Source organism: Mobula hypostoma, chromosome X2, assembly GCF_963921235.1.
Source record: "Mobula hypostoma chromosome X2, sMobHyp1.1, whole genome shotgun sequence".
Classification (NCBI taxonomy): domain Eukaryota; kingdom Metazoa; phylum Chordata; class Chondrichthyes; order Myliobatiformes; family Myliobatidae; genus Mobula; species Mobula hypostoma.
In genome coordinates, this window is record NC_086129.1 from 21,850,797 (window position 1) to 21,987,916 (window position 137,120).

The 137,120-nt window shown below is 42.5% G+C and overlaps 2 protein-coding genes across 7 annotated transcripts; both read right to left on the reverse strand.

Moving 5' to 3' along the window:
- Positions 1-4,545: 4,545 nt before the first annotated feature.
- On the reverse strand, positions 4,546-111,155 carry dcps (decapping enzyme, scavenger). Its single transcript, XM_063038246.1, has 6 exons — positions 110,924-111,155; positions 83,468-83,636; positions 40,138-40,283; positions 33,492-33,605; positions 6,814-6,924; positions 4,546-5,621 (listed from the first exon to the last, which is right to left on the reverse strand). The coding sequence occupies exons 1-6, from the start codon at positions 111,143-111,145 to the stop codon at positions 5,355-5,357; spliced, it is 1,029 nt and encodes a 342-aa protein (XP_062894316.1). The 5' UTR covers positions 111,146-111,155; the 3' UTR covers positions 4,546-5,354.
- A 5,766-nt stretch (positions 111,156-116,921) lies between these two features.
- tirap (toll-interleukin 1 receptor (TIR) domain containing adaptor protein) lies at positions 116,922-134,655 on the reverse strand. 6 transcript variants are annotated; one of them, XM_063038149.1, is made up of 5 exons: positions 134,072-134,654; positions 133,026-133,165; positions 132,052-132,158; positions 128,525-129,109; positions 116,922-118,069 (listed from the first exon to the last, which is right to left on the reverse strand). In XM_063038149.1, coding segments are annotated over exons 3-5 (666 nt in total). In that variant the 5' UTR covers positions 132,131-132,158; positions 133,026-133,165; positions 134,072-134,654; the 3' UTR covers positions 116,922-118,067. The 6 variants fall into 6 exon arrangements, 5 of the variants coding, with proteins under 5 accessions (XP_062894219.1, XP_062894218.1, XP_062894215.1 ...); XM_063038148.1 differs by lacking the exon at positions 116,922-118,069 and adding an exon at positions 118,109-119,105 and having other exon boundaries at positions 134,072-134,655; XM_063038145.1 differs by lacking the exon at positions 116,922-118,069 and adding an exon at positions 119,742-124,862 and having other exon boundaries at positions 134,072-134,647.
- Positions 134,656-137,120: the final 2,465 nt, after the last annotated feature.

The window sequence follows — 137,120 nt, forward strand, 5'->3', positions numbered from 1 at the left end:
TTTTTAGTTTTGTTTTATGGGGGCAAGATGTGAAAATTTCCTGAAATTGAAAAATTCATTGTTCATAGAGCTGTAGATTACTCTGACAGACTACTACCAGTCACATCTTCCCCACCCCCCACCCTCCCACATCTTGCTGTTTTCTGTAGCGCTCTCTCCATGAAGTCCTGGTGATTTATCCATCCTCTCACCATCCATCTGCACTTTTCCCTGCAATAGTAGGATGTCTAACACTTGTCTCTACACCTCCTCCCTTCCCACCATCCAGAGACCTAAACAGCCCTTCCAAGTCAGGTGTCATTTGATGTATTCTGTGCCTCTAGATTGGTGTGATCTGATGCAATTTTAGGGATCGCTTTGTTGAGCACTTTCACTCTGTCCATCGCAAGAGCAAGGATCTCCCGATGGCCCAGCATTTTAATTCCACTTCCCATTCCCATACTAACATGAATGTCCACAGCCTCCTCTACTGCCATTTTGAAGCCAGATGCAGAACACCTCATATTCCAACATGGTAGTCTCCAATCGATCTCTCTAACTTCAGGTAATTAGTATTGTTTTTATTTTCCCCTCCCTTCTGTTTTCCCTTACCCCTGTGGCCCTTGTTCCACTTTGCTTTCCCCTCCCCTACCCTCACAACCTGCCCATGATCTTGACCTTCCTCCCTCTGGTTCCCTGCCTCCATGGTCGGCTGTCGTCTCCTATGAGATTTCTTCTTCTTCAGCCCTTTGCCTTCCTCAGCTCTCACCTCCCAGCTTCTCAAATTAGTCTGCTTTATTTTCCTCTCTCCCTACCCTGCTGCCTTCCCCTCTCACATGGATTTACCTATCTCCTTCCCTCCCCCTACTCTTTTATTCAGACTTCTGCCCTCTTCTTTGCCAGTCCAAATGAAAGGTCTCAACCCAAAATATTTAAGTTTGCCAATAACACCCATCAGCATGCAGGATAGAGATTAACAATCTGGTTGAATGATGCCACAACAACAACCTCGCACTGAACGTCAGCAAAACCTAAGAACTGATTATTGACGACAGGAGGAAGAAACTGGAGCTCCACAAGCCAGTCCTCACAGAAGTGGAGAGGGTCAGTAACTTGATGTTATCAGATCAGAGGATCTGTCCCAGGACCAGCACATAAGTGCCATTAAAAAGAAGGCATGGCAGTGCCTCTACTTTGTTATAAAATTTGTGCAGATTTGGCATGTCATCTGAAACTTCGACGAACTTCTATAGATGCACAGCAGAGAGTATACTGATTGGTTGCATCATGGCCTGGTCTGGAAACGCCAATGTCACTGAGCAGAAGGAACTACAAAAAGTAGTGGACACAGTATAGTCCATCACAGGTAAAGCCTTTCTCACCATTGAGCACCTTTACAAGGAGCACTGTCACAGGAAGGCAGCATCCCAAAGATCCCCACCATCCAGATCATGCTCTTTTTGCACTGCTGCCATCAGGAAGGAGGTACAGGTGCCTGAAGTCACACACCACCAGGTTCAGTAACAGTTATTACCCCTCAACCATCAGGCTGTTGAACCAGATGGGATAAATTCAAACCCCAACGATGAACTGATCCCACAACCCATAGTATACTTTCTCTACTATCCATGCTTGCAGTATTATTTATTTACTTATTTTTTATTTGCAGAGTTGGTCATCTTTTGCACATTGGTTGTTTGTCAGTCTTTCACTGATTCTATTGCATTTCTCTGTTCTACTGTGAATGCCTGCAAGAAAGTGAATGTCAAGGTAGTGTACAGTGACATACGCTCCGTGGCCACTTTATTAGGTACACCTGCCCGTTAATGCAAATAGCTAATCAGCCGATCCTGTGGCAGCAACTCAATACATAAAAGCATGTAGACATGGTCAAGAGGTTCAGTTGTTGTTCAGATCAAACATCAGAATGGGAAAGAAATGTGATCCAAGTGACTGACCGTGGAATGATTGTCGGTGCCAGATGGAACTTGCATTAATCTCAGAAACTACTGATCCTCTGGGATTTTCACGTACAATCTCAAGAGTTTACAGAGGATGGCGTGAGAAACAGAAAACATGCAGTGAGCAGCAGTTCTATGGGCAAAAGTACCTTGTTAATGAGAAGGTTCAGAGGAGAATGGCCAGACTGGTTCAAGCTGACAGGAAGGCAACAATAACTCACCCATTACCACAGTGATGTGCAGAAGAGCAACCATGAACACAAAACACATTGAACCTTGAAGTGGATGGGCTACAGCAGCAGAAGATTCCACTCCTGCATCTAAGAAAGTGGCCACTGTGAATATGATAATAAATTTACTTTGCACTTTGCAGGTTTGGACTGCAGAAGATAGTTTGGATATGAGGCGATGTCTGTTTCTTTGCTGCATTTAGTGACCAGATGATGTACTTTGATGAAAAAGTTAAGGGACTACAACTTTTTTCCATTATCTGTTTCTTAGGCATCTAGTGTGGAGCCCCACATTAGATATAAACATATGCCAGTTCATTTTAATTTCTTTCATTGCTGATAGAAACAGATGGTTTTGTTTTCTAAATCAAGATCTGCTCCTATAATTCAAACAAGTCAGATGAATGAAAAGTGACACAGAACAAAGAGCCAAGAAAGATGGGCACCATATGGTTTGCAAGCTGTATTTTAGATACCGCCTGTAATTAGTTTTAATGACCTTTTCACATACTTGACTGCATACAATGAAGTGGTATCCTCAGGTCCCAGAAATAACACACACTATTGTCGACACAATGTCCCAATAAGGTTGTTTTTCCCAGGTTGTGAACCATTGAGACACACTGACAAAATGGGACAGCTTCCAGGGTACGAGGTTGTAGATACAATCTAGCTACAAAACTTGACAAACTGGATGGGCCAGGCAGCGTTTTCCTGCCTGTCATTATTATGTGCAGCCCTTCCTTTGTATTGAATTAGTTGGTTTCTTGCTCACAATCCTAGGCTTTGTAGATTGGCACAATGAAAATAAAGGCTCTCACTTCCATGTGTGGTGTAGTTCAACTGAATAATGTGCAAATAAGCATTTTGAGTGAAGACATAATAAGGACCCTGATATCCCTTTGGCATGATGTCACCCAATAATTAGGCCTTTTGGAAGGCTCTAAGAGTCAGGACTTTCGTGAAGAAAGTGAGAAGAAATACAGAGACGTCACTGCTATATTTATAGCAAAATTGTCAGTGAGCTTTGAGTTTAAAAAAATGATTAATGGGTTCTGCCATAACTAGCACAGTAAACCATCCATTTTGAAAAAATACAGCTGAATCAAAGACATGGAAACAAATGAACTCAGAAATTATTTTGATGTATTTGCATGATTGGAAGGGACAGATGTTCCACTGAGCAAGCAGTCACGCAGCCTGGACCCTGCCTGCTGAGAACAAAGAGCTCCAAGTGTTACTGCCTGATTTGACCAAAATCTTAGCCGGGCTTTGTGTCTGTTTACAAGTGACTCTGTTTCTCTATCGCCCCTCAAACAGACCTGCTGTCGTGTGTTGCAAGAAAAACTAGGCTCGTAAGCGGATCAACTCTAACTGTGTTGACAGAATAAGATCACAAAATTTATATGAGACTGCACTTGAGGAGTTCACTAATTGTAATACAGGTGTCCCCCGCTTTTCGAACGTTTGCTTTACGAAACCTCACTATTACGAAAGACCTACATTAGTACCCTGTTTTCTCTTTCAGAAGGTGTTTTCACTGTTACGAAAAAAATTCAGCGCGCGAAAAAAATCAGCGCGCGATAAAAGCAGTGCGCGCCCCGAGCAGCCGCTCTCCCCGGGTTCGGAATGGCATTCTCGCCAGCATTGCTTTAACACGAGCCTGTCAGCAGTCGTTTGCAAGATGAGTCCTATGGTGTCGGAAAAGCCTGAAAGAGCTCGGAAGGGTGTTACAGTTAGCGTAAAACTAGACATAATTAAGCGTTTCGATCGTGGTGAACGAAGCAAGGACAAAGTGAGTTTGGCTTCTGGAAGCTGACGAACATAATGTTGAAGAGGTTTTGGCATCCCATGACCAAGAACTGATAGATGAAGAGCTGATGCAATTGGAAGAGGAAAGGATAACAATCGAAACCGAATGAGTAATGATAAAGTATGACTTTAATTTTGAAAGGGTACGTAGGTTTAGGGGATATTTGCAAGATTCTTTGAGTCCTTACAAAGAACTGTATGATAGAAAAATGCACGAGGCTCAGCAGTCAAGCAAGCCTTCCACATCAGCCACAGCAGACGACGAACCTCGACCTTCGACATCGAGGCGGGCAGTCATAGGAGAAGATAAGCTGACTGCTGTAATGGAAACAGATGACAAGATGACACCCCAGTGTCCCACCATCCCAACACCCAGGCCGCGGACAGATACTGTACCGATTCGCGGAGAATGCAGCAGTAGCCAGGAGGCACACAGCATATCTTTAAGAGAAAAGCCGAAATAAACATGCTAATTAATTAGGTGCTTGCCCACACGTAATTAATTAGCATGTTTATTTCGGCATTTTTCTTAAAGATGTGCTGTGTGCCTCCCGGCTACCGCTGCACCCCTGCGTGCTTCGCGGCAATGTATCGGTTGGTGGCCCGGAGAGTGGGGTCCACCGCACCACCCAACCTGCGATGACTCAGCCTAACACGCCATCATCAGTGTGCTCTGTGCTATCCCGATTCCGGTAAGTGATACTACACTGTACATACATTATTTCTACTTTATATCGGCTGTGTATTTTTACGTGTTATTTGATATGATTTGGCAGCTTCATAGCTTAAAGGTTACTGGAGAGCGCTTGCGCCGTGTTTTTGCCAACAGCACTTGCGTGAGATTTTCTGCCAACGGCGCTTGCGTGAGATTTTCGCTACAGAGAACAGTTCAGTAATGATTGTGGAAAAGTATTTCTACTTTATATAGGCTGTGTATTTATCATATCATTCCTGCTTTTACTATATGTTACTGTTATTTTAGGTTTTATGTGTTATTTGGCATGATTTGGTAGGTTATTTTTGGGTCTGCGAACGCTCACAAAATTTTCCCATATAAATAAATGGTAATTGCTCCTTCGCTTTACAACATTTTGGCTTACGAACAGTTTCATAGGAATGCTTTATCTTCAGATGGCAGGGGAAACCTGTACCCAAATTTTGGCAAGCAATATTTTAATGGCATAACTTCAAAAATTACTCTGATCTGGTTTAACAAAAATTCTTTATGTTATGAATAAACAGAGATCAGTCCACAAGTCCGCTTGCTCAAATGCAATGTATCTCCATTGATGATATTTATAAAACTCACCGTGCACCATCAAGATGTATCATGTCAAAAGACCAAATGTGCACGAACAAAAGTGTCTCTCATCTATATTCTTCCGTGCTCTTTAAATTTCTGCAACAGGGGATCATCAGCCTTCAAGGCAAATGTCAGGGTTCGTTTCTGGTAGTACTCCGGGTCGAACTGCAGATTCTCTATGACGTTGGAAAGTAGATGTGCGCGTTCTACCATGGTTCCTGGAGCATCATAGCCAACAGCAGTGAAATGAACATGGAAGTGGTAGTAGGAGGGTTGATAATGGAGGTAAATCCTCAGCTGGCTTTTTGGAATATTATATCGTTTGGAGATGGCATTCTGTGGGAGAAAAAATGGAATGATAGCTGTAAAGATACTCTTGTAAACAATACGAGTGCTTTACATGTTCAGGTGTCTGTAATTTGACAGATAATCACAATGTTTTCCAGTCAACAAGAATCTACAGAGCTTCCATTTGCTGCTTACGTGGCATATAAAACCTGGAAAATTTGGAAGCAGTAAAAAAAATTCCTGGTACCAGTGATGCCAACACACATACTTCACTCACTTGTTCCATGACTCTTACCATGCTTTCAGTGATCTGATCCACGTGAACTGTTGTAATGTTCCTATTTTTTGCTTCAAGTTGTTCACAATTTTAAAAAACTCAACATGGATTTCAATAATTTTTCCATGTGTGATTTTAAGTCAGTTTTTCTCTCTCCTGGATATTGCCTGGTCTGCTGGACATATAGCTTCAACCTAGCAGATACCCTTTGTGTTAAAAATCCTTCATCCACCTCCTCTGCAACTTGAAAATCACCTGTTCTCTCACCTTCCTGGTTTCAATGAAGTGGCCTCAACCTGAAACAGTAACTTTGTCTTTAGAGGGATATGGGCCAAACACAGGCAAATGGGACAAGCTCACAAAGGCAACTTGGTCAGCATAGACAAGTTGGACCGAAAGGCTTGTTTCCATGCTGCAGAACTCTGTGACTCTGTAAATGTTCCCTAATCTGTACTTTCTGCTTTTATTTCAGATTTCCAGTCTCTGCTGTTTTCTGATATTCATTTGGTATTAATAGGACATCATTTTGTTAATATGTATTATAGTTCAATGCAGATGAACATCATAGCTCTCAGCTGCCACATGTGTAGTATTACAAGGCTCACGGACAAAATTTGTTTCGAAGCTTAGGCTGCAATGGATATAAAGGCAGACTTTGGCAGTTCTTCCAAGATTTAACTTTACTGAAGCCAAAATGTATAAATATCAGAAACTGAAGGAGAGAGGTGTGTGGGATTAATTTTCAACTGCTTTAGCCAAGAGCTGGCAGAGACACAATGTGCCAGATGACTTTCTGTGCTGTAAATCTCAATGGGTTCATTCTCTCCATGGACGTCATGCGCCCAGCTGCATGTGAAAGTAAGTTGGCTGATACATGCTAAAGGTGGCAGCTGCAAGTGCCTATGTAACATGTCTTAATGGAATATACAAAGGCCGCTGTAGATTAAGGAAATAGTCACTCACCTGTCCCTCCTGCAGTATAGTCTGTAACATTGGCAGGTGCTCTGCCGTTAGATCCCGCAGCGACTTCACATCACGGCAGTGGGAAATAGCAATCAGATACAAGTCATCAACCTGCAGCAAACAACAGAGGCATAGAATCCCTTATTCACTGTGCTGTAGTAGAAAACATTTCCTTAAAATTTTTCATCTCGCAAGAACAAGTGAAAGGAATTCTTGATATTCTCTGACACGGAGATGATGGATTTCTCTGCATAACCACTTCCCTCCCATTTCCCTTCCACGTTTCCTACTGGTGCACCTCGGAACTCATATCTTTTGGTCATCCTCAAGTCTCTGCAAATATCCCCTGAGCTCACCTTGCTCATGACTGTATTCGCATCTATTTCTGTGCTGACCTTCCAATTTCCCTTTCTGATTCTTGTGTTACCTGATATTCACAGGAGGGGTCCCCTCTTCTCCAAATCCACCAACAGCACCCTCTTCAAAAAAAAACTTTGTTTTGCAAATCATGACATCCCCCCCCCACCCTCTCACTCTTCTCTAAAACTCCCTTCAATCTGTTGCTTCTAAATGTCTGCTTATCTTTTCTTCAACTCCATACCACAGCAGTCAAACAATCTTCAAAGACACAAATGATTATGAAGCATTTTTGAGTTTTTGAGTTGGGCAGATGAAGAGATAATTGGGGTGATAACAATGGTGGTACGAGTCTGAATTGGAGGATGTGTTCCCACACTGAGAAATTATAGTTGAGAAATAGGCAAGGAGTGAGAGATCCTTGAGGGAATCCAGGTGGGAAGCTAGATGTCTTTGAGAGAATCCCATGAGAATGGGAAGAGAAGTTCTTAAAGAAGTGATTCACTGGCCATGCCTGGGTAGTAGGAATAAACCCAGCAAAGGTCAGACATTGCTGGGTTGACAACAAAGGAAATGCACTTGCAGAGAGTGAGGTCACAAACTCATTTTCTGTTGTGTCTATTCTATGCAATTGTATATAAAACAGATTAAAAGAATTATGTTACCATAATCATAGTCACATTTTTATCATTTTTACCTTGAAATCTATGCCCTACCCCGTCCAAGCATTCATTACCCAACTCAATAGCTTCCTTTTTGTTTTATGAGGCTCTGGTGAAGATCATTGACATTTTTTATTAAATGAAAAGACATAAAAAATTATAAGTTTTTGTTAAAGCTACTCTCCTGTCAATATTATTCCCAAAATGTCATTATTCTGACTTAAAACCATAGGTGTCTCAGAATCTGAAGTCATTAACAAATGTTGCACCTTTCTGTAACAGCATTATACTATTAAGGTGCTAGCTTGGTTCAGTCATAAGCATTTCTGGCCTGATTCTAAAGAGTTCCGGTCAAAAATTTTTAACAACATAATTCACCTTAGTACTCAGAGAATGCTGTCTGTTTGATACCCAGATATCCTTTGGATGGGCTGTTTGCAACTCTCTGCCTGCTTCAGTTCAATGGAATATCTTACCATACTGTTGAAAGAGGAGTATGCTAATCTACTTCCTTCAACAAATGCTTATCACCTCACTGCTTGTGAAATTCTTGGAGCATTTCCCTGGAATGAAATAACATGGCATATCTAGTATCAAGTTCACCAGCTCTCCAGCTTCTCCTACATACATTTATTTTATCTTCCTTCACAGAGTCCCCAGAGCATATCCCAACATGTCACACCTCAGCTTCCCACACATTATCCCCACTCCTCGAGTAGTATCCCACCCAATGACCTCTTTCCCCACACAACATTGGACCTTATCCTCCATTAAACAATATAACCACAATATCCCTCTCTGCACACAATGGCCCACTGTATCGTCCTTCACACCCAACATCGAACTGCTTTACCCTCCAACCCCCTCCCAAACATAGTATTTTACTCCCTTTCCTTTACCCTTGCATACACTTCAATGCTCTCACAAAAAAAAGATGTGTTCAAAAGAAAGCTTGAGTTTTATAAGCTTATTCCTATAGAAATGGATGAAGGGTCTTGGCCCAAACCATCAAATATTTATTCCTCAACATAGATGCTGACGGATCTGCTGAGTTCCTCCTGTGTGTGTTGTTCTGGATTTCCAGCATCTGTTGTGTTCCTATAGAAATACTGGCCGGTGGACTGCGCGTTGTACATACGGATGGAATCTTGTGACAAGTTCAAATGTCTATTTCTGCTTTTTCTAAAGAAATTAATGTGAAATTTTTAATATTAAGTATTTCAAAGTCTCTTTCTCATCTAAAACTGTTAATAACAATGATGACCTTGAACAATGATTGTCACAGTTATATCAATAAGCTAATGAGGATATAGTAGAGTTTATGGAAAAAGGATTATGATGATTTCACATCGAAAATAGTCATTTAGATAAGGGCCAATTTTAAATGGATGAGAACAGACCTGGAATCAAGGCACTGCAAACAAAACTCTAACAGAATATTGGAAGGCCTTTAAGGTGGAGATGTTTCAGCAAATGGTCCAGGAACCATGAGATAGAAGGGTGTAGGGTTTCTCAGTACAGGTTTCCCCCGCCATCCGAAGGTAGAGCGTTCCTATGAAATGTGTTGTAAGCCGGAATATTGTAAAGTGAATAAGCAATTACCATTTATTAATATGGGAAAAATTTTTGAGCATTCCCAGACCCAAAAAAACCTACAAAATCATGCCAAATAACATAAAACCTAAAATAATAGTAACATATAGTAAAAGCAGGAATGATATGATAAATACACAGCTTATTTAAAGTACAAACCCCATTTCCAGAAAAGTTGGGATATTTTCCAAAATGCAATAAAAACAAAAATCTGTGATATGTTAATTCACGTGAACCTTTATTTAACTGACAAAAGTACAAAGAAAAGATTTTCAATAGTTTTACTGACCAACTTAATTGTAATTTGTAAACATACACAAATTTAGAATTTGATGGCTGCAACACACTCAACAAAAGTTGGGACAGAGGCATGTTTACCATTGTGTTACATCACCTTTCCTTTTAATAACACTTTTTAATCGTTTTGGAACTGAGGATACTAATTGTAGTAGATTTGTAATTGGAAGTTTTGTCCATTCTTGCTTGATATAAGACTTCAGCTGCTCAACAGTCCATGGTCTCTGTTGTCTGATTCTCCTCTTCATGATGTGCCATACATTTTCAATAGGAGATAGATCTGGACTGGCAGCAGGCCAGTCAAGCACACGCACTCTGTGTCTACAAAGCCACGCTGTTGTAGCCCGTGCAGAATGTGGTCTGGCATTGTCCTGCTGAAATAAGCATGGACATCCCGGGAAGAGACGTCGCCTTGATGGCAACATATGTGTTTCTAAAATCCTAATATACGCCTCAGAGTCAATGGTACCTTCACATACATGCAACTCGCCCATGCCGTGGGCACTGATGCACCCCCATACCATCACAGATGCTGGCTTTTGCACCTTTCGCTGATAACAATCTGGATGGTCGTTTTCATCTTTGGCATGGAGAACTCGACGCCCGTTTTTTCCAAAAACTAGCTGAAATGTGGACTCATCCGACCACAGCACACAGTTCCACAGTCTTTCGGTCCATCTGAGATGAGATCGGGCCCAGAGAACTCGCCGGCGTTTCTGCATAGAGTTGATGTATGGCTTCCTCCTTGCGTAATACAGTTTCAAGTTGCATTTCCGGATGCAGCGATGGACTGTGTCGAGTGACAACGGTTTTCCGAAGTACTCCCGAGACCAGGTGGCTATAATTGTCACAGTAGCATGACGGTTTCTTAGGAAATGCCGCCTGAGGGCTCGAAGGTCACGCGCATTCAACAATGGTTTCCGACCTTGCTCTTTATGCACTGAGATGTCTCTGAATTCTCTGAATCTTTCCACAATATTATGTACTGTAGATGTTGAAAGACCTAAATTCTCTGCAATCTTGCGTTGAGAAATGTTCCTTTTGAACTGACTAACAATTCTCTCACGAATTTTGGCACAAAAGGGGTAAGCCACGACCCATCCTTGCTTGCAAAGACTGAGCCTTTGATGGACGCTACTTTTATACCCAGTCGTGATACCTCACCTGCTACCAATTAGCCTGCTTAATGTGGAGTCTTCCAAACTGGGGTTACTTGAATATTCTGTGCACTTTTCAATCTTATTTTAACTCTGTCCCAACTTTTGTTGAGTGTGTTGCAGCCATCAAATTCTAAATTTGTGTATGTTTACAAAATACAATTAAGTTGGTCAGTAAAACTATTGAAAATCTTTTCTTTGTACTTTTGTCAGTTAAGTAAAGGTTCACATGAATTAACATATCACAGATTTTTGTTTTTATTGCATTTTGGAAAATATCCCAACTTTTCTGGAAATGGGGTTTGTAGAAATACTTTTCTGCAGCACTGTCTAGCGCAGCGAAAATCTCGCAGAAGCGCTCTCGGCAAAAACACGGCGTAAGCGTACTTGGCAGAAACGCTCTCTCCAGTAACCTTTAAGCTATGAAGCTGCCAAATCATGCCAAATCATACCAAATAACACATAAAAATACACAGCCTATATAAAGTAGAAATACTTTTCTGCAGCACTGTCTAGCGCAGCGAAAATCTCGCGGAAACAGTCTCGGCAGAAACACTCTCTCCAGTGGCCTTTAAGCTATGAAGCTGCCAAATCATACCAAATAACACATAAGAATACACAGCTATATAAAGTAGAAATAATGTATGTACAGTATAGTTTCACTTACTGGAATCAGGACGAAGGGTCTCGGCCCAAAACGTCAACTGTACCTCTTCCTAGAGATGCTGCCTGGCCTGCTGCGTTCACCAGCGACTTTGATGTGTGTTACGTGGGTAGGGCGTTGGCTGATTGGCAGGAAACAGAGAGTGGGAATAAAGGGATCCTATTCTGGTTGGCTGCCGGTTACCAGTGGTGTTCCACTGGGGTCCGCGTTGGGGCCGCTTCTTTTTACGTTGTACATCAACGATTTGGATTATGGAATAGATGGCTTTGTGGCTAAGTTTGCTGATGATACAAAGATAGGTGGAGGGACCGGTAATGCTGAGGAAACAGAGAGTCTGCAGGGAGACTTGGATAGTTTGGAAGAATGGGCAAAGAAGTGGCAAATGAAATACAATGTTGGATAATGTATGGTTATGCACTTTGGCAGAAGAAGTAAACGGGCAGACTATTATTTAAATGTGGAGAGAATTCAAAGTTCTGAGATGCAACAGGACTTGGGAGTCCTCGTACAGGATACTCTTGAGGTTAACCTCCAGCTTGAGTTGGTGGTGAAGAAGGCGAATGCAATGTTGGCATTCATTTCTAGAGGAATAGAGTATAGGAGCAGGGATGTGATGTTGAGGCTCTATAAGGCACTGGTGAGACCTCACTTGGAGTATCGTGGGCAGTTTTGGTCCCCTTATTTAAGAAAGGATGTGGAGACGTTGGAAAGGGTACAGAGAAGATTCACTAGAATTGATTCCAGGAATGAGAGGGTTAATATATGAGGAACGTTTGTCCGCTCTTGGACTGTATTCCTTGGAGTTTGGAAGAATAAGGGGGGACCTCACAGAAACATTTCGAATGTTGAAAGGCATGGACAGAGTGGATGTGGCGAAGTTGTTTCCCCATGATGGGGGAGTCTAGTACAAGAAGGCATGACTTAAGGATTGAAGGGTGCCCATTCAGAACAGAGATGCAAAGAAATTTTTTTAGCCAGAGGGTGGTGAATCTATGGAATTTGTTGCCACAGGCAGCAGTGGAGGCCAAGTCATTGGGTGTATTTAAGGCAGAGATTGATAGGTATCTGAGTAGCCAGGGCATCAAAGGTTATGGTGAGAAGGCGGGGGAGTGGGACTAAATGGGAGAATGGATCAGCTCATGATAAAATGGCGGAGCAGACTCGATGGGCCGAATGGCCGGCTTCTGCTCCTTTGTCTTATAGTCTTATGGTCTAACATCGGCAGCTTTCAAAACTCTTTCTCTCTGCGTATAAATAGTGCGAATAGTGGACGCAGGCAAGTTCAACGTGCGGACCATGTCCTTACTTCGTTCACCACGATCGAAACGCTCAATTATGTCTAGATTTACGCTAAGTGTAACACCCTTACGAGTTCTTTTAGGCTTTCCCGATACCTTAGAACTCATCTTGCTATCAGATGCACAAAATAAATTGAGATAAAGCACGTGTTTAAGCAATGGCGGCTAGAATGCAGTTTCGGGGGAGGAGCTTGGCTGTTCGGGCGCACGCTGCTTTTTCGTAACAGTGAAAGCACCTTCTGTTATCGAAAACAGGTAACTAATGTAGGCCTTTTGTAACAGCGACGTTTCGTAAAGTGAACATTCGAAAAGCGGGGGACACCTGTACTGCTAACTGCTAAGGCTAATGTAATGGCTTCTCTGTAATGTTAACTGCTAAGGCTAAGGAAATGGCCTTGCTGTAATGTTAACTGCTGATGTAATGGTTTCTCTGCAGCAGTGATGTTTGGGTTATAACTACAGATAACGGGTAGCTAACCAATGGGAGAAATGTTATTCTTTCTTGTATGTCTGGGAGCCGGGGTTTTTCGGTCGAGGAGAGTGAAGAGGAAGGTCGAGTGCAGAGAGCACTTGGTGATCACCAGACAGCGTATGCAGGAATTCGAGGGTCCGGAGGTCGGCGACGTTTCGGCGGAGGTCGTTTATGGAGGAATACCTGAGGCATGAGCTCTGACGATTTTTGTGCATGAACTATTTAAGAAGAGTGGCGCCTTTTTCTTTAACATTTCGTTTCTCTACTAACCACATAGCAAAGTCAGAGATATAAAATGTAATCATTTAATCACATATTGTGTACTGTCTGATATTTGCGTTGTGGGTTTGTACTGGGGTACATTACACAGCATCCATCCAAACTTGAATGCCCTGTTTGGCGGGGCCGAAAGCTGATTCCCCTAGACGAACGTGAAGGCAAGCCTGGTGGGCTACAAGGGTATGGAAATTAAATCCAGAGATAATCAAAAATATAAGGAGTAGTTGACTGCTTGTTAACATGAGCAAGAACCAGAAAATACTGGAAACCCTCAGTGCAGATCGTAATGTTTCCTCCTTGCCGACAATCAATACAGGCGCACCCTCAAGGCTCCATGCTTAGCCCAATGCTCTACTCTCGCCATGTTCATGACATTGTGGCTAAGCACAGTTCAAGTACCATGTACAAACTCATCGATGACACAACTATTGTTGGCAGAACCTCAGATGGCAACAGGGAGGCATAAAGGAGTGATATAGATCAGGTAGTTTGAGTAGTGTCGCAGTGCCAACTTGGTACTCAACATCAGCAAGACCAAGGAACTGATTGTGGAATTCAGGAAGGGGAAGTTGGGAGAACGCAAACCAGTGTTTATTGAGGGATTAACATTGGAACAGGTGAGCAGCTTCAAGTTCCTGGACATCAATATCTCAGAAGATCTATCCTGAGCCCAACACATTGACACAATCATGTAGAAGGCATGTCAATGGCTATACTTCATTAGGAGTTTGAGATTTGGTATGTCACCAAAAACTGTAGCAAATTTCTGCACATGCATGTTGGACAGCCATAGAAAAGTACAGTACAGAAACAGGCCCCTCGTCCCAGCTAGTCTGTTCCAAACCATTTCAACTGCCTACTCCCATTGACCTGCACCAGAATCATCGCCCTACATAACCTGACCATCCATGTACCTATCCAAACTTCTCTTAAACATTGAAATCGAGCTCTTATTCACCACTTGTACTGGCAGCTCGTTCCACTCTCTCATGACCTTCTGAGTGTATAAGTTTCCCTGCATGTTCCCCTTAAACTTTTTACCTTTCACCCTTAACCCATGACCTCTGATTGTAGTCCCACCCAACCTCAGTGGAAAAAGCCTGCTTGCATTTACCCCATCTATATCCCTCAGAATTTTGAATATCTCTATCAAATCTCCCCTCAATCTTCTACATTCCAAGGAATAAAGTCCTAACCTATCCAATATTTCCTTATAATTTAGACCTTTCAGACATGGCAACATCCTTCTAAATTTTCTCTATACCCTTTCAACCTTGTTTACATCTTTTCTGTAGGGAGATGATCAAAACTGCACACAATACTCCAAATTAGGCCTCACCAACATCTCATACAATTTCAACATAACCTCCCATCTCCTGTACTCAGTACTTTGATTAATGAAGGCTAATGTTCCAAAAGCTTTCTTTATGCCCCTATCTACCTGTGACACCACTTTCAATGAATTATGGACCTGCGTTCCTAGACCCCTTTGTCTGCAGCACTCCTCAGTGTCCAACCATTCACTGTGTAAGACCTAACCTGGTTGGTCCTACCAAAGTGCAACACCTCACACTTGTCTGCATTAAATTCCATTTGCCATTTTTAGCCCATTTTTTACAGCTGTTCCAGACTTTGCTGCATTCCGTGACAGTCTTTCTCACTGTTCTCTACACCCCTAATCTTGCTGTCATTCACAAATTTGATGATCCAGTTGATCACTTGATCATCCAGATCATTGATACAGATGACAAACAACAAGGGACGCAGCACAGATCCCTGCAGCACACCACTAGTCACAGGCCTCCAGTCAGAGAGGCAACCATGTAACAATCCTGGTAACTTACTTGAAAAACTCTATAAGATTGATTAGACATGACTTACTATGCACAAAGCCATACCGTCTATCCTTAATCAGTCTATGTCTATCCAAATACTTATATAGGCTCACTGGCCTATAATTTCCTGGTTTATTTTTAGAGCCTTTCTTAAACAGTGGAACAACATTGGCTATCCTTCAATCTTCTGGTACTTCACCTATTGCTAAGAATGATTTAAATATCCCTGCAGGGCCCTAGCCTATTACTTGCACTTGCTTCCTGAGGGAACACATTGTCAGGCCCTGGGGATTTATCCACCCTAATTTGCCTCAAGACAGCAAACACCTCCTCCTCTGTAATCTGTACAGGGTCCATAAAGTTGATGCTGCTTTGCCTCACTCCTGAGTAAATACAGACACAAAAATAAAATTATTGAAAACCTCCCCCATCTCTTTTGGCTCCACACATGGATTACCATTCTGGTCTTCCAGAGGACCAATTTTGTCTCTTGCAATCCTTTTGCTCTTAACATATCTGTAGAAGCCCTGAAAATTCTCCTTCACCTTGTCTGCTAGGGAAACCTCATACCTTCTTTTAACCCTCCTGATTTCTTTCTTAAGTGTTCTCTTGCATTTCTTATACTCCAAAAGCACCTCATTTGTTCCTATCTGCCTATACCTGCTATGCACCTCTTTTTGTTTCCTTAACCAGGGCATCAATACCTCCAGAAAATTAATTTTCCCTTCACCTGTTATCTTTGCCTTTTATTCCGACAGGCACCTCTGTTTGTGTCCTTTGTTTCACGGAATCCTGGTTAACCCCTTTTGTACCGGATGCAGCGATTCAGATCAACAAATTTACAATATGCCATCAGGATAGATCTATAGAGTCTCTCAAAAGCAGACGTGGAGGAGTATTGCCTCATGATCAACTCTTCTTGATGCACAAATATATCAATGCTGTCCCAATTCTGCTCATCAGACCTGGAATATCTAGCAGTAAAGTACCGTCCTTTTTACCTACCGCAGGAGATTTCTGGAATCATTTTGGTAGCAGTATATATTCCACCTGAGACCAATATCAATCAGGCTTTAGATGATCTGAGCAATGGGAGCAACATGCATGAAACAGCGCACCCTAATGCCTTCACCATCGTTTTGGGGGATTTTAACCAGGCCAGTCTGAAAAAAAATCACTAAGCAATTACCATCAACAGATCACTTGCAATTCTAGAGCAAACAACACACCGGACCATTGTTACACCACCCCATCAAGAATGCTTACTGTGCTATTCCACGCCCTCACTTGGGAAGCCTGATCACCTGGCTGTACTTCTACTCCCTGAGTATAGGCAAAGACTAAAGACTGCAGCACCAGTAGTGAGGACCAAGAAGGTATCGTAAAGGAAAGCACAGGAACGCCTACAGGACTGCTTTGAATCGGTGGACTAGACCGTATTCAGGGATTCATCTTCAAACCTCGATGAGTATGCTGCAGTTGTTACTGACTTCATTAAAACCTGTGTGGACAAGTATGTGCCTGCAAAGACTTACTGTACATTCCCAAACCAAAAGCTGTGGATGAACCAGGTGGTACGTCATCTGCTGAAGGCGAGATCTGTGGCATTCAAGTCTGGCAACCCAGGCCCGTACCAGAAAACCAGGTATGATTTGCAGAGAGCTATTTCAAGGGCGAAGGGACAATTTTGAATGAGGTTGGAGGCGACATTGGATGTACAACTCTGGCAGGGTTTGCAAGACATTTCCTCCTACAAAGCAAAACCCGATAGTATGAATGGCAGCGATACTTCACTACCAGATGAACTCAACACCATCTATGCCTGATCTGAAAGGGAGAATATAACTACAGCTGTGAAGATCCCTGCTACACCTAATGACCCTGTGATCTCTGTCTCAATGGCCGATGTTAGGCTGTCTTTAAAGAGAATGAACCTTCGCAAGGCAGAAGGTCCCAATGGACTACCTGGTAAGGCTCTGAAAACCTGTGTCAACCAACTGGCAGGAGTGTTCAAGGACATTTTCACCCTCTCACTGCTATGGGCAGAAGTTCCCACTTGCTTCAAAAAGGCAACAATTATACCAGTGCCTAAGAAGAATAATGTGACTATCGCCTGGTAGCACTCACATCTACAGTGATAAAATGCTTTGACACGTTGGTCATGACTAGACTGAACTCCTGCCCCAAGGCAATTTGCCTATCGCCACAATAGGTCAACAGCAGATGCAATCTCAATGGTTCTTCACATGGCTTTAGACCACCTGGACAACGCAAACACCTACATCAGGATGCTGTTCATTGACTATAGCTCAGCATTTAATACCATCATTCCCACAATCCTGATTGAGAAGTTATAGAACCTGGGCCTCCGTATCTCCCTCTGCAATTGGATCCTCGACTTCCTAACCAGAAGACCACAATCTGTGCAGATGGGTGATAACATATCCTCCTTACTGACAATCAACACTGGTGCACCTCAGGGATGTGTGCTTAGCCCACTGCTCTACTCTCTCTATACACATGACTGTGTGGCTAGGCATAGCTCAAATACCATCTATAAATTTGCTGATGATACAATCACTGTTGGTAGAATCTCAGATGGTGACAAGAGGGCGTACAGGAGTGAGATATGCCAACTAGTGGAGTGGTGTCGCAGCAACAACCTGGCACTCAACGTCAGTAAGACGAAAGAGCTGATTGTGGACTTCAGGAAGGGTAAGATGAAGGAACACAAACCAATCCTCATAGAGGGATCAGAAGTGAAGAGAGTGAGCAGCTTCAAGTTCCTGGGTGTTAAGATCCCTGAGGATCTAACCTGGACCCCAACATATCGTTGCAGTTATAAAGAAGGCAAGACAGTGACTATACTTCATTTCGAGTTTGAAAAGATCTGGTATGTCAACAAATACACTCAAAAACTTCTATAGATGTACCGTGGAAGAGCATTCTGACAGGCTGCATCACTGTCTGGTATGGGGCGGGGGGTGGTGGGGGGGCTACTGCACAGGACCAAAAGAAGCTGCAGAGGGTTGTAAGTTTAGTCAGCTCCATTTTGGGTACTAGCCTACAAAGTACCCAAGACATCTTCAAGGAGCGGTGTCTCAGAAAGGCAGCATCCTTGGGGGAGGAGAAGATTGCGACGCAACGCAGCGCACGCGGCCGCTCTGGAATGATATCTGTATTTGTTAAGTAGGGGCTGTCCACAATTCTGATTTGATGGAGACAAACGTAAGAAGCATGGAGGAACATCTGGAGAAACATCTGAAATGCCTGCTTCGCTGCCGCTGCTACTGTGCGATCGAGAATCTCCGGAGGGGAAGGCCTCAAATCCTCAGCTTTGCCTATTGCCTGATGGCGGAGCCGGGGTCAAAGCACTTGGCAGAGTTAGTGCTCAGTGTTGGACGGCTGGTTGGAGGCTCAAAGTTTTCAGACGGACTCAAGAGTCGGCTGTGGTCGGGTGCTTCCAGGGTGCTGCATCGGCAAGTTTGCAGCGCTGGAGGTTCATAGCGTGGAGCGTTTTCTTCCTTCTACCGTCTGCGTGAGATGATGGGACTTTCGAGAGACCTTGTGACTTTTTTTTACCGTGCCCATGGTCTGTTCTTTATCAAATTATGGTATTGCTTTGCACTGTTGTAACTATATGTTATAATTATGTGGTTTTTGTCAGTTTTTCAGTCTTGGTCTGTCTTGTGTTTCTGTGATATCATACTGGAGGAGCATTGTATCATTTCTTAATGCATGCATTTCGAAATGACAATAAAAGAGGACTGCGTGTCCTCATAATCTAAACTAATCCATTATTAAGGACTTCCAGCACCCAGGACATGTCCTTTTCTCACTATTACATCAGGTAGGAGGTACAGAAGCCTGAAGGCACACACTCAGCGATTCAGGAACAGCTCCTTCCCCTCCACTATCCAATTCCTAAATGGACATTGAACTCTTGGACACTACCTCACCTTTTTTTAATATATTATTTCTGATTTTTGCACAATTTTTAATCTATTCAATGTATGTATACTGTAATTGATCTATTTATTTATTTGTTTGTTTGTTTCTTCCATATTATGTATTGCATTGAACTGCTGTAGCTAAGTTAACAAATTTCACGACACATGCTGATAAACCTGATTCTGATTCCGACATACAAGCTTTGTACTGTCAAACTTCACTTTTGAAGCCCTCCCACTTACCAAGTACACCTTTGCCAGAAAACAGCCTGTCTCAATCCACATTTGCCAGATCATTTCTGATATCATCAAACTTGGACTGTATCCAATTTAGATCCTCAACCCGTTGTCCAGACCTAACTTTTTGCATATTTACTTTGAAACTAATGGCATTGTGGTCACTGGATGCAAATTTTTCCCCTACATAAACTTCTATCACCTGTCCTGTCTCATTCCATAATAGCAAATCAAGTAGCGCACACTCTCTTTGAGACTTTATATACTGATACTGATCAACCTGATTCTGAGAAGGTAATGATGAACCTTTATGAAATTCTGATTCGGTCACAATTGGTCAACTGTGTCCAACTCAGAGGATCTACTAAAATGATTCTAGGATGAGAAGGCTTTAGCTACATGATGGGGCTCAGTGGAGAGGATGGGGCTGTTCCCTGAGAAGGGATATGATGGAAGTACATGCGGAGCACCCCTTATCCCAAATGCATTACATATACTGCTTATACATATACCCTGAAGGTAGCTTTATATAATATTTTTGTACATGAAACAATAATGTATACATTGAACCATCAGAAAGGTAAGCTATCATTAACCTGGCTGCCAAAGTTTGGATTTTTGGGTAAGAGGTGCTTAGCCTCTATATACAATCACAAAAGATATAGACAGGGAGCAAATTACTAAGCTCTGGATTGCACTGCTAGGGCCGAAAGCGGAGGCACATTCAATTGTGTCTGGAAGGGAATCTTCTGAAAGGGGAGCTTTTGCAGATTCCCTTCCAGACACAATTGAATGTGCCTCCGCTTTCGGCCCTAGCAGTGCAATCCAGAGCTTAGTAATTTGCTCCCTGTCTATATCTTTTGTGATTGTATATAGAGGCTAAGCACCTCTTACCCAAAAATCCAAACTTTGGCAGCCAGGTCTTTGGGGAGAAGGACTACAAACTGCATAGAGGTGGTATGGACTCAATAGGCTAAGTGGTCTCTTTCTGTGTTGTTACCATTTTGTGGTTCTATGATAACCTGATAACCAATTCTTCAATGCAACTTATTAAACTGGTAAGATGGCAGCATGTTCAGTTGTAGCAGCCTCTCCGGGTCCAACTAAAGGTGCAATTTTTCGTCCTTTATGTCTTTTTTACAATTGTAAGACACTGCTAGTTATCCAGAACATCAATTACTGCAGGCCAACCCCATCAGCGAGTTGCTTGATAGTGATGGAGCTGGACTTATTGCGTATCATTGTTGTGTTCTCGCCTGGACTTGCTGTACGTACTGTTGTTGTTGTGACGAGGTGCGGACCAAAAAAAAAGGTGCAAGTGACTGTCTTGGATGTTTTTCTTGTGATTGCAGGAACCTGTTGGACATTGGTAATGTAGAACACTGCAATACTGGCGAAAATGACAGTGGGGGAGCTGCATTGCCTCGGTTGTGGTGAGGACTAGGCCCTCAGACCGCAGGGTTGCCTATTGCAACTGCCCAGAACAGAAGACACTGAGGTGGGGTAGGAGAGAGTAGAGGCCTCTGTGGGTACGTTGCATTCCACACTGGGTTGGAAGCTGCCCCCTCCCGTCGGGTGCTGCTCAGTGTTCACTCAGTGCTGCCCTAAAGTGTTTTCTTGGTGGAAGAACAAGCTGGACTAGGACAACATCCCATGCACCATCATTCCATAGGCCATACCATTCAGGCTTACCATGCCATCCCATGCCCAGACTTTGGAAAGTCCGATTACCTGTCTGTACTTCTAGTCCCAGCATACAGGCAGAAACTAAAGACCACAACATCAGTGGTGAGGACAGTGAAGGCAAGGTCCAGGAGGTTGAGGAGTGCTTACAGGACTGTTTTGAGTCAGTGGACTGGACAATATTCAGGGATTCATCTTTGAGTCTGAATAAGTACACCACAGTAGTCACCAACTTCATCAAGAGTGTGTGGATGAGTGTGCGGCTTCGAGAACTACTGTCATACCCAAACCAAAAACCATGGATGAACTAGGAGATTCTTAGTCTGCTGAGGGCTAGATTGGTGGCATTGAAGACCAGTGATCCAGAACTAGACGAGATATGACCGATGGAAGGCTATTTTAAGGGTGAGAAAACAATTCTGATTGAGGTTAGAGATGGAACCGGACGCACGTCAGCTCTGGCAAGGTTTGCAGGCCACTAATTCCTATAAAGTAACAGCTAACATCATGAATGGCTGTGATGCTTCACCCCCAGATGAGCTTCTTATGCATGCTTTGAAAGGGAGAATAAAACTACAACTGTACGAATCCCTGCAGCATCTGGTGAACCTACGAACTCTGACGTAGGAGGCCGATGTCAGAATAACTTTCAAGAGGGTGAGTCCTTACAAGGCGTCAGGCCCTGATGTACCTGGTGGGACTCTGAAAACCTGTGCGTACAACTGGCAGGAATGTTCAATCTCTCACTGCTGTGGCTGAAAGTTCCAATCTGCTTCAAAAGTGCAAAAATCGTACCAGTGCCCAAGAAGAGTAGGGTGAGCCCCTTCAATGACTATCGCCCAGTGACACTCACATCCACTGTGATGATGTGCTTTGAGAGGTTGGTCATAGATAGATTCAACTCCTGACTAAGAAAAGACCTTGACCTGCTGCCTATCCCCACAGTAGGTCTACAGCAGATGCAAAGTCACTGTCTCTCAACTCAGCCTTGGAACACCTGGACAATAGCAATACCTACACCAGGGGCTGTTTATTGACTACAGCTCAGTTTTAATCAACAAGCTCCAAAACCTGTAACCTGGGAGGCAAGAGGGGGGAGGGGGAGGCAAGAGTGGGGAGGGGCAGGCGAGGGAGGGGGGGATTATGATTGAGGGAGGCCAGGGTACAGAGCATGATAATCATCTAGTTTGTCCTCAGATTCTGATGGTAATTGCATATGCTGTTGAAGTAGTTTATTTTTAGCCACTAAAGCAGACACCATTACCTTTGTCTGTTCTTTCTGTCTTCCCTCCTCCCCCTTTATCTTTCAAGTAGCTTCATTATTCTTTTCATGAGATTCATCAAACTGCTTCAGCATCTAACTTCTCCTGAGATTAAATGAGGATCGATCAGTATGACTTTTGGAAGATTTGAGCTCCAACATGTACACATTTGACTGATTAATTAAAATGGGCCCTTTTGTTTTTTTTTTCTTTTCCTTACCAACACTTCTGTTAAGTTATTATTATAAATATACTTTCTTTAATTGTATGCAGTCTGCGATGTTATTTCCTGCTGACGAGCTGTAACTGAGGAATTGAGGATATAAAAAGATCATTTTGAACCCATGTAACCTCTGGCTGAAAGATCGCATTGGGGTGGTATGCTATTGCATTATGGAAGTATTGTACTTATTGCAATTGCTGTCATTCTTGTATTGCGATGCTTGTGGCCACTGGTGGCTAGCTGCTTCAGCCGTGTAACCTTTGGGCCCTGAGAGTTATCATGAAATGATAAAAAGGAGGGAATGAGGAACTGAGGATATAAAAAAATCATTTTGAACCTATGTAACCTCTGACTAAAAGAATAATTGGGACTAAATAGGAATTTTTGAACTGAAGTAAACTCGGTCTTCAGCAGTTAGCTAAAACCAGCTTATACTAGTTCTTCCTTGGTTTGCAGAGAGACATTTAGTGTTTGATAACATTGTACCCTCGTTTGAGTAAGGGGAGGAGGGCTCACTGATACGGACAGGAATGAACATCCATCTGTAGTTAATTCAGGGCCTAGCAAAGGGAATAACTGATAAGGACTGGACAGCACATCCATCTGTAATTAAGCCTTGATCTAGCGGACTCTCTTATCTGTAACTAAGTTTCTCACCAACAGACTTGGTGGGCGTACCAGTTCAAATGACATCTTGCAACAGTAATGTATAGGACTTACTATGTATAAATATACGGCTGTGACCGGAGAGAGTGGGCCCACTTGTCGGATGGCAGTACTTACGTGCCTTCCTTCTGACAACTGGGTCTCAAACTCCTGCAGGAGGGTGCACAATAAACTGTTGTAACTATAAGAAGTTGGTCTCCCGAGTTTTATTCAGATTCAACTTTAACATATGGTGTCACGAACAGGATCCCAACAGAGAGGGTGCCAAGCAGACAGGCTGAGTAAGCGGCTGGACCACTCTGGGGACTGTGGAGACCGACTGGGTGCCCAATAGGTATTTTACCTTTTGTCGCTCTCCGTTAGTTCCTTTGGAGGCACAGTCCCTCGCCTAAGGCTGATCGTACACCCTTGACGGGATCGGGAAAGAATCTGCTGGGAGACTCGTATAGGGTAGGCAAATTTAATCATTGAGCAGGAGGCGGTACCAGGTCAATTTATTAATTGAGCAGGAGGTGGTACCGTGTAAATTTTACTAATTGGGCAGGAAGCATTTGTGCCGGGTCAATTTATCAATTGAGCAGGAGGTGCCAAGCCGAGTAAATTTATTAATTGGGCAGGAGGTGCCAAGTCGGGTAAATTTATCTGATTTATTAATTGAGCAGGAGGCTTCCTGCCAGATAAATTACTTAGAGAACATGGGTCAATTGCAGTCGATTGATACGAGTGGGCCAGGAACAGCCCCACACAATATGTGTGAGAGTTTTCCGGACAAGGAAAATGACTTGCGAATGTTGAGTGCAGCGCTGAATAAAAAATTGGGGAACAAAATGTGACCACTGGGGGGGAACCTGGGATATTACCTCATGAGAACAAGCACTAAATTTGATATGGAAAAAGAACTGTGGAAATAAGTGCAAATTGTTGATAAAGGAATGGAGGAAAAGGCAGATGTAAAGTGGAACAGTACATTATTAGCAAGTTGGAGGAATAATGCATGTGACAAAGGGATCGAGGTATGTACTGCAGAAGGAACGCCAAAAAGTTGGGAGACGCTAAAGGTGGAGCGTGAATGGGTGGATGGGCGCCGAAAGCGAGAGCAGGAAAAACAACGTAAGCTAATCAAGGCTGACCTAGATAGGAGAGAATGGCAGGAACGTCAGTCTGGAGTTCGAACTAATAGGGAAACAAGGGATCCCAAACCCATGTCTGGCATACCAACCCTGTTTGAGGACAGTGACCATGATGAGGAGTGGGCACCCACCGTACCCCCCCCCCACCTTCGGGTAAATCAGCGGCGGCAGGGAAGGGGAGATCCCGGTATCCTGAGATCCATAAAGGGAATACTGAGGATTGTTCCCAAATGGGGAGGGAAGAATCCAATAAAACCCCAGAGTTAACGGCTCCACCAAGACAATTGCCCACGCAGATGTTGCCCAGTCCACGAGCAGTGGAGGAGGGACAGCCCTCCGTGATTCCTGTGTATGCACCCTGGAAGCCTCAAGAAATGATAATGAATCATGAATCAGGCCCCAGGTAGGAAAAAAACCAGCACAGTTTGCTCAGTAGATCCACAGTACCATACAACTGTATAATGTGACCCCACAAGAGTTACTCAGTCTCTGCTGCATGATTCTCTCAGCTGATGAGGGGCGGAAATAGAAGGTAGAATTAAGATACCAAACCTATCAGGAGTTACAGACAGGAAACCATAATGAGAATGAACAGACTAACCAGATTACTCAAGCCTTGGAAAGGGCTCTCCAGCAACCTGTAAACATCACTAAAGTACTTGAATGCAAACCTAAGCCTGGGGAACCGGGACCAGACTATTGGGAGCGATTTGTGGCCTGCTACCACACTTTCGCAGGAGACCAAACCTTTAATACTGGGAATCCATCCCCCCAGTTTAATGCCCTACTGCTCCAATGCTTACCAACAAAGTGAGCCAACATGATTAAAACAAATAATATGGATTGGCCTGACAATGACCGAAATCAAATGCGACGGGCTTTGACATATTATTGGGAACCGGCTTTCGAATCCCGATCAACCCCAAAGGGAACTAATATTAAAGGTGAATATGTTCAGTGGGGAGGACGCAAGCGGGCTATATCTGGGGATCAGAACTGGGATCATTTTCCCGATTGGCCATAGAATGCTAGCCCAACAACTTCCACCCAACCATCACGATTCTAGGAATGGTAGGTCTGGTCCACCACGCCGACCGATATCACAGACAGGCAATGGGTATGGTGGTGGGGGGGAGGGGGTTGGCCAACCCCAGACCAAGTGGGGTGTGCTTCAATTGTGGACATCCTGGGCATTGGAGGGCAAGGTGCCCATGGGAACAAAAACCTACCAAGGGACAGGTGGGGACAACGACCCGTTTAGAAATTGACAAGGAAGGATGCTCCCTACCGTGAGTACCACCCCTCAGGAAGAGCCCAATGTAATATTGCAAGTTTCTGGAATTCCAATTCCGTTTAAGATTGATATGCAGGCAACCACATCCACTCTCGATCTGGAAATAGTATCGGAACAGGGATTCCAGCTATCGGACGTTACAATCACTCTGTCTGGGTTTGAAGGCACGGAACATATGTATTCACATACCCAGCCATTGCAGGTGGAATTCCAGGGGAACCAGTGTGAGGTTTCATTTACAGTCACCACCAGTCTGAGGTGTAATCTAGCAGGGAGAGACTTGCTTTGTCCGTTGGAAGTTGAGATTCTATGCACAGACAAGGGGATCACCCGGGACTAGTGAACAACCGACAGCTTCCCCAGTTTCTGACCCGCCCCCCCTCCCCCACCAGTGGTGGGCACTTAATCTGGACTCCACTTCGTTTGAACCCCCTCTGCCAGCGGTCGACCCCCATGTGACCCTGTGCTATGACCCTACAGGGTGTGCCACTGAGGAAAGCCAATATTATGCACTCCTCGAGGGACAGAAGTTCCCAGTCACGGTGATTGGAGAGGTTAAAGGAAAAGAGGGCAGTGCATTAGTGGCCGAAGTTCCGGATTTCCTTTGGCGACAGACAGGACTGGTGGCTCCCCGTATCACCGTTAGGGTTTGCCCTGGGTTCAAGCAAAAGAGCCTCGGGTTCATTGCCTACACCCTGACAAAACAAGCCTCCAGCACCAAGGGAGACTGGCAAGACTTGCCCGCGGGCCAGCTGCGATACTGGAAGGAGTCTGAGGTGAAGACGGGATAGCTGGTAAGACACTCTTTTAATATTGACTGAACCCACGACGTTGTACCCCATCTCTGGGCAATTTCAGGCCATGAAGTCGGCCACACCAACTGCCCCCCGACCAGATCACCGTGAAAGAAGGACAGACTCTCCCATACATTCCGCAATACCCCCTCAAGCTTGAGGCAACGTTTTATGAGGATGGAAGCTCTCTGTGGATCCAGCAGGGAAATGATATTCTGGCTATGCGATAGTGACGGACAGTGAAGTAATTAAGCAGGCCTCTTTTGAAGCTGTTGTCTCCGCCCAGAAAGTTGAGCTGTTTGCTCTGACTTGTGCCTGTATCCTAGCAACAGACAAAAGTGTGAACGTTTACACAGACTCCCATTATGCATTTCGAGTTACACATGACTCCAGGGCTCTCTGAGAACATCAGGGACTCCTGACTTCCTCTGGCCACCCCATTAGTAATGCCACCTTTGTAAACAACTTACTCACAGTTGGACAGCTACCTCGAGTTTTGGCTATCATTCAATGTGCAGCCCACACCTGCATGTCCGACCGGGTCACTAAAGGCAATGCTTTATCAGATGAGACAGCGAAGAGTGCAGTACAATCATTGGTAGTTGTAGTCCCCTTGGGTTCCCGTCAAGCAACTCTCTGTGACTTAAGCAGAACGGGTACGCCAGACATGCAGGAGGTATGTACTTTCAGGGGAACACCTCTGAGGAGGAGCGCAAACTGTGGTCCCAGATGGGGTGCCAGAAAGACCCTGATCTAGGTCTTTGGATCACCCCAGCGGGACAGGTTTGTGTTGCTACACAGTTTTTACCGATATTGGTCAATTATATATATAATTGTAGACACCTGGGAAAGGAGGGAATGGTTGGTAACCTGTACCCTGCACACCGGGTACAACTCACTTGCAGGTGGACGTTTTTTGTGTCTACAAGTTGATTTTATTGAATTGCCTAGAGTACATTGCTATAGATACTGCTTAGTTATTATAGATGTGTTTAGTAGATGGACTGAAGCTATTCCAAACACCAATAATACTGCTATGACTGTTGTGAAAGTATTATTATGGGAAATAATTCCCAGGTACGGCCTACCAGAGATGATGAGCTCTGACACTGGCCCACACTTTGTGGCGAAAGTAAACGAGGGGTATGTAACGAACTAGCTATCAAGCAACAATTCCACTGTGTACACCACCCACGGGCCGCTGGCATAGTGGAAAGAGCCAGTGGCACTCTGAAGAGTAAATTGGCCAAATTAACGGCGGAGACTGGACTCACTTGGTTGAAGGTCCTACCGCTAGCCCTATTCCACATGAGGATTACCCCACAGGGGAAAACAGGGCTGTCACCAGCTGAAATATTTTATGGACAGCCCATGAGGACATCCTGGGGACCACGATCTTGTGTACCATTGCTCCCAGAAAGTCTACCAGCAAAATTGGATATGCATACCCTGGGGGAAGAGATGGGGAAATACGAGGGGTGATTGATAAGTTCGTGGCCTAAGATAGAAGGAGTCAATTTTAGAAAACCTAGCACATTTATTTTTCAACATAGTCCCCTCCTACATTTACACACTTAGTCCAGCGGTCATGGAGCATACGGATCCCTTTGCACCAAAATTCCGCAGCATGGTAAAACTATGATTCCAATGTCAGTAATCCCACTTAACCAGAGTCAGGAACTCTCAGCCTGGGCTTTCTCAAATAACACCCAGGGAAATGAGGTGCGGAACTGTAGTCCAGTCAGGGATGACAGTGGCAGTCAGTGTTTTGAGGGATGGTATCTCAGGCCCCCACCAAACGGAACCTCATACACTGGGAAACATGCATCCTGGCCATACCTGCAGGTGCCCAGCGGTGGAGTAGTAAATACCACCTGTTACTGTAACTTCCAGGGAGGGGAAGATGCATTTTTTCTGGGAAATAGCAACTGTATCACCTATACCACTGCAGACCCTCCCCAACCAGTAAATAGCACCCACTGGGTGGGTGGAAATCAGGCATACATATGACTCCCAAGGAAAACTGCCAACAGATAGGATCTGCAAAGTCCCAGCAAAGGGTGGACCGGCTGTTGTTACCAAGCATATTTAGTACCCCTTCTGACAGTCATGGCCCAGCTGCAGGATCACCTCCATCGGAACAGGCAGCGGAGAGGAATAACTGAGACTGAGCGACTTTTGATGATCACTTTTCCCTCCTATGGAGTAGCCAGGAATCCACGAGAGATAATCAATTTGGCTGCAGCACTTGAGAAGCTGGCCAGCAATACTGCAGGGGCCCTGACAAGAGCAGAAACACAGGCCCAAGTAACAGAAATATCCAGTGAAATGATTGCAATCTGGCAAACAGTCCTACAGAACCGGATGGCCCTTGATTTCATTCTGGCAGAAAAAGGAGGGCCATGCGCCATTATGGGGAAAGAATGCTGTACCTACGTACCCGAGTGACATGATAGTAACATGTCGTCCCTTTCTGAGCATATAACCCAGGAAATACAAAAGATTCATAACATAGGACGGAGGTCACATTGGGGTGGTATGCTATTGCATTATGGAAGTATTGTACTTATTGCAATTGCTGTCATTCTTGTATTGCGATGCTTGTGGCCACTGGTGACTAGCTGCTTCAGCCGTGTAACCTTTGGGCCCTGAGAGTTATCATGAAATGATAAAAAAAGGAGGGAATGAGGAATTGAGGATATAAAAAATTCATTTTGAACCTATGTAATCTCTGGCTAAAAGAATAATTGGGACTGAATAGGAATTTTTGAACTGAAGTAAACTCAGTCTTCGGCAGTTAGCTAAAACCAGCTTATACTAGTTCTCCCTTGGTTTGCAGAGAGACCTTGAGAGTTTGATAACATTGTACATTGTACCCTCGTTTGAGTAGGGGGAGGAGGACTCACCGATAAGGACAGGAACAAACATCCATCTGTAATTAAGTCAGGGCCTAGCAAAGGGAATAACTGATAAGGACTGGACAGCACATCAATCTGTAATTAAGCCCTGATCTAGCAGACTCTCTTATCTGTAACTAAGTTTCTCACCAACAGACCTGGTGGGCGTACCAGTTCAAATGACATCTTGCAACAGTAATGTATGGGGCCTACTATGTATAAATATACGGCTGTAACCAGAGGGAGTGGGCCCACTTGTCGGATGGTGGCAGTACTTACGTGCCTTCCTTCTGACAACTGGGTCTCAAACTCCTGCAGGAAGATGCACAATAAACTGTGGTAACTATAAGAAGTTGGGTCTCCTGAGTTTTATTCAGATTCAACTTTAACATAACAGGGCAGCAAATCACACAGCATCCACACAAACCGGGGCTTGGGTGGGAGAGACATCCCAATCTCTCAGATTTGGTGGAACCAGAGTGTGTGTACCCTAGACATACAAGGCTAGAGAACAGTGGGTTTCCTTAGCGCTGAGTTGGGAGACTGCCAGCGAGGGCTAATGAGCCATTGCCTGAGACGCCCAGGGTAAAAGGGGGTTCACTGACATATATCCACACATTACACATTAAGACAGTGGTGCCACAGGGCCAGGAACCAGTGGCCAGAAGGAATTTGATGACAAGGTCTGACTAACTGACCTTTTGATCAGTACTGCCTGTGACCTTAAGTGATCTTTACGCGTATAGGTTTTGGGTAGTCTGTAGGTCTGTCTTCTGCTTAAGTACAGAACTAACTCATGACTCTAATGCTCCTAGCACTTTTCGTCTTAGTTGTGTCGCATACTAACTGGTCAAGTTGTTGGGTGTGTTCTGGAGGGCTCATACATTCGTAATTTGGGGTGCCAATGCAAGGTACTGTATATCCCTGAACTGCATCTTGAACTTTAACTGGATTTACTCCATATTAGGAGGTTGGGGCAGCTCCACTGTTGCCTATTGCTGCTCGTTGTGATATGTTTTTCTCTTGCCTGAGATCACTTTGTTGAGTGATAGCCACAGAGTAGTCACTGACATAATGAACCAACAGCCAACTGTCCCTGATGAAACTGTCACAGAGTTCCAGAGGCTCTGTGTTATTGAACTTAGTAAGATTTGTGTTGTCCTTTATTGTCAAAAAGGTGGTGGGGGGGTGGATGCTGTGGTAAGACAGTAGTTAAAATAACGTGCAGTCAACCAAGGTGACAAAGGTCCTCGGTTGTAGAGTATAGCTCCCCGTTGCATAGTATAGGATGCAAGGCACACACTGACCACTGGACAACGACTTTACTAACTCTAAGGTATTATTGGCAACTAGTTCATAGTTTCTATTTGCACCTATATAGGTGTCCCCCGCTTTTCGAACGTTCACTTTACGAAACCTCACTGTTATGAAAGACCTACATTAGTTCCCTGTTTTCGCTTTCAGAAGGTGTTTTCACTGTTACGAAAAAAAAGCAGCGCGCGGGGAAAATCAGCACGCGATAAAAGGCAGCGCGCCGCACGCCCCGAGCAGCCACTCTCCCCCGGATTCGAAACTGCATTCTCGCCGGCATTGCTTAAACACGTGACTGTGAGCAGCCGTTTGCAAGATGGGTTCTAAGGTATTGGAAAAGCCTAAAAGAGCTCGTAAGGGTGTTACATTTAGCGTAAAACTAGACATAATTAAGCGTTTCGATCGTGGTGAACGAAGTAAGGACTAAGTGAGTTTGGCTTGTGTGGAAGCTGACGAACATGATGTTGAAGAGGTTTTGGCCTCCCATGACCAAGAACTGATAGATGAAGAGCTGATGCAATTGGAAGAGGAAAGGATAACAATTGAAACTGAATACAGTAGCGAATAGACCGAAAGTGAAGTCGTCCAGGAACTGAACGTGAAGCAACTGCGTGAGATTTTCGCTGCAATGATAAAGTACGACTTTAATTTTGAAAGGGTACGTCGGTTTAGGGGATATTTGCAGGATGGTTTGAGTGCTTACAAAGAACTGTGTGATAGAAAAATACACGAGGCTCAGCAGTCAAGCAAGCCTTCCGCATAAACCACAGCAGACAACGAACCTCGACCTTCGACAGCGAGGCAGGCAGTCATAGGAGAAGATGAGCTGCCTGCTCTAATCGAAACAGATGACGAGATGACACCCCAGTGTCCCACAACCCGCGATTCGTGGAGAATGCAGCGGTAGCTGGGAGGCACAGAGCACATCTTTAAGAAAAAAGCCGAAATAAACATGCTAATTAATTAGGTGCCACCTGACACGTAATTAATTAGCATGTTTATTTTGGCTTTTTCTTTAAAGGTGTGCTGGATGCCTCACGGTTACCGCTGTATCCCTGCATGCTTCGCGGTTCGGTATCTGTCGGCGGCCTGGAGGGTGGGGGCCACTGCACCATCCAACTTGCAACGACTCAGTCTAACACACCATCATCAGTGTGCTCGGCGCTGAACCAATTCCGGTAAGTGATACTACACTGTACATATATTATTTCTACTTTATATAGGCTGTGTATTTTTACGTGTTATTTGGTATGATTTGGCAGCTTCATAGCATGAAGGTTACTGGAGAGCGCTTGCGCCGTGTTTTTGCCAACAGTGCTTGCGTGAGATTTTCTGCCAACGGCACGTGGGCGAGATTTTCGCTACGGAGAACAGTGCAGTAATGATTGTGGAAAAGTATTTCTACTTTATATAGGCTGTGTATTTATCATATCATTCCTGCTTTAACTATATGGTACTGTTATTTTAGGTTTTATGTGTTATTTGGCATGATTTGGTAGGTTATTTTTGGGTCTCCAAACGCTCACAAATTTTTCCCATATAAATAAATGGTAATTGCTTCTTTGCTTTACAACATTTCGGCTTACGAACCATTTCATAGGAACGCTCTACCTTCAGATGGCGGGGGAAACCTGTACTACTGTAGTGTGATTGGCAAATGATTATCCAAATAAGGAATCTGAACATATACAAGGTTTCTATTTGGTCAATATCTGGATTTAACTATTTAATTTCTAGATTTCCTACTTGGTTCTGCAAAGAACCTTAAGAAATGTTACTCTTCAAGTCTAGTACAAATAATTTGGTTCATTTTCTACAACTTGGTCTCAATGCCTCTGGAGATCAGTTCCAACAAAAAGCTATTAAGCCAAAATGTTGTTTTTCTCTCCACATATTCTCAGTATTAACTGTGTTTCATTTCTATTTAAACAAATGAGATTTTATTATGGTCAAACTATTATTTTTGGAATGTAACATCACTGAAAGACTCAATCATTTTCGAAACCAGTTCAGAGTCAACTGATGGGTGGAGGGTAGCACATAATCTAGACTGCCTAAAGATGACAAACATTTATTCATGAATGAACCAGATGGGTTTTTACAGTAGATCAGTGCTTGGACAGTCATAACAGACAGTATTATTGTATTCCAGATACCACACTAAATTAAGAAATCATGAGCCCAGAGAAAATACTACCTTCCCTCCAAGTCCTTCTCCTGCCAGTTACCTTCATTAGTGGCCTTTCCCCAAGTTCAAATAGTTGTTCTATGGTCTCAGGATCTATTTGGTCCATCTTGGTCCCAGACAGAACATTTTCCACTGGGGAACATGGTAACACCTAAAATAAATGTTAGCTCCACATTGCAACCAATTTACTGCGTTCATTTGCATGCAGTAAAATATCTAGGCCTTTATGTTTCATAAGCTGCCATACCCTTAACACCTATAAAACAAAGGCTCTGCTACCAGATTATAATGTTAGAACACAGAAGCCTTCAAACCTGTGGTTTGTCTGTCCCACTTGCTCATGATTAGTCCAGGATGGAGAATAAATGTGACTTTGTAGATCACTGACATCCCAAAACTAAACAAATAGCATCCCATTCATAATCCTACCTGCTTCTGATTCCACTTGAAGTCTGGAATAAGAATGAAACCATTTTTTGGATCTGGATGTTCATGAATTATTCGCTCCACTTCTGCCTTCTTTTCCAGAATGTTGTACACCCACTGAAATAAAATACAGAAATTAGTTTAGGAGAGCTGACCAGAAGATTTAAAGAAGTCATTCTATATCTGTATATTTTCATGCACACAAAATGCTAAATTATCTGAGACAGCTTGATGCTACCAATTGGTAGGCGTGAGGAATTGAGAGGACTTCTAAATTGTGGAAGTTAATAAGCCTTCATTACCCTCAAGTGGTTTCTGCATTCTGGCAACAAATGGAAGACTATTTATGAAGGAGGTGGAATCATTAACCTGCCATAAATGGAAGAAAAAAAATGCTCAGCTTTTATTTTACCTAACAAAAGATAGTGTAGAAACATAGAAACATAGAAAATAGGTGCAGGAGTAGGCCATTCGGCCCTTCGAGCCTGCACCGCCATTTATTATGATCATGGCTGATCATCCAACTCAGAACCCTGCGCCAGCCTTCCCTCCATACCCCCTGATCCCCGTAGCCACAAGGGCCATATCTAACTCCCTCTTAAACATAGCCAATGAACTAGCCTCAACTGTTTCCTGTGGCAGAGAATTCCACAGATTCACCACTCTCTGTGTGAAGAAGTTTTTCCTAATCTCGGTCCTAAAAGGCTTCCCCTTTATCCTCAAACTGTGACCCCTCGTTCTGGACTTCCCCAACATCGGGAACAATCTTCCTGCATCTAGCCTGTCCAATCCCTTTAGGATTTTATACGTTTCAATCAGATCCCCCCTCAATCTTCTAAATTCCAACGAGTACAAGCCCAGTTCATCCAGTCTTTCTTCATATGAAAGTCCTGCCATCCCAGGAATCAATCGGGTGAACCTTCTTTGTACTCCCTCTATGGCAAGGATGTCTTTCCTCAGATTAGGGGACCAAAACTGCACACAATACTCCAGGTGTGGTCTCACCAAGGCTTTGTACAACTGCAGTAGTACCTCCCTGCTCCTGTACTCGAATCCTCTCGCTATAATTGCCAGCATACCATTCGCCTTTTTCACCGCCTGCTGTACCTGCATGCCCACTTTCAATGACTGGTGTATAATGACACCCAGGTCTCGTTGCACCTCCCTTTTTCCTAATCGGCCACCATTCAGATAATAATCTGTTTTCCTATTTTTGCCACCAAAGTGGATAACTTCACATTTATCCACATTAAATTGCATCTGCCATGAATTTGCCCACTCACCTAACCTATCCAAGTCACCCTGCATCCTCTTAGCATCCTCCTCACAGTTAACACTGCCACCCAGCTTCCTGTCATCTGCAAACTTGGAGATGCTGCATTTAATTCCCTCATCCAAGTCATTAATATATATGAACTTACTTCTCTCAGTCTTTTAAAAATAGACACTTAAACAATAAAGTACATAATTTTATTTCACATTTCTATGTCTTATGATCTATAAGTAGGCCTACTGCCAAAACCAGAAAAGTCTAAGGGGCAGATTTTCTTGTGGCTGCACTAGGAACTCTTGGATTGCTAGAATACAAACTTCTTATAGTTTCTTGGGAACAAAGCTAGAAGGAAGATAAAGGGGAACCTGTTAGAGCCATAATGTCATTTAGCACTACAGTACAGAATCGGCCCTTTGGCCCCATCCAATCTGTGCTGACCTGTTTTTTGGCCTATTCCCATCTACCCATACCCATAGCCCTCCATACCTTTCTCATCAATGTTCCTATCCAAACTACACTGTTGCAATTGAACCCATACACATCACTTCTGCTGGCAGCTCGTTCCACACTCGCACCACCAGAGATCCCCCTCAGGTTCCCCTTAAGTATTTCACCTTTCACCCATAACCTATGATCTCTAGTTCAGGCAACACACATCAAAGTTGCTGGTGAACACAGCAGGCCAGGCAGCATCTCTAGGAAGAGGTACAGTCGACGTTTCAGGCTGAGAGAAGGGTCTCGGCCTGAAACGTCGACTGTACCTCTTCCTAGAGATGCTGCCTGGCCTGCTGCATTCACCAGCAACTTTGAAGTGTGTTGCTTGAATTTCCAGCATCTGCAGAATTCCTGTTGTTTGCATCTCTAGTTCAGGTTTCACTCAACCTTACACAGCACGTATTTACTGTATCTATACACCTCATAATTTTGTATTCCTATCAAATCTCCCCTCATTCTCTTGCACACCAAGGAATAAAATCCTAACCTATTCAGCCTTTCTCTAACTCAGGTCCTCAAGTCCCAACAATATCTTTGTAAATTTTCTCCACGAACCCCTTGCTTAATGATATTGGTTCCTAGCATAAAATGGTTGGGACCCTTGCTCTACACTCTTTCCAGCTTATTGATATCTGACCTGTAGATAGGTGACCAGATCTGCACACAATACTCCAAATTCAGCTTCACCAATGTTTTGTACAACTTCATCATTACATCCCAACACCTGTACTCAATGCCCTGATTTATGAAGGCCAATGTGTCAAAAGCTCTTTTCTGACCCTATCTACCTGCAAGACCACTTTCAAGGAATTATGGATCTGTTTTTCCCAGATCTCTTTATTCTACCACCCTCCTCAGTGCCCTATCATTCACAGTGTAAGCCTTACCTTGGTTTGTCCTGCCAAAGTGCAACACCTCATCACACATCTGCATTAAATTCTATCTGCCAACTTTCAGCTCATTTTCGCAACTGGTGCAGATAATTTGGCAAGCTTTAATAGGCTTCCTCAATGTCCATGATGTCCCCACAGTCTTGGTGTCAACCATAAATTTGCTGATCCAGTTTACCACTTCATTCTGAATGCACGCGACTTAACCTTCTGGACCAGCCTCCTTTGTGGGACATTGTCAAAGGCCTTGCTAAAGTCAATGAAGATAATGTCCATTACCTTCCCATCCTCAACCAGTCAGTATACTCTCCACTATCAAAGTTTTAGATGTCATGCCGAACCTACGCAAACCACTAAGGAAGTCTTTTGTGCTGTCGTGCTTTTGTTTCAATTGCACTTATGCGCCAGGCCCAGACAGTTCCTCCAAAATAATAACACTGAGGAATTTAAAGTTGCTGACCCTCTCCACCTCTGATCCTCTGATGAGGACTGGCTCATGGACCTCTGGATTCCTCCTCCGAAGTTGATAATCAGCTCCTTGGTCTTGCTGACATTGAGTTTGTTGTTACGGCACTACTCAGCCAGATTTTCTACCTGACATACAATACTCCTTGCCCTGAAGTAGATGCAACTCAGAACATTTGTCCTACCGTGCTCAACCTTTAGGTATCCATCTTTGCTTGTAGTCTTAAAATCTACTTTCCCCACAGCCACTCCACTTACATCCTGCCACTCTGGTTCTCACCTCCTCTGGAACAGCACTAATAAACCTTCCTGCAAGGATATTAGCCCGACTCAAGTTTAGGTGCAAATCATCCTGCTTGTACAGATCCCACCTGCCCTGGAAGAAAGCCCAATGATCTAAAAATCTGAAGCATTCCCTACTACACCGCCTGCTTAGCCGTATGTTAAACTACACTGACTTCATATTTCTTACCTCACTAGCATGTGGCATGAGTAGCAATCCTGAGATCACCAGCCTAGAGGTCCTGTCTTTAAACTTAGCATCCTGAATTCACTTTGCAGCATCCCATCACTTTTCCTGTCTATGTCATTGGTATTGATGTATACTACGAACTCTGGCTGCTCACCTTCTCCTTTAAGAATGCTATGGACTCAGTCCGAGATGACCCTGACCTTGACCCTGGCACCTGGGAGGCAGCATATCTTGTGGGAATTTTGTTCTCATTTGCAGAACCTCCTGTCCGTTCTAACTAATGAATCCACTGACCACTGTGGCTTTTCCCTGGTAGGTCACCCTAACACTATCTAAAACTATATATATTGACCAGTGGAGGACCCTCTCAATGGTCACTCAGTTGCCACCTGCAACTTAGGTGTGACAGCTTTCTTGTAACTCCTATCTATCGTCCCCTGAATGATCTGAAGGTCCAATTCCCTAACACTGTCTATAAGGGGCAGTTCTTGCAGGTGTAGTCATCAGGTACATTGGAGTTCTCCCTGACTTCCCACATCATGCAAGAGGAGCGCATCACTGCCCTGGGTTCCATTCCCACTGCTCTACCTGTGCAATAATAAAGGAAAAAATGAGACCTTAATAGAACCTCACCTTAGCATCCCCCACTTCTTGCCGAACTCTCTTGAGCCAAAGCCTCAGCTCTAACACTGACCTTGTCCAACAATGGCCACCATGTTTGACCCTAACTTTTTTTTAATTGGTTATCACCAATTAGCTAATTAGCCAATCAATTATCACCTAACAGGATAATAATTGTCTAGCAGGGTGACAAATATTCCAGATATGGGAAGAATAAAAATAGGATTAATATAAATGGATCCTCAATAGTTGGTATTTACTTGATGGACCAAAAGGTCTATGACTATAATTAAACCCAGCATTAGTGTTCTTGAGGATCACTAGTGACCTGAAGCTTACCATGTTCGTGCTTCTGATTATAAAGGTAAGGCACACCAGAAGTCTCCCTCTGCATCCTGTAAAAATATTTTGGCATGGCGGAAAGTCTACACTGATGTACTTTCTATAAGATGCTTAGGAACTTCAAGAATATCCAGAAAGCAGTCTTTGCTTGAACACTGTCCTTGTTATGAGACTCTACAGCTACTCTTTCCTATCCAGGATCATTGCAGCAACCAAACAAGCTCCCTTAACAGAATTCACCAATATCACGGACCTCTGTCACCAAGATGGCTCGGCTTCAATGTCCCATCAGTCCCACCTTAGAGAGATTTTCCCAATTTAGACATAACATCACTGTTCCTGCATCGTAATCATGTGAAAAACCTGTATTCTTTGCCTATATCAATTACTGCTCCACAATAAATATTTATTTAAAGATTGAACGTCCTGCCAATAGTCACTTGTTCGGTTCACACATAAAGAATGTTTGCCTCTGAAAGATCCCGAAGAACTGCTATTGCTTTTGGTACTGCATTCCAATATTAAATTTAAAAAATTCAGAATAAAAGAGAAGCAAATATGATCAGAGGAAGGAAAATGTGAATTAATATCTTGTGAAGAACACACTAAATATATTTTAATGTGTAATGGACAATGCCTGTAATCAAGCAAAATAAACATTCCTGAAAAGATTCTATTTCAGTCTGGGACTTTTGCCCAATTAAACTACTCTGTAGCTTGGCTCGTAGTCTTTATTATATCTGCTGCAACACAGCTTCATTAAAAGTAATTTCAATAAATAAATGTAGCCTATGTACAGATTTCAACCTGGTAAAACTTGGATGCAACACAGAAAGATACTAGAAAACTGCTGCGGAACAAAACAGTATGAGAATTGAGATTTTGGTGAAGAGAGACCAGGGCCTGGGAAACAATGAATAAGACTTTCCCTAAAAATCAATTTGAAATATAGGATGAATGTGAAAGCATGGATCAGATACTTTTCACTTTGTCGTGTTTGTTAACAGAGAGCAAGGACTGAGGATATCGCCAATCACACTCACCCATTACTTTGTCAGCCATTTTTTTTTAAATGGGTTCTTTTGAGTTTCTTGTTTTGTGGCTGCCTGTAAGGAGGTGAATCTCAAGGTTGTATGATGTATACATATTTTGATAATAAATGTACTTTGAACTAAATCCTACTGGTGGAAAAAACACAGTAAGCATAGCCATTAGTGCAACGCTATTACATCACCAGCGACCCGGGCTCAATTCCCGCCACTGTCTGGAAGCAGTTTGCACGTTCTCCCTGTGACTGCATGGGTTTTTCCAGGGTGCTCCAGATTCCTCCCACATTCCACAGACACATGGGTTAGTAGGTTAATTGGGTGGCGCAGGTGATACTGTGCTGCACCTCTAAATAAAAAATAAACAATCAAGAGGAACTTGGAGACGGCAAAATGAACCATTTCCTATGTTAATTAACTGGATAGGCATGTTTCCAAAACTCTGATTATTAGATAATAGTTAGCTTAAGGAATTTTGGTTTCATGCTCCATTCATCTTTAACATTCGCCAAGCCATATTAAGCGAAGTGGGTAACTCACATCAATCACATCCGAATCTTCCTCGTTCCTTTAGACTTTTTAAACAGGAGTTATAGGACAGAAGAGTTTCGCTGGGATGTTGTTTGGATTAGAGAGTATCAGTTATATGGAGAAGACATAAACTTGGATTGTTTTCTCTGGAGCATTACAGGCTGATATAAGTATGTAAAATTATGAAGGACATGGATAGGATAGACAGTCAGAATCTTATCTCCCCAGGGTGAAAATGTCAAATACCAAAGACTAGTAAATTTCTACAGGTGTACCATGGAGAGCATTCTGACTGGTTGTATCACCGTCCAGTATGGAGGCACCAATGCACAGGATTGTAAGAGGCTTCATAGGGTTGCAGATTCAGTCACTCCATCACAAGCACAATACTCCTAACCAGTGAGGACATCTTCAAAATGTGCCTCAATGACAGTATCTGTATACCCCTTCCCAGGTCAGGTATAGAGCTTTGAGAAAGGAGAAAGCAGAATTTATTTATTGAAATTCAGAATACCTGAACACTGAAGGTTTGGGATTGAAGGTAAGGAGCAGTAATGGTTCTGTAGTCATCTGCTGTTTCATTGACGAGGTGCATCTGCTGCTGCAAATATTTCTTGATATGCTTTTCTGTAGCTGGATATATAACTGTGGTCTTTATTTCTGCCAAGAAATACAGATTTTGTCTTAGAATTGTTAAAAAAAAAGTAACAGAAAGCTAGGTTTTTTTTTCACATCCAAGCCTTTGTTATTGCCCTCTATTTCCTTGTAATCCGTCTGAACAAGTGGCCTGCTTCTTAGCCTCCAATAATTCTATTCTATAATTAATGAGTAAAGACTTATAGAAAGTAAACACACAGCTAACAGATCAGATCAAAGCTCTTTAATCCTGCCATAACCACTCATGTTAAGCCTTCAGGAATGTATCTGGCTTCTATTCATTGGTTGGCTGTTACATAAAGACTGTAATAGAACAGCAACTGTTCCTGCACCAAAACAGACCATTTGGCCTATAAGGTGTTTGTACCTAAGGGAGCCAGCTGTTCTAATCCCACCATTGTACATGTTCCCCAAAACATTCAATATCAAATGCAGACTAATCTCATTCTTCTGAGGTTTCCTATCAATAAATTCCCTTTCAGAAAAATAGCTGGGTTCAATAGTTTATGGCAGAGATTTTCATGTTAAAGTTATTCCACATGTTAAGGAAGGTCATCTCACTCTATATTTAAATTTGCCACAGAGGAACAATAGACTACTTGCGATTCCCCACAATGTAAATGGTGAAGTAAGATTTCAGCACTCTTCTATTTCCCCATCGCTCCAGGCACCACTCCCAAAATAGCTGAGTGACTTTTTGGTAGAGTTAATTTAACTATTCATTCCTAAACTATCTCCATGCCAACCGTTTTTTTGCTGATCTACACTTATCCTATTTGACAACATTAGGACTGCATCCTTCTACTTAAATGTCTGTCTAAATGCCTCTTAAATGTGCACAACACTTCAAGCAACTAGAAGTACCAATATTTTCAAGCCAAAGAATCAATCCTTATTCAATAAATTCTGGACAAGCCAAACCAGCGCCAAATGCATTATACCGTAAATGCTGATCTTTTGAAGATTCAGCCCAGGGACTGTTGTTGATTCATATGGCAGGTGTTTTTCCTCTTCACAGTTTTAATTGTTTTTTGTCAAGCCACTCCTCCAGCTTGTGGCCGCATCAGTGGACAGCGGAAAAGCCGACTCAGATCTTGGCGAGAGGGCGTGTTTGGACCAGGTGGAGGACGTCCTGGGTTGGGGCATCACAGGGGCAAGCTTGGGTTTGTCAGACACCCCATTAGTATAGTGTTTGCACCGTTTTAGCACGTCGACTTCTGAGTCTATCTGCAGCTGTCCAGTTTTTTCTGGTAGCTGTAGTAAAGCCCAGAACACGCGAGGTGGGGTCATCGATCAGATCTCTCCCGGGGGGCATGTTACTGGCACCATTCAGTGGGTTTGTCATAGGAGTCGAGGTTTTTCAAGTTGTAGAAAGGTTTTCAGGATTTGAGTCAGGAAGCTGGAGGAGTATTTTCAATGAGTTAACGAACTGGAAAGTTAGGCATATTTTGGATATACTTGTAGAATTTTGCTGAAACTGATCTCCTATGAATCTTCGGGGACACTCTTCTGCTCATTGTTGGGAGCCATTGGACAGAAGTGGATTTTAGGACTCCTGAAATTATTCTCATAGTAGTATGGAGCTGTGTATTCACGATGTTTCTGTCAGCACTTTTTTCCCAGGTGGGTATGCAATATTCGGTGACTGAGAAACCTAGCGCTAGGCTAGATGCTCATAGGACTGACTGGTTAGCACTCTATTTGATTCCTGCTATCTTTCTGATCATGGCCATTCTGGATTTTAGTTTCTTTGCAACATTTTGAAGGTGGATCTTATATGAGAGAGTTCGATCTACTGTGACTCCTAAGTACTTTGGGTGTGGATCGTTGGGTAGCTGTTTGTCATTTAGTTTGATATTAAGTTTGGTTAGTCAGTTGTACAGATGCAATATGTAAGTTATTGTTTTGTTGATATTCATATTTAGATGCCACTTTGAGAAGAAGTTGAATAAGGAGTTGATATCTTGGGTAAGGATTTTTTCAATGGATTTGACATTGTTTGATTGGAAGGCTATGGCCCAGTCATTAGTGTATCCAAATTTAGCAGATTTGGTTTCAGGGAGGTCACTGAGGCACAGACTGAACAGGTTTGGAGCCAGAGCTGACCCTTAGGGGACACTATTGCAGAATTTCATAATGCAAATAGTGTCACTTCCTAGACACTAAAGAAAGAACGGGTGCCAGTCATTCTGTGGAGGAGACGTAGGATCGTATTAAATGGGATGAGTCGGGCTAGTTTTAACATTATGCCTGAGTTCCAAAGGTGTCGTATGCAGTGGATAAATTGATAAAAACTACAGGTGGCCCCCATTTTTCGAACGTTCGCTTTACGACACCTCACTGTTACAAAAGACCTACATTAGTTACCTGTTTTCGCAGCAGAAGGTGTTTTCACTGTTACGAGAAAAAGCAGCGTGCGCCCGAACAGCCAAGCTCCTCCCCCGAAACTGCATTCTAGCCGCCATTGCTTAAACTCGTGCTTTATCTCAATTTATTTTGTGCATCCGTTAGCAAGATGAGTTCTAAGGTATCGGAAAAGCCTAAAAGAGCTCGTAAGGGTGTTACGCTTAGCATAAAACTAGACATAATTAAGCGTTTCAATCGTAGTGAACGAAGTAAGGACGTTGTCCACGCATTGAACTTGCCTGCATCCACCATTCGCACTATGCATACACAGACAGAAAGAATCTTGAAAGCTGCCGATGTTACTGTTGGTTCTGCTCGTAGCAAACTGGTCTCTCTTAGTTGGCATCCAATAATGGATAAAATGGAAAGTCTATTGCTTGAGTGGATTGATGGGTGTACAAAGCATGGTGTTCCGTTAAGTTTTCTTATACTTAAGGAGAAATCAGTCAGTCTTTTTAATAAGCTGAAACAGAAAGTACTGGACGATGGTGATGAAAGTGTTGCGAAAGTGGAATTTAAAGGTAGTCATGGGTGGTTTGATCGGTTTCTGAGGTGAGGGCAGCTTTATAGTTTAAGCAATGGTCCCCAACCTCTGGGTCGCGGACCGATACATTGCGGCGAAGAATGCAGTGGTGCAGCGGTAGCCGGGACGCACCCAGCACATCTTTAAGAAAAAAGCCGAAATAAACAAGCTAATTAATTAGGTGCCACCGGGCACGTAAATCTCAGCCCAGATCAGAGGCGATTGCTGATTGTGTCAGGTGGTTATTTGTATAAGCAAGTGTTTAACTGTGACAAAACTGTAATTTATTGGAGTCTTTCCGATTCCGTAAGTTTCACTGTACATACATTATTTCTACTTTATATAGGCTGTGTATTTTTATGTGTTATTTGGTATGACTTGGCATCTTCATAGCTTAAAGGTTACTAGAGAGAGTGTTTCTGCCAAGAGTGCTTCCGCAAGATTTTCGCTGCGCTAGACAGTGCTGCAGAAAAGTATTTCTACTTTATATAGGCTGTGTATTTATCATACCATTCCTGCTTTTATTATATGTTACTGTTATTTTAGGTTTTGTGTGTTATTTGGCATAATTTAGTAGGTTATTTTCTGGGTCTGGGAACGCTCAAAAATTTTCCCCATATTAATAAATGGTAATTGCTTCTTCACTTTACGATATTCCGGCTTACGAACCATTTCATAGGAACGCTCTACCTTCGGACAGCGGGGGAAACCTGTACTCCGTCACTAGCCAGGACATGCCCTCCCCTTATTACTACTATTATGGAGGAGTTATTGGAGCCTGAAGACCCACACTGAACACTTTAGGAACAGCTTCTTCCCTCCGCCATCAGATTTTTGAATCATTCATGAACCCATGTGCACTACCTTACTATTCCTCTTTTGCACTATTTTTGCCTCTCAAAATCTGCAAAACACAAGTCAAACAACTACAACTCATCAAGAAACACAATTCCTACTATCTTGTTAAAATCTGTTTTGAAAAGATCACAAATGTTAAATATGACATAACTATTGTTTGTGTTACTTTTCCTTTTGCCAACATTATTTCTTAATAAATTACTTTACAACTGAAGTTTTTTGTTTAAATATGTTTGCCTTTAGTCAGAAATCAAGAAAATTCAGTATTGATCCTTTATTCATTTCATTAAGTAACAGTGAAAAAATCAATGGATTGTTCTACCTGGAACATTTCATGCAAAAGATTTAGGTCATGATAACTAAGGTTCAGCTGCCAGAGTGAATTGCTTGGACACAATAAAGAAAGCATCGTGAACAGGCTGGAATTATAGCAACACATTTCCCAAGCAAGCAACTGAACCACTCAGACTTGGCTTTAATTCCTGTTTGATGTCGAGATAGTTGATTTTGGCTGAAGGGGCCAGTCTAGCAATGCAAGAAACAAAACAATACAACAAAATTATTCATGAATTTTCTACCCAGAGAGAACAATTTCCCACTATCAAATAACCTCAAGGATATACAAGAAAGTGCACAGAAAGACAAATAAGCTTGTTCTATAAAAGACACCAAACAACTATGTACAATACTGGCCATGCAATGTCCTGGGAGAAGCAAAGGACATAAGAAAGTGCAAATGTGAAACCACTGGAAGGAACCACTGGGAATTTCAATGCCACAGAATCACAATTAAACTTCTAAAACAATGGCTATATACCCCAGCTACTATAACTTCAGATTGAGTGCTAAAGTATTTTTAGTGGATCTGCTGAGGGAATGGAGGGAAGGAAAACATTGGTTGGCTGAGCACGAAAGCCAAGTTGCAACTATGAAATTATATCCAAGTAATCACTCAATTCAGACAACACTGCATTAGCCTTTTCTTCAGAGCATTTGTTTTGGCAGGCATATTCAGGAAGTACACGCACATGTTTCCAATAACACATAACACATTTCTAATCAATTCAAGGGCTAAATGAGCTAGAGCTGGAAAATATGTTCAGGAATCATGACATGGGAATAACTTGAGGCAGTTAATCTTGGTGTGCGAAACACTTAAAGTCAGTGTTCCATCCTCATTATAACTTCAGCCTCCATTTAGTGCCCACTGCACTGTTGCTGGCCCTGGCATGCACCCACAGATTTAGGATTATGGTCTCAGCATTGAGGGTTACAAATAAAAATCATTACCCATATAAACTAGCATGATGGGACATAGTTTTGGGACCTCAACCTTTCACCATAAAAGAATCTGCTGCAGTGAAGCAATGGTAGTATTTGGTTCAAAAAACACAGCTAGGAAATCCATAATATATCAGAGCTAATAATACTCACCGGAAAGAGCATTATTTTTGCTTGTTTTAACCGGTGAGGTAATTTTATATTTATAATTCGCAATGAAAAAAAAATAAAGAACATAATCGTGCATTTTTGAGTCAGAATCATACAGCAAAGAAATGGGCCCCTCAGCCCATCACATCCATGCCAACCATTTTACCCACCTACACTATTCCCATTTGCTTTCACTAGTTAGGATTCCTTCTATCCTTTCCTATTCAAGTATTTATTCAAATGTCTCTTAAATGTCATAATTGTTTCTGATTCCACCACTTCCTCTAGCTACATATTCCAGATTATCAGTTAACTACCTACCAGTACAGTATCAATACTAAATTTCCCCCTCAGATCCTCTTTAAAATGCCTTCCTTTCACCTTAAACCTCCGTCCTCTAGTTTTTGATACCTCTGCCATAGGAAGAAGATTTTGACAATCCTTCCTATCTATACTTTGCATAAGTTATACATTTTATTTCCACCAGGACATCCATTAGCTTTCTTCACATGGAAACCCAGCCTATTCAACTGCTCCCTATAATTCAAGTCTCCAAACCAGACTACAGACTTGTAAATCTCTTCTGAACCTTATCCAGTTCTATCCCAAGTGACCAGAACTGCATATACATTCAAAATGCAGTCTAAGTAGTGTTTTGTGAAGTTGCAACGTAATGGTCAAGCTTTAATAAATTTTGCTTCAAACACTGATGGCAAGGATGCCACAGGTTCTTCTTAACCATCCTATCTATTTTAGTTTTCTTCCCCCAATTCCAATGAGTCATTGCCCTGCAAAGTTCATTCTGTGCTTTCCCCCCACAGGTGCTACCATATCTGAGTGTTTATAACAGTTTCTGCCTTTAAAAGATCTTCCCTCCACAGAGTCGAGAAGTATAGACTGCTGAACAGGAAATGGACACTGCCTGTGCTGTTGGATTGATTTCTGCCAATATCCCAAATCAGAACTGCAAATACTGACACATTATTATGTGCTGGTGGAAGAGGAGAAGCTGTTCCTGAATTGCTGAGTGTGGGTCTTCAGGCTCCTGTACCTCCACCCTGATGGTAGTAATAAGAGGGCATGTCCTGAGTGATGAGAGTTTTTAATGATGGATGCCACCTTGAGGCCTCATCTCTTGAAAATGTCCTTGATTGTGGGGACGCTTGCACCCATGATGGAGCTGGCTAAGTGTACAATTCTTTGCAACCTCTTACAATCCTGTGCATTGGAGCCTCTATACCAAGCTGTAATGCAACCAGTCAGAATATTCTTCACTGTATGTCGATAAAAATTAGCATTTTTGATGACAGATCAAATCTCCTCTAATTCCAAATGAAGCAGAGCCATTAGCATCTCTTCTTCATGATTACATCAATGTGTTTGGGCCCAGGACAGCTCATCAGAGATGCTGATACCCAGGACACATGCAAAATAGGCTGTAATGAGAGCCATAAAGGAAGGGAGGCAAAAAGGGTAACTTCAGAGGTCAGGAACAAGGCAGCTGAAGCTTTGGCTGCGAAAGATATTTTATAGTCACGTCTGCAGGAAAGTATTTGATTCAAATTAAACCAACATTGAAATGTAAAGGCAGTCTTATACCTCGCACTCATCAAAATTGACAACACTATATGTGCCAACGCCCTGCCAGGAACCAGCAGGGCTTTAAATGGACTTTTAAAAGAAACTGAGAAGTTGGAACAGAAAAGGAATTAGAAGTGTAAGTTGGCCATTGAACCCTTACATAGCCTGCATGACCACTCAGTAAGATCATGGCTGCTCCAACTGAAACATCTTCTCAGCATTTCCATCTACTCAGGTTGGCCTGTCACCTTGCTGCTTACCACAGATCTGCCTGCATCTGGCTTTAAAATATTCAAAGACCCTGCTTCCAATATCCTCAGAGGAAAAAGTTTTAAAGTTCTTGATCCTCAGAGAAAATTGTTCACTTCATCTGTCTTAAGTAGGCAACTTTCATTTTAAACAATAACTCACTGGATCTAGATTCTCCAGGAGGAAAATCCCTCTTTACATCCATCCTGTCAAGCCGATCCCCTAACCCACAACCGCCTTGGCTCTTAGACATTTCAATTTGTACATCTTGCTCTTCTAACGTTAGTAGATAAATCCTAGCTTGTCTATCCTTTCTTTATAAAGCAACTGGCCTATTCTTTATATTAGTGTAGCCCAACTTCTTTTAAATCCTTCCAATCCATCTGCATTTTTTCTATACAGCACAGAATTTCGGTTTTATTAATAATTTTAATATATTCTGGGAACATTCGGCATTCTTTAAAAGTGATGGTCTCCACACAAACCAACTGCATTCACAAATGTTATCTGCTAACATTTATTATTGCACTCTGATAGCGGAGCAGGATCCACTGTTTTTCCTATGACCTCAACATTCCTGTCTTGACAAGAAATAGAATTAACAAAGTGTCTTCATTGCACATGGCAAACTTATAAAGCTTGATAACTGTCCCACATCAACCAAAGTCCAATCCAGAAGATGTTTATAAAATATTAAACCTAGCCTTACTAAATGTTAGGTCTTTGGCTGGAAAATCACTTTGAATTAATGACTTAATTATCAGGAACACCCTTGATTTTATGTTTATAACAGAGATTTGGCTAGACCAAAACAATAGTGCAGTAGTTCTTATTGAATCAGCTCCTCCTAATTTCAGTTTATAAGTGAGACCAGTATAAAGAAAAGAGGAAGAGAAGTAGCCGTTCTGTTTATTAATTCTTATCAGTGTAAGCAGGTATCATATGGAATATTTTAATCTTTTGAATATCTTGCTTTTCAGTTGAAATCCTCCCATCATGCTTTATTTTTAACTATATACAGGCCACCAAAATATTGTGCAACCTTTTTTGATGATTTCGCTGAACTATTGTCTATTGTTTGCATTGACTTTGACTGGGTAGTCATTGTTGGTGACTTTAATATTCATGTTGATAACCCCAAGGATAGTAATGCTAATGAGTTGTTCTGCATCCTAGATAATTATGGACTGACACAGCATGTGACAGGGCCCACACATAGCAAGAGCCACACCCTTGACCAAGTCATTTCCAAAAGGTCTTAACACTTCTGAGATTGTGGTAACCGATGTTGCTCTTTCTGATCATTTCTGTGTTTTCTTTGAAATTCTAAGTCTCGATTCACTAGCGCTCAAACTGAGGTAATCACTGAAAGCATATCACTGTAAACACCAAGCTATTATGCACGTGGCCTTTTCTCCCTCACCTGCCCTCTCTCCAGCCTCTGTCAATGATCTTGCTGACCATCTCAACTCTAAAATTACAGGTGCCAACGATGTAATTGCCACCACAAAAGTAAAAAGTCATTTCTGGAAAGAAAAAAGCACCATGGAGAAACACCTCGCTGGATAATCTCCAAAAAAAGTGTTGAAAAGCTGAACAGCAGCTGGCGGAAAACAAAACTCCAGGTCAATTACGACATTTATAAAGAAACTCTTCGCCTCTATAGTTTAGGGTTGAGACGTGCAAGGCAGTCCTTCTTCTCTGATATTATAAACAAACACAGCAATAATGCAATTGCCTTTTTTGCTACAGCTGATAGGCTCACACATCCTCCTACATCAGTAACACCTGAACTTCTATCTACAAAGCCACGTAATGACTGCGTTTCTTTTTACTGACAAATTTCGTAAGTTTAGATATGCTGTCAGTGTCTCTGCAACAGGTCAGAAGTCAGAGTCATACTTTCACTGACTTAGAACTAGTTTAGTTAAGAAGACATGATTCAAACCTAATGACTATAAAACTTTTGAGGAAATTGTGCTACACCTGAAATCCTCCTCCTGTTCCCCTAACATTTTACCTAGAACTTTTAAAAAATGTTTTTAACTGCAGGACGCCAGACATTCTGCAAATAATCTACACTTCTCTTCTATCAAGCTGCTTCCCTAAAGCCCTTTTAAAAAAGAACAACATGGATGCCTCAGTAATTAATAACTACAGGCCTATATTAAAACTTACTATGCTTAAGTAAAATCATTGAAAAGGTTGTTTATCAGCAACTCAATAGTTTTTGGCTGTAAGCAACTGGATGGATGTTTTCCAGGCTGGATTTTGACAACAGCACAGCACTGAGACTGCTCTGGTCAAGGTTTTAAATGACATCTGTTTAAACCATGATGGTAAAATTTCAGTTTTGGTTTTCTGGATCTCAGTGCTGCTTTTGACACAGTTGGCCATGGCACATTACTGGACAGACTGGAAAACTGGGTGGGACTATCCGGTACAGTCCTAGAGTGGATTAAATCGTATTTACTGGACAGGGACTATTTTGTGTCGCTTGGTATCTGCGTATCTGACCGAACAAAAATGACATGTGGAGTGCCTCAAGGGCATCTTCTGTTTAACATATACAGGCTCCCTCTAGCTCAGATCATGGTAAGCAACAAAATATCTTACCTGAATTATGCAATGACACTCAGGTTTATATAACAGCATCATCAAGGGACTGTGGTCCCATACAATCACTAAAAAAACTGTATTGAACAAATCACAGGTTGGATGAGCCAAAATTTCCTCCAGTTAAACAAAGAGAAAACTGAAATAATTGTTTTTGGTGCCGAAAAAGTCAGTGGTCACTTACAATCCCTGTCATTAGAGACCACAAACCATGCCAGAAACCTTGATGTTGTGATGGATTCTGACTTAAATTTTAACTGCCATATTAAGACAATTAAAGTCAGCCGACTAACATCTTAAAAATATAGCGAGAGGTAAAGGTTTATATCTCAGCAAGATCTAGAAAAACTCATCCGTATATTTATTTTTAGTAGGCTTGTCTACCATAATGGCATTTTCATAGGTCTCTGCACCCCTCAGTCAGCTGCAGCTCATTCAGAACACTGCTGCTAGAGTCCTCACTGAGACCATGACAGTAGAACACATCATTCCAGTTCTCAGATCACTACACTGGCTTCCTGTCCATCAGAAGATTGACTTTAAGGTATTGCTACTGATTTATAAAGCACTGAATTGTCTCGGGCCAAAATACATCTCCGATCTCTTGCTGCATTATGAACCTTCCTGAGCTCTCTGGTCATCTGGGGCGGGGCTGCTTACCATCCCCAGGGTCAAAACTAAACATGGTGAAGCAACTTTTAGTTACCTTGCTCTACATATCTGGAATAACCTTCCAGGGGATCTGAAGTCTGCTCCAGATTTAAGCTCTTTTAAATCAAGGCTCACTGTAGAATTAGAATCTCCTGCACTGTAACTTTTATTTATCCTATCTATTTTTTGTGGGATTTTATTCTCCTGTATATTGTCTCAAATTTGATGTTTGATTTTTATATTTTGTTCCACATAAAGCACTTTGAATTGCCTTGTGTTCGAAAAGTGCTACACAAATAAACTTGCTTGCTTGCTTAAATGAGGAGAGCAATCCTGGAGAGAACACCAGATCAGGTCTCACCATTGCCTTGTAAAACTGAAGCATAACCTCACTACTTTAGCATTCAATTTCTCCAGTAATAAACAATAATATTCTGTTGGCAGTTAATACATTTAATTCATGCACAGGCATAAACATGATAAACTGGCATCAATCACGGAAGTAGCTGGAGTAATCAAATCACACAAATTTAGCTGTCTACCTTTTTAAAAAGCTTGCAATTCAACTATGTATCACCTTGTTTGGATTTCTTCCCCCAGTCTTTAGAAATGTATATCCCACCCACCCCAACTACACTTCATTCGTAAAATTCATCAGTATATAATAGACCTTCAACAAGCATAGACCTTCCATGTTACAATACTTACACCACGTCAAAATATCGTTAAATTTTTATTCACCAAAAAACCACAACGGTATGATTAAGGTTGTACACAGTGGCCCACGCCTCAAAGGTTAGCCACAGGAGAAGCTTAAACTATGACCTTTCTCCTTGAAGCTAATGCAACTGTTGCACCAAGCTGTTGTACACGGTCCAACACATAGTTCCTCACCTTGGAATGTGCCAAGTTGCAGCATTTGGTTATGGTTAACTCCTTGAAGTGGAAAGAAAGCACATTAGGGCCAGATGAAAGTTTGATCGATGATTTTTTAGGAGCGATCAAAGTCTGTCTCAGTATGTGCCACTGGGAACAGCTGGCAACACCACAGTTCTGGGTTATGCAGCTTCTTGGGATGAACCTCAACAAACAACAGTATATCCTTTCCCAGTATATCCTTTCAACAAACACAGACTTCAGAAGATGAATTATTGTTTAATCCACACCATTTTCGCCTTAACTTCAGTGTGTGGTGCAATTGGAAATCTATTTGTTCATGAAGGATCCAATGGGGAGGACTTTCTCACCACCGGCTTAGCTTATTCAGACAACTTTGACAGTCTGCTTGGGGAACCACTAATAGAATTCACCATCTCCATTTCCTGATGGGCATCAAAGGCATTCCGTGGGGTTGAAAGTGTCTTCCTGCACAAACTTTTCCATGAGGGACAGGGTAATACAGCATAGTTCAACTGAAAGAAACATTCTATTGCACCATGGCCAGAACCTCCCTTCATAACCTCAGCATGTTGCTATATTCAGTTCTTGTATACACAAATAGCAGTCACGATGAGGGCTACATTGAGCTCATTGTTTCCCCTTTCCCTGGAGACTTGTACATCATTATCTACAGATGCAAGCAATTTTAAATGATTCAGGTGATGGCTGCAGTGCAGGAAAGGTATATGGCCACATCTATCACACCAAAAGCACTTATTCTCTGATGATTGGTTTCTTTTCTCCATAATGGAGAGGGAACACAATTCCTAGTTTCTATTTCACCTTGGCAATGTGGTCTGTTCTGTTCTTGATGCATTCCCTGACTTCTCCCAAACATATTCCCAATACCTTCAGATGTCTGAAATGTGAATATCAAATATCTCCAGGTTGTTGCAAGTGCAAAGCCCAGTTACTGACCTTTCAGGATGCTGATAAACATGGAAACATACCTTTCAAAGCACTTTGGCACATTAATGGTCAAGGATCAAATAGAGTGAAGACATTTCTTTGAGATGACAGTGGAATAATTCATCGATCAAAAAATGAGAAGTCGTCAAATCAACTACTTTTTAAACTTAAAGACAGACAAGATAAAGACAGTGCAATTAAAAGTGCTGGTAGATGGAGGGAGAAAGGAGCAGCATCAATTGTCATTAGGTATGACTTCTGTATTACAATCAGCTCAAATCCAGAAATACTGTGAGCAAGGGACTGCAAACAGACTTCACCACCCATACATGTGGAAACACAGTCCTTCAAGGGACTGCCAAGTTGAGTGATGTTTTAAGTATTGGGGTGTTACACAGGGGATGGTAAATTGACGGAAATCGCATACCAATGTTTGTATGATTTTTTTTTATACAAAAACTGTTAAAGGACAAAATTGTACAGCTTTTAGAGCCATGGCCACATTTACCCCACCAGAAAGGGTTCAGATTGAACTATGGTGCTATAAGGATAGTGTGAGTTTCCCTATAGATTGAATGATAAAAATTGGTTTGTATGTAAGATATTGAAATTAAAGGAGTACTGTGATCACAGTTACAGAGAAGGTGGTGTGATGAGAATTAGGGCCATTTATAAACAAAGATGAGAACTTTAAGGAAACAGGCAAGTATCTTAAAACTGAGATAACATCAAACTGGAAGTCAATTAAGTAGTCACTGAGAACAGCGGCGCTGTAAAGAGGAAGGAAATTCAGACTGTGTGAATTAAGAAATGGACACCAGTGTTCCAGATGCTCAATTGAGGGTGAAGGATGGAAAGTGTGCCAGAACACAATGAAATAGTCAATTCAGAGGAACACACAATATGTTGGAGGAACTCAGCAGGTTAGGCAGCGTCCACTGAGAGGAATAAATAGTTGACATTTCAGGCCAAGAGCCTTCATCACGACTGGAAAGGAAAGAGGAAAAAGCCAGAATAAGAAAGCGGGGGGAGGAAAAGGAGTGCAAGCTGGCAGATGATAGGTGAAGCCAGGTGAGGGGGAAGGTGGCTATTCAATAGTCAATAACAAAAGAGATACAAGGAATTTCAACAACAGCTGAGCTACAGAGAGGTAGAAGAAGACAGCCTTGGTGATAGTGTATAGCTCTGTGCAAAAGTCTTCAGCACATATATATATAACTAGGGAGTCTAAGGCTTTTCTACAGTACTGTGCATATTTTATTTATTGCACTGTACTGCTGCCACAAAAAAAAACAAATTTCGTGACATATGTGAATAGTGATAAACCTGATTCTGATATGGGTTTCTATTGTGGACTGAGAGTGGGAAGGTCAGAGGCAGGGAGAGGGAAATCATGGTTGAAAAAAGGGGAATGGAGCAGGAAGCACCAGAGAGACATTCTGTAATAAACAATGAACCAATTGTTAAAGAATCAGATGACCTTGCCAGGTCTGCCACAGGCAGTTCCACAGAACAAGTTTCAACCTATGGAAGAGGATTTGCAGTGAGATGAGTTCATATCTTTCCAAAAGTTAATTGTATGAAATTTCTATCCTACCAATCCTCATATCAGATAAGGAGTGGAACAGCCTTGAAAGGCAAGATAGAACTGTGCATCATCAACACATGTCTGGAACGTGACATATTTTCAGTTAACATCACTGAAGGGCTACATGTAGATGACAAATATGAGGCCGTGAGGGGTCAGGAGGAAATGGTGGAGTGCTACAAAAACTTCTGACTACGGCTAGGTAAGTTGAAATCAAATCAGACTTATGCAATGCTTTCCAGTTGGATGATGGAAGGAAGATGTTTTCAAAAGATGATATGGATGAAAGAATTGTTTCAAAGATTACAGCTGGACTGTCAAAAGTTAGTGGCTAAGCCTACTTGTGGTCTTAGTCGTAGTGATGCAATGTGCGACTTCTGTAACAGCTGTCTCACCCAGTACTACGATAGCAAAAGAAATCTGACTGCATTGACTCAAAAAGTGGAGTTCATGAGCAAAATTGGCAAGGATTTGAGTGGATACAGGAACATTAAAGATTTCCGAGAGGATATGGAGCCTGAAGGTGTGGCTGTGGCGGATTTTAAAAAGCAGGGAACAGCAGCTAAAGAGAGGAAATCCATTCATCTACAGCATAAGATGCAAATCTTGTATACTGTAAGCTTGAAGACAGGGCTTGACTTGAGAATGGAAACTAGTAAAATGTATATTCAGACTTAGGATAGGAAAGAATTTTGGAGGAAGAGAGGGAATCTGAGATGCCTGATGAAATGTTAAACAGCATCTCACATTCAACATGTGTTCAAATATCTTCTTTCATGATCAATTGCTGATCATTTTGAAACCTTAACTAGATATCAGAGTGCTGTGGATTTGCAACATCTGCAAAAACTCTTGTGTGTATAATTAATTTTAAGTTGCTGTGTCTCTTTTGGGGTTTACTTTTGCTGATTTACAAGATTTTGTCAGATTATGTCTAATCATTCTATTCCTTGATGGCAGAATACTTCACATATTAATATAAGCTTCCTCATAAAGCTAACAGTCTTTTGTAACTGAAGTTAAATGTATTCACTACAATATCAGAAGAAATACCATGTCAACTTTCATATAGACAGCTCACAGCAAACAGCAACTGACTAGAGAATGGCAAATAAAGCCCCTTTTTTCAAGAAGGGTAGCAGGGAAAAAGCCTGGTAATTACAAACCTGTGAGCCTAACATCAGCAGTAGGAAAATTATTGATAAATATTCTTTGGGACAGGATTAATTATCATTTGGAAAGGCATGGACTGATCTGAAAAAGCCAGCAGAACAGATCTTGTCTGACCAATCTGACTGAATTTTTTGAGAAGATAATCAAGGGCTGTGTAGTAGATGTGGTTTATATGGTCTTCAGAGAGGCCTTTGACGAAGTCCCACATCGAAGATTAGTCATTTATCATGGATTAGGGCCCATGGGATGTAGGGGCAAGTTGAATCTAAAATTGTCTTGACAATAGGAGAAGAAGACAATGGTAGAGGATTGTTTTGTGATTGGAAGTCAGTAACTAGTCGTTCTCCAACAGGATTCAGTGCTAAGATCCAAGTTCTACGTAATATACTTTATTAGGTACACCTTCTCTTTAATGCAAATATCTAATCAGCCAATCATGTGACAGTAACTCAATGCATAAAAGCATGAGACATGGAGCAAAGTCAAGATGGTTCTAAATGGCAACTCCTTTACTTGCATCTTTGGAAACAGCTCTGTTTCTATCTTTAATATCTCTTTTTTTCCTTTTCAAGGTTCTTTTGAAGACCTTGACCTGGATTTACACTCTGACTTCGGTTCTTTACGGGAATGGGACCAGCTCTAAGGGTCTCGTGACCGGCCACTTTTTGATATCCCAAGGACACGGCCTGGAAGGTGAGTGCGCCTTCAGGGTTCCGGATTTTGTGGCTCTGGAGACATGCTGATTCTAGGCTGGTGCTCCTGACTGAAGTGTTGCGGGAGAACATGGAACATCGGGAGCAGCGGGTTCGTTGCCGGGGGTTGTGTGTCCAGAGAGCTGTGCCTTTTTGGTGCCAACTCTCTAAGCGCAGAGCTCAAAAAAAGTGGCGCAACAGACTTTTAACATCGTGAATCAGTGAATTGTTTGTTATGTGTCCCCTCTTGTTGTGAAATGGGGACACCTCTTTTTCCCTTATTGGAGAGAGGGAGAGCCTGCAGTATGTTGAATTACCAGGTGAATGAGTAGTCTTTGGGGTACTGCAAGTCTGCGTATTTATTGATGCTTGCTGCACGCTTGAGTGCTCGGCGGGGGGCGCCAACACTGTTTTGTTAGTGAGGGTGGGAGGGGGTCATTGCCTTGCTGCTGCTTGTGTGTAGGAGGGGGGAGCTGGGGGGGGTGCTTTGGGGTTCTAACGTTCAACTGTCATTCATTCAGTGGGGCACTCCTCTGTTTTTGTGGATGTTTACAAAGAAAAAGAATTTCAGGATGTATATTGTATAGATTTCTCTGACATTAAATGTACCTATTGCAGAGGTTCAGCTGTTAGTCAAGTCAAATGGGGAAGAAATGACTAAGTGACTTTGTGACATGATTGTTGGTGCCAGACAAGGTGGTTTAAGCATCTCATAAATTGCTGATCTTCTGGAGTTTTCATGTACAACAGTCTCTAAAGTTTACAGAGAATAGTGAAAGAAACAAAAATATTCAGTGATCAGCAGATCTGAGGGCAAAAACATCTTGTTAATGAGAGAAGTCACAGGAGAATAGGGAGACTGGTTCAAGGTGACAGGAAGGTCAAGTAACCGAGCGTTACAACAGCGCTGTGTAGAAGAGCATCTCTGAATGCACAGCACATCAAACCTTGAAGTGGATGGGCTACAGCAGCAGAAAACAATACTGGGTTCCACTCCTATACCTAATAAAGTGGCCACTAAGTGATTACAATGAATGATTTGGATGTAGTTTGCATAATTAGCAAGTTTGTACATGACACTAAGATTGGTGGAGTTGTTGAAAGTGTGGAGGGTAATCTGAGGCTACAGGGTGATATTGATGTGATGGTGTAATGGGCTGAGGAATTGTAAATGTAGTATAATCCTGATAATTGTGAGATGGCAGATTTTCCATGTACTAATGAGGCCAGGACATACTCCATGAACGGTAATGTCCTAGGATTTATTAAGGAACATAGTTCAAAAACCCTTGAAGGTGGTGGTGCAGGAACATAACACGATTAAGAAGGCATATGAGATGCTAACCTTCATTAGTCATGGCACGGAGTAAAGAAACAGAGAAATTATGTCATAATTTCATAAAACATTGGTCAGACCTCAGCTGGAGTACTGCATACAGTTCTGTTCACCTTACTTTAGGAAAGATGTGATGGTGCTGGAGAAGATGCAGAGGAACTTCACAAGAATGTTGCCTGGAATAGAGTATTTTAGATTAAAGAGACTGGAGAGGCTAGGTCTATTTTCTCTGGAGAAGAATAGAGGACATATAAATTGTAAGGAGTGCATATTGTAAGGACCTTTTCCCCTCACCAGTGGTGAATAGAATTAGATCCAGGATAAGGGGTAAGAGAGTTGGAGGGTATGAAGGGATCTTTATCACCCAGGGAGCATTGAATACACTGCTGAAGAGATTACAGGTTTCCCCCGCCATCCGAAGGTAGAGCGTTCCTATGAAATGGTTCGTAAGCCGGAATGTCGTAAAGCGAAGAAGCAATTACCACTTATTTATATGGGAAAAGTTTGTGAGCGTTCGCAGACCCAAAAATAACCTACCAAATCATGCCTTAAAGGCATCCGTTAGTCTTGCGAGACCATGCATCTGCACCTGGAAAGTCTTCACTCTCCAGGGCGCAGGCCTGGGCAAGGTTGTATGGAAGACTGGCAGTTGCCCATGCTGCAAGTCTCCCCTCTCCACGACACCAATGTTATCCAGGGGAAAGGCATTAGGACCCATACAGCTTGGCACCAGTGTCGTCGCAGAGCAATGTGTGATTAAGTGCCTTGCTCAAGGACACAACACGTTGCCTTGACTGGGGCTCGAACTCACGACCTTCAGGTCGCTAGTCCAATGCCTTAACCACTTGGTCACGTGCCCACACAGATCATGCCAAATAACACATAAAACCTAAAGTAACAGTAACATATGGTAAAAGCAGGAATGATATGATAAATACACAGCCTATATAAAGTAGAAATATTTCTCTACAATCATTGCCGCACTGTTCTCCGTAGTGAAAATCTCATGCTAGCGATCTTGGCAGAAACACGGCGCAAGCGCTGTCGGCAAAAACACTCTCCAGTAACCTTTAAGTTATGAAGCTGCCAAATCATACCAAATAACGCATAAAAATACACTGCCTATATAAAGTAGAAATAATGTATGTACAGTGTAGTATCACTTACCGGAATTGGGAACACAGCGCAGAGCACACTGATGACGGTGTTAGGCTGAGTCGTCGGAGGTTGGGGCAGTGCAGTGGCCCCCACTCTCCAGGCTGCCAACCGATACAGATCCATGGAGAATGCAGCGGTAGCCGGAACGCACCCAGCACATCTTTAAGAAAAAAGCCGAAACAAACAAGCTAATTAATTAGGTGCCACCCGGCACGTAAATGTCGGCCCAGATCAGAGGCGACGCAATCGGCAATCGCCTCCGATCTGGGCCAACATTTACGTGCCGGGTGGCACCTAATTAATTAGTTTGTCTATTTCGGCTTTTTTCTTAAAGATGTGCTGGGTGCGTCCCGGCTACCACTGCATTCTCTGCGGCAATGTATCAGTCCGTGGCCTGGGGGTTGGGGTGGTGGGACACTGGGGTGTCATCTCGTCATCTGTTTCCATCAGGGCAGGCAGATCATCTTCTTCTATGTCTGCCTGCCTCGATGTCGAAGGTCGAGGTTCGTCGTCTGCTGTGGCTGATGTGGAAGGCTTGAAAAACGACAGTATGCTTGACTGCTTAGCCTCGCGCATTTTTCTATCATACAGTTCTTTGTAAGCACTCAAACCAGCTTGCAAATATGCCCTAAACCAACGTACCCTTCCAAAATTAAAGTCGTACTTTATCATTGCAGCGAAAATCTCACGCAGTTGCTTCACATTCAGTTCCTGGACAACTTCACTTTCGGTCCGTTCGCTACTGCATTCTGTTTCGATTGTTATCCTTTCCTCTTGCAATTGCATCAGCTCTTCACCTATCAGTTCTTGGTCATGGGATGCCAAAACCTCTTCAACATTATCTTCGTCAACTTCCACAAGCCAAACTCACTTTGTCCTTACTTCGTTCACCATGATCGAAACGCTTAATTATGTCTAGTTTTACGCTAAGTGTAACACCCTTACAAGCTCTTTTAGGCTTTTCCAATACCATAGAACTCATCTTGCAAACGGCTGCTCACAGGCACGTGCTTAAGCAATACCGGCTAGAATGCAGTTCTGAATCCGGGGGAGGAGCGGCTGCTCGGGGCGCATGCTGCCTTTTTTCATAACAGTGAAAACACCTTCTGTTAGCAAAAACAGGTAACTAATGTAGGTCTTTTGTAACAGTGAGGTTTTGTAAAGCGAACGTTCGAAAAGCGGGAGACACTTGTATTTATTTGGAGCTACAGTGTGGAACGGGCCCTCTGGCCCACCGAGTCGCGCTGCCCAGTACCCTTGGCCTAATCACAGGGTAATTTATAACCCGTACGTCTTTGGATTGTGGGAGGAAACCAGAGCACCAGGAGGAAACCCACACACACAAGGGAAGAATATACAAACTTTCTTAGAGAGCACTAGAATTGAATTCTGAACTCTGACATCCCAAGCTGTAATAGCATGAACCACTACACTACTGTGGCATCCCATAATGCATCATTTAGACAATTTGCCCCAACCAGTCCATTCTGAACTGCCCCATGCAACCCAACTTCTTTCAACATTGACATTTATTTCCTTTTACCTCACGCTTCTTCAATTCATCTATATTTCTCCTCTCAAAACCTTCCTGTGGCTACAAAAGCCACATATTCAGCACTCTTTGTGGGGGGGATTTCTTCTGATTTGATTTCTTGGTGATTCTCTTTATTAATTTTTTATTAATTATTAATAGGCTTTAAGCTTTGTTGTTCCCAAAGGTGAAAACACTCAGGTTTAAAACTTCCATGATTTTTTAGACATTAATCACTCAGCCTTCACTTGTCAAAAGCAGAAAAGTGAGAGAGATGACCTTGTAAGCTGCATGTGATTCACATGGTGCTTTTAAATGAGATCTCATTTTACTGAGCTGCAGCTGTGTTTCGTTAATAATACAAGGTGTGACGGTTATAAGATGTGATTATTTACAGTACAATAAGCTTCAAAAACAAATTACTGCTAATGCTCCGTGCTGCCTCAGCCAAATAAACATTTACATTTACTTTGGGAACATACAAGGTGAAGTCCTGAGATTAAAAAAGGATCTTAAAATGAAAAATGCATGCAAATTCACATTGCCAAGCAAGTTGGCAGATAGCAAGTGGGATACAGTGTTTTCTAACAGGATCTTTAATCCTTAAATACATGTTACAGGCAGCTTACCTTAAGTTTCCTGCCTCTTTTGGAATCTATTTTCTTTTCAAGAATACTTGATTTTAATTGGATCATCAATACCCAGCTACTCAATTCTATCTCATCAATGGCAAATTAACTCACACATTAATTTGGATCCTTCATTTAATATGATATCAAAGTAAACCCTGGAAGTGTGAGAAGAAAAAACTTCTCTTTGAGCACAGTCTATTAGAAACTAAAATCAGAACCAAAAGGCCTAAGAGCCACATACCAACGAGTTTCCAACATCCACCAATCCCACTCCAAAGCAATTATAACATTTACTTTGCTTGTTCTACTTCTCTGCTTTCTGTATTCTCTTGAAGGCAAAACGCCTCATTCTGACTGCAAACACTTGGCCAAATTGAACCTTCATCTAAACAGGTCACATCGATCAACAACTTTGAGCATTACTCAACTTAGAGCTTAATTTAAACATGTAAAGCTCTATATCCATAAGATGCTTTGTGCCTGGGAAAATTGCCATGCAGTTACATTGATACCATCCCAGATTTTTAGGAAGTTTCCTGGCCAGAGCACATTTCTGTAGACACGAGGCAATGTTGTTCATAAAATACAAAAGCATCTCCGAATTCTGTCTTAATAAATTAAGGCAAGGCTGCTGATGATTATGAAAACTTCATTGCAACACAAGACCCATAGTCATGATGCTAAAAACAATTCAGCGATACATTCAGAACTGGATCACATCTATTTAACTGCTGGATAGCAGTGAGAGAGATAATGTAGATTTTATGTCATTGTGCTGCATTATTGGCAAATACTGGTCTTAAGGTGTTGTACTTAAATGCACGCAGCATAAGGAATAAGGTGGATGATCTTGTTGTACAGCTACAGATTTGGCAGGTATGATATTGTGGCCATCACTGAGACCTGGCTAAAGGATGCATGTCTCTGGGAGCTGAACGTCCAAGGATACACGGTGTATCGGAAGGATAGGAAGGTTGGCAGAGGGGGGGGGGCGTGGCTTTATTGGTAAGAAATGATATTAAATCATTAGAAAGAGGTGATATAGGATCGGAAGGTGCAGAATCTTTATGGGTTGAGTTAAGAAATAGCAGGGGTAAAAGGACCCTGATGGTAGTTATTTATAGGCCTCCAAACAGCTGCAGGCATGTGGACTACAAATTACAACAGGAAGTAGAAAAGGCTTGTCAGAAGGGCAGTGTTAAGATAATTGTGGGGGATTTTAACATGTGAGTAGATTGGGAAAATCAGGTCAGCACTGGATCTCAAGAGAGAGAATTTGTAGAATGTCTGCGAGGTGGCTTTTTAGAACAGCTTGTTGTTGAGCCCACTAAGGGATCGGCTGTACTGGATTGGGTATTGTGTAATGAACCGGAGGTGATTGGAGAGATTGAGGTGAAGGAACCCTTAGGAGGCAGTGATCATAACATGATTGCGTTCACTGTGAAATTAGAAAAAGAGAAGCCGAAACCGATGTGTCGGTATTTCAGTGGAGTAAAGGAAATTACAGTGGCATGAGAGAGGAACTGGCCAAAGTTGACTGGAAAGGGACACTGGCGGGAAAGACAGCAGAGCAGCAGTGGCTGGAGTTTATGCAAGAAATGAGGAATGTGCAAGACAGGTATATTCCAAAAAAGAAGAAATTTTCGAGTGGAAAAAGGATGCAACCGTGGTTGACAAGAGAAGTCAAAGCCAAAGTTAAAGCAAAGGAGAGGGCATACAAGGAAGCAAAAATTAGTGGGAAGACAGAGGATTGGGGAGTTTTTAAAACCTTACAAAAGGAAACCAAGAAGGTCATTAAGAGAGAAAAGATTAACTATGAAAGGATGCTAGCAAATAATATCAAAGAGGATACTAAAAGCTTTTTCACGTATATAAAGAGTAAACGACAGGTGAGAGTAGATATAGGACCGATAGGAAATGATGCTGGAGAAATTGTAATGGGAGATAAGGAGATGGCAGAGGAACTGAACGAGTATTTTGCATCAGTCTTCACTGAGGAAGAAATCAGCAGTATACCGGACACTCAGGGGTGACAGGGAAGAGAAGTGTGTGCAGTCACAATTACGACAGAGAAAGTACTCAGGAAGCTGTATAGGCTGAAGGGAGATAAATCTCCTGGACCAGACGGAATGCACCCTTGTGTTCTGAAGGAAGTAGCTGTGGAGATTGCGGAGGCATTAGCGATGCTCTTTCAAAAGTCGATAGATTCTGGCATGGTTCCGGAAGACTGGAAGATTGCAAATGTCACTCCGCTATTTAAGAAGGGGGCAAGGAAGCAAAAATGAAATTATAGACCTGTTAGCTTGACATCGGTGGTTGGGAAGTTGTTGGAGTCAATTGTCAAGGATGAAGATACAGAGTACCTGGAGGCATATGACAAGATAGGCAGAACTCAGCATGGATTCCTTAAAGGAAAATCCTGCCTGACAAACCTATTACAATTTTTTGAGGAAATTACCAGTAGGCTAGACAAGGGAGATGCAGTGGATGTTGTATATTTGGATTTTTAGAAGGCCTTTGACAAGGTGCCACACATGAGGCTACTTAACAAGATAAGAGCCCATGGAATTACGGGAAAGTTACATACGTGGATGGGGCATTGGCTGATTGGCAGGAAACAGAGAGTGGGAATAAAGGGATCCTATTCTGGTTGGCTGCCGATTACCAGTGGTGTTCCACAGGGATCAGTGTTGGGGCCGCTTCTTTTTACGTTGTACATCAACGATTTGGATTATGGAATAGATGGCTTTGTGGCTAAGTTTGCTGACGATGCAAAGATAGGTGGAGGGGCCGGTAGTGCTGAGGAAACAGAGAGACTTGGATAGATTGGAAGAATGGGCAAAGAAGTGGCAAATGAAATATAATGTTGGAAAGTGTATGGTTATGCACTTTGGCAGAAGAAATAAACGGGCAGACTATTATTTAACTGGGGAAAGAATTCAAAGTTCTGAGATGCAACGGGACTTGGGAGTCCTCGTACAGGATACCCTTAAAGTTAACCTCCAGGTTGAGTCAGTAGTGAAGAAGGTGAATGCAACGTTGGCATTAATTTCTAGAGGAATAGAGTATAGGAGCCGGGATGTGATGTTGAGGCTCTATAAGGCGCTGGTGAGACCTCACTTGGAGTACTGTGGGCAGTTTTGGTCTCCTTATTTAAGAAAGGATGTGCTGACGTTGGAGAGGGTACAGAGAAGATTCACTAGAATGATTCCAGGAATGAGAGGGTTAACATATGAGGAACGTTTGTCCGCTCTTGGACTGTATTCCTTGGAGTTTAGAAGAATGACGGGAGACCTCATAGAAACATTTCGAATGTTAAAAGGCATGGACAGAGTGGATGTGGCAAAGTTGATTCCCATGATGGGGGAGTTTAGTACAAGAGGGCATGACTTAAGGATTGAAGGGCGCCCATTCAGAACAGAAATGCGAAGAAATTTTTTTAGTCAGAGGGTGGTGAATCTATGGAATTTGTTGCCATGGGCAGCAGTGGAGGCCAAGTCATTGGGTGTATTTAAGGCAGAGATTGATGGGTATCTGAGTAGCCAGGGCATCAAAGGTTATGGTGAGAAGGCGGGGGAGTGGGACTAAATGGGAGAAAATGGATCAGCTCATACCAAAATGGCGGAGCAGACTCGATGGGCCGAATGGCCTACTTCTGCTCCTTTGTCTTATGGTCTTGTGGTCTTATTTCATGCATAACCATTCTGTAGTGAATTCCTGTGATGATGTTAGGAGCAGAAGAAAATAATCTGATGATAGTTTTAGCAACCCATTCCTCAGCACACCATTAATGATGCCAAGAAATATAAAAATAGCATTTTCTATTTTACATTGAAAATTCTGAAATATGATTACATAAGAACATATGATTAACACTTTGGCACAGGACAATTAAGAGTAGAAATGAATGCATGACTCAAGACTTGTGTAGAGAAAATAGGCTCTGTTTGCTATGGCAATGGCACCAATATGGGGGAAATGAGAACTGGGGACGAGCATTCTAGCAAGCCAAGTGACGAGGGAAGGAGGGAAGAATTTTTAAGTTATACAAGTGTCCCCGCTTTTCGAACGTTCGCTTTACGAAACCTCACTGTTACGAAAGACCTACATTAGTACCCTGTTTTCGCTTTCAGAAGGTGTTTTCACTGTTACGAAAAAAAATCAGCGTGCAATAAAAAATCAGCGCGCGATAAAAGGCAGCGCGTGCCCCGAGCAGCTGCTCTCCCCGGATTCGGAACGGCATTCTCGCTGGCATTGCTTAAACACATACCTGTGAGCAGTCGTTTACAAGATGAGTTCTATGGTATCGGAAAAGCCTAAAAGAGCTCGTAAGGGTGTTACACTTAGCGTAAAGCTAGACATAATTAAGCATTTCGATCGTGGTGAACGAAATAAGGACAAAGAGAGTTTGGCTTGTGGAAGCTGACGAACATGATGTTGAAGAGGTTTTGGCATCCCATGTCCAAGAACTGATAGATGAAGAGCTGATGCAATTGGAAGAGGAAAAGATAACAATCGAAACCGAATGAGTAATGATAAAGTACGACTTTAATTTTGAAAGGGTATGTCGGTTTAGGGGACATTTGCAGGATGGTTTGAGTCCTTACAAAGAACTGTATGATAGAAAAATGCACGAGGCTCAGCAGTCAAGCCAGCCTTCCACATCAGCCACAGCAGACGACGAACCTCGACCTTTGACATCGAGGTGGACAGTCATAGGAGATGATGACCTGCCTGCCCTAATGGAAACAGACGATGACGAGATGACACCCCAGAGTCCCACCACCTCAACCCCCAGGCCACGGACAGATACCGATTCGCGGAGAATGTAGCAGTAGCCGGGAGGCACACAGCACATCTTTAAGAAAGAAGCCGAAATAAACATGCTAATTAATTAGGTGCCGCCCGACACGTAATTGTCGGCCCAGATCAGAGACGATGCAATCGGAAATCGGCACTGATCTGGGCCGACAATTACGTGCCGGGCGGCACCTAATTAATTAGCATGTTTGTTTCGGCTTTTTTCTTAAAGATGTGCTGTGTGCCACCCGGCTACCGCTGCACCCCTGCACACTTCGCTGATCGGTATCGGTCGGTGGCCCGGAGGGTGGGGGCCACTGCACCAGCCAAACTCCAACAACTCAGCCTAACACACCACCTCGGTGCTGTCCCAATTCTGGTAAGTGATACTACACTGTATTTACATTATTTCTACTTTATATAGGCTGTGCATTTTTCCTGACGTCCTGACGAAGGGTCTCGGCCTGAAACGTCGACTGTACCTCTTCCTAGAGATGCTGCCTGGCCTGCTGCGTTCACCAGCAACTTTGATGTGTGTTGCTTGAATTTCCAGCATCTGCAGAATTCCTGTTGTTTGTGTATTTTTACGTGTTATTTGGTATGATTTGGCAGTTTCATAGCTTAAAGGTTACTGGAGAGCGCTTGCGCCGTGATTTTGCCAACAGCGCTTGCATGAGATTTTCTGCCGACGGCACGTGTGAGATTTTCGCTATGGAGAACAGTGCAGTAATGATTGTGGAAAAGTATTTCTACTTTATATAGGCTGTGTATTTCTCGTATCATTCCTGCTTTTACTATATGTTACTGTTATTTTAGGTTTTATGTGTTATTTGGCATGATTTGGTAGGGTATTTTTGGGACTGCGAAGGCTCACAATATTTTCCCATATAAATGGTAATTGCTTCTTCGCTTTACGACATTTCGGCTTACGAACCGTTTCATAGGAACGCTCTACCTTCGGATGGTGGGGGAAACCTGTACACCGAGGGGAAAGGGATCAAAATTGCAAAGTTATCGTAAACCAGGATATAATCAGGGCTATAGAGAAAGGTAATAATATATATAATGATAAACAGACTATGACTAAGAAGGTAGAAAAAAAATCCAATCGTAAATCTGTAGATTAGACTACAGAAGGCAAAAATAATAAAAGGCCATATTAAATGTTCCTTATCTGGATGCACAAAACATGGTTTGTTGAAAGGAATATCATGGTTAACCAATTTATCGAAGATTTTCTGAAGTAACGGCATCTGATGTGGATAATGGGAAACCAATGTGTGTACTTTACTTAGATTTGCAGTAAGCATTTAATAAGATTCCACCTCAAAAAACTGCTGCAAAAACATAAAAGATCATAGGTGAGGAGCCCACATTTTGGCAACAGAATATTTATAATTATTGCCAGAGGAGTGAATACAAAAGTAAGGAGGATACACTTCAGTAATACAGGACATTGATGAGACCAGATCAAGAATACAGAGTATAGTACTGGTCTCCTTATTTACAGATATTAATGCATTGGAAACATGGGAGACCTAGAGCTGGGAGGGATGGTTAAGTCACCCATTTAAGACAAACTTTTATTCTCTTGGAAAACTACAAGTCTTTGGGCAATAGACGCAGAGTGTTTGAATTTTTTTATGGCTGAGGTAGGCAGATTCTTAATAAGGTGTGAGAAGTTGCTGTGGGCTGACAGGAATGTGGAGTTACGGTGAAAGTCAGATCGCCAAAGACTTTATCAAATGGCAAGGATTTGGAAATCTGATTGGTGCCACAACAACAACCTCTCACTTAACATCAGCAAAACCAAAGAGATGATTATCAGCTCCAGGAGGAAGGAAGAAACCAGAGGTCCGTGAGGGTGGAGAGGGTCAGTAACTTTAAATTCCCTGGCACTATTCTATCAGAAGATTTGTCTGGGACCAACGTGCAAGTGCCATCACAAAGAACTTCCTTGGAAGTTGGCATGTCATCTAAAACCGTCAAACTTCTATAGGTGCACAATGGAGAGCATCATAGCCTGGTATGGAAAACCCCATGCTCAGGAATGGCAAAGTCAATAGAAAGTGGTGGATACAGCCCAGTCAGTCACAGGGAAGACCTTCCCCACCATTGAGCACATTTACAAGGTGTACTGCCACAAGAAAGCAGCATCCATCATCAACAACGCCCTCCATCCAGGCCATTCTCTCTTCTCACTACTACCATTGGGCAGGAGATATAGCAGCATTAGGTTCCATACCACCAGGATCAGGAACAGTTATTACCCTACAACCATCAGGCTCCTGAACCTGTGTGGATAACATCACTCACCACAACTCTGTACTCATTACATGACCAACAGACTCACTTTCAAGGACTCTACAACTCGTGCGTTCTCAGTACTTTTTATTGCACAATTTGCCTTCTTTTGCACATTGTTGTTGTCAGTCTTTGTTTTATATAGTGTTTCATAAATTCTATTGTATTTCTTTATTTCTCTGTAAATGCCAACAAGAAAATGAATCTCATAGTATATGGTGACGTATATATAATTTGATAATAAATTTATTTTGACTTTGAAGGGAATGAATGTGCAAGCTCCAAATGCGAAAGGTTGCAAATTTTAAAAATGCTGCCAAAGACAATATTGTGAGAATACGAATGCACACTGTTATGCACAGTGACTAATGCAAGCATTTGGTGGGAGTAACTGACAAAAATGGCAAATGGAGTGGCAATTAAATTTTGGACTGGATTCTTGTGTTAGCCTCATCACAATGAGCACAGACGTTGCATTATATTCCTGCCTTGCACATGGTTTTTGCGGGGGGGGCAGGGTCCAGAGGGGAGGGGAAAGTCATTCAGCCCTCCATGTCAAGGCTGCTTGAAAACAATACCTGGAACGATGCAATTAGCAGTCCATCAAATACAGGTCCCCCCCCAAGTTACAAACACTCAACTTCATACAGATGATACATACAAGTATTTGGCACATTAGGGTGATGGATTACCAGCTGCCACAGGCAGTTTCTGCCACCTGGAAATTTGGTTTGCAACCACATTTCCAATTTGCAAATGTCTGGGTTACAAACACCTCACAATAATGAAACCCTGGGAATGATCTGTACAACACAATGTCTCTGCAGATAATGCAACCATCTCATAGCTCCAGCAACTCAGATTCAATCCTGATCTCTGGAGCTGTCTATAAGGAGAATTGGAATACACGTGAGGAGCATTCATAACAAGGTGGATGAATTAACAGCGCAGATTGTTATTAATGAATATGATACAGTTGGGATCACAGAGACATGGCTCCAGGGTGACCAAGCATGGGAGCTCAACATTCAGGGATATTCAATATTTAGGAGGGATAGACGTGGAAGAAAAGGAGGTGGGGTAGCATTGCTGGTTAGAGAGGAGATTAACGCAATAGAAAGGAAGGACATTAGCCGGGAGGATGTGGAATCGATATGGGTAGAGTTGCATAACACTAAGGGGCAGAAAGCGCTGGTGGGAGTTGTGTACAGGCCACCTAACAGTAGTAGTGAGGTTGGGGATGGTATTAAACAGGAAATTAGAAATGCGTGCAATAAAGGAACAGCAGTTATAATGGGTGACTTCAATCTACATATAAATTGGGTGAACCAAATTGGTAAGGGTGCTGAGGAAGAGAATTTCTTGGAATGTATGCGGGATGGTTTTTGAACCAACATGTCGAGGAACCAACCAGAGAGCAGGCTATTCTGGACTGGGTATTGAGCAATGAGGAAGGGTTAATCAGCAATCTTGTCGTGAGAGGACCCTTGGGTAAGAGTGACCATAATATGGTGGAATTCTTCATTAAGATGGAGAGTGACATAGTTAATTCAGAAACAAAGGTTCTGAACTTAAGGAAGGGTAACTTTGAAGGTATGAGATGTGAATTAGCTAAGATATACTGGCAAATGATTCTTAAAGGGTTGACGGTGGATATGCAATGGCATGCATTTAAAGATCGCATGGATGAACTACAACAATTGTTCATCCCAGTTTGGTAAAAGAATAAATCAGGGAAGGTAGTGCACCCGTGGCTGACAAGGGAAATTAGGGATAGTATCAATTCCAAAGAAGCAGCATACAAATTAGCCAGAAAAAGCAGCTCACCTGAGGACTGGGAGAAACTCAGAGTCCAGCAGAGGAGGACAAAGGGCTTAATTAGGAGAGGGAAAAAAGGTTATGAGAGAAAGCTGGCAGGGAACATAAAAACTGACTGTAAAAGCTTTTATAGATATGTGAAAAGAAAAAGATTGGTTAAGACAAATGTAGGTCCCCTATAGACTGAAACAGGTGAATTGATTATGGGGAACAAGGCCATGGCAGACCAATTGAATAACTACTTTGGTTCTGTCTTCACTAAGGAGGACATAAATAATCTTCTGGAAATAGGGGACAGAGGGTCCAGTGAGATGGAGGAACTGAAGGAAATACATGTTAGTAGGGAAGTGGTGTTAGGTAAATTGAAGGGATTAAAGGCAGGTAAATCCCCAGGGCCAGATGGTCTGCATCCCAGAGTGCTTAAGGAAGTAGCCCAAGAAATAGTGGATGCATTAGTGATAATTTTTCAAAACCCTTTAGATTCTGGGCTCGTTCCTGAGGATTGGAGGGTGGCTAATGTAACTCCGCTTTTTAAAAAAGGAGGGAGAGAGAAACCGGGGAATTATAGACCGGTTAGCCTAACATCGGTGGTGGGGAAAATGCTAGAGTCAGTTATCAAAGATGTGATAACAGCACATTTGGAAAGCCGTGAAATCATCGGACAAAGTCAGCATGGATTTGTGAAAGGAAAATCATGTCTGATGAATCTAATAGAATTTTTTGAGGATGTAACTGGTAGAGTGGATAGGGGAGAACCAGTGGATGTGGTATATTTGGATTTTCAAAAGGCTTTTGACAAGGTCCCACACAAGAGATTAGTGTGCAAACTTAAAGCACATGGTATTGGGGGTAAGGTATTGATGTGGATAGAGAATTGGTTGGCAGACAGGAAGCAAAGAGTGGGAATAAACGGGACCTTTTCAGAATGGCAGGCAGTTACTAGTGGGGTACCGCAAGGCTCAGTGCTGGGACCCCAGTTGTTTACAATATATATTAATGACTTAGATGAGGGAATTAAATGCAACATCTCCAAGTTTGCGGATGACATGAGGCTGGGCAGCAGTGTTAGCTGTGAGGAGGATGCTGAGAGGATGCAGGGTGACTTGGATAGGTTAGGTGAGTGGGCAAATTCATAGCAGATGTAATTTAATGTGGATAAATGTGAGGTTATCCACTTTGGTTGCAAAAACAGGAAAACAGATTATTATTTGAATGGTGGCCGATTAGGAAGAGGGGAAGTGCAACGAGACCTGGGTGTCATTATACACCAGTCATTGAAAGTGGGCATGCAGGTACAGCAGGCGGTGAAAAAGGCGAATGGTATGCCTGCATTCATAGCAAGAGGATTCGAGTACAGGAGCAGGGAGGTACTACTACAGTTGTACAAGGCCTTGGTGAGACCACACCTGGAGTATTGTGTGCAGTTTTGGTCCCCTAATCTGAGGAAAGACATTCTTGCCATAGAGGGAGTACAAAGAAGGTTCACCAGATTGATTCCTGGGATGGCAGGACTTTCATATGATGAAAGACTGGATCGACTAGACTTATACTCACTGGAATTTAGAAGATTGAGGAGGGATCTTATTGAAACGTATAAAATCCTAAAGGGATTGGACAGGCTAGATGCAGGAAGATTGTTCCCGGGGTTGGGGAAGTCCAGAACGAGGGGTCACAGTTTGAGGATAAAGGGGAAGCCTTTTAGGACCGAGATTAGGAAAAACTTCTTCACACAGAGAGTGGTGAATCTGTGGAATTCTCTACCACAGGAAACAGTTGAGGCCAGTTCATTGGCTATATTTAAGAGGGAGTTAGATATGGCGCTGGTGGCTAAAGGGATCAGGGAGTATGGAGGGAAGGCTGGTACAGGGTTCTGAGTTGGATGATCAGCCATGATCATACTGAATGGCGGTGCAGGCTCAAAGGGCCGAATGGCCTACTCCTGCACCTATTTTCTATGTTTCTATGTTTCTTTGTGAGGAGGTTAATGACTTTTTAAAAAAAAACAGTTGGAAGTAAAAATGAAGAACCACACAAAAAAAATTCCAGACTTTCAGGCAGGAAGCTGCAGATCCTAACCATCCTCTAGGTAAAAACAATTCTGTTGTTTTCCTTCAAATAATTACTTTAAAACCCACACCCCTTTTAGTCTATATTTTTAGAAAAATGGTACTTCCATTATTCTTTCCATAATTTTTTGTGTCTCTATTAGAACCCCCTCAACATCCTTTGTTCCAAGGAGATCAACTCTAGCTTATCCAATCTTTCCACATATTAATATTTTCCATTCCTTATAACCTCACCTATACCTCCCTAGTGCAGTAACATTTTTTCCTGCGAAGTGGTGATCTGAATTGTGGTATTGAAGCGATGCTCTAATGTGCCCACTTCTAGCATAAGCTCTCGGTTCATAATTATTGGCCACAACTAAGAAAACATCATTTGTCTATTTAACCAGCTTATTGATTTGCTCTGCTACCTTTAAAGATCAATAGACATGCACTCCAAGATGCCCTTATTCTTTCATGTCAAAAGCCTGGCTAAGGTCAAAACAAACACCAACAAATGCATTGTCCTAATTGACTTTGCTTGCTAACACCACACACACAAAAATTCAATCATTAGTTACTGCTCAACCTATGCCTTTCTAAATGAATATTGGAATTGATTCCAAAGATTTGCAAATCACCTTTTAAACTAACCACCTTCTGTTACTCATTTTATCTTTTCTCCCCTTTTAAGTAACAGTACAACATCAGCACTCCTCCAATTACCTGGGGCCACACCTGTACCCGTAACATACTTGAAAAAATTTCTGAGATCCTACAGGAAGATTTTAACAAATTGGGAAAGAGACCTCAAGGGGTTACTCCAATTCCCTTGTGCCAGTGAGCACAAGAATTGATAGAATAGCACTAATAGATGACAGTTTGTGCAGGAGAGAAAGCTCTAGATTCTTCGTGCATTGGGCTGATCAAGTTCAACAGCTTTCTGGCAATGCCCTTTTGGGAAGATTCACTAGTGCTGTGCAAAGGTTTAAACAAGAGGAACTCAGTAGGTCAGGTAGCATCCATGGAGACAATGGGACATGGGTCCAGACCTAGCATCAGACTGTATACAGCATCTCAACCCAAACGTTGACCATCTCTCTACCTTCAGATGCTGCCGGACCTGCTTAATAGCTTCAGAAGTTTGCTTTGCAAACAGATTCTAACATTTGCATTCTTGTGTTTCCAAGTTAAAAGTTAAAGTCTGTCCCGAGTCTTTTAGGCTCATCAGGCCGGTGCTTATGCCAGTTTCCATGGCTTGAAGCGACTGAGAGTACGAGACTACCCCTTCCCCGCCCCCCCCCGGATAGGATGCCAGTCTATCACAAGGTTAACCCCCAGCATTTTTCTGGTACCCATATTCAGCTGGGTGGACTGGAACAGTGTGTGGTTAAGTGTCTTGCTCAAGGACACAACACGCTGCCTCGGCTGCGACTCGAACTCACGACCTTTGGATCGCCAACGCCTTAACCACTTGGCCACACACCACACTGTGTTTCCAAGGGTTTAAGCTAAATTGGCAAGGGAAACAGCACCCCCTACTTCCCTGCAAACTACTTTATTCATATAGGCCATCAATTGCCCTCAGCCCTCCCTTTCTCACCCCTTCCACATCCCTATCTACACTAGAAGTAATTTATAGTTACTAACTAGCAATATGTGAGTGTGTCTGGGAAAACCCATCCAGTTACATAGAAAACATACAAGTTCCATTCAGTCCTTCTCTGCCCATACCAACCATGCCTTTCTAATTGCTTGAGTCCTTCCCATCACTGACAAAGCAGTCATCTACAAGGCCAGTTTGTCCCTCTGTGGTATGCAGGCAGGTTCTCCAAAAGAGTGGCATATCACACCTCCTTGGCCTCAACCAGGACTTCCTCAATGACTGAAGTTTGGGGTATTTGTCATGAGGTAGCTAACATATCTTTAAAACAATTTCTTCTGGTTTTCTCTTCCAGAAGAAGGTATTTTTGAGCACACTTTCTCTTGCCTATTGTGCCAGATGTGATGTCTATGTCAGCAGATCCAAGTTCTCAGACTATGATAGCCGAGTGATAGTCATGTCACCATTGTTGAGTCCAGGTCCTGAATTTCAAACTGAGGAACGCAAGCTGCCCAAGCATGACTTTTTTCGGCACAGGATGACTTGTAGACAAGGCATCACCCAGCTTAATATGGCAAAGCAACACACATCAAATTTGCTGGTGAACGTAGCAGGCCAGGCAGCATTTCTAGGAAGAGGTACAGTCGACATTTCGGGCCGAGACCCTTCGTTAGGACTAACTGAAGAAAGAGCTAGTAAGAGATTTGAAAGTGGGAGGGCGAGGGGGAGATCCAAAATGATAGAAGACAGGGGGATGAAACCAAGAGCTGGACAGGTGATTGGCAAAAGGGATATGAGAGGATCATGGGACAGGAGGCCCGGGGAGAAGGAAAAGGGGGAGGGGGGGAAACCCAGAGGATGGGCAAGGGACACACATAAAAGTTGCTGGTGAACGCAGCAGGCCAGGCAGCATCTCTAGGAAGAGGTGCAGTCGACGTTTCAGGCCGAGACCCTTCGTCACTTGTTCCCACCACTAAGCACATCTTTCCCTCCCCACCTCTCTCTGCTTTCCGCAGGGATCGCTCCCTATGCGACTCCCTTGTCCATTCGTCCCCCCCATCCCTTCTGACTGATCTCCCTCCTGGCACTTATCCTTGTAAGCGGAACAAGTGCTACACATGCCTTTACACTTCCTCCCTTACCACCATTCAGGGCCCCAGACAGTCCTTCCAGGTGAGGCGACACTTCACCTGTGAGTCGACTGGGGTGATATACTGCGTCCGGTGCTCCTGATGTGGCCTTCTATGTATTGGCGAGACCCGATGCAGACTGGGAGATCGTTTTGCTGAACACCTACGCTCTGTCCGCCAGAGAAAGCAGGATCTCCCAGTGGCCACACATTTTAATTCCACATCCCATTCCCATTCTGATATGTTTATCCACGGCCTCCTCTACTGTAAAGATGAAGCCACACTCAGGTTGGAGGAACAACACCTTATATTCCGTCTGGGTAGCCTCCAACCTGATGGCATGAACATTGACTTCTCTAACTTCTGCTAATGCCCCACCTCCCCCTCGTACCCCATCCATTATTTATTTATATACACACATTCTTTCTCTCTCTCTGTCCCCCTTTCCTCCCTCTGTCCCTCTGACTATACCCCTTGCCCATCCTCTGGGTTTTTTTCCCCCCTCCCCCTTTTCCTTCTCCCTGGGCCTCCTGTCCCATGATCCTCTCATATCCCTTTTGCCAATCACCTGTCCAGCTCTTGGCTCCATCCTTCCCCTCCTGTCTTCTCCTATCATTTTGGATCTCCCCCTCCCCCTCCCCCTTTCAAATCTCTTACTAGCTCTTCCTTCAGTTAGTCCTGACGAAGTGTCTCGGCCCAAAATGTCGACTGTACCTCTTCTTAGAGATGCTGCCTGGCCTGCTGCGTTCACCAGCAAATTTGATGTGTGTTGCTTGAATTTCTGCAGAATTCCTCGTGTTAATACGGCAAAGTACTGGTGGATGTAATGCAAGAACAGGAGAAATAGGAATAGTGAACTACTCGCCTTTTGAGAACCAAGAACTTTATACAATTCAATGTGATAGTCCCTGATTCTTCTAAACTCCCAAAAATTGTAGACCCAGTCTGCTTTATCTTTCTTCATAAACTGCCTGTGTGAAGTTTGTATGTTCTCCCTGGGACAGCTCTGGGTGCCCCGCTTTTCTCCAAATTCCAAAGATGTGCTAATAAGTTCATTGATGACTATAATTCATCCACAAGTATAGGTTGGTAGCAAAAGGAATTACAGAGGAAATGATGGGCATGTGAGACAGATTAAGTTGCAGGGGCTAGAGTGAAATAAAAAGGGGATAAATGGGATTGATCTGCTGGGCACTAGCGTGATCAAATGTGCAAAATGGCTTCCTTCTGTCATAATAAGTATGCAAGTAAGTGAACAGACCTGTATTCAATATTCTCTCAATAGTCTCTCACATAGCCTTGTACAATTGAAACAAGATATTTTTATTCTTGTATTCAAAACCTCTTGCAATAAAGGCTGACATACCATTTGCCTTTTTTTTGTATTTTATTTTTTATTGAAGTTCATCATCAAACAAAACTTTCCATAAGATGTATTTCAGATACTGTACATATATATCATAGTCATATTTGTCACAAATCTCCACATAATATTTATTTGGGTATACACTTCTAGAAAGCAGAGGAAAGAAAGAACAATCAAAAGAAGAAAACTATGTACAAAGTAGGGAGTGATTTTTTTTTACAACATATTCATTGACTTGTGAGGATAAAATCAGGCCTATGAGGTGTTACGTAGTTAAACCATTTTTTCCAGTATGAATAAAATTGTTCCAACTTATGATTAACAGATGCTGTTATTTTCTCCACTGTGGACCAGTATTTAACTTAGTGATTCAAGTGCAAGTGTACCTAGATTTTTCTGAACACAGACACATTTTAATTTCTCATTTTCTAAAAAAAACCACTCTGCTTTCCTACTTTTCTTGATAAAGTAAACGGTAAATTTTTAATTTTCTATTCCACCAGCCATACCTTTGTCCGTTCACTTTGTCCATCCACATTTTCCCCAAAGCACATCCAGAACACATGAAAATTAAGAGCAAGAGGCCAAACCAAGCCCACCCATCCTACTGTGCATTCTGATCATTGCTGATCTACACTGCCCTCAACCTCTGTGCCAATTCCCTTTAGTCCTCAATTCCTTGATCTTTCAAATGGTTAAGTACCTCCATGTTAAACATTTCTATTAATCTGGACTCCACCACTCTCTAGGGAAGAAAATTCCAGAGATTCATTACCCTCAGAGAAGTGATTTCTCAAAGTTCAAAGCACATTTATTAAAGTACATCCAAGTATGTATACATTATACAACCTTGAGATTTATCTCCTTACACGCAATCACAAAACACAAAACCCAGTTATAACTGAGGTACCTCATGTTGCATCATTCTACATTCTTCCACAGTCAAAACTGTTTCATTTGCAAACTTGGTTACAATGCATGGAGATGAAATACTGACAGCCCTCACAATAAACCCTATAACCCCGTTCCTCACAATTTGAAAATTATATTTTCATTCCTCTCTATGAACCAATCCTCAATGAATGCTAGTATATTACCCTGCAATACTTGTCTTCTAATTGCAGACAAGGACCTTCTCACAGTCAATGTTCCCTCTAATTTGTAATGATCAGTGTGTGCAAAAATCTTGTGCTGCACAATTTTTTGCCTAGCGACAACATGTGCTCTGAATTTTACATATAGAACTATTCATTTAAACAGCTAGCAAAACACTGTCAATAGAACTTTGATCTCCTCTGGATCTGATCATTTTCGCTCTCTTTCATCTGCTGTCTCATAAAACATGTGTAGCAGGATTTTCTTGCCGGAGCTTTTTGCACACTGTCCATATGTGATTTGCTTGCTAAATGATGCTTTAAAAAGTCACGATTCTAAATACCACTCCACTTCTTCCAACTTGCAAATTCTCCGGCAACTTTTGCATTGTGACAATACACACAGGTAACACCAGTTTCTGTATTGTACATAAATCTTTCTCAAAGTTGCACGTTCCTGGCCTCATGAGCTTTCAGTGTAGCAGTTTCTAGTGTTTCATTAAGCCATTCCACTTTAAATAAACTAGCAGTTCTCTTGCACTTCACAGCTTTTGCTTTTTTGGAATTTGACATAGTGAATCTATAATTTATACAATAAAAACAGTATAAGCAAGCCAGTTCTAAAATCTGGAAACAAATCATCGCAAACTCCACATTGTCAACATCATTAGCATCAGAAATCGGAAAAGGAAATGTGACTGTGTACAATGCCAACAAGGTAGAGGGTGACAACCTTTTGCATGCAGTTTAAATTCCTTTGTACCCTAGTAGCAAGATGTGTGCGCGCACACACCTTACAGGTATCATTGCTCACGGTTCAAGTACATTCTATCAAATTGTTACCCCTTGTATCTTCTGGTCATTCCAAATGCAAAGAAATTTCAAGTGAACTGGTGAACACTTCAAGAATCCATGTCAATTCTGTTCAAACATAGGTGGACTTGGGTACAAATAATCCTGTAAACTGCTTCCTCCTCACACCCACCCTCATCCAACTTTTCCTGAACACATCTTGCCCCTGGGCCTCCTCTTTCCCCCACTCCCCACCACCACCAATCATCACTCCTTCAGGGCCCCCGCTGTCACTTACTTCTGCCCACCTTCCCTCAGACTCATCCATCTATCCTTACTCCCTCCACAGAAGGCTCGCTTCTCCTTTTCCTGCTTCAAACACTCCTCCCCCTCTCTTTTCTCTGACCCTTTGCTCATTCCACTCTACACCTTTTTGACTCCTTAACATTTTCCATGCATTCCTCATCCCAGCTCCCTAACAAACCTTGCAACACTTGTGGTCCACAGATGACCAAAACCTTTGACAAGATTAAGCTCACTAAAATCACAGGTAATCGCCCAATGCTAGCTGAATTAACCACTTCCCTCACCACCAAATTATAGCTACAGCACTAACTTATGTCTGAGGGATCTCTCCTGACCTTTTTCCAGCTTTGGCAAGACTGAGGTTACCACCAATACGGTCCCAAGGCTGTTAATGAGCAGACTCCCAACTGGCGAGGACAGCTTTTTGCATCCCTTACCAGTCAGATTGGGAGAGGTTTGTTCTACCTCCAGGGGATAATTCATTCCACCATCATGAATGAAAGTCTGCAAACAATACATACATCACTGGTCCCTAAAAATCAGTGCTTCTGGTTCCAGAACCGCAGGTCTGTACAGTTATTTAAAGTACTTATTTAAAGGCAGGAAGCAAAATTGCTTTTCCTAAAACTACTTATTCTTACAGACCAAAGGATTTGCTTCAGCTTTTCATAAAGTTGATTCTTCCCTTGCCAATGAGGTGACAGATGTTCCATTATCCAGCACTTCCTGCATTGAAATTAATACAAAACTACAACCACTCAACAGAGTGCAATGCTAGTAGTACATGCCTATGTGCCACCTGCTGGCTGTGATGTTAGGCTTTTCTGTCACTGATATGCAGGCAAAAGAAAATGTATCAACACAAAATAAAACAACACTGAAAGTGATAATTCAGCCCATCGTTCTGTACCATCTAATCAATCGCATTCCTCTGAACTTCCTCAATATCTTTCTACTTCAAGAATTTAAACAACCCACTTTTAAAAATTATTTTCTAGCACATTTTCAGCCAGTGGATTCCAATTTATCGTAACCATGTAAAAGAAAACTATTGTTCACATTGGCCATCTTTGGTGGCTATTTATTCTATTCCTGCACTCTCAAGTTATTTACCCCCTTGCAATGGAAACAGTTTCTTCCTTATTCAACCAACATCCTGAACACCGAGTAAATCTTTGAACTGCCCTGTTCCAAGGAAACCAACACCAATTTTAACATCTCTGCATCATTCTTTTACACTTCCGCAACTCTCCAAGGTCTTGTTGTCCTTTCTATAGTGTTGGATGCCATTTTTCAGCTCTAGCCGAATGTTTTATAAATCTTGCTGAACCTTAGGAAGCTTTCTATTCTATACCCCTCCGAAGGTAGTCATAGCCGAAGAGTGGTAGTGAGGACGATCTCCCACTGCTAAACAAATGCTCTTCATGGCGTGCATCTCAAACAGCCTCTGACAACCAAGTCCAACTCCTGGCCTTCACGTGTGGCATAGTTCTTATGCCCGGTGGAGCTGCTCTCACTGACAGGAGAAGGGGCAAAGGCGGGCCACTGGCACCTTAAAACCAGTTGCTCTGGGCAGATGGCACTCGTTAACCACAGATGGTAGCTCATCTCGAGAGGGAAAACTCTGATTTCAAACCTCCGCTGCCTTGCGGCTCTATCCGCTCACGGGAAAGGCTTTGGAGTAAACCCCGAGGAAAAATCCAGAGTCGGAGTCCCAAAGACAGCTGACTGCTGTACCCAGCACCGGCACGGCAACTCCTGCAATGCTGCTGGCACCAAACCGTACCGACTTTCATTGTTCCTTTGGACCTGCCATCAGCATGGTGGGGGGGAGTCCCACTGCATGGGCAACAGACGGATCTCCATGTCAACTTTGCCCTGGCTTGCGCCCTAGAGAGGTCACTTCCCAGTGACTAGCAGAGGCGCAGTACCCATGGTCGACCACAACCGACGGAGGCCACACACCCCTCCATGGAATGCATGGGTTTCTCCAGGTGCTCTGGTTTCCTCCTACAGTCAAAGATGTACCAGTTAGATTAATTGGCCACTCTAATTTGTCCTGTGACTAGGCTAGGTTTAAATCGAGAGTTGCAAGGTGGCGCGGCTTGAAGAGCCAGAAGGGCCTGTTCCATGCTGCATCTCTAAATAAATAAATAAAATCACACATGACTTTGCACTTCTGCCATCTTCATATATACTTATTTTACACTTTCTGGGTCTTATTCTTCCCACCAAAATTAATTACTTCACAATTCTTCTGTTAATATCAGTTGCCACAACCATTCATCGTTCTAGACCTTCCTGAAGTATATTACAAGGTAAGACATTTCTTCTTCATGTACGTGCTGAATTTCTTCTGAATTCAGGCAGAAGTAAATAGGAGAAAAACTTCAGTGGACTCTGACCCAGTTCAAGTCAAGTCCAGGAATTGGCTGGTGTAACAATTTCTCCTTTAAAACTAGTCAATTTCTCAAAATGAAAGTAGAGCCACGAGTATCTTATTCTGTCAAAGCCAGTCTCTTGTAGGATCTTGTTTCAATCTTACTTGGTTCCTTTCCATCATCTCTTTTCAGTTTCATTGATGTCTATATACAGTCTATGTAGAAAAAGTTTGTGAACACTTTGCAATTACCAGGTTTTTTGCATTAATTACTCATAAAATGTGGTCTGAACTTCATCTAAGTCACAAAGATAGACAAACACAATCTGGCTAAACTAATAACACAAACAATCGTACTTCTTCTCGTCAATACCGAGTACACCATTTAAACAATCACAGTCTAGGTTCACAGAAGTCTGTGAATCTCTGGGGTAATGCTTTCCACAAAAGCTATTTGGAGTCAGGTGTTCCAAACAATGAGATGAGATTGGAGCTCTGGGTTATAAAGGTGCCTGCCCTATTTTTTTTTATAATCTGACACACAAAGGCAGATTACTGACACAGCCAGCCTTTCTCGAGAAAGATCCGTTTACGTGCACCAAGCCTCGATCGAAACAACTTTCAGAAAACCTTAGAAGAAGAATTGTGGAGAGGCATGAAGCTGAAAAGAGCTACAAAAGCATTTCTAAAGACCTGAGTGTTCATCAGTCCACAGTAACAGAAATTGTCTGCAAAAGGAGGAACTTCAGTACTGTTGCTACTCTCCCTGGGAATGGGCATCCTGCAAAGATCATGCCAAGAACAGAAGGTGCAATACCGAAGGAGGTGAAAAAGAATCTACCCAAGGGTAACGGCAAAAGACCTGCAGAAATCTCTAGAGCTTGCTAAAGTTTCTGTTCATGTGTCCACTATAAGAAAAGTACTGAACAAGAATGGTGTTCATGGAAGGACACCATGGAGGAAACCACTGCTCTCCCCAAAAAAAAGTCTCAGGTTTGCAAAGACCACCTGGATGTTCCACAACACTTCTGGGACAATGTTCTGTGGACAGATGAGACAAAAGTTGAACACTTTGGCAGAAATGGACACTGATACGTTTGGAGGGAAAAGGGCACTGCACACCCACACCAAAACCTCATCCCAACTGTGAAGCATGATGGAAGAAGCATCATGGTTTGGGGCAGCTTTGCTGCATTAGGGGCTGGGCAGCTTGCAATCATTGAGGGAACAATGAATTCAATATTTTATCAAGACATTTTTCAGCATGCCAGGGTTAGCAGTCTGTCACCTGAAGCTTAATAGAAGCCAGATAATGCAACAAGTCAATGATCCAAAAGACAAGAGTAAATCAACGACAGAATTGTTTAAAAAGAAGAAAATTCATGTTTTGGAATGGCCAAGTCAGAGTCCACACCTTAACCCAATTAAGATGCTGTGGCATGAACTGAAAAGGGCTGTTCATGCAAGGTATCCCAGAAATATTGATGAACTGAAACAGAGTTGTATGGAGGAATGGTCTAAAATTTCTCCTCGCAGTCGTGCAAGTCTGGTCAGCGGCTACAGGAAACTTTTGGTGGAGGTTATTGCTGCTAAAGGCGGTTCTACCAATTATTAAATACAAGGGCTCACATACTATTTTCCAGCCTGGACTGTGAATGATTGAACAATGTGTTCAATAAAGATATGAGAAGTACAATTGTCTGTGTGTTATTAGTTCAGGCAGATTGTGTTTGTCTAATATTGTGACGAAGATGAAGATCAAATGACATTTTATGAGCAATTAATTCAGAAAACCAGATAACTGCAAAGGGTTCAAACTTTTTCTTACAACTGTAAGTGCCAGTTCTTGCCCTTGTACAGAATTCAACAGTTTCATCAACCCTAATGCCAATACTTTGCTGGTTCATACCCAACTCTTTCCTTGCCTTTAGCGACAAATATTCAGCCCATTGTCCAAACACTAGCTTAACTACAATTTCACCTATCACGCTTCCATTCATGTCTAAATTCACTGTTTCTCAATTGCACCTGCTCTGACATTGCCAACTTCCACACCAGTGCTTTCAATGTTTTCTTTTTATCTCAGCGATAATTTATCTAACCACGCTTGACAAAATGTTTGAGCGTATCTGTTCATTTCCTGCTATTGTTTTCAAACCATGTCCCCAATCAGAACAATGAGAGAGCTGAGAGAGCTCAGCGATCTCACCCACCTTTCAGCCACGAGCCCCCACACTCAAATTATCATACCCCATTATTTCTAACTCCTCCATTGGTGCCACTAGCAAATACACCTTCTCCTTCCCTCGCAACTTTACAAAGGAACTATTTCATTCACCTCTCTTCCATCTCCACCAATAGTCAATCCATTTCTAAGATAGCTTGCAGCGACAGAGCAATACACCCTTTTCATCATCCAGGGACCCGAAACTATTCCAGGTATGCAGTGACTCATGTGCATTTCTTCTAATATATAAATATACACAAAGCTAAATCTTCCAAAACTTCCACCAAATTTGGATGCCTTGTGGCCACTAAGCTAATAGATTTACATTCAAGTACACATTGAGGAACCAATCATTCGCTGTAAAAATACAAAGATTAGTTTCCACTGGTGCCAAAAGGCTATAAGCACAAGGGACTGCAGATGATAGAATCAAGAGCAACACATAAAGCGCTGAAGGAACTCAGGTCTGCATCATCAAATGGGCAGTTGACATTTTGGGTCAAGACCCTTCATCTGGACTAATAAAGGGTTTCAGTCCAAAATGTCCACTGGTCCATTTCCCTCCATTGCTGCTGCCTGACCTGCTGAGTTCCTCCAGTACTTTGTGTGTTGCATCAAAAGCCCACCAGCTGTGTAACACAGCAGTCACTGCCCCAATTGACAATATAGTTTTTGTTGAAGTTGCATCTTGTGACATCAATCCAATCACTGATTATATACATTTATGCACTCAATGGAAATAGTATGAAGGCAAACTCTTGCTTGTATCAATGATTCCTGTATTAATTCTATACCCTCTTTATTCGCCAATGGTTCAAAACTGATGTCTTAGTATTGGCAATGCATAATAGAAATGGAGTATAATTACTACACACTAGCATAATAAAGTTTCATATTCTGATACAGAAATTAGAAGTCTTGAAGTGCTGTAAGCTGCACAGAAAAGAACCACATGCAGCTCAAGAACAACAGCACTGCTGCTGTAAAATAACTATGACTGCTGACTAACTCCATGTGTAAGGCACGGACGGACTGCACTTGTACTGTACCATTGAGGGCTGGAAGCGGATGAAGGTAATGTGTGCTGTAGATGTCATTCTTCATCTGAAGATGAAGATCTGCATTTCTATTCAGAAGCTGTGGCAAAGTATCCTCCTGGAAAGGTGTCTTCTCTAGAATGATCACTGCATCTCGAACATCACCACCATCTTCTCCAACCTGCCACAAGAAAGAAGATTGTTAATAAACTGACAGAATCCTCTGTCAAAAGTAGAATTTGCAGTGAAATTTGTTTACCCAGTTGCAAACAATCTAAAAACAGAGTAATGCGAACCCTTTGACAAAAGAGCAACAACTAAAACAGCTTCTATTTATATTTCACTTTAGATATTTCAGCTTGAGATGTCAGAGTTCAGAATTTAATCCTTGCATCCTCTGTAAGGAGTTAGTACATCCTTCCCATGGAATGCTTGGGTTTTCTCTGGGTGCTCTGGTTTCCTCCAACAGTTCAAAGGCATACCGGTTAGTAGGTTAATTGGTCATTGTAAACTGGCCTGCGAGTAGGCTAGGGTTAAATCAGGGGTTGTTAGCAGTATGGCTCAAAGGGCCTATTCTATGTTGTATCTCTAAGTAAATAAAATAAACTTCACATGAACATTATCAAGCAAAATTTGTCACACTGGAATATTAAGCCAGGCAACAAAGTGCTTGGTCAAAGAGGTCAGTTTCAGGGGGCATCCTGAGACTAAAAGGTTCAGAGGCACAGACACTTAAAGAGTAAATTCCAAGAGATTAGAAGCTTTGGCAGCAGGAAACTTAGCTGTTGAAGGTTAAGCAAACACACTTGTGAACAAGCAAGAAATCAAAATTAGATGACATATTTATACTGAAGAAATATTATGAGGAGGAAATATCAAAGGAATAGGGAGAGAAACCATGGAGAGCTTTTAAATCTTCCTTACTTTCAAAGAAGCACTGCATAACTCAGAACTAATATGTCAATAGATTAGCATAACAAATGTTACAGCACTGAAATTAGTCATCTAGCTCTACTCTATTTCATCTAACCCTTTCAGCATAATACTTCATTCCTTTCATGCAAACTAGTTCCTCAATACAACTATCCCTTTTCAGTTAAATTACCTTAAACAGAATTTCGTATTCTAACTATGCTCAAAATAAATAATTTCTCCTGAATTCCCTAGTGTTTGTACTTTTTTGTGGTCTCCCTCTCAGGTGAAAACACTGATTCCAGCCTTTACAAACCACTTCAGAACTTAAGGTCAAAAGCCAGGGCAACCAACTTTTCTTTTCTAGATGAAAATCCTCCATTCAGTGCAATATCTGGCAGTTGGTTTAAAACTACAGCAGTCCAGAGTTAACAGTGAACTATGTATCAATAAGAGTTAATCTAGTTATTTTTAAAAGAATGACTAGCTGGATATTCAGTTACCAGACATTTATTTAACAAATCTTCACAACAACTAATATGTTTCTCTATGAGGATCTCACTGACTACAACAAAAAGTTGCGACCATAACAGGAGACTATACTTCAAAGGCCTGTGAAAACAGCACTTACAGTGGCATGCAAAAGTTTGGGCACCCCTGGTCAAAATTTCTGTTACTATGAATAGTTAGGTGAATAGGAGATGAACTGATCTCTAAAAGTCATAAAGTTAAAGATGAAACATTCTTCTCAACATTTTAAGCAAGATTAGTGTATTATTTTTGTTTTGTACAATTTTAGAGCAGGAAAAAGGAAAGGAGCACTATGCAAAAGTTTGGGCACCCCAAGAGATTTGAGCTCTCAGATAACTTTTACCAAGGTCTCAGACCTTAATTAGCTTGTTAGGGGTATGGCTTGTTCACATTCATTATTAGGAAAGGCCAGGTGATGCAAATTTCAAAGCTTTATAAATACCCTGACTCCTCAAACCTTGTCCCAACAATCAGCAGCCATGGGCTCCTCTAAGCAGCTGCCTAGCGCTCTGAAAATTAAAATAAATGATGCCCACAAAGCAGGAGAAGGCTATAAGAAGATAGCAAAGCGTTTTCAGGTAGCCGTTTCCTCAGTTTGTAATGTAATTAAGAAATGGCAGTTAACAGGAATGGTGGAGGTCAAGTTGAGGTCTGGAAGACCAAGAAAACTTTCCGAGAGAACTGCTTGTAGGATTGCGAGAAAGGCAAATCAAAACTCCCGTTTGACTGCAAAAGACCTTCAGGAAGATTTAGCAGACTCTGGAGTGGTGGTGCACTGTTCTACTGTGCAGCGACACCTGCACAAATGTGACCTTCATGGAACAGTCATCAGAAGAAAACCTTTCCTGCGTCCTCACCACAAAATTCAGCATCAGAAGTTTGCAAAGGAACATCTAAACAAGCCTGATGCATTTTGGAAACAAGTCCTGCGGACTGATGAAGTTAAAAGAGAACTTTTTCGCCGCAATGAGCAAAGGTATGTTTGGAGAAAAAAGGGTGCAGAATTTCATGGAAAGAACACCTCTCCAACTGTTAAGCACGAGGGTGGATCGATTATGCTTTGGGCTTGTGTTGCAGCCAGTGGCACAGGGAACATTTCACTGGTAGAGGGAAGAATGAATTCAATTAAATACCAGCAAATTCTGGAAGCAAACATCACACCGTCTATAAAATAGCTGAATATGAAAAGAAGATGGCTTCTACAGAAGGATAATGATCCTAAACATGCCTCAAAATCCACAATGGACTACCTCAAGAGGCGCAAGCTGAAGGTTTTGCCATGGCCCTCACAATCCCCTGACCTAAACATCATCATGAATCTGTGGATAGACCTCAAAAGAGCAGTGCAGGCAAGACAGCCCAAGAATCTCACAGAACCAGAAGCCTTTTGCAAGGAAGAATGGGAGAAAATCCCCCAAACAAGAATTGAAAGACTCTTAGCTGGCTACAAAAAGCATTTACAAGCTGTGCTACTTGCCAAAGGGGGTGTTACTAAGTACTGTCATGCAGGGTGCCCAAACTTTTGCATACCACAGCATATTTTCTTGAGATGGTTAATGGGAAGGAGTCCATAAAATGAACAAGTTACATAAAATGAACAAGTTACTTAAAACGAAATAATAACCTCTCTAGCACCTACAAGAAAAAATCTGTAGATGCTGAAAATCCAAGCAACACGTGTGTACACAAAATGCTGGAGGAACTCAGCAGGCCAGGCAGCATTTATGGTAAAAGAGTACAGTCGATGTTTTAGGCCAAGACACTTCAGCGGGACTGGAGAAAAAAAAAGATGAGGAGTCGAGTTGAAAGGTGTGGGGAGGGGAGGGAGAAACACAAGGTGACAGGTGAAACCAGGAGTGGGAGGGGTGATGTAAAGAGATGGGAAGTTGATTGGTGATGGAGGTATCTGATAGGAGAGGACAGAAGACCATGGAAGAAAGAAGAGGGGGTTGGAGCACCAGAGGGAGGTGATGGGCAGGCAAAGAGATAATGTGAGAGAGGGAAAAGGGGATGGGGAATGGTAAAGTGGGGGGGAGGGGGGCATTACCGGAAGTTAGAGAAATCAATGTTCATGCCATCAGGTTGGAGGCTACCCTGACTGAATATGAGGTGTTGTTCCTCCAACCTGAGTGTGGCCTCATTGCGACAGTAGAGGAGGCCATGGATAGACATAGGACTGGGAAGTGAAATTAAAATGGGCGGTCACTGGGAGATCCCACTTTTTCTGGCTAAGGAGCATATGTGCTCAGCGAAGTGGTCTCCCAATCTATGTCGGATCTCACCAATATACAGGAGGCCACACCAGGAGCACTGGACACAGTATATGACCTTAAAAGACTCACAGGTGAAGTATCACCTCACCTGGAAGAACTGTTTAGAGCACTGAATGGTAGTGAGGGAAGAGGTGTAGCACTTGTTCCGCTTGCAAGGATAAGTGCCAGGAGGGAGATCAGTGGGGAGGGATGAATGGACAAGGGAGTCGTGTAGGGAGCGATACTGCGGAAAGCAGAAAGTGGGGGGTGGGGGGTGGGGGGGAGAAAGATCTGCTTGGTGGTGGGATCCCGTTGGCGGGAGTTGCAGAGAATTACGTGCTGGACGTGGAGGCTGTTGGGATGGTAGCAGAGGACAAGAGGAACCCTATCCCTGGTTGGGTGGCAGGAGGGCGGGATGAGAGCAGACACGCATGAAAAGGAAGAGCTACGGTTGAGGGCAGCATTGATGGTGGAGGAAGGGAAGCCCCTTTCTTTGAAGGAGGAGGATATTTCCTTCGTTCTGGAATGAAAAGCCTCATCCTGAGAGCAGATGCGGTGGAGATGGAGAAATTGAAGGAACAGCATAATGCAGGAAGACTGGTGAACTGATGGGCCTCCTCCAATCCCTGCATACACCTCCAGAATTGATTAAATTTCCTGGAATGCATTTGAAAACTACTTGCAACAGCTGGTACGTGTTCCTCCATGGACTACATGGAGTATAAAGGATAAAACTCCCCAAGGAGACTGCATATCCAATGATTCGACAAGTTTCAGCTTGTCAAATCATCTAGTTCGCTTTTGATTCACTGTATCCTCACTGGGAAGAGATTGACAAGTTTCTGATGTCTTACCATCCATAGCAACTGGTACTCACCACAAAAGTTTAAGATTTACAGAAGTGGTCTGTCATTGCCTTCTTCTGGGGAGTGTCTTTACAAGATGGGTCACATAACTAGGACTTGTGATATACACCAGCTGCTCGTACGACCATCCACCACCTGTTCCCATGGCTTCACGTGACCCTGACCGGGGGCGGGGGGGCAAGTCACACCTTGCCCAAGGGTGACCTACAGGCTAGTGGAGGAAAAGAGCACCTTACACCTCCTTTGGCAGAGATGTTTCTCCACCCCACCACATTACCTTGCATTATATTAGCATTAAATATACCACAGATGGTGAATTTTGGAAATTTTGAAATTTCAAATTTAATAACTTTGATGGACAATTTCCTCTGATGATAGTTCAGAAACAACTGCGCGATTTTAAAACAAGAGCACTCAGTGTCCATATCAGGAGATAGCTTTCCCACTTGATGTGTAGTGTGCATCTGGGGATACTTAGAGCTTAAGACGATTGTATACATTTCTGTTGCAGAGGTGACAATGCACCTTAAAAACTTTGTTTTCAACTAAACATCTGCAGCTTTACATCAGCTGTTTTTCCACTACACCTTAGTTATTTCAGATTAACACACAAAATCAGAGGGGCGTAAGAGATGAAGAATCTTCTAGCAATTAAATTGAACGTATGGAAAATTATAACTATAATGTGCAAACCTCATTGATAAAATTACTTCCAAAGTTTTAATGAGTAACTATATTATTATATGAGAATAATGTACTGCAGATGTATACCAGCACTAACATCTTTCACAAGGGTATCTCCTAAACATGGTCACTGCAGAATGCTGTACTGTACAATTCTTTAACCTATTTGTCCCACTCTCAGTATAAGAGGCCAGACATACAGTTGAAGTTGGAAGTTTACACACACTTAGGCTGAAGTCATTAAAACTCATTGTTTAACCATTCCACAGATTTCATATCAGCAAACTATAGTTTTGGCAAGACATTGATGACATCTACTTTGTGCACGACACGAGTAATTTTTCCAACAATTGTTTACAGACAGATTATTTCACTTTTAATTGACTATATCACAATTCTAGTGGGTCAGAAGTTTACAAACAAAATCAAAAGAAATCAGCCAAGACCTCAGAAAAAAAAGATTGTGGACCTCCACAAGGCTGGTTCATCCTTGGGAGCAATTTCCAAATGCCTGAAGGTACCACGTTCATCTGTACAAACAATAGTACGCAAGTATAAACACCATGGGACCACGCAGCCGTCATACCGCACAGGAAGGAGACACGTTCTGTCTCCTAGAGATGAACGTACTTTGGCGCGAAAAGTGCAAATCAATCCCAGAACAACAGGTAGACAAGTATCTATATCCACAGTAAAACGAGGCAATGCTACCAAATACTAACAAAGTGTATGTAAACTTCTGTATACGTATGTACACTGGGAATGTGATGAAAGAAATAAAAGTGGAAATAAATCATTCTCTCTACTATTATTCTGACATTTCACATTCTTAAAATAAAGTTGTGATTCTAACTGACCTAAGACAGGGAATGTTTTCTAGGATTAAATGTCAGGAATTGTGAAAAACTGAGTTTAAATGTATTTGGCTAAGGTGTATGTAAATTTCTGACTTCAACTGTATGGCTCGCTTTCTCACAAGCTCTCTACTGAATATTGCAGACAGGCCCACTGGCCTACCATTGGGACCTAGCACTCTGCTGGGATCTATGCAAACACAATCTCTTGCCAGAGGTTCGACTCCCACTGCAGGAACTTATTCAAATCCTAACTCACTTACGAAAGAGCAACCCAAGGCCCTGATCCATACTCACCCCAGCCTCTGTCCAATATCCCCAAAACAACCCACCTTAATCATATTATTGCTGCCTGAAATCCTGCCCTCCTTTTCAAAAAGTGCACCCACCTCTGAAACTGCATTCCTAAACCTGTCATCTCCAGGGTGCAGCCCTGACTCAGCACCATACACCCTCCTACTACTGCAGATGTCTTGCATTTTGAAAACTTAAAGGTTAATTTTTGCACCTTATCCAAATTTTTTACACACGAATTCAAATTGTGTCCAAACACTACTTGTGAATGACTAAGAACATTAAGAGATACGGCAATTAGTTATGTTCCTGATTTGATGGCATAATGCACCAAAACTGGTGAACTGATGGGCCTCACCCAATCCCCACATACATCTCCAGGATTGATTAACTTTCCTGGAATACACTTGAAAACTATTTCCTGCAGCTGGTGTGTGTTCCTTCATGGACTACGTGGAGAATAAAGGATAGAATTCCCTAAGAAGACTACAAATCCAATGAGCATTCTCTTCCTACACAACACCAGATGAAAAACTCCCCTGGGCACCATCACATCCTACCCATCTTATGGTTCATTGTATCCACGCTGTTTCAAAAGAGCAATCCAACATAATCTAACCCTGCAAGTCACTGTCTTCAAGTACAAGTACAACCACTTTTTAAATGTGATGAGCATTTCTGATTCTATCGTCCTTCCTGGCAATAAATTCCACACTCTACCACTTCAAATGAAAATATTTTCCTCATGTCTCTCCTACTTTTACAATTACATTAAATCAATGTTCCCTGCTTTTTGACCCTACAGCTGTGAAAAACAATGTGTTGACTCTTGTGTGCCTTCTGAAGTGGTTAGGTAAGCAATTTAAGTTGTACGCAACACTGAAACAGTTAAATAATTAAAACGGACACACTAACATGACTTTTTTGAGGATTCATGCCATCAAGTAGACCAATCTTCTGCCAATTCATTTCATTCTATATGATAACAATATAGAATGATGGCCCACAGTATAGCAAAGGGTATGGTGCCAGACAACATCCTAAGTGAAGACATGCACCAAAGCTAGCTGTCTCTGTCCAAGCTGCATCACTACAGTTAAAGCACTGGAATCTGCACAACAACATGAAAAATTGTCCAGGCTTGCCTTCACAAAAAATCCAATCCTGCCAATTACCATCAACATATCTACCCTCAAGTCACCAGCAAAATGACAAAAAGTGTCACCTGTGCTATCAAGTGGTACTTACTAACAACTTATTCACAATGTGCAGCTTAGGTTTCACCAGGAGCATTCAGCTCAGACCCCTTCATAGAATACGTCCAACATGGACCAAAGGGCTGATCTCCAGAGGTGAGATTAGAGTGATTGTTCTTGACATCAGACAGCCCTTGACTGAGTGTGGTATCAAGGAGCCCTGGTAAAAATGAAGACCATGGACAGCCGAGTGAAATACTGTAATGGTTGCAGTTAAATCTCACATAAACCAAAGGCACTATTGTTATGAAAGGTCATTTAACTTAACTCCAAGAAATCACAACAGGAGTTCCTCAGGGTGATGGCCTAGCTTTAATAATTTTTCCACCTTCATCAAATTTAGAATTATAGATTTTGCTGATGATTGCTCAATATTCAATTTCATTTCTTCAGCAAATGGAACAATCCATGTTGCATGAATCAAGACCATGACAACATTCAGGCACTGACCAGTTGCCTCCAACAACTTCACAAAAACCCAGCAGCCTACATTTCAATTTACAAATCCCAAACAGTTTACATTCCGATCCATTTCAGTCCCTGTTTGGGTCTTTCATTAAAAGTACTGCTGTGCCATAGGAACACAAGAACACATGCAAAAAGATGTGCAGCTTGAGTAGTATGAGATGGAGCTGGAAGATGGAAAAGTGCGTCGGTATATTGGAAATGGCAGACAAGAACAGAGCATTTAAAGAGCTTAAAGTCTAAAAAAGTCAGTTCCAATTATTTTAACACATTCTGATCTTTTGCACCAAATACCTACTGATGACAGCACTCAAACTCACTTTCCAAATCGAAATTCATGATGTCTGTGATAATAAACCTGACTCTGATTGGAACGTTAAAAGAAAGCAATCCCCTCAACACCACTTAAGTTCATATTTTATAAAACAAATTACCTTCCTCACATCATATCAAAGTTTTTTTGTAAACTTAAATTTGCACAGAAAAAGAATTAAATAGGCTAAGCTTTAGATTATTCAACTTAATTATGTTCCAGTGTGTGCACTCTCATTTAATTTCAAGCCTTTATGCACTAATCTATCAGTACCGAATAGAAAAATGTGGCTGGGTTCTTAAATGAACACCATGTCCACTTTGGAAGGCAACGAGCTTCTCCTTGACATTGACATCATGCAGGGATGGATAGGTAAGCAATGAAAATTGAACTTGCTAAACAGCACCCAAATTCTGGGGGAAAAAAAAGAATTTTCTATTGTTCTCTAAAGATCCCTAGTAATTTTTTCGGAGGTCAATTAATTCTCACTCAGTTCGCTCTTTTTCCAAAGAAAATAATGCTTACCTTGTCAGTCCTTCTTTACAGCTGAATTCCAGTCCTTGCAACATGCTCATGCATCCCTTTTATACCCTTTCAGAGCCAAACATCTTTTGTGTAATGCAGTGACTAGAATTGAACGCAAAACATTCCCTATCAAAGTGTTACACATGTTCAACAAAACTTCATTGGTTTTATATTCTATGCTTCAGCTCAAAGTATTCAATGTACCTTTTTAAAAACACAGTATTTACTTGCTCTGCAACTTTCATGGTCTGCAGACAAAAACCCCAAAGTCTGCCTGTTTCTCCACAATATTCCTCCATTGTTTATTCTACTGTCTTGTTCCAATTCCCAAAAGGATCCAACAAAATTTGATTTCCCAATTAAGCAGACCATCTATATCCTCAAACTTTTCTCCAATTTTCTCTCTTCTGCAAATAATGTAACCTTCAATGAAGTCTAAATCAATAATATGTAAGAAAATGAGAGTAGGTGATTGTAACTTCCCACATATTGACTGGGACTCCCACACTGTAAAAGGACTAGATGAGATAAACAAGAGAAAATCTGCAGATGCTGGAAATCCAAGCAACACACACAAAATGCTGGAGGAACTCAGCAGGCCAGACAGCATCTAGGAAAGAGTACAGTCAGCATTTCAGACCGAAACCCTTCAGCAGGACTTTGTCAAATGTGTTTAGGAAAGTTTCCTTAATCAGTACATAAGAGTCCCAATGAGAGAGAGTGTGTAATGCTTGATTTCCTATTTGAGAATGAGACAGGGCAGGTGACACAAGTTTGTGTGGAGGAACACTTTAGTGATCGCAATGCCATTAGATTTAAGGTAATTATGGAAAAAGATAGGCCTGGTCCACGGGTTGAAATTCTAAATTGGAGAAAGGCCAATTTTGATGGTATCAGGAAGGATCTGGCAAGTGTGGATTGGGACAGGCTGTTTTCTGGCAAAGGTGTACTTGGTAAGTGGGAGGCCTTCAATTTTGAGAGTACAAAGCCTGTATGTGCCTGTCAGAATGAAAGGTTAAGATAACAGGTGTAGGGAACCATGGTTTTCAAGAGATATTGAGGCCCTGGTTAAGAAAAAAAAGATGCATAGCAGGTATAGGCAGGTAGGAACAAGTGAGGAGCTTGAGGGGTATAAGAAATGCAAGAGAACATTTAAGAAAGAAATCAGGAGGGCTAAAAGAAGGCATGAGGCCGCTCTAGCAGACAAGGAGAAGGGGAATTCTAAGAGATTCTACAGTTATTATTAAGAGCAAAAGAATTGCAAGGGACAAAATTAGTCCTCTGGAAGACCAGAATGGTAATCAATGCATAGAGGCAAAAGAGATGGGGGAAATCTTAAGTGGATTTTTGCATCTACAAACCCCGTTTCCAGAAAAGTTGGAATATTTTCCAAAATGCATTAAAAACAAAAATCTGTGATGTGTTAATTCATGTGAACCTTTACTTAACTGACAAGAGTACAAAGAGAAGATTTTCAATAGTTTTACTGACCAACTTAATTGTATTTTATAAACATACACAAATTTAGAATTTTATGGCTACAACACACTCAACAAAAGTTGGGACAGAGGCATGTTTACCATTATGTTACATCACCTTTCCTTTTAATAACACTTTTTAATCGTTTTGGAACTGAGGATACTAATTGTAGTAGATCTGCAATTGGAAATTTTGTCCATTCTTGCTTGATATAAGACTTCAGCTGCTCAACAGTCCGTGGTCTCCGTTGTCTGATTCTCCTCTTCATGATGTGCCATACATTTTCAGTAGGAGATAGGTCTGGACTGGCAGCAGGCCAGTCAAGCACACACACCCTGTGTCTACAAAGCCACGCTGTTGTAGCCCATGCAGAATGTGGTCTGGCATTGTCCTGCTGAAATAAGCATGGACGTCCCGGGAAGAGACGTCGCCTTGATGGCAACATATGTCTCTCTAAGATCCTAATATACGCCTCAGAGTCAATGGTACCTTCACATACATGCAACTCACCCATGCCCTGGGCACTGATGCATCCCCATACCATCACAGATGCTGGCTTTTGCACCTTTCGCTGATAACAATCTGGATGGTCGTTTTCATCTTTGGCACGGAGAACTCGACACCCGTTTTTTCCGAAAACTAGCTGAAATGTGGACTCATCTGACCACAGCACACGGTTCCACAGTCTTTCGGTCCATCTGAGATGAGCTCGGGCCCAGAGAACTCGCCGGCATTTTCTGCATAGAGTTGATGTATGGCTTCCTCATTGCGTAATACAGTTTCAAGTTGCATTTCTGGATGCAGCGACGGATTGTGTTGAGTGACAATGGTTTTCCGAAGTACTCCTGAGCCCAGGTGGCTATAATTTTCACAGTAGCATGACGGTTTCTTAGGTAGTGCCGCCTGAGAGCTCGAAGATCAGGCGCATTCAACAGTGGTTTCTGACCTTGCCCTTTATACACTGAGATGTCTCTAAATTCTCTGAATCTTTTCACAATATTATGTACTGTAGATGTTGAAAGACCTAAATTCTCTGCAATCTTGTGTTGAGGAATGTTCCTTTTGAACTGACTAACAATTCTCTCACGAATTTTGGCACAAAGGGGTAAGCCACGACCCATCCTTGCTTGCAAAGACTGAGCCTTTGATGGACGCTACTTTTATACCCAGTCATGATACCTCACCTGCTACCAATTAGCCTGCTTAATGTGGAGTCTTCCAAACCGGGGTTACTTGAATATTCTGTGCACTTTTCAATCTTATTTTAACTCTGTCCCAACTTTTGTTGAGTGTGTTGCAGCCATCAAATTCTAAATTTGTGTATATTTACAAAATACAATTAAGTTGGTCAGTAAAACTATTGAAAATCTTTTCTTTGTACTTATGTCAGTTAAATAAAGGTTCACGTGAATTAACATATCACAGATTTTTGTTTTTATTGCATTTTGGAAAATATCCCAACTTTTCTGGAAATGGGGTTTGTGTATTTACTCAGGTGATGGACACAGAGTCTATAAAAATGAGGCAAAGCAGCAGCAAAGTCATGGACACTACACAGATTACAGAGGAGGAAGAGTTTGCTGTCTTCAGGCAAATCAGGGTATACAAATCCCCAGGGCTGACAAGGTGTTCCCTTGGACACTACAGAAGGAAAGTTCAGAAACTGCAGGGACCATAGCAGAGATATTTAAATCATCCTTAGCAACAGCTGAGGTATCAGAGTATTGGAAAATAGGTAATGTCATTCCACTGCTTAAGAAAGGCTTTAAGAATAAATCTGGAAATTATAGGCCAGTGAGCCTGACATCAGTAGTGGGAAAGTTATTGGAAGGTATTCTAAGAGACCAGATATATGAGTATTTGGATAAACAGTAATTGATTAGAGATAGTCAACAGTGGGATCTGGACCAGTTGGAAAAATGGGCTGAAAAATGGAAAATGGAATTTAATGCAGATAGGTGTGAGGTGTTGCACTTCAGGAGAACTAACACTTTGGTAGGTCTTACACAGTGAACTGAGTAGTGCAGTAGAACAAAGGGATCTGGGAATACAGATCCATAATTCATTGCAAGTGGTATCACAAATAGATTGGGTCATTAAGAAAGCTTTTGGCACATTGGTCTTCATAGATCAAAGTATTGAGTACAGGAGTTGAGATGTAATACTGAATTTGTATAGAACATTGGTGAGGCCTAATTTTGGAGTATTGGATTATTGTATACAGATGTAAACAGGATTGAAAGAGTACAGAGAAAATTTACAAGGATGATATAATGTGCAAGTGGTGGATGCGAATCCAATTTCAATGTTCAAGAGAAGTTTGGATAGGTATATGGATGGTAAGGGTACGGAGGGCTATGGTCCAGGTGCAGGTCAATGGGACTAGGCAGTATGAATGGTTCAGCACAGACTGGATGGGCAATGGGCCTGTTTCTCTGCTGTAATTTTCTATGACTCTATAAAGTGTTAAGCTATACGGAACTCCACATTTAACAGCCTAGCAGTTGCAAAAACATCCATCAATCAATACTTTGCTTTCTGCACCCTCTCTTGAAATCAATTCCAATAATTTACTCACTACCAACATTGAACTAATTGGTGTAAATACCTGGCTTGCCCCTTCTTCCTTTTTAAAACAACAATACAACATCAAGAACTCTCAAATCCTCTAGTCATACTACAATAGCCATGGAAGCTTAAAAACTGTCTACATAAGAGACTACAGATGCTGCCATCTGGAAGGAAGTAAAATCAAACTGCTGAAGGAACTCAGTGGATCAGGCAGCATATGTGGAGGTGGAGGCCAGGTGTCGGAGGGGTGTTCAGTGAGTGACAGGTAGAGACAGTTAAGGAGAGAGAAACAATGCAGCAATGGAGTCAGTCAGGGGGAGGAGATGATGTGCAGCCAGAGATAGAGGCTGCAGATGCTGGAATGTGATAAGCAAGGAAGATGCAAAGTGGAAACAAATAAAAATCAGAATCCAGTTTAATATCACTGACATATGTCATGAAATTTGTTGTTTTGCGGCAGCATACATTGCAATACATAATTATAAAAGCCATAAATTACAATAAGTAGATATAAAAAAGAAAATTAAATAAGTAGTGCAAAACGAGAGGAAAAAGAACTGAGGTAATATTCATGAGTTAATTGTCCATTCAGAAATCTGATGATGGAGAGGAATAAGCCGTTGCTGAAACTTTGTGCGCATATCTTCAAGCTCTGACGACACTACACTGATAGGCCTTATGTCAAATAATAACGAGGCAGCCTACAGAGAAGAAGTCATCACCCTGACACAGTGGTGTCAAGAAAATAACCTCGCCCTCAATGTCGCAAAAACAAGAGCTGGTTGTGGACTACAGGAGGAATGGAGACAGGCTCACCCCCATTGACATCAATGGATCTGGGGTGGAGAGGGTGAACAGCTCCAAGTTCCTTGGCATCCACATTACCGAGGATCTCATGTGGTCTGTACATTTTTATGTTACATTGACTGTCCTATTGTACATATTCATTAGAAATTACTATAAATTGCAGATTTCAATGGAGACGTAACGTAAATATTTTTACTCCTCATGTACAAACCCCATTTCCAGAAAAGTTGGGATATTTTCCAAAATGCAATAAAAACAAAAATCTGTGATATGTTAATTCACGTGAACCTTTATTTAACTGACAAAAGTACAAAGAAAAGATTTTCAATAGTTTTACTGACCAACTTAATTGTATTTTGTAAATATACACAAGTTTAGAATTTGATGGCTGCAACACACTCAACAAAAGTCAGGACAGAGTTAAAATAAGATTAAAAAGTGCACAGAATATTCAAGTAACCCCAGTTTGGAAGACTCCACATTAAGCAGGCTAATTGGTAGCAGGTGAGGTATCACGACTGGGTATAAAAGTAGCGTCCATCAAAGGCTCAGTCTTTGCAAGCAAGGATGGGTCGTGGCTTACCCCTTTTGTGCCAAAATTCGTGAGAGAATTGTTAGTCAGTTCAAAAGGAACATTTCTCAACGCAAGATTGCAGAGAATTTAGGTCTTTCAACATCTACAGTACATAATATTGTGGAAAGATTCAGAGAATTCAGAGACATCTCAGTGTATAAAGGGCAAGGTCAGAAACCACTGTTGAATGCGCCTGATCTTCGAGCTCTCAGGCGGCACTACCTAAGAAACCGTCATGCTACTGTGAAAATTATAGCCACCTGGGCTCAGGAGTACTTCGGAAAACCATTATCACTCCACACAGTCCGTCGCTGCATCCAGAAATGCAACTTGAAACTGTATTACGCAAGGAGGAAGCCATACATCAATTCTATGCAGAAACGCCGGCGAGTTCTCTGGGCCCGAGCTCATCTCAAATTGACCGAAAGACTGTGGAACCGTGTGCTGTGGTCGGATGAGTCCACATTTCAGCTAGTTTTCGGAAAAAACGGGTGTCGAGTTCTCCATGCCAAAGATGAAAACGACCATCCAGATTGTTATCAGCAAAAGGTGCAAAAGCCAGCATCTGTGATGGTATGGGGGTGCATCAGTGCCCACGGCATGGGTGAGTTGCATGTATGTGAAGGTACCATTGACTCTGAGGCGTAAATCAGGATTTTAGAGAGACATATGTTGCCATCAAGGCGACGTCTCTTCCCAGGACGTCCATGCTTATTTCAGCAGGACAATGCCAGACCACATTCTGCACGGGCTATAACAGCGTGACTTTGTAGACACAGAGTGCGTGTGCTTGACTGGCCTGCTGCCAGTCCAGGTCTATCTCCTATTGAAAATGTATGGCGCATCATGAAGAGGAGAATCAGACAACGGAGACCATGGACTGTTGAGCAGCTGAAGTCTTATATCAAGTAAGAATGGACAAAATTTCCAATTGCAAATCTACTACAATTAGTATCTCAGTTCCAAAACGATTATAAAGTGTTATAAAAAGGAAAGGTAATTAGGGAATGTTTAGCACAAATAGAGGAAGTATTAACTAATTGTAAAATCTGCCCCCAATCATCCACAGAAATGGTAAGCCCCAATTCCTGTTCCCAATCTACCCTAATCTTATCAAATGGAGCTTTCCTAAGTTTCATAATAATATTATAAATCATAGCCGATGCACCTTTCTGACATGGATTAAGGTTAATTATCGAATCTAAAATATATATAGGAGGAAGCATTGGAAAGGAAGAAAGTATAGTACTTAGGAAATTTCTAACTTGTAAATATCTAAAAAAATGTATTCTTGATAAGTTATATTTATTAGATAATTGTTCAAAAGACATAAGGGAACCATCTAAAAATAAATCCAAAAACCGTAAAATACCCTTAGTCTTCCAAGTTTGAAAAGCGCGATCCGTAAAAGAGGGAGGAAAAAATATGTTACCTAAAATAGGAATCGCTAACCCGAATTGATTAAGATCAAAAAATTTTCTGAATTGAAACCAAATGCGCAAAGCATATTCCCTAATTCAATTTAAAGTGGTTCATAGAGCACATATGTCCAAAGATAAGTTAGCGCGTTTTTACTCGCATATTAATCCTTTTTGTGATAGATGTTCGGGGCAGATAGCCTCTTTAACTCATATGTTTTGGTCTTGCCCTACTTTGGAAACTTTTTGGAGAGATATTTTCAATATTATTTCTAAGGTATTAAATATAGATATCTCTCCTCACCCTATTACTGCTATCTTTGGACTACCTAAAATTTCTAGTAATCTTTCCCCTTCAGCCCGTAGAATGATTGCATTTCTTACTTTAATGGCGAAAAGATGTATTTTACAACATTGGAAAGAGCTTAATGCTCCAACTACCTTTTTTTGGTTTTCTCAGACGATTTTATGTTTGAATCTGGAGAAAATTAGAAGTAACCTTTATGATTCTTCATTTAAATTTGAACAGATTTGGGGACCTTTTATTCGATATTTTCATTTAATGTAATATTTACCCTTCTTGTTTTTTCTTCACTGTTTTAATGGAGGTCGGGATTGAGGACGTGATTTTAAGTTTAACTCTGTTTGGTTTCAAGTTAGCCCATTGCTTTGCTTTGCTTTTAGTTAGTTGCACGGTGGGTTTTTTTTTTCTTTTTTTTTTCCATTGATATATATAAAATCTAGTATACTATTATGTTATCTTGGTTTCTTATGCTTAAATTACATTGTTTGTAGTATTTTCTTTTTGGTATTGTTATCTTTTGGAATTTTATTATACTTTAACATTGTATTAATGTTTATATGGCTTACCTTTTTTGTATACTTACTCAATAAAAAGATTTAAAAAGAAAGAAAAAGGAAAGGTGATGTAACACAACAGTAAACATGCCTCTGTCCCAACTTTTGTTGAGTGTGTTGCAGCCATCAAATTCTAAACTTGTGTATGTTTACAAAATACAATTAAGTTGGTCAGTAAACTATTGAAAATCTTTTCTTTGTACTTTTGTCAGTTAAATAAAGGTTCACGTGAATTAACATATCACAGATTTTTGTTTTTATTGCATTTTGGAAAATATCCCAACTTTTCTGGAAATGGGGTTTGTATATGAAGGATGTAAGTAATAAAGTCAATTCAATTCCTATACCTCCCTCTTGCTGGTAGTATTGAGAAGAGAGCATGCCCTGGGTGATGGCGGTCCTTACTTATGGATGCCGCCTTTTGCAGGTGTCCTCGATGCTGGGGAGGCTCGTGCCCATGATGGAGCTGGCAAAGTTTACAACTTTCTGCAGCGTTCTCCGATTCTGTGCAGTGGCCTGTCCATATCAGATGGTGAGGCAACCAGTTAGAATGCTCTCCACAGTACATCTGTAGAAATTTGCAAGCATCTTTCGTAACACACCAATTCTCCACAAACTCCTAATGCCTTGCAATCTACACTCTGAAGCTGGGAAGTGGCCACCTGCAGAAATACTCAGGGACCACAGTGACATCAGCTGTTGCACAAGCTCCAAAACACATCTTGGGTTCCTCCAGCTGATGACACCTATTACAGCAGTGTTTGTCTGAGGCACAGGAAAGGGCTGGAGTTGCCACGTGGCGCAGATGTGCAGACCAAAATTCAAGATGCCATGCCTATATTTAGCAGATTAGCTATGTTAACAAGTGAACGAAAGATATAAAAATACATAGCTACAATCTACATGTTTTCTTTTTAAATTTCCTGGCTCTATATTAAACCAAATCTTGGTATAAACTCTTTCTCCAGAGCAGTGTTTAAACTCACAGAGCTTCCTATGACCTTTTATGACTTGCTGGAAGCCATTGGTTATGGGAATTGTTTAATGAATTGCAACTGCTCATTAAGCCAAACATCTGTGTGGATCTAATTTTTTTAAAAAAATAATCACACTGATAAACAGAAAAAAAATGCACTTACCAAAATGTTTTCCAATATTTCAAAATGATTACTAGACATACAATAAAATAATAAATTATTATTCCAGGAGAGTACAAGATCACCCATTTACAATATTTTCCAGCCTTACTGAATATTACAGCATTATATTGCATCGTTAATAACTTTATGGGTAACAATCTCATAAATGCTTCATATTCCAGATGCCTCAGTCAGTGTTGGTTAGCTGGTCTCTGCCAAGGTAATAGCTTAAAGTGCTTGAAAATCTGGCAGGATAAGAAACTGTTGAGTTGGATGTTGGGATCAGACACAACCACCAACCTCAGTTCCTCTGGGCTTAGGAAGAGGAAACAATTAACTAGGATTTCAATCAACTTGATCACAATTGATTTGGCCACTCCAGAGATTCCTGCTGGGAAATGCATGTTTGTATACAGGCTTCATTTTGGAACACTTACTGGTAGTATCCATTCATGGACAAAGCCACTTAAGTCATGTAGCACAGGACACCTAATGTTCATCAAGCATTATCTCAGCAAGGAGTCAGACTATCTAGAAAATAGAGATATCTTGTCAGGGGGAACTGAGAACCAGGATAGCATAAGCATTAATTACTTAACAGTGCTCCAGTATAACCATATTTTGACATTATTTCATTTCTATGGCTATAAACATCCACACACAATAGTTACAGTCTGCTGCCAAACACCTGTAATCCACAAGTAGTAATACTGTCCAAGAAATAGCAGCTTTTCTCATGAGACTATTATGTCACATTCCAGCTATCTCAATCTGGATAAAATTTGCTGCAAATGACAGGAATATATATGAATGTTCTGTTTGTTTTTGAAATTGTGATGGAGGCCATTCATCTCGAAGTTAACAAGCACAGAGCAAATGAAGTAGCAAATGCTTAGATATGCAGTATGTCGAGGTAATAAGTTTCAAGGGCTGCAGCATCAGATGTGAATGGAGAAGGGACTGGTGGGTTTACCTCCACAAATGAGAAGATTTACAAATGCTAGAAATACAAAGTCCAGAGGGAGAAGGGCAAGTGAAGAAGAGAAACCATCACTTGCCGAGCTGCCTTTATCGTGAATCCCTATTCACCAAGCAGCTGCTAGAAAGAAGAAGGGTCTCAGCCCGAAACATCGACTGTTTACTCTTTTCCATAGATGCTGCTGGCTTGCTGAGTTCCTCCAGCATTTTGTGTGTCCGTACTAGTGCATATGCTGAAGGAAGATTGGAATTAAATCAGGTTTGTGTGGCAGATTGCTGGTCGGACACCAGGAATATACGCCGTATTTTATAGCACAGCTGAAGAAATTGGCGAGGAAATCAAATTACTGAGAGTGTACAATAGTCCCAAGCCATCAGAGGAAGTTAAGAGAGTGTGATAGCAAGACTCTAGAGAAACCAACAAGGCAGTAATAACAGGGGATTTCAATTACCCTGACATTAACAGAACTGTAACAGAACGAAGAGCATTAAAGCTTCAGATTTAACAAAATACATTTAGGAGATTTTTTTTAAATCACTTCATGACAGCAAGAAGGGACGTAACAGTATAATGCAACAACACTGGAAGAGTGAAAAGGATGAAATTAAAAGCAGAAAATACTAAAAACACTCAGTATGTCATGCAGGATCAGTGGAAAGTCAACCTTTTATTAATATGCTTCAGCTGAAAGATCTTTGATAGGTAATATTACGAGGGAAGGATTGTGGACATACAAACATTATGGAATGAAATTCACTGCCCAGATAAAACAATTTCCTGGACTATGAGAAAGTATTGGGTGTGGAGCAATGGGATACTCATAACAGACACAAGGAATCAAACAACATTTGTCCTTTTTATCTACTATAGCCCGAAAAGGTTAGACAGAAGAATACCAGTAAGTGTAGATATCGAGTTAGAGCACTACAGCACGGAAACAGTCCCTTTGGTCCATCCAGTCAGGTCCGAACTGTTCTTCTGCCTATTCCCATTGACCCACACCTGGAAAATAGTCCTCCATGTCCCTCCTGCCCACAGACGTATCCAAACTTCTCTTAAATGTTGAAATTGAACTCGCATCCACTAGTTCTGCTGGCAGCCTGTTCCACACTCAGATCACCTTCTGAGTGAAGAAGCTCCCCCAAAGGTTCCCCTTCATTATTTCCCCTTTTACCTTTAACCTATGTGTTGTTGTTGTTCCTCTTCGCGCCTTGTGGTGCACTAGGCAGCAACCTCTAACATTTGTCTGATTTTTACAAGGCCGAGTTGCTCGCCTGAGCTCAACCTGGGACTACTCGCCTCGAACTCCAGTGCGGATGCCACAACACAAAGAGCTATGTATTCTGTGTTGCACGTTTATTACATGCATTATAGTTAACAAGTCACATTAGTGGGGGCGTGGTAAAAGCAAAGGGAATAAATGACATATTCCAGCTTATTTTGTGGTAGTTTGTAGCTTGGGACCGCGGTGATAATATCCTTGCTAAACACTGAGTTAACAATTAATAATGCTTCATTTCATGTTTGATAATTGTAAGAAAAGGATCAGAATAAGGAATTTGACTCTTTGGAGTAATCATTGGAGCTGTGGGTATGTCACACAAGTATAACAACTCCATCTGGGGTCATAGGCTGGCGGCAATTGTTTGGTTTTAATTTTGAATCAATTTTTTGCTGCCACACTATGACTTCTTGTTCTAGTCTCACTCACCCCCAGTGGAAAAAAACCTGTTGGAAATTCCCCTAACTAACCCTGGTGGAAGTTGTGTACAGGCCACCTAACAGTCGTAGTGAGGTTGGGGATGGCATTAAACAGGAAATTAGAAATATGTGCAATAAAGGAACAGCAGTTATAATGGGTGACTTCAATCGACATGTAGATTGGGTGAACCAAATTGGTAAGGGTGCTGAGGAAGAGGATTTCTTGGAATGTATGCGGGATGGTTTTTTGAACCAACATGTCGAGGAACCAACTAGAGAGCAGGCCATTCTAGACTGGGTACTGAGCAATGAGGAAGGGTTAATTAGCAATCTTGTCATGAGAGGCCCCTTGGGTAAGTGACCATAATATGGTGGAATTCTTCATTCAGATGGAGAGTGACATAGTTAATCCAGAAACAAAGGTTCTGAACGTAAGGAAGGGTAACTTTGAAGGTATGAGACGTGAATTAGCTAAGATAGACTGGCAAATTATACTTAAAGGGTTGATGGTGGATATGCAATGGCAAGCATTTAAAGATCACATGGATGAACTAGAACAATTGTTCATCCCAGTTTGGCAAAAGAATAAACCAGGGAAGGTAGTGCACCCGTGGCTGACAAGGGAAATTAGGGACAGTATCAATTCCAAAGAAGAAACATACAAATTAGCCAGAAAAAGTGGCTCACCTGAGGACTGGGAGAAATTCAGAGTCCAACAGAGGAGGACAAAGGGCTTAATTAGGAAAGGGAAAAAAGATTATGAGAGAAAGCTGGCAGGGAACATAAAAACTGACTATAAAAGCTTTTATGGATATGTGAAAAGAAAAAGATTGGTTAAGACAAATGTAGGTCCCTTACAGTCAGAAACAGGTGAATTGATCAAGGGGAATAAGGACATGGCAGACCAATTGAATAACTACTTTGGTTCTGTCTTCACTAAGGAGGACATAAATAATCTTCCGGAAATCTTAGGGGACAGAGGGTCGAGTAGGATGGAGGAACTGAGGGAAATACATGTTAGTAGGGAAGTGGTGTTAGGTAATTTGAAGGGATTAAAGGCAGATAAATCCCCAGGGCCAGATGGTCTGCATCCCAGAGTGCTTAAGGAAGTAGCCCAAGCAATAGTGGATGCAATAGTGGATGCGTTAGTGATAATTTTTCAAAACTCTTTAGATTCTGGAGTAGTTCCTGAGGATTGGAGGGTGGCTAATGTAACCCCACTTTTTAAAAAAGGAGCGAGAGAAATCGGGGAATTATAGACCAGTTAGCCTGACATCGGTGGTGGGGAAAATGCTAGAGTCAGTTATCAAAGATGTGATAACAGCACATTTGGAAAGCGGTGAAATCATCGGACAAAGTCAGCATGAATTTGTGAAAGGAAAATCATGTCTGACGAATCTCATAGACTTTTTTGAGGATGTAACTAGTAGGGTGGATAGGGGAGAACCAGTGGATGTAGTATATTTGGATATTCAAAAGGCTTTTGACAAGGTCCCGTACAGGAGATTAGTGTGCAAACTTAAAGCACACGGTATTGGGGGTATGGTATTGATGTGGATAGAGAATTGGTTGGCAGACAGGAAGCAAAGAGTGGGAATAAATGGAACCTTTTCAGAATGGCAGGCAGTGACTAGTGGGGTACCGCAAGACTCAGTGCTGGGACCCCAGTTGTTTACAATATATATTAATGACTTAGATGAGGGAATTAAATGCAGCATCTCAAAGTTTGCGGATGACGCAAAGCTGGGCGGCAGTGTTAGCTGTGAGGAGGATGCTAAGAGGATGCAGGTTGACTTGGATAGGTTAGGTGAGTGAGCAAATTCGTGGCAGATGCAATTTAATGTGGATAAATGTGAAGTTATCCATTTTGGTGGCAAAAATAGGAAAACAGATTATTATCTGAATGGTGGCCGATTAGGAAAAAGGGAGGTGCAACGAGACCTGGGTGTCATTATACACCAGTCATTGAAAGTGGGCATGCAGGTACAGCAGGCGGTGAAAAAGGCGAATGGTATGCTGGCATTTATAGCGAGAGGATTCGAGTACAGGAGCAGGGAGGTACTACTGCAGTTGTACAAGGCCTTGGTGAGACCACACCTGGAGTATTGTGTGCAGTTTTGGTCCCCTAATCTGAGGAAAGACATCTTTGCCATAGAGGGAGTACAAAGAAGGTTCACCAGATTGATCCCTGGGATGGCAGGACTTTCATATGAAGAAAGACTGGATGAACTGGGCTTGTACTCGTTAGAATTTAGAAGATTGAGGGGGGGTCTGATTGAAACGTATAAGATCCTAAAGGAATTGGACAAGCTAGATGCAGGAAGATTGTTCCCGATGTTGGGGAAGTCCAGAAAGAGGGGTCACAGTTTGAGGCTAGAGGGGAAGCCTTTTAGGACCGAGATTAGGAAAAACTTCTTCACACAGAGAGTGGTGAATCTGTGGAATTCTCTGCCACAGGAAACAGTTGAGGCCAGTTCATTGGCTATATTTAAGAGGGAGTTAGATGTGGCCCTTGTGGCTAAAGGGATCGGGGGTATGGAGAGAAGGCAGGTACAGGGTTCTGAGTTGGATGATCAGCCATGATCATACTGAATGGCGGTGCAGGCTCGAAGGGCCGAATGGCCTACTCCTGCACCTATTTTCTATGTTTCTATACCCCTCATAATTTGTATACCACGATCAAATCTCCCCTCATTCTCCTACATTCCAGCAAATGAAGTCATAACCTATTCAACTTTTCCCTATAACTCAGGTCCTCAAGTCCCAAAGATATCCTTGCATATTTTCTTGTGTCACCTGGACATTGTGTACAGTTGTGTGGAGGTGGCGTGCGGTGCAAATGACTCCCCACAGGCTGCGTTCCAATCACGCACATCCTTTCTACAGCCCTACCACACAAGCTTTAGTGCACCAGTTTCTGAGAGGCCTTCCAGTCCGGATTTGAGACGCATGTATGAAGTTAAAAACAGTCCACCTCCAGTTTGCACTATGGGGCAAGAGCAACCGGTTGAGACATCGCAAAGGAGAGAAACCTCAGCTTCCCCGAACTTAATGTCAGCCATCCACAGGCCTGTGAATGCTGTTCGGCAGGCCTGGACCTCTGGGTCAGTAGCCTGGTCGGCTCCCATGCCGGCACTGTCAACCCCTATGCGTAAGGACTCAATGGCTGGCCGTGAGAGGCAATCAGCCACAGCATATGGCTCTCACATATCCCCTTCATATGTTGTATATCCATTGTGAACGCAGATATGTATGCCAGGTGGCATTGTTGATGTGCAGGCCAAGGGTCTGATATTTTGGCCATCACGTGCACGAGGGGTTTGTGGTCAATGAATGCTGCAAAATGGCAACCATCTGGAAGAAAATTAAAATAATGGATTGCCAGATAGGGACTGAGAAGCTCACGTTCAAACGTGCTGTACTTCCTTTCGGGGAGCCAGAGCAGCTGCCCCACGCCTCTGACCACCTGTTCACATACAGCACCCACAGCATAGTCTGAAGTGTCAGTAGTAATGGCTACTGATGCATTGGGGAGTGGGTGCATCAGTAAGATCGCCTCGGAAAGAGCTGATTTGGTATCATCAAATGCCCTGGTCATGTCAGCTGACCAGTCAAGCACGTGATTAAGGGTATTGCCTTTAAGCGCACTATAAAGTGGGAGCATAAGTTCACCAGCTCATGAAATAAAGCAGTGATTTAAATTTACCTTACCTAAAACTTCCTGTAGCTTTTTTAGTAGTGTAGGGCAGTGGGAAATCTCAAACATTTAGCAGGTTTAGTAAACAACCCATGTTGGCTTAAGTGCTTGAAAAGTGTGCCGAGATGAGATACATGTTTGGATTTGGATGCACTGGTGACAAGTATGTCATCCACGTAAACAAAAAGAAAGTCTCCGTCTTTTAATACAGAATCCATCGGCTATTGGAAAGTCTGGTGCTGCATTTTTCAGCCCAAATGGCGAACGTAGAAACTCAAAGAGGCTCAGCGGGGTTATCACAGCTGTTTTGCGAATGTCCACCGAGCTCACAGGCATCCGATGGTAGCCTCTAACTAAATCGACTTAGGAAATATTAACTTTTGTGCTAAGCGTACTGAAAAGTCCTGGATGTGTGGGACCGGGTACCGGGTAACGATCAGGGGCGGTGACTTCACTAAGGCGTCAGTAATCACCACACAGGTGGCAACCGCCATCGGACTTAGGGACCATGTGGAGGGGTGAAGCCCAGCAGCTATTTGACCAGTGTACAATCCCGAGTCTTTCCATGTTGGCAAACTCAGCCTTAGTGGCTGCCAACTTTTCTAGGTCCAGTCTACGTGCGCTGGCAGGCAAGTTGTGGAAATGTAGTACTCGACCCCATGTCCTGTGACTGTAGTGGAAAATGTGGGCTTCATGAGGTCTGGAAATTCGCCTAGCAGTCGAGTAAACTCACATGCGGTGGTGCATGCGCTGGACTGTCATTGTGGGGAACTTACTGGGGCAGCAGGGTAACGACCCAAAGTCCTCGACATCCACAAGCCTGCAGTTCTCAAGATAGACTAATACTGTAGTCCATGGGCACACAGGAAATCTGCACTGAGCAGCGGTCTAGCCACTTTAGCCAGGACGAAGTCCCCTGTGTAATGTTGCCACTGAAGCAGAGTGTCACCCGTCGTGTCCAAAAGTCTGGATCCTGCTGCCGTTAGCATCTTCCAGAGAGGCTTCTTCACTCTTTGCCTTCTCATCAATAGGTGATGCTAGCAGCACACTCACTTGAGCACCCGTGCTGCACAGGAAGCGTCACCTGGAACAGGTGTCTGTAATAAAGAGCAGGCGACCCTGACAGCTGGAACCCACAGTGTTCACTGACCTTCCATGTCCTGATGCGCTGGCATCGTCAAAGCTCCTAGGCTGTCAGTACTTCCTAGCGTTCGCATCAAAGTGAGCGTGGTAAAAACAGCAACCCAGCATTGTCTGTTTCATAGCATTAGTTAGTAATCTGCTTATATTGGTGGACTTACTGACCAGGCTTATTGAGGCAGGGAAACAAGGAGGAATGATGCACCTCTGCCTGGCTGGGTGTGGACTATCAGCTATTTTAGCAAGCTCCCTATGGGTGCATTAGCAAGGGCTATGCAAACTGGATCAGGCATTTTCTGCATGAAAAGTTCTTTAAAAAGAAAACAAGGATGCTGATTTCCCAGCAGATACAGCATGTGGTCCACTAGCTGCACAGACTTATCATCGCCGAGACCAGGCAAGCAGAGCAGCTGTTTGGCGTGCTCAGACTCCGAAAAACCAAAATTCGGTAAAAGGTGAGTTTTCAGCGATCGGTATTTATCGTGTTTAGACAGGTGTTCAAGTAGACTCACCACTCCCACAGCCGTGGAGTTACAGAGTGACAGTTCCACATAGAAATATTGTCTTGTCGGCAGTAATTTCTCGCAGGGCAAATTGAGTCTCTGTTCATACGAACCAAGTTACGGCATTTTGCTCCCAAAACTCTGGCAGTTTCAAAGCAACTGCGTTGGTTGACGTGTTCAATAACTGCAATCAGCTTAGAGCAAGAGGGTCATTAATATAGGTTTTTGCAAATAAAATGTCAGCTGTTTTATTTTTAAGAAAAACTTAGCAACTCATTTATTGCACTTCAAACACTGAACGCGAAGTGCGGAAATAGTCCTTTATATAATTCTGTCATCATCAGACCAGAGGGAACCCCAACTCAATGTCGGTGGTTGTGAATTATGTATGTTTCCACCAATTCTATTACCCTACACTGGAACGAAATGCTTCACACTTAAAGAAAGAAAGAAGGGAGAGGAGAGGAGAAGAGAAGATGGCAGCGCGACGCAGCGCGCACAGCCATTCCGAATGAATATCGTATGTGTTAACTAGGGGGGTCGTGCACAATCCTATCTGATGGAGACAGACGTGAGAAGCACGGAGGAACACCTGGAGAAACTGCCGCTGCTACTGTGCGATCGAGAATCTCCAGAGGGGAAGGCCCCAAATCCTCGGCTTTGCCTATTGCCAGGGCTGGGGTCGAAATGCTCGGCAGAGATGGTGCTCGGTGTCAGGGAGCTGGTCGGAGGCTCGGAGTTTTCGGACGGACTCGGAATCAGACTGTGGTCGGATGCTTCCAGGATGCTGCATCGGCAATTTTGCGGTGCTGGAGGTTTACCGTCTGTGTGAGATGATGGGAGTTTCGAGAGACTTTGAGACTTTTTACTGTGCCATGGTCTGTTCTTTATCAAATTACAGTATTGCTTTGCACTGTTGTAACTATATGTTATAATTATGTGGTTTTTGTCAGTTTTTCAGTCGGTTTGTCATGTGTTTCTGTGATATCATTCTGGAAAAACATTGTATCATTTCTTAATGCATGCATTATTAAATGACAATAAAAGAGGACTGCGTGTCCTCATAATCTAATCTAATCTAACCCGATCAGCATTGGAGTTAGTAGAATAAGAGATGATTTCATCAAAGCATAAAGTTTCAAGACGGATTGATCTGAGTGGATGCTGAATGGATACAATCCGGTGCCATACTTGAGGGAGCATGTTTGCAGTTCGAATGATCACACGTTCAACTGTGGAACTTAGAATTATTTAGCACAGACAGTTCTACAGTCACTGAAAGTATTCAAGGCAGAGACTGGCAAAAGTTTAAATTCCAAAGGAATGCCAGAAAATGGGAAGAAAGTAAGAAAGTAGCATCGAGGTCGAAACTGGATCGGTTATAGAATTATAGTCATTGAGTTACACAACACGGAGACAGGCCCTTCGGCCCACCTCGTCCACACTAACCAATTTGCCGACAGGAGCCTTGATGCTATTCATTGCTTAACTCCTCCCCCTCCCCGACTCTGACCAACCCATACCGCCCTCCATCAGCACTGGCTCCGCACCTGCCATGGTCCAGATCTCTCACTCCGCATCTGCCCTTGCCCCTCTCCGCCCCCGCACCACATGCCCCGCCTCCAACGTTCACTTAGGCCCCGCCCCCACCTTGCCGTGAATGAACATTGTCTTGTCCCGCGCGTTCTCCCTCAGGATTTTCTCCAGGTGGAAGTTGTCGAATTTGAACTGTTCCAATCTGTCCGGCGCATCGCCCTCCGCCCCGGCCCCGGTCCCGGTCCCAGCCCCGATTCCGATTCTGGTCCCAGACCCAGACCCAGTCCTGCGCCGTTTCTGCTCCGGCTCCAAACTGTGCTTTACACACTCCGCCATCTTACAACAAATCGCCGCCTTTTCCGCTCACCCAATGAGTGTCAGGGTTAGCGACCTAAACCAATGAACTAGAGCATTGCTCAGCTCAACGAATCGGATGGGTGATTATTACAACTAAGGATTATTCCCTCCACAAGTTCTGACGCAGGTTCCCACTGCGACCTCCCAGTTAGTGTTCCTCCTGCTGGCCAGAATCAGAATCAAGTTTAATATCACTGTATATGTCCTCAAATTTGTTGGTTTAGCAACAGCAGTATATTGCAATTAATACTAATAATAATAAACTATAAATTACAGTAAGTATATATAAAACAGAAAATTAAATTAAATAACACACATCAAAGTTGCTGGTGAACGCAGCAGGCCAAGCAGCATCTATAGGAAGAGGCGCAGTCGACGTTTCAGGCCGAGACCCTTCGTCAGGACTGGAAATTAAATTAAATAAGTAGTCTAAAAAGAGGAAAAATACTGAAGTAGCATTTATTGTCCATTCAGAAATCTGATGGCAGAGGGGAAGAAGCTGTTCCTGAAATGTTAAGTGAGTCCCTTAAGGCTCCTGTACCTCCTCCTTGATGGTAGCAACGAGAAGAGGCCACGTCCTGGGTAATGGGGGTCCTAAATGATGGATGCCATCTTTTTGAGTCATCACCTTTCGAAGGAGTCCTTGATGGTGGGGTGGCTAGTGCCAATGTTGGAACTGGCTGAGTTTTGCAACTTACTGCAGCTTTTTCCGATCCTGTGTAGTGGTCCCTCCATAACCAGACAGCAATGCAACCAGTTAGGATGCTCTCCAATGTACTTCTGTAGAAATTTACTAGAGTCTTTGATGACATACCAATTCTTCTCAAACCCCTAATGGAATATAGCCTTCTTTGTAATTGCATCAACATGTTGGGCCCAGGATAGATTTTCAGATCCACTTCTGATCCCTGAATGAGGACTAGTGTGTTTCCCCTTTCTGAAGTCCATAATCAATTCTGTGGTATTACTGATGTTGAGCACAAGGTTGTTGTGACACCACTCACCCAGCTGATCTATCTCGCTCCTCTTCACCATCTGAAATTCTGTCAACAATAGTTGTGTCATCAGCAAATTTATAGATGGTATTTAAGCTATGCCTAGCCACACAGTCATGGGTATAGAGAGAGTAGAGCAGTGGGCTAAGCACGCATCTTTGGGGTGTGGCAGTGTTGATTGTCAGCGAGAGGGAGATGTTATTTCTGATCTGCTCTGATTCCGGTCTCCCAGTGAGGAAGTCAAGGATCCAGTTGCAGAGGGAGGTACAGAGAGGTCACTTTTACAACCAAATGTTATCCTTACTGTCTGGAGCAACGGACACAAAATGCTGGAGGAACTCAGCAAATGAGGCAGCATCTATGGAGGGGAATACACAGTTAATATTTCAGGCCGAGATCCTTCACCAGGACCTGCATTCCTCCAGCATTTTGAGTGTGTTGCTCAAGATGTCCAACTCCAAAGATCTGGACAATAGAATTAATGGCTTAGTAGCCAAGTTTGTGCATGGTACAAAGATAGGTAGAGGAAGCAGGAGTCAACAGAATGAATTAGACGGATTAGAATAATGGGCAAAGAAATGGCAGATGGAATACAGTGTAGGGAAGTGTATGGTCATACACTTTGGTAAAAGGATTAAAGGCATAGTCTATTTTCTAAACAGGAAGCAAATTCAGAAATATGGGGGGTTATTGATAAGTTTGTGGCCTAAGGTAGAAGGAGTCAATTTTAGAAAACCTAGCACATTTATTTTTCCTACATTTACACACTTAGTCCAGCGGTCGTGGAGCATACGGATCCCTTCTTTGTAGAGGTCAGCATCTTGGACCTCCAGAAGTGGTCCATAGCAGGGGTGATTGATAAGTTCATGGCCTAAGGTAGAAGGAGATGAGTTATTAACATCAAACTTCCTGCATTTTCACGCGAAGAGTTGAACTGCACGTGCATCTAATGAGAGCTGTATAACTCATCTCCTTCTACCTTAGGCCACGAACTTATCAATCACCCCTGCTATGGATCACCTGGAGGTCCAAGACGCTCTCGTAAACCCAACAGCAGTGTGCAGTGTCCAGGCAGTGACCCACTCCTCCAGCCAGCAGGGGCACTATGGACTGGCAGGTCACCAGAGGAAGTGCTGATCTATGCCGGCCTCAACTCCTCGAACAAGAACAGAATTGCACAGGTTCACTACCCTGATGCTGTCCCTATCATTGTGAGGGATTTCAACCGGGCCAGCTTGAAGTCGCTGAACAACTACCACAAACATGTCACCTGCAGAGCCAGAGAAGCCAACACATTTGACCAGTGTTACACCACCATCAAGAACACATACCGTGCTGTCCTACGCCCTTTGGAAAGTCTGACCACCTGGCGGTACTTCTATATCCAACGTACAGGCAGACTGAGGACCACAGCACCAGTGGCAAGAGTCAAGAAGGTAGGCCAAAGGAGGCAAAGGAGTGCTTAAAGGACTGCTTTGAGTCAGTGGACTGGGATTCATCTACGAATCTGAATGAATACTCCACAGTTGTCATTCACTTCAGCAAGACCTGTGTAGGTGAGTGTGTGGCTTCGGGAACACACCGGACATACCCAAACCAAAAGCTGTGGATGACCTAGGGGATTTGCAGTCTGCTAAGGGCTAGGTCTATGGCATTCAAGAACGAGGATCCAGAACTCTAGAAGTCCAGGTTTGACCTACAGAAGGCTACGTTAAGAAAGAAAAGGCAATTCTGAATTAAGTTGGATGCATGTCGGCTATGACGAGGTGTGTAGGTCATTACTTTCTACAAGGTCAAACCCAACATCATGAATGGCTGTGATGCTTCATTCCCTGATGAGCTGAACTCCTTTTATGCAATCTTTGAAAGGGGGAATAAACCTACACCTGTGTGATCCCTGCAACATCTGGTGACCCTGTGATCTCAGTCTCGGAGGCCGACAACAGAACATCTTTCGAGAGGGTGAGCCCTCGCAAGGCATCAGGTCCCGATGGTGTACCTGGTAGGGCACTGAAAACCTGCGCCAACCAAATGGTGGGTGTATTCGAGGACATCTTCAATCTCAAGCTGCAATCGGTGGTTCCCATCTGCTTCAGAATGGTGACAATCAAGAAGACTATCACTCAATGTCATGCACATCTACTGTAGTGAAGTGCTTTGAGAGGTTGGTCATAGCTAGAATCACCAACTCCTGCCTAAGCAAGGACTTGGACCTACTGCAATTTGCCTATCGCCACAATCTCACTGCTCTCCACTCAGCTTTGGACCTCCTGGACAATAGCAATACCTACATCAGGCTTCTGTTTATTGATTACAACTCAGCGGTCAACACCATCATACCCTCAGTACTAATCAACAAGCTCCAAAACCTGGGCCTCTGTACCTCACTGCAACTGGATCCTTGACTTCCTCACCGGAAGACCACAATCTGTGTGGATCAGATTTAACATCTTCTCGCTGACGATCAACACTGGTGCACCTCAGGGATGTGTGCTTAGCCCACTGCTCTACTCTCTATATACCCATGACTGTGTGGCTAGCCACAGCACAAATACCATCTATTAATTTGTCAATGACACACTATTGCTGCAGAATTTCAGATGGTGATGACAAGTATGAGATAGATCAGCTGGTTGAGTGGTGTCACAACAACTTTGCTTAGAAAAAGCAAGGTTAAACTTAATTTGACCAACACCATAAGACTAAAGCCCAAGTCCCTTGAAAGTCAACCCTTTTTTCTTTCCCATAGATTCTTTGTTCCACTGTTTGTTGAGTGTCTTTATTTCAGATTATCAGAGTCTGCAATTCATTCCAGATATTCCTGACTTTAAATTCAGCACAGACCTAACACCAACCACTACTGATTGGAAGACTGACTTACATCCTGAAGTCCACCCCATTTTTATTTCAAAGTGCATTTTATTCACAAAAAATTGTTCAAAATATATAACAGCGATTAATTCAATAATTCGGAGTCCTGCCGAAGGGTCTCGGCCCAAAGTGTCGACTGTACTTTCTTCCATAGATGCTGCCAGGCCTGCTGAGTTCCTTCAGCATTTCGTGTGTTGCTTGGATTTCCAGCATCTGCAGATTTTCTCTTGTATGTGAAGTCAATAACAATGTTATTAAATGACTTAATATATCAGTTAAAATGCAATCCTCGCTGTCCAGGATGTGCTCAATTCAAAGTCCCTACCAATCTCCAACAAACCAGCTGATATCACCACGGATACCTTGGCATGGATGTTTCTTAGAGAGGCGGCAGGCAGTCTGTTGCTACATAGATCTGTGAATGGCCAGGAGAGTGGCAAACCAAGGAGATCCCCCCGATTGATCACCCCTCTCCCTATGTACTGGATGCCCTTCCATGCACTTCAGACCCACCCCTTTCTCACTCAACTTCAGGTTTAGAACCAAGGATCTGTTCCCTATTGGCAGGGTCCAGGCTTCAATTTCCCATACTGCATCCCCACTAACTTTGAAAAAGCCTGGTGCACCCCTGGTGAGAGGACAGGCTTGCAGCTTGGGGCACCAAATTTTGCTGATCAGAGAAGAGCTCATAATTTCACTCTGTCTCTACTGGCCAGAGAACAGGCCTGAATCTATCCCCTGCTGGTTGCACTTCCCTCCAACCCAGATTCTGCCTCTGCTCAACTCTACCCACTGCAGGATTGGCGAGACACTTCCCACCTCAGACTCAACTTTGCTTCTTCCTGGTTGACAGACAAATTACACCTTTGACACAGCCCCTGGGGACAGGAGGCAGAGAGCAGAGGCGTTGAGTGGAATCTTCCAAAACTCCAGTCACTCTAGAAAGATCCCAGAGGACTGGAAAAACATGATCGTAGTGTCATTCTTCAAATGAAAAAGGCTAGAGTGCAAGCAAAAGCAATGCTTTTACGGCTCAGGGCGTTCCAGAATTCAGAGCTGAAGTCCGGTGCTATCTGTAAGGTATCTCTGTACGTCCTCCCTGTGGAGTGTGTGGGTTTTCTCTGAGTCCTCTGATTTCCTCTCACAGGCCAAAGACATACTGGGTAGGTTAGCTGGCCGTTGTAAATTGTCCCGTGAGTAGATTAGGGCTAAATCAGAGTTGTCAGGGTTTGCTGGGCAGTGCGGCTCGAAGGGTCTGTCTCTAAATAGATACACACAAAATGCTGGAGGGAATCTTCAGGTCAGGCAGCATTTTTGGAGGGAAATTGACAGTAAACACATCAGGCATTTTGTGTGTGTTGCTTCAGACACTACAGTGTCAATTGTGTCTCCATGACTGAAGACTCTGGTGGGTGTAGTACTTGGTAACCTGCCTCCAGTATCATCCAGCAGCACTTACGTCCACTCTGATCAAGCATTTTGATATGTTGATGAATTAGAATCAGGTCTAATATCACCGGCATATATCGTGAAATTTGTTAACTGCGGCAGCAGTACAATGCAATCAATACGTGATAAATATAGAAAAAAATGAACTACAGTAAGTAATATATTTATATTAAAAGTTAAATTAAAAATAGTAGTGCAAAAACAGAAACAATAAAAAGTGAGGTAGTGTTCCTGGGTTTGATAATCAAGGACCCCCACCATTCAAGATGTGCTTTCTTCTCACTGCTGAAGAAGGTGCAGGAGCCTCAGGATCCATAGCACTGGGTTCAGGAACAGTTATTACCCCTCTACCATCAGACTCTTCTTTCTTTATTTTTCAATCTTTTTATTAGTTTCATAATAATAAACATACCATAGTATTGATATAAAGTTATTGGGAATACATTGTTGTAATTAACATAGTTAAATATAAGCCCAGTTGACACATGAGTGTTAGATCTCCCAATCATACAGGATACAGATGAACAATATAAAACAAAAAAAATGAAAAAGGAAAAAAATATATATCCCCCCAAAAAACTAACCTAAACAGTGTTAATCAACTAAGCTAAGAAGAAAAAAAAGACATGGGCTGTTATGTAACATCATAAAAAAAGAAACCACTAGTTTCGTCGACTCCGTTCCTCTCAACATAAATTACAAAGAAATAGAATAAGTTTGGAAAAGATCAAATTACATCATATGAAAATGTTGAATTTAAGTCTTTTCAAATTTAATAAAGGGATCATAAGCAACACTTCTAATTTTTTCCAAGTTTAAACACAAGATAGTTTGAGAGAACCAATGAAATGTGGTGGGAGGATTAATCTCTTTCCAGTTCAGCAAAATGGATCTTCTAGCCATTAACGTAAGAAGTGCAATCATCCGATGAGCTGAAGAGGTTAAATGATTTGATTCTATCATTGGTAACCCAAAAGTAGCAGTAATAGGGTGAGGTTGTAAGTCTATATTCAAAACCGTTGAGATAATATCAAACATATCTTTCCAATATTTTTTCAACAAAGGACATGACCAAAGCTATCTTGGAGTGACATCTATCACACACAGGATTTATGTGAAAATAATAACGAGATAATTTATCCTTAGACATATGAGCCCTATGCACTACTTTAAACTGTATCAACGCATGTTTAGCACATACAGAGGATGAATTAACGAATTGAAGAATTTTTTCCCATTTCTTAATCGGTACAATAATCTTAAGTTCCCTTTCCCAAGCAGTCTTTTATTCGATACGTCTGGACATATTTTCATAATTGTACTATAAATAATTGCTATTACACCTTTCTGAAGGAGATTTAAATCTAAAATATTTACAAAAATATCAATTTAATATAAATTACCATCAGACTCTTGAACCAGAGGGGATAACTTCACTCACCCCATCTCACAACCCATGGACTCTTCATCTCATGTTCTTAATATTTATTGCTTATTTATTTTGTTTGTTGTCTTTTGCATGTTGGTTGTTTGTCCATCCTGCTGGGTGTGGTCTTTCATTGATTCTATTGTGTTTCTTGGATTTACTCTGCATGGTCACAAGAAAATGAATCTCAGGGTTGTATATGGTGACATATACGTACTTCAATCATAAACTTGCTTTGAACTTTGAAAGCAGAGGTTTCCCAGTTAGCCTAGGAAAATATGGAAATACATTATTAAAGTAATAATAACAAAATCTTAAGATTAGATTAGATTCAACTTTATTGTCATTGTACCGAGTACAGATACAAAGCCAATGAAATGCAGTTACCATCTGACCAGAAATGCAAAGAATAGTGTTATTTACAAAATAACTGTGAATAAAAAGTAAGTGCTACAGCATACAAATATAAAAGTACTGAGACAGTACAATACGGGTGCAATACTGTTTAGCGCTGTGATGTGAGGTTCAGCAGGGTCACAGCCTCAGGGAGGAAGCTCTTCCTGAGCCTGCTTGTTCGGGAGCGGAGGCTCCTGTAGCGCCTACCGCTTGGGAGGAGAGTAAAAAGTCCATGGTTAGGGTGAGATGCATCCTTGATAATGCTTTTCGCCCTGCCCAGGCAGCGTTTATGGTAGATGTTCTCAATGGTGGGCAATTGGGTGCCGATAATCCGCTGGGCAGTTTTCACCACCCGCTGGAGTGTTTTGCGGTCCGATATGGGACAATTACCATACCACACTGAGATGCAGTTGGTGAGTATGCTCTCAATGGTACAGCGGTAAAAGTCCGTCAGTATCCTGGGACAGAGGTGAGCTTTCTTGATGCTCCGCAGGAAATAAAGGCACTGTTGCGCCTTTTTGATCAGGATGGAGGAGTTCAGGGACCAGGTGAGATTCTCGGAAATGTGGACACCAAAGAATTTGAAGCTTGATACATGCTCCACTACAGCTCCGTTGATGTAGATGGGGACGTGAGTGTGGCTCCTAGCGTGTCTGAAGTCCACAATGATCTCCTCGGTTTTCTGGGTGTTAAGGGCCAGGTTGTTATCGGCACACCAGGCAGCCAGGTGCTGGACCTCGTCCCTGTAGGCTGTCTCATCATCCTCTCTGATCAGGCCAACCACTGTGGTGTTATCTGTGAACTTGATTATAGAGTTAGAACCATGTACAGGAACGCTGTCATAGGTGAAAAGGGAGTACAGAAGAGAGTTCAGCACACAGCCTTGAGGCACGCCGGTGTTCAGGGTGAGAGTGGAGCAGGAGAGGTTGTCTAACTTAACTGATTGGGGTCTGTTAGTCAGAAAGTCTAAGGTCCAATTGCAGAGGGATGAGCTGATACCAAGCCGGTGAAGTTTGGCCATCAGCTTGGAGGGGATCACAGTATTGAATGCCGAGCTAAAGTCAATGAACAGCATTCTGATGTAAGAGTTGGGGCAGTCCAGGTGGGTCAGGGTAGAGTCAAGTGCTATGGAGATGGCGTCCTCTGTAGACCTTTTGGTGCGATAGGCAAATTGATGGGGGTCCAGGGTAGTGGGCAGACAGGATTTCAGATGTGATAGAACCAGTCTCTCAAAGCTCTTTGCAATGATGGGGGTGAGTGCAACTGGACGGAAGTCATTCAGTCGGATAAGCAGCTTCAAAATGATTTTATGATATTGTTAGACAAGTTTGTTCAAGTTCGTTGAAGATTTATCAAACAGAGTAGGAAGAAATTGTTTCTGACCCAAAATGTCAACAACCCCTCCCCGCTCCCCCCACCCCCAACAGATGTCTCTTGACCCACTGAGTTCCTCCAGCAGATTGTTGGTCCATAATCCTGCATCTGCAGTCTTTCGTATCTCCAGGAAGAAACTAATTTCTGAATTGCCAGTAACCAGGACTACAATGATCAGTGCTGAGACCTCAACTATTTACAGTCTACGGAGTATACGGTCACATTTGTGATGGCATAAAAGTAAGTGGGTTATGACAATATGAGGTGGACACAAACAGCCTGACAAGGGAAAGAGATAGATTAAATGAGGGGGCAGGAACTTGTCACATAGTGTATAATGAGGGCTAGCCACTTTAGAGGAAAAGGAAATCAAATTGTAATTTAAATGGAGAAAACAAAAGGAAATTTTTTAAACCCTGCAGATTCTGGAAATCTGAAATGAGCAGAAACTGCTGGAAACACTCAGCAGCTGAAAAGGTGGAGGAGGGATGTGTGGAACACAGGGAATATAACTGGGGTGATTTAATGTGCCAATTAGAAGGCAACTGTGCTTCTTTGTGTTGTGTTGGCAAGGGTGATGTCGTGGGACATGCCTGGTAGGTGAAGCTACCTGAGACAGAAAACCTGAGCCAAAATGATGCCAGTCAGAAATGGCCAGTTCCAGTGCAGACAGGAAGGAGAGTGTTACTGATAGTTGGAAAATTCAACATTGAGTCCTTTGAGAAAAACTTAAATATTCTCATAATCCTGGGTGGGGTGGATGCAATGTCAAATTATCCAATGACATCAAATGCTTCACCTCAATGTAAGTGAACATGCAAGTGAAACAGGCTATTAAAGGAAGCAAACAGTATGCTTGCTTTTAAAAGCAAAAGGATTTAAATAGAGTAAAGACGTGTTACCACAATTTTTAGGGCTTTCACGGCACCACACCTGGAGTATTGTATATCAGTTTGTGTCTTTAATCCAAGGAAGCATTTCCTGCTACAGGAGGAATGTGGCAAAGGTTCACCTGACTAGGTTTGTGGGATGGTTGGTTCATCACATGTAGATTGAATAGGCTGCTCCTTCATTCTCTAGAAGAATAATGAGCAATAACCTTACTGAAATAGACTAACTTCTGAGGGAGTTTGACAACTCCCTCCAACATTGTACAGATTGGTTCAGTAATTGGTTGATAATTATTAGCTTTTCCCTTCTTGATCTTATTTTCTTTTTCTTTCTGTATTTTGCTCTCTATATAGCTCTTAATAAAGTAGCTTGCCATAACCTTGAATGTGTACAACACCTCCTTTGTTTCTGGATACCTCTTGCTGCTGAATCAGGAAAAAAGGAATGAATTTCAAAATATTTTCATTACAATTCTCAACAGCAGTGAGCAAATAGACCTGCAATTAATGGCATATTTCACTGTACCACATCTCCAACCATAATACAATTAAAGAAATATAAATGCTGAGTCGGGACAATTTGGATTTGAAGTGAGTCTTGGATTATTGTGTAAACCACGGAATTATATCTGGAGCCGGCCTGGCGGTAAACAGATATTCTATCCAATTGTTCCCCAGGACCATCAGAACTGCAGCAGTCAGAGAGATGTCAAGTGTCCCAACAGGCACTGGGACAACACTGGTAGCTGAAGAGGGAGGAGAAAAGCTGCAGAGGGAAGGCCAGGTGTTATACACCTGGCCTGGGTCAACACAAAAACTTTGCTGAATCAGTTTCTCAGTATCCCACTGACCTGGAGAAGAGAACAAGCAGATGAGGCTAGCTTGGGAACTGATAGCTTGTGAGAGGGAGTCTGATGAACCACAAAAGATCAGACACACTGATAATTAAGGAAATAATGGTTGAACAGCAGCAGCATCAAAGGGTGACAGAAACGTGTACTTATGCCTAGAGTTACAGCTACATATTGGCTATTAAGAACTAAGCAATATATGAAAGGTAGATAAAGATAAAAGTCAGCTTTATTTATCACATGTACAAAGAAACATACGGTGAAATGCATCATTTGCGTCAACAACTGATAGGCTGAGCATGTCACCATGCTTCTGCCGCCAACATAGCATGCCCACCGCTCACGAACCGTAAATCTTTGGAAAGTGAAACGCATGTGGAAACAGGGAGAATATACAGACCCTTTACAGGCAGCAGTGGGAACTGAGCCCAGGTCTTACAGATAGCGCCATACAGCATTGTGCTAACTGCTACACCACTGTGGTGCCCTTATGCAAAGAAATGCATAAATACGGGATGGCCAGCAGCAGCGACACTGCAGACCAACCACTGAAGACAACCCTGAGTCAGAATCAGAATCACATGTCATGACATTTGTTGTTTTGCATCACCAGTACAGTGCAATACATAAAATACTAATGTAGAGGTAGAGAGATAAAGTCATGCACAAATAGAGCTAAAATACTGAGGTAGTTTTAATGGTTTCATTATCCATTCAGAAATCTGGTGGGGAAGAAGCTGTTCCTAAAGTGTTGAGAGTGTCTCTTCCTGTACCTCCTCTCAGATGATACGAATGAGAAAAGAACATGTCCAGAGTGATGGGGGTCCTTAATGATGGATGCTGCCTTTCTGAGGCATCACCATTTGAAGATGCTCTCGATGCTTGAGAGGCCAGTGGCCATGATGGAGCTGGCTGAAGTTTACAACCTTCTGCAGCTTTTTCCAATCCTGTACAGTGGCCCCTCTATACCTGCCAGAGATGCAACCTGTTAGAATGCTTTCTACAGTACATCTGCAGAAATACTAGAGTCTTTGGTGACATTACAAATCTCCTGAAACTCCTAAAGAAATATAGCCACTGGCATGCCCTCTTCATAACTGTATCAATATGTTGGACCCACAGTAGATCTTCAGAAATGTTGTCTTGAAGCTGGTCAGCCTTTCCACTGCTGACCACTCAATTCAATAGGATTCATCTGTGTTTCCTCAACTTCCCTTCCCTGAAGGCCACGACCAGTTCCTTGGTCTTGCTGTCATTGAGAACAAGAATGTTGCAGCCACACCACTCAACCAGCTGATCTATCTCACTCCTGTATGCCTCCTCTTCATCATCTGAAATTCTGCCAACAAAAGTTATCAGCGAATTTACAGATGGTGTTTGAGCTGTGCCTAGCCACGGTCGTGGGTGCAGAGAGAGTAAAGTCACAGGCTAAGCGCACGTCCTTGAGATGCGACAGTTTTGATTGTCAGTTAGGAGGAGATGTTACTTCTGATTCACACAGACTGGTCTCCCAATGGGGAGGTCAAGGATCCAGTTGCAGAGGCCCAGGTTTTGGACTCAGAAGAACTCACCCGCTCTTGATGAATGTTGTAATATCTACATATGGGCTGTATGTCTTGGAAATTATGGAGATAAACTAAGAAGATGTGGAACTACAAGAGCTGTGGAACTATGAAGTTCAGTAACTTTTTGAACTCTGTAGTGAATCTTTGAGTTTGATAAGTAAAGTACATCTATTAGGCGGTGTCATAGTCTGCTGTGTTTTATCTGATCCATTTAATTGACAACAGATCTCAAGGCCAAAATACAGAATATGAAAGTAATTATTATTTCTCCATAAACAGAAGGAAGTTGTTATGACAACTTGCATGGATGGAATCAATCTTAACTATTTCTGGGTGTGACTGACAGGTGAATTTGCCAATCATTTACTTTGTAGCACCAATAACTCCAATCATAAGAACATGGTAGAAAAATAAAATTTCTCTTTGATCACAACGTGACTGCCTACTTGTCAATGCCCTTTCACAACTTTGGAAATGTGAGGGAAAACTCCATTTTAAAAAAACATAGCTTGAAAGGCCCAACCATATACGTCACCAGCGTAGACAAGAAATCCAGAGCCAAGATCAACTTGTGTCAGTTCTCAAGTAATATCTGTAATCCTGGGAGAACCACTCAAAAGACATAAGATATTAGAGTAAGCACCCACATACGGTCCTGTGCAAAGGTCTTAGGCACATTATACAGCTAGGGTGCCTAAGACTTTTGCGGAGTACTGTAGTAATTTTATGTATTGCACTGTACTGCTGCCACAAAAAAAAACAGATTTTATGACATACGCGAGTGATGATAAACCTGATTTTGATATGGGTCTCTGTTGTGGACTGAGAGTGGGAAGGGGACAGGGAGAGGGGAATCATTGTTGGAAAAAGGGGAAGGGAGAGGGAGGGAGTGGGAAGTAGCGGAGAGACATTCTGCAATGATCAATAAACCAATTGTTTGGATTCAAATAACTTTGCCTGGTGACTCAGGGCTGGATGTGTCTGTGCGCAGGCACCCAGTCGCATCCCTGGCACTCCTTCTCTGCCACCTTTCCCACACCCCTCCACCCTCATCATTCCCAATATCCTTGGCTCTTTCCAGATTTACAGACTCATTCTCCGCTGCACGTTAACAAATACAATACTGTGAAAAAGCCTTAGGCACCCTAGCTATATCTACCTAAAGACTTTTTGCACAGTACTGAACCTGGACTGTAAAAACAGAATCAGGCACAGAAAGACACAAATAGCCAGATGCACATACACACAGAGACAGATACGAATACCGTACACACACACACGCTTACAAAGACTTGGATTCAGATTTATTTATCACATGTACATTGAAACATAGAGTGAAATGCGCCATTTGCATTAATAAACGACACACCCAAGGATGTGCTGGGGGCAGCCTGCAAGTGTTGGCATACACTCGGGCACCAACAGAGCACGCTCGCAATGCTCAGCAGAACCACACAGAACACAACAGGCAACAAAGCAAGCTCCAGGGCAGGCTTCCAGTCTGCAGTATCCAGGCTTCAGCCATCGGGCTTTGTCGTCTGATTGACCTTCAGGCTTCAATCCTCAGTACCAACACCTGGGTTAGCCGATGATGGGACCCCGAATCCCAGGGTCAATCTCTGGGAAATAGACAAATCCACACCGACAGTTATGTACACCACGACAGAAACCGACACGCGTATGCTCTTGATTTTAAATATTAGGATTAAATCCTCTGTCTCCAGTGTCCCAACTCAGTGATGGTGGAATTGTGCGCATTTGTCTTCACATGTTCAGCAAGTCCTGCTCGAGTCTGTTGTGCTGCTGACAGTGTCCACACAGCTCTCAACATCCCTTCGTCGCTGCTCCTCTCTATCCTTCCTGCAGAGCTCCTCAAGATCTGCAGACAAAGAGACACATATCAATGTCCAGTCTGCACGCCAGAGGAACACTGGCAGCAAGGGACTGGGCCACGTACAGGACTGGTACAGCAGTGCCAGCAGCACGTGCTGCAGACGTTTCAAATTCATTGCATTTGTTCTGTGTATGATACACATGAACATTATTAGCGGCGGGAGCGGTAGGAGGTAGGCTTGTGTTCTCACTGGCCACTCAACTCTGTGCACAGCCCCAGAGACATTGCCCTTCAAACACTCAGTAATTCCCCCACAGGTCTAGCTTGTCTCTGTATTCACTCTGCATGTAGGGCCGCTTTGTTGCTGCACCTCTCTCTCCTTCCCAGTGCCTCGAGATCTGCTGCCAAGCAGCTTTCAATTTAACTCGCTCACTGGATAAATGTGGAAAAAATCTGCAAAAGCTTCAATCAGTAATTTTGCAGAGAACTTAGTACAGACTCTTCAGCCCACGATGTTGTGCCAACCTTTTAACCTCCCCCGAGACCAATCTAGCCATTTCCTCCTACAAAGCCCTCCATTTTCTTATCATCCATGTGCCTACTTAAGAATTTCTTAGTTGTCCGTAACATATCTGCTTCTTCCACCATCCCTAGCAGGGTCTTCCATGCACCCACCACTCTGAGCAAAAAAAAAACAATTACCTCAGACATCTCCCCTATACTTCCCACAAAACACCTTGAAATTATGTCCCCTCATAATAGCCCTTTCCACTCTGGGAAAAAGTCTCTGGCTATCTACTCTATTTATTCCTCTTACCATGAACTGTGCACCTCCATCCAGTTATCTCTCATTCTCCTTCACTAGAGAAAAGCCCAAGCTCTCTCAACCTATCTCCATAAAACATGCTCTCTAATCCAGTCAGCATCCTGGAAAATCTCCTCTACACTCTTTCTAAAGCTTCCACATCCTTCCTATAATGAGGCGACTAGAGAACTGCCTGTTTGCTTCCGAATCCAATGCTAACCTTTAAATTTCTGCTCAGGTATTTTTAACTCACATCACCAGTGGCATGAGGGAGGGGCCTGACAGTGTGAATGCACACTGTCTTTTCTCCCAGGGTTAGCGAATCGAGAACTAGAGGGCATAGGTTTCGGGTATGAGGGGAAGAGATAGAACAGGAACCTGAGAGGCCACTTTTTCACCCAGAGGGTGGTCAATAAATGGAATAAGCTGCCAGAGTAAGAGGTTAAAACAGGAACATTAACAACATTAAAAGGCACTTGGACAGGTACATTGAAGGGAAAGGTTCAGAGGGAAGTCGGTCAAACACGGGCAATATGACTAGATTAGATTGGCACCTTGGTCAGTATGAACCAGTTGGGCTAGAAGGCTGGTTTCTGTGCTGTATGTCTCTGTGCTTACATTGGCTTTCTGGGCTCCAATACTTCAACCTTGAATACCTGGCCTCAGCCGCCACTCTAACCTCCTCCAGCTCCGTAGTAATCGGAGAAATGCGCATTGTTCCAAGCGGCCGTTTGCCAGGTCAATGTCCCATGACTGCTCAATCACCAAGACCACAACCTCCTCCCTAAATGTCGCCATTTGTTTCTTTCCCCTATGCATTCTGCAATTAAGTTTTGTTTTAATCAAGTCTTCAATCATTGGATTTGTCAATCACACTCCAGTAATAGCCAGGTCTGCTCTCCCTGGAGCTGAGGAGTCAAGTGGGCATGTGACTGAGGTGGAGAAGATTAATAAGGGGTATAGACAGGCAGACTGCAGGGCAGGCAACCTTTCCCCATATCAGAGAGGATGAGAACTAGAGGGCAAGGAGTAAGGGATTCAGAGGTGTTACGTACCCCGTAACTGGGTTGCCAAACCAGCAGAGATGGATCACTCAGTTGGAGTCTGGATTACTAGAACTAAGAAAGTTTTATTAAAGAAACAAGCAACACAGTACTCTAATCAAAAGGATAATAAATGCAACAGTTCAGCAATGATAAACACACATGTACACAGAATTAGGATAACAAGATCAATCAAGCTCTATCGTCTGGGGGTAAATGACCAGTTTCAAAGTGACGCAAAGTTCAGTTCAATTTAGTTCAGTTCAGTTCAGTTCGCAGTAATCGCTGCCGTGGGAGATGGACAGTGGGGGGAAGGAGAGAGAGAGCAAAACGAATGAATATTCAAACGGCTTCCACGCACAGACCTTCGATATTCTTCGCAGTCAGCTTTCGGGCGAGCCCTTTGTGATGTCTTCTGAGGTCACCGACCGTGACCCCTCCGTTTCCAGATTCGATCGTTTTTCTGCGGTGAACCTGGCACCCAGGCAAGAGTAGACACACACCAGGTTCCCACTGATCGTGCCTTTCCACCCTGTGCGTCTATGGCTTGGTTCCGCGACCAGCCTTCCAAAACTTCCCACCGACTTGTGGGAGACGCACCGCTTCCAGGGTCTCGTTACCTCGGGGTGTCGTGTGTGTCTTGCCTTAGCGAACCTGTCCCTTTTTATCCCCCTGCTGGGGTATCGCCTGTCCATCACTTCAAACAGTTCAGGGTTCAAAGGGGGAGCCGATCTTGATAGTTCTCCTTCCGTTAAACTCTCCCGTCCCTTCATTAACACCTCCAAATGCTGCTCCATTGTTTTCCTTATCTCTCTATCTCCTGAAGACAGGTGGCAGACCAACTGCTGATCCCACTGGTGCCAGCACAGGCCAGTTTAACATCTTAATCTATGTGTATTCTCGTCACAGAGACGAGTTGAAAAGGATCTTTTTCAGCCAGAGAGAAGTGAGTACCTGGAACACACTGCCTGAGAGAGTGATAGAAGCATTTAAGAAGAGCTCCTAATCACATGGATATTGAAGGCTGAGGGCCAAGTGCAAGAAGATGGGATTAAGATGGTGATCATGGATATGGTGGGCCAAATGGCCTGTTTCCATGCTGTAAAAACACAGACAGCATCCACGTGAAGTAACTGCGTATTGTTGAGAGTTTCTATTTCCTGTTGCTACTCAATGCAGCTCACAAGTTGCAAATGTTCACCGTACAAGTATAGGAAAAAAGCCACTCCCCAGTAAACCAAAGATAGAGAAAAAGAGATTTGTTTTAAAGATTAGCACCAAAACATACAGTGAATTGCATCATTTGCGCCTAATCAAAATCAGCAACGATTATTCTGGGCAGCCCACAAGTGTTGTGCCACACTTCTGCCGCCAACATAGCATGCTCACAACTCACTAACCCGAACTCTAACCCATACATCTTTCAAATGTGGGAGGAGACCGGAGCACCCCGAGAAAACCCTTGTGGTCACAAACTCTTTGCAGACAGCGGTGGGAATTGGACCCTGCTCGGTGGTCGCTGGCGCTGCAATGCAATGCAATGCACTTGCCGCTATGCAACAGTGTCGCTCCCCATGGTAGAGTGCAGGTGTCATGCCAAGAGAGTGTGATTATCCCCGGGACAATACCTGTCTGATGCAAATCAGATCTAACCTGGCACGAGTTGAACTTTACAAATAGGTCCCAATTATTCTTCGATAGAATTGTCCAATAACCCACCTCTCATCTCTCCTCACATTCCTGCCATTCAGCCTTTTCAATGCCCATTTCAAAGTACTGGCAATCCATCCCAACCAAGCCTTCAGAAAGTGCATGCCTTTTAAATGCAGTTCTCATGTCTTTCAACATAATGTACTTACAACATAATATAGCATGCCTGATCTTCTGGAATCCGTTCTCTTTGCCCAGTCTGACATCAATACCAAACATGAAGCGCAGCTCCTGCGGATAATCCTTCCGCTCCAGGTGCTTCCGGACTGGAATGACCCGCCCATTGGCATTGGGAGATTCAGACAATGCCTGCTGCATCTGGTACCAACACCAGGGGTCCTTGAGAAAGCTTGGTGTAATGATGAGGACCCAGCAATGGCTTTCCCTGACAGCCTGGCAGAGCTCAGTACAGATGGCACCCCCTAGGGCCAAGTCCCTGAGCTGCAGGAAGCAGCGCAGACCTTGCGGATGCAGTTCCAGAAAAGACACCAAGTCTTGCACATAGGCTACATCATCCTCAGCATGGCAAATACACACATCGTACTGTTTACTCCAACGAGCTTTACTGTCAAACCTCTGGGATGCGGTGGGATCAGCAATGGGCTGTGAGCTGCTGCAGTTGGACCTTGAGTTCTTACACGAACTTTTTGCTCTGTCGCTTGGCTGAGGAGTGACGTTGGGACTTGGATTTCGGTTCTTATTCCTCTTTAAGTCTCCAAACCACCTAAAAAACCCTGTGTGTTTTTTAAATGAAATAAGCAACTTTGTCAGTGATTTTCTACATTCCTTATCTTATTTCCTCCTTCCCCTAAAGGACCCCAGCTCTCAATCAGGACCCCTCCATTCCTGCCAAGACCTCGACTACAAGAGTTGACAGACACGGGCAGCCCCGGGATTCAATCCTGACCTCTAGTATGGAGCTTGCACATTCTCCATGTGACCATGTGGGCTCCCCCGACCTTCCCACTTCACCTCCCTGCCCTACCAAATGCGCCAGTTTCCCTCCCACATCCCAACGATGCGTGGGTTGGTTTATTAATCTACTGCTGTAAATTAGCCCTAGTGGCAGAATCTGGGGGGGAGTCAATGCGAATAAGAGAATACAATGGAATGAGTGCTTGGTAGAACATGGACAGTGGGGCGAATGGCCTGTTTCTGTACTGTATATTTTGACCATTCACAAATAAAAATTTCACAGCCAAATCCAATTCTCATTTTGCAATCATGAAGGAATACGATACAGCTGGAACCCCTGGCACATGTATCCAATATGACATACACAAAACTTTTGCTGGCCTCTGGAATGCAATACTGTCCATCAATTCTTTAAACCCCACCCATAATGATTACCTCACTGAGAGTGTGTTTATTTCTATTTCCTTGGTCTTTTATGAATATACACCAAAGTTTAAAATTTCACCTTCACATTTACTATGTGATTTATGAGGTACAATAACAAAACTATTTAGAAATTGTTATTTTTCAATTCTTTAATACTGTGACGTTCTGGGCGGGGGCGCGGTCGACAGCCTGCCCCTGCATTTCTAATGACCAGTACTGTTTATTGTTCCTGTGTTAAAATGCTTTTGTGGGATTATGGTGAGAAGTTCCAGTTCGTTTCTTGTTGCATTTCAGCTTGGGTTATACAGTTATTCGCTTGTGTATTTGTGGGTCACCCTATCTGTAACCGGGGTGTGTGATGGTCACCTCCCCCGTCTGTGTGAGATGGGTGGGGTTCACTCTCCGGGTCATGGTGCCTGGACCGTTTGTGTCTATCACAATAAAATTGTTGTTGAGTTAAAGAGCTTCCTCTTCTGTCATTATGGACCAAATGCTTGCCACAATACATAACTAAAATTAATATATTTTGAACAGGTGTTCTAAAATGCTTCATTTATTTCAATCTTTCTCATACTGTAAAAGTGAAACAATGATAACATAAATAAGCAAAAGGACTCATCCTTTATCCTTAAAAAATCAAAAATCATTGTTACTAATTCATTAATCAATGATAAATTTATCTTGAAATTATCATGACACAAGTAATTTTTTTAGATTAATAACAATTTGGGCACACACTCTCCAATAGGTTCATTACCCCTGGTCTAGACGTTGGCAGAATACACTGCTGCTCAAAAGACACAAAGTTTCAACAATCTAGAGTGTACAGTTCTACATTGTTCTGCAAGAATCAATTACAGGTTCTGGTGAATGAGATAGTTAGGAGCAATGGGTTTGGGCTGCAATTTCTTCTCTGCTTGAAAGGTATTTCCTGTAACAAATAAACTCTTATTGGGCTTCCAGCCAGGTACCGTTATCAATTATAACCGGCGTTACGATGACAAGCTCTGCCATCTTCATCAGGGATGACGCCTGGGCATGTCTAACCCAGTGGTATTTATACCCCTACAGTCTGTCCCCACTGTTTACAATTGAATTCCAGTCCTTGCTTAAAACAAGACCTTAATCTTTGTTAAAGTTCTTTACCTCTAGTTTTATTTCAATGGCTTCCTTCACCAGGCGGTCCCAAAAGCCACTAGTGCAGCACAGCAGTTTTGTGCTGTCGAAGTCAAACCTATGGTCAATCCTGATTGGATGAGGACTAACCAATCAGGAGGGATGGACAATGCGGATATGAATACCACAGGAGTAGACATGCCCAGGCATCATTCTTGATGAAGATGACAGAGTTGGTCATCGAAACGTCGATTATAATTGATATTTGTGCCTGGCCGGAAGCCCGAGAAGAGCTTATTCTTCACACAGGTCGGAAAAGCACTAGATCCGTATTTCCTGTAAATTACAAGCCAGTATAATATGTAACTGAGATTGCTACCTTTAAAACTTGGTAAATAAAATGATTAAAAACAGCTAGCTGCAAAGCAAGTGATGGGTGGTGGTTCTAACATGTGGAGACTACATGAGTAACTGTAATTTATTTATTTATTGGGATACAGTGGGGAACAGGCCCTTCAGGCCCTTTGAGAAGCACTGCCCAGCAACCCACTGATTTAACCCTGGCCTCAACAATTTACAATGACCTGCTGACCGGTAAGTCTTTACACTGTGGCAGGAAACCAGGGGACCCAGAGAAAACCCACACATTCCACGGGGAGGATGACTTTGGAACCGAATTCCAAACTACAACACCCCAAGCTGTAATAGTGTCGCGCTAAGCACTATGCTACTGTGGCACCGCTTAATTACATATGTAGTAAGTTTCTACTGCTGGACGAGCTTCAGGAAGTTGCTAGAATCCAATTAAAAAGTAGAACGACAATTCTTCCTCTCTGCCATCTTTCATTTCTTCCTCTTTTGCACTTTTTAAAATTATAGGCATTGCACTGTACTGTCACAAAAGAAGTTTCATAACATATGTCAGTGATTATAAACGATTCTGATTCTGAGGTGTAATTTGGTAGAGTTAAAATGATCAGAGAACTGGACGTGTGGCCTTAAAAGACAGGTATGGGAGAATAGCATTTAAACACCAGAATCCAGGCTGATGCCCCAGTTTAACTCCCAAAGGACTGCTGTCTTTTGGATGGGTTGTTAACTTCAGATCTCCACTGCTCCCTCAAGTAGACCTAGAGGATTCTGTTCAAACACAGGCAGGGGCACCTCCCTTATGTTATGACTAATATTTATTATACAACCACAATCTGGCCATTATTACCTTGCTGTTTTGAAGACTTTACTGCATTAACTTGGCAGTTGCAATTCAGTTTAATACTGGCAATGTACCAAGAGTCCATTGATGGCTATGAAGTACAATAGGACATCCTAAATGGAATGAGAAAGTCACGGGAGATTTCAATATGCAAATAGATTGGGAAAATCAGATTGGTGTTGGATCCCAAGATAGGAAATTTGTAGAATGACTATGAAATGGCTTTTTAGAGCAACTTGTGGTTGAGCCCCACTAAAGAAAACAGTTCTGGATTGGGTGTTGTGTAATGCACCAGATTTGATTAGGGATCTTAAGATAAAGGAATCCTTAGGAGTCAGTGATCATAATATGATGAAGGAACAGAGATGAGGAGGAATTTCTTTAGCCAGAGGGTGGTGAATTTATGGAATCAATTGCCACAGACAGTCTTGGAGGCCGAATCATTAGGTATATTTAAAGCAGAGTCATTGGTTATTGATTAATCAGGGTGTCAAAGGTTAGGAGAGAAGGCAGTAGAATGGAGATGAGAGGTATAATAAATCAGCCACGATGAAATGACAGAGTAATTTTGCTCCAATTCTTGTGAGAAAAGTACTCTGAAATGACATTATTTTGAAAGGGTTCAAAGTGAATTTATTATCAAAATATGTATATGTCACCTTGAGATTCATTTTCTTGAAGATATTCATAGTGGAATAGAGAAATATAATAGAATCTATGAAGAACTACACACAAAGACTGACAAATAACCAACTTTCCCTTGTGCTAGGACAGTTCAGAACCGGTCTCTTGTCCTCCCTCTGCTTGAGTACAAATGGCTTCATTAGATCTACATATTTGTAATTTATATGTGCACAACTTGCGCTTAATGTTTAATGAGCCTGTAATGCTGTTGGAATTATGCTTTTCATTACGCCACTCTGTACTTGTGCATAAGACAATAAACGCAAATTTGAGATATTTCAACAAAATATACTTACGAGCCATATGTTATTGAGCATAACCCTATTACACACAACCAAAATGTAAAGGTCAATAGAGGCAATTTGTTCCCCGGCTTTCACTTATGCTTACTAGCGGAAGATCCTCTTGTCCGAATACAGAAGATTGGTGAGTTCTCCTGCAAAGCAGGATGAGACAGTTAATGAAGTTCAGTAAATTGATAACTTACATCAGCACTCCCGTAAACAGATTAATTTCCAATGACGAGAGGTTTACGCTGCAAAACCGTTAAAACACTAAGACGATGCAGAAGAATAGCACAGAAATGAAACATCTTCACTAACACTGACAGAACAACAGGGAAAACTTTACATCATATCTATCCCAAACATTGGCAGTTTAGTAGTTCAGTATAAAGACTCCAAGAACACCTCCCTCCTCAGTGATGGCAGAGGCCGGCGTGAATGTTAAAGAAATGTGTGAAGCATTTGCGAACGTTTTCAAATAAGTGTCAAATAGTGATCTATTCCTGGCAAATCAGAGGCCTGTCTCCATCAAAACAGCAAAAGTGGCACAGCGAGTAGAGCTGCAGCCTCACGGCAACAGAGAGCAGGATTCAATCCTGACTTCAGACGCGCGTGGGGGTTTCTCTCACAAAGGGTCTCAACCCGGAACATTGACTGTCCATTTCCCACCTCACTTGCCACTCGACCCGCTCGGTTCCCCCGGCTTTCTGTGCGTTGCTCCACGCTTCCAGCATCCGCACTCTCTCCGCGCCGGTACAACTCAAGGAAACGTGGGCTGGTTGGTTAATTAGCCGCTGGAAGTTGCCTCAAATGTGTGAGTGCCGGCATCGGAAGCAATCGACAATACTGTAGGACTGGTGCCATGGGCGACTGATAGTCCAAAGAAAGGCCTGCTGATTGCCTGGTTTCCATGCCGAGGAGAAGGGGACACCATGCCCCCATAAAGTCCCCGTGCACGCGGGTTAATGACCTTTCGCATTCTTCTTTAAAACCCAGCAAAGCAAGAAATTTCGGTAAATGCAAAAAAGATAAAAAGACAGAAACTTGCTACAGGATACCTGCCCTGAAAGAAATATTCTCCATCTTGGCTGAAGCGGAAACCGGGCGGCTTGCCGTTGCCCCCGAGGCCGCCCCAGCACGCTCCAACCAACGTCAACCCTCGCCTCGCCTCTGCGGCACCCACTTCCTGATAGAGCGGAAATTGCTTAGGGTGGAGGTTACGCGGTGAAACCGCACCTTCCCGACCTGGCATCTGGGGGCAGCGAAATAGCGGGCCCATGAACCCCCCACTTGGGCTGAGCTGCCTTCGCGAGTGAGTTTGTCATTGATGGGACCGATCCTCGGTTGCTTACAAAATCCGATCTCCTCGTACTTATTAGTCTTTTGGAAGACTCTTGTAAAGCAAACGCCCCTGAAAATTTAGTATGTCGCAAGATGGTGGCTGCGCTAATGTAATGTTTCCCGTGAGGAAACGTGAATAAGACGACGGAGTTTTGCTTTGATAATTTCATTGGACGAGACCGTAGTTGCAGCGGTGATCTTGCGAAACAACTGGAAATAGTTAGACAACACACACGAAGTGTTAGAGGAACTCAGCAGGTCAGGTAGCATCTATAGAGGGAAATAAACAGCCTGAAACGGCGATCGGCATTTGTGTGTGTTGCTCAAGATTATCAACATCTGCAGAATCTCGTGTGTTTCTGGAGATAGTTGGGACCAGGACACTACCCTGAGAAACTCCTGCAGTGTTTGTCATTTGTCAACTACAACCAGCTTCCTCTGCATAAGGAAGTGTGACTACAACCTGACGTGTTTTCCCTTAAATTTCACATTTAAGACATTCTTACCAGGGTGCCTGGATACCACACCTGACTTTGAATAAAAGCAGCCCAAAGTCGTGTTTGTTGTCATATCCACATATTTGCAGAAGCATCTCAGGCACATACCATTATCCCGCAAGAAAAAAACAAAATTACACACAATTTTTAAAAGAAAGAATACAATTAGAACAAATAAAAACAAAATTTACTTTAGTGCAGTTTTTACAGTGTTGCTAAATGATTAGGTGAAAAAGGATCTAGTACTTTCCAGGCATATGACAAATAAATCCTTCTTGGGTTTCCAGCTGGGTACAGGTATCAATTTTAACCAATGTTTCAATGACAAACTCTGCCATCTTCATCAGAGGTGATGCCTGGCCATGTATAGTCTGGTGGTATTTACACCCCCACCCCCCTTGTCCATCCTTCCTAATTAGTCCTCATCCAATCAGGTTTCCCCTCTCTCACCTTGTTTACAACTGAATTCCAGTTATTAGAGCTAGACCTTCATCTTTGATGAAACTCCTTTTCTCTAGGCTTCCCAACATAGAGCAGTTCTTTCTACTTTGATTAACCGTGTGAAACTATTTCGGACCCGGAGAGTCTCCATGAGGAAATAAGATGACTACACATGATGTTCCTACAGAATGGCTACAATATGAAGGAATCAATCAGGCCCTTAAAAGCCAGGAAACATAATGAGAAGGAACCCATCACTAGCACCTGTCTTTCTTATATTTCCACGGTTTCGGTAAGAATCGCCAGGACCATGAAGAAATACGAGATTAATACCATCCACAAACTCATAAGGAAGCTCAAGTCACAGCTTATATGGGTCAAAGATGACCTGGGACTCAGGACAGCTAGCATACAGGATTCCCTGTGAATGTGGAGCAGCGTATACCAACCAGATGGGACACACAGTGGAAAGCCACATCAAAGGAGCATAGGAGGTGTATCCAATTTGGGTTACCCAGAGAAATTGGTGGTAGAAGAACATTGCATTTGCAATGACCATAAAATTGACTTCGGTGGCACTAAACTACTGTGCCACGCTAATGGCTTTTAGGACTGCCTGGTGAAGGAAGCCATTGAAATAAAATTAGATGGAAAGAATTTTAACAAAGGAGGTCTCACTCTTAGAAAGAACTGGTACTTGATTGTAAACAAGGTGAGAGTGCGGAAACCTGATTGGATGAGGACTAACCAATCAGGAGGGCCGGGCAATGAGGACTAACCAATCAGGAGGGCTGGGCAATGTGGGTATAAATACCACCGGACTAAACATACCGAGACATCATCCCTGATGAAGGTGGCAGAGTCTGTCATCAAAACGTTGGTTAAAATCAATGCCTGTACTGGCTGGAAGCCTGAGAAGAGATTATTTGTAATGATTAGGGTTGTGGCTGGGAAGTTGAAGTGAAGTGGCTGATCTTTAACTTGGTGGTGTGGGACTTAAGGCTTCTGTGAAAGAGAATAAGCTAAATGGATATAGGAGAATAGGACTAATAGGCTTGCTATTGTGAGAGCCAGCATAGGCTTGATGAGCAGAATGGCCTCCTTCTACAGATTGGTGCCTGGGAAAGCTAAGAGGGGAACAGAACATCCATAGTATTCTTTTATAACTTCTCTTAAAGGGAGATAAATTCTATTCAGTGTGGGACTGCTGTTGACCCTACACAAACTGTGACTAAGCTAGGGGAAATGCTAAAGATAGTGGATGGGATATCATTGGAACAGTTTTTCACTCTTGCTGGAGTAGTCTATGATATTGCCCGAATATGTGGATGGTCAAGCAGTCAGGAACACAGTCACTTTCTCCAATGCACATAAATGACACCAGAATTTACTGTTCATCCTAAATAGCCCTTTAGAAGGTGGTGGTGAGCACACATCCTGAACCATGCAGTCCTTCTGCTGATGGTGTTTCAGCAATGCTGTTGAGAGTTTCAGGAATTAGACCTGTGATGATAAGGGAACGGTGATAAATTTCCAAGGCAAGGTGGTGTGCACCTCGAGGGAAACCTGCAGATGGTGGTATCCCATGTGTTGCAGTTTATTTCTTCTCTGCAAGTGATCTTGAATACTTGCTTGTTACATGCTTGACGTTGTCCAGATGCTACATCATATGAAAAATTGCAAATGGAGTTGGGCAGTCAAAAGAATAATTACACTTCAGGTTTTATTATGGACAACTTATGAAACAATTAAAGGAGTTTGAGACTTAAAGATTAGATTAGCTTCATTTGTCACACAAACATTGGCACATACATTAAAATGCATTATT

Bases quoted from the DNA above. Each gene is read 5' to 3' on its own strand.
- tirap (XM_063038145.1), bottom strand. From the start codon at position 132,130: ATGGACTCTTGGTACATTGCCAGTATTAAACTGAATTGCAACTGCCAA. The intron at 129,110-132,051 runs GTAATAATGGCC...AAAAACACACAG, and splicing joins AAAGTCTTCAAAACAGCAAG to GGTTTTTTAGGTGGTTTGGA. The intron at 124,863-128,524 runs GTAAGTACATTA...CTTTGTCTGCAG, and splicing joins CAGGCATGCTATATTATGTT to ATCTTGAGGAGCTCTGCAGG.
- dcps (XM_063038246.1), bottom strand. From the start codon at position 111,145: ATGGCGGAGTGTGTAAAGCACAGTTTGGAGCCGGAGCAGAAACGGCGC. The intron at 83,637-110,923 runs GTGGGGGCGGGG...TTCTTGTGGCAG, and splicing joins CAATGTTCATTCACGGCAAG to GTTGGAGAAGATGGTGGTGA. The intron at 5,622-6,813 runs GTGAGTGACTAT...TTTCTCCCACAG, and splicing joins CTATACTGCAGGAGGGACAG to AATGCCATCTCCAAACGATA.